General features: G+C 46.8%; 1 protein-coding gene and 1 non-coding gene across 4 annotated transcripts; one reads left to right on the forward strand and one right to left on the reverse strand.

Moving 5' to 3' along the window:
* Window positions 1–3,053: 3,053 nt before the first annotated feature.
* LOC146195674 (sphingomyelin phosphodiesterase 4) lies at window positions 3,054–88,998 on the reverse strand. Of its 3 annotated transcripts, none has more exons than XM_084597873.1 (16): window positions 88,218–88,630; window positions 82,031–82,117; window positions 80,258–80,467; window positions 79,036–79,150; window positions 77,918–77,976; window positions 73,447–73,649; window positions 59,025–59,457; window positions 56,140–56,297; window positions 54,475–54,562; window positions 44,574–44,683; window positions 37,940–38,063; window positions 34,185–34,224; window positions 32,513–32,682; window positions 28,955–29,245; window positions 17,417–17,659; window positions 3,054–10,781 (listed from the first exon to the last, which is right to left on the reverse strand). In XM_084597873.1, the coding sequence occupies exons 1-16, from the start codon at window positions 88,344–88,346 to the stop codon at window positions 10,437–10,439; spliced, it is 2,805 nt and encodes a 934-aa protein (XP_084453999.1). In that variant the 5' UTR covers window positions 88,347–88,630; the 3' UTR covers window positions 3,054–10,436. The 3 variants fall into 3 exon arrangements, with proteins under 3 accessions (XP_084453999.1, XP_084453998.1, XP_084454000.1); XM_084597872.1 differs by having other exon boundaries at window positions 3,055–10,781; window positions 54,475–54,565; window positions 88,218–88,628; XM_084597874.1 differs by lacking the exon at window positions 88,218–88,630 and adding an exon at window positions 88,799–88,998 and having other exon boundaries at window positions 3,056–10,781; window positions 54,475–54,565.
* A 4,394-nt stretch (window positions 88,999–93,392) lies between these two features.
* Window positions 93,393–93,464, forward strand: TRNAE-CUC (transfer RNA glutamic acid (anticodon CUC)). Its single transcript has one exon. It is a non-coding gene; the product is annotated as a tRNA-Glu (tRNA).
* The last annotated feature ends 50,715 nt before the right edge of the window (window positions 93,465–144,179 follow it).

Genomic DNA, 144,179 nt, shown 5'->3' on the forward strand with positions numbered 1-144,179 from the left:
TGAGGGCTTGGAGCTCCTCACGGATTATCGCTCGAATCATGGCTCGTAGATCGAGGTCAGTAGAGGTCGGGGCAGTAGTGAAGCCGGGCTGCAATCGGGAGGACTGTAGCTGGTCGAGGCGTTGGCAGGTCGTTATAATGGAATCAACACTTGATGGATTTTGGGCAACTAGGGTGTTATAAGCCATTGAATTGATTCCCTTCAACACATGGTGTACACGTTCAGATTCCGGCATGGTGGGACTGATACGCCGACAGAGTGCCAGCACGGCCTCTATGTATGACGCATAGGACTCATCGGGACCTTGACGGCGGGTAACGAGCTTGTTCCTTGCGATCTCCGTCCGAATGGCCAGGTCGGCGAAGTACTGTCGGAACTGCTGCTTGAAGGTGGGCCAGTTTGTGGTGTGGGGCTCGCGGTTAATAAACCAATTTCTGGCGACCTCAATAAGGTAGAAATATACGTTCAGAAATTTCAAAGCATCATCCCACCGGTTGTAGGCACTGCAGCGTTCGTAAGTGTCAAGCCAGTCATCGACGTCTTCGTCGCGACGACCAGCGAACAGCAGCGGGTCGCGTTGTCGCGTGGGCACCATCGGAGGCGGCGGTGTAGCCGAGGTAGAGGGTCCGGCCGGGTCGGGACTGCTCTCGGTTGACATGACGATGGTAGTTGTTAAACGGCGACCGGAACGTAGCTCCAGCGAGAGGCAGGGCACAAGGCAGCAAGGGGATCAAATTTCACCTCCACCACTTGTGAAAGAAGGCCAAGTCCAGACGGCAAGGTCGTGAAGGCAAGGCAAGGTATGCCGTGTCAGCGTTTAATCTGGTGGAGAAAACCCAAGCACACGCCGGAGCTGGCGCCGCGGGACGATGATGATGGTATGTACAAGAGGAAGAAGATCATGGTATGTACAAATGAAAGAAGATCCGTGGAGGGCTCACAATATATATATATATATATTAATCGCGTATATCCCGTGAGAAATGGTCCCACGAATAACTCTTACTTTGCGATATTTAGTGTCTCGAAATATGTCGGAACTGCGACAGTTTGTAATACTTAAATAAAAAAAAACGTTTACAGTGCGCTCAATAGCCTTCGTCTGTTATTGCTTGCTATGGCGGGATCGACATTGTACAATTCAGTAAACATCCGCCCCCCCCCCCCCCCCCCCCATGTCAAATATTAAAGATAAATAGCAAGCGCGAAACAGAACTACGTTAAGAGCGCGGCTACATAACGAAGCGCGCTTCCCAGTCGCGTGTGCTGGCGCCTACCGCACCCCGCACGCTGCGAAGGCGAGCCGAGCGTTCAAGAATGGTCGATCGCAGCGCCGCCGCTGCAGGGGACACTGGATGCGTCAGGCTGAGAGGTAAGGTCGCGCCACTGGAAAATATTCTAGTTCACTGTAGCGCAGCTTCAGCTGTAGCTGCGCGCGCGGCAGCGCTGGATTAAGGTGAGGGCTAAGGAGGCTGCAGCCCAATGTCACATCTCCCAGGGCAGGAGGGCGGAGCCGATATATTATAACCTGCTTTATATATGAAACCTCAAATAGCAAAATTTCCAGCAACAGGTATTAGGAGAGAAAACCAGTACGATGAGGCACCCGCCTAATCTAGCTTCGTTTAACTTTTATGGAGACCCTGTCTGTCGAGCTGCGAAAACAATAATTCCCTACCACTCTGGTAGGTCCCATGTCTGGGCTTATCTGATAAATTCCCGAGCACTGGTTATTTTGTCTGCAAAAAAGGCGCCATCAGACCACAATAACACGCATTGACAAGCTTGGCACCAGTACCGCTCCCGTACCTTTTGCCTACCTTGGGATAGCAGACAACTGCAGCGCCACCTCGATTGCCTTGTTTGTTTGTAATCGTAGAAGAGGTCTACAGCACCAGGCGAAAATCGGTAACCGGTCTAAATGGTTTAAGGGACAATTCCCAGTTGATACCAGTTAGATCCCAGTAGAATCCGATCCAACTGGGATTCAACTGGGATCTAACTGGTATCAACTTCGAATTGTTCCTTAAACCATTTAGACCAGTTACGATTTTCGCCTGATTTTGGAGCAGCTTTGGGATACAAACAGATGGCATTGAAGGGTATACCATACTTCAGCTTTACTTCACTGCCGCCTGCTAATAGTTCATCATTCTTTGCTTGAGAAATGCAGGGGGTCATTTTTAATATCTTGGCAGTAGGCCATATGCCTTTTCAACACTCGAGAAGCTTCCTAATGATTGACAGCCTTGGCGTACCAACCCGTAGCGGTTCAAGTATGATTTTGTTTGATGTAGGCCTGACGTGCTTCTCAGGGACAAAGGGGCTCAATGTTTGAGCACTGGCTTGTTTTCATAGTAAAAGCATTAAAAAAAAACTTGTGTATTTTTTTGCAGCCAGGCAAATTTCCTAAACTAAGGCTCGCAGTAGTTAACGCTATCTGTTTCGTTCGCTACTCTCTCCACTGGCGATTCAAGACTGGAAAGAAGTGCTAATTCATATGCATAGTGCATTTTTTTGCAATTAACTATCTCCAATCACCTGCGGCTCATACTAAATTTACTAGCAAACAAATAATATGCTCCATGCTTCCTTCCCTTGCAAAAATTCCGTTTGTATTAGGCTTAGTGCAAGATGCGTTATCTTTGCCCGACGCTGTGACATTGTTCCCATGTTCTGCTAAATTTGATGGCAGAATACCAAGGCAGCCAGTTTGGAGCAGTTTTGGAGCCATATTGTATTTTGGAGCAGGATGGAGCAGGGAAAGCAGTTTGGAACAGAATGGAGCAATTGGAGCAGCGCTTCCATTCCTGTTTATCAGATAAAATGACTGTGATGCAAGCGGTTTTTAGCATTTTTTCAGGTCCATTCAATAATTCGAGCTTTCAATTAATTCGGATTTTATTTCTGGTGCCTTGAAAGCCCAATTAACGAGCGTTTACTGTATTCAGCAGCGATATAAAACCTCCACCTGGTTTCATGCAGGTCCTTCCTGTACAAAAAAAGAAATAGACTGGTATATGGAATCCTGTTTAAAATTTATACAGGATTTCCTTTCAGTGCAATTCTAGATTTTGTTTGCAAATACCATGTCAATACTAAAATAAACAGAACAGTGTTTGTTATATATTATTCTTCCATTTTTTTCACTGATTAGACATTCAATATTAGGAGGCATTTTTCCCTTACTTGTATTCGATATTTATTTATATTCGCACACTCCCTACCTAAAACACATTGGATCGCTTATTTAGTTGCAGATATCCATTTGTTACAGCGATCGTAGCACATCATGGCCCATCATAACGCAAATTAAAATCTTGATACAAAGCACATCTTAAGCTCCATCTTAATCTACAGAATATGGAGCTTTGGCTGGTTTGATGGTCACATAGGGCACATAAGGTCTGGTAGTCACACAAATAACTGCATTGTCAACGGCCCCTATGGCTTCAAGGCTGTTGCCATTCTCAGGTCATCAGTTGGCCAATCATCATTACCCATACATATTGCACACCTGCCATTTACTGGTCATCTGTCAACTGGACTGCCACATTTACCGCATCGTCCGACAATTGCGTGTTACTAAGCACTGCAGGCCACAAGCACAGAGCCACACGAGGAGGGCTGTTTCTCTTCCCTTTTCTGAAGCTTTTTTTTCCCTGTAAGCACGTAGAATTCTTGTTCACTGCAGTGACTGTAGCTGCTTGTATATTTGCTCAGAACCAATGAACAATCCTTTGAGTAGAAAACTCATATCCCTGTGTACCTCAGTCAGACTCTGCTGTGGCAGTGTCTTATCGCATTATGGGCTGGGGTGTTCTCAGCTCTGGTTCTTAGAGCTGGCAAATAGGCGCTAGAAGGTGACTACCCCGCCTTGTCCATTGAGCATTATCATCAGCCTGACTATACCCACTGCAGGGCAAAGGCCTCTCCCATATTTCTCCAATTAACCCGGTCCTGTGCTAGCTGCATCCACTTGACCCCTGCAAACTTCTTAACCTCATCCGCCCACCTAACTTTATGCTGCCTCCTGCTACGCTTTCCTTCCCTTGGAATCCAGTTCGTTACCCTAAGCGACCAACGGTTATCCTCTCTCCACACTACATGTCCTGCCCATGCCCATTTCTTCTTCTTGATTACCACTAGAATGTCAGTAACTTCAGTTATTTCTCTGACCCACTCTGCACGCTTCCTACCTCTTAATGTTACCCCTACCATTTTTTGTTCCATAGCCCTCAGAGTTGTCCTCAACTTAAGCGAACCCTCTTGGTTAGCTTCCATGTTTCAGCCCCATAGGCGAGTACAGGTAAGATGCAACTGCTGTATACTTTCCTTTTGAGCGATACCGGTAAGCTGCTAGTCATAATCTGCGAGTGCTTGCCAAATGCGCTCCATCCCAATCTTATTCTTATTTCCTTTTCATGGTCCAGATCTGCGGTTACTACCTGTCCTAAGTAGACATATTCGCCTACTACTCCCAGTGCTTTGCTACCTAACGTAAACTGCTGTTCCTTCCCGAGGCTGTTGAACATTACCTTAGTCTTCTGCATATTGATTTTAAAGCCTACCTTTCTACTTTTCCTGTCTAGGTTATCAATCATTATTTGCAGCCCCGAGTTACTTAGCAAGGCAATGTCATCAGCAAATTGCAGATTACTGATGTATTCTCCATCGACCCTTATCCCTAACTGCTCCCATTCCAAGTCTGAATACTTCCTCTAAGCAAGCTGTGAATAGTACTGGGGAGATTGTGTCTCCTTGCCTAACTCCTTTCTTTATGAGAATTTTGTTACTTTCTTTATGCAGAACTATGGTTGCAGTGCAGCCACTATATATATCTTCCAGCACTTTCACGTACGGCTCGTCTACCCCCCCAATTTCGCAATGCCTGCATCACCGCCGAGGTTTCAACTGAGTCAAATGCTTTTTTCTAACCAATGAATGCTATGTACAAGGGCTGGTTATATTCCGAGCATTTTTCTATCACCTGGTTGATGGTATGGATATGATCGATAGTAGAGAACCGTTTCCGAAAGCCTGCTTGATCCTTTGCTTGATTCCAGTCTAAGGTGGTCCTGCTTCTGTTAGCAATTACCTTAGTAAATATCTTATACGTAACAGACAGTAAACTGATTGGTCTGTAATTTTTAAGGTTCGTAGAGTCCCCTTTCTTATGAATGCGGATAATGTTCGCATTTTTCCATGATTCCGGTACCGTCGAGGACACCAGGCACTGCGTATACAGGGTAGCCAATTTTTCTAGCACATCCCCCCCGTCCTTTAACAAATCTGTAGTTATCTGATCCTCTCCAGCTGATTTCCCCCTTTTCATAGTTTCTAATGCTTTCTTGACCTGGTCCTTCGTCACTGGTGAAACGTCTGACTGCTTTTCCCTACCGCCAATCTCATTACGGTCCTGACTACTTTGGTTACTGTATAGATCTGTATAGAACTCCTCGTCTACTCTGACTATCTTGTCCATATTCGTGATGACATTGCCCGCCTTGTCCCTTATCGCATACATCTGGTTTTTGCCTATGCCCAATTTCTTTTTTACTGCTTTAAGGCTTCCCCCGTTCTTTACAGCATGCTCTATTTTCTCCATGTTATACTTCCTTATATCGGCCACCTTGTGCTTATTGGTTAGCTTTGATATCTCTGCCAATTCTATCTGGTCTGTTGGATTGGAAGCTTTCATACTTTGGCGTTTCTTAATCACATCTTTTGTCTCCTTAGACAGCTTACCGGTATCCTAACTGTCCTATCGCCTACTTCTACAGTGCAGTCAGTAATGATATTTCTGAAATTATTGTTCTATGCTTCTAGGGTAATGTCGCCATCCTCGGTTAGAGCTGAATATCTATTCTGGAGCGAGATCCTGAACTCTTCTGCCCTCCCCCTCACCGCTAATTCGTTGATGGGTTTCTTTAATACTAATCTGTTGGTTCCTTCTTCAGATTTAGGCTAATTCGTGACCTCACAGCAGAATGGCAGGGGTTGAACACAGTATGAAGTCAATTTCAATTGTTAGCATCATACATATTCATTAGTACACAGTCTTAAGCTACCCAATTATGCTGAAGTCCACCTGACAATGATACCTAGAAAGCCCAACTTTAACCAATCCATCCTGCAGACCAGCCACTGCCAAGCCATGTAACCAGTTAACTACCACCTACCAGAGCCATACCTGCGCTTTTAAAGGGATGGAACACTGGAATTAAGGTCAAACTTTTCAGCGCAATGGAAATACTGATGTCTAAAATGTTCCGATTCCATAACGGTTTTGGTAGAAACAGTGTAGAAAATTTTTACTAAGAATTTTTCGATCAGTGCATGCGCCTGTTTATACTGGAAACCATGAGCAGCGACTGCGATGACGACTGGTGGTAAACAAAGATGTACTGAAAAGAAATAAATTTCACTGGCCAGAGAGTAATCAGACATTTTTTCCTTTTCAGTTCCGCACTCAATGCTGTTACGGCACAATAATGCACGACACGTCGACGAAAGTTTTAGTGGACACTATAATCGTTTCATTCATGGGGTTCCAAACACTGTGGCACCATCTACAGTCAATTCTCGATATAACGAATCCCGCGGGACCGCGAAAAATCATTCGTTATTTTGAAATATCGTTGTAATGAAAAATCTGCGATTATAAGCCAGTGGTCAAACCTAGGTATGAAAATGACGTACCTTGGCAGTAGGCACGTGTGTAGACAAGCAAAACCTCAAGTGAAAAGGTTGCACTAACTCCAAAAATGATTTATTTGAAGAAATTCATTATTTTCTTCTGCCGCGTGCAGCAAACACGACCGCGCACTAAATTACACCACTACAGCACATACACCTTCCGCTTTTCGGAACACCTCATTGCGTGCGTGATTGCACCGAGGGATGAAAGTACAGACTTTGTCCATGTGCAAAAAAAATAAATAAATAAAGAACACATCGGAGATTTTTATGACTCCATCTTCAATGCTCCCTGAACTTTGAAAATCTTGTCTCGGTCTTTTATAATGATCGCGGCAGTCGACGGGGCAATGCTAGTTGTCTGTAGAGGCCGAATCGCTTTTTCCCTGCGTCGATTTCTTGCAGTGAAAGCAGCTGCGTTCATATCTTCTTGGCACTTCGTTGGCTAATATCATCGCCAATCTCGCACAAACTTCGCAATAAGATAATCAGCGGCAAAAAAAAAAAAAAAAAATACTGTCCCGCACGCGCGAACGCACGAACGACCGAGTCGCGTACGGCACACAACACAGGAAGAAAAAAAAACGCAGGCAGCTAGGCCTGCTGGCTACTGTGTAATAAACCATAGCTTCATGGTGGCGCTAGGAGCTGGTCCTAGATGTCCTGATGATGATAGCTACAGCCCACGGACCAAACACACAGAAACGGCGGTTTCTGTTTCGTTTCACGCGAGTTGCAAGCTGCGGTGCTGTTAATTTTAGCCAAATTCGTAATACTGATGTTCCAAAATTATCGAACAAGAAATAAAATATGTTCGTTATTCTGAAATATACGCTATTTTGAAATTCGTAATTCTGAAATAGTTTTACATTGAAAACATGGCAAATCTGCCGGGGATTCTTAAAAAATTCATTAATTTGAAAAGTTCATTAATGTGGTGTTCGTAGTAACGAGATTTCACTGTAGTGGCAAAATCTGAAAGCATGCCTCTCGCGGTGCAAAAGGGAGGGGGGGGTATTTAAGGACGACCTGGAGAGAGCGCAGAATATAATAAATTATGACAGACACTCCTTGAAGAAAAAAGAACAGCGTGCACTTACGAAAATCAGTGATATTTTGCTGACATGTAGTCACGTTAGGTACTATAGTGAAAGCAATAGGGTTTCTCCGCTATATAGTGCCTCAGTTAAGAGATTTTCAATGGCAAATTAAAATTGTAAAGCCTCTTTTCTTTGATATAGTAGTGATCAATATGTACTATATGAGGCAAGACCTTTCTACTTCACCCCAACCTTACAACATATTTTGGTCAGTGTTCTGTCCTTTTAAGGGGAAAGCCTTTCTTGGCTCATGAGTGGTGTCCGAAGGAATGTGTCAAACTGGACAGATCCGCAGCCAATCAAACAGTAGCCATCTAACAAGCAGACATTGACTAATCTAAACATTTGATAATCAATGGTTCATAAGTCAATCCACAAGCAAAAGATCCAATCCAGTAGCCCCATAACAAGCCGACACTGGCTAAATTATCTAAACATTGCGTAATCAACAGCCAAAACACATGCAAAGCAGTTGATCAGCAGTTGAGCCAATAATGCCAGACTTTCTGCAAAAGGGGGTCTTTTATGCTATTGTATCAGAAATTGACCCTTTCGCATTTTTGACGGCTTGAAGCTGTGGCCAGCTTTCTTCCTTCCAGCAAATGTGCCAAGTGAAAAATCACATTAGCACAATTTTGCAAAAGAACGAAGCTCAGCACCTAGGCCTAGAGTAGAGCGCCCACTGGTTGGCTTGTGGGGCTTAATGTCCCAAAGTGACTCAGGGTATGAGGAACACCGTAGCAAAGGGCTCTGGAAATTTTGACCATCTGGGGTTCTTTAACGTGCATCGACATTGCACAGCCCATGGGCACCTTATTTTTCGCTTCCATCGAAAAGCGGTCACCGCGGCCGGGATCCCATCCCGCATCCTTGGGCGCAGTATTCGAGCCCCCAAACCACTGCACCACGACGGCGGGTGAAAGAGCGCTTGCCTCAGACTTTAGGGTCTCGTTCTACTGCCACATCTGCTCGATTAGCCACCAGTTTTCTCCAATGGACACAGACCATGGCCTGGCCTGGTGCTCAGCTTCTCACAGTAGCTGGCTTGTGAAAGAAGCCTACACTTTTCAAGTCCAGTCACCATGGCCTTGAACAGCAACTTCCAGACATCAGTTATGTGCAAAGACAAATACTGTGTGATACGTCTGGTCTACGCAATAAACAAGTGAGGCTAATTTACTGTTTTTCTAACACTTTTAAGCTTGACCTTCAGATAAGTTGAACTACCATGGTTTTGCAATAATAGTTCTGTCCATAAAATTTGAAAACATTTTGTTGTCACTGATCACTCAAAGTTTTGAATTTTCGCTGTCCAAACTGAATATGAACAGCATGCGATATATCTGATGTATATGAAGAATTCAAAACAGTTTCACACATAAAAAAAACACATTTAGGTGAACACTCAAGCTTCACGTTAAGATTAGATGCGATAGCAGCTTTTACACCGCATATTCATTCTGCAAACAGTTTTGTATTTATAAGTTAGTTTTTAGGGAAAGCATAGTATCCGTCGCACTTCACAGTGGACACATACACTTCTCTGAGGTACATACGTGGTTGGTTTGAATGCCTATCGCAGACTAGCCTCAAACCTGATTAGCAGATGGATGCTAAATGTAAAGTGAAATGGTATGACACCATCTGAATGCTGCACAAAGTAGGGTTGCATCACAATTTTGATACAAAATCACGTGCACGGTGACAACCTTTTGACTGAGCAAGCTTCATGTAAAACACTTCATGTAGAAGCAAGCATTGAGAACACACGGACATTTTACATATTTTCTTTATGTATTTGCCAGGTACCACCCCAAGGCATTTTTGCACAGCTGTCATTTTGAACATATGAGAATCGATAAATGCGGCACACTTATATACAACGCCAGCAGCTATCCCGCATTCATGCATAACTTTCATGGTGCATGCCCAGGCCAATGAAATAGCGGCCTCACAAAACCCACTGTTAGCTCTAGATACTTATAGAATGTAAGCTAGTGAAAGCACTCAAAATATAAAATATGACACTCACCCCAAGATATCACAGCTTTGGTGCCTCAACATTGTGTTACAAATGCACTGTCACCGCAAATAAATCAGGATCTTTACTCGCTGGTATCAAATGCAGCAAAAAGGGCTACCCATACCATGCTTGAGGATCTACATGGGGTCTTCTTCGGCTGATCACACAGACAGAAATATGTCATACCTGGTATCCTGCGAAGAACACTGCAATGCATTACTGAATATAAACACAACACAAAAAACAGTTTTGCACAAGCAATTTTACAAGATGGCATGCCAAGCTGTACAAACCACTAGTCACGAAGAAGATAAGCATTAAGCCCAGCCAGTCGTTTTTTTCCTTCATAAAACTTATAGACTTAACATTGGCAGTGCTCTCAACAGCAAAATCAGCATCAACTTGCTCTCTCCACGCAGTAACCAAAACTTGCGCAGCAATTCGATGATGGACTTCAAAGAAGTAACCGATGACATTCACAAAGTGCACCGTGAAACTGCACCTATTTTCTATTAATTTGAGTTTGTCATTCCATCTATGCGAGTGGTCGATCTGTGCACACCAGCAGGTTGGAAAAACTACAACTGTCTTTGTACAAACTGCACAAATCAGTCCTAAGTCTGGTGGACGTGTCTTGCGCACTGCCAGCCCCAGGACCACGTTGCCTTGACCAGCACAGCCAGGCTGAAGCAGAGCAACACTACGAGGAAGACCGCGATGGGGCCGACATTCCAGCTGTAGCCGAGGAAGAACAGGCAGGCCAGGTAGCCCAGGACTTGCCGGTGAGCCAGCGACCGCAAGCAGAGTCGAGCAGGAAGCGCGTGCTCGTGTCGGACGTATGGCCGGCCCATGCCTGTCTTGATGGTCTCCGTGTACACAGTGGGTGGCCTGAGCAACTGCCGCGCCACATAGCCCACAAAGTAAGGGCTCTCATAAAGTGCCTGCAGTTCGGGTCCGTACTGCACGAGGATGAGATGAAAAAAAAGAAGAAAATTAAGCAGATCTTCTCTTCACTGAAATGTACAGATGCAGAAAGGCTACGTGAAGATAGACCCCATGTGCAAGACTGCTGGCAAATGCAAATAATGAATAACTGTGTTGTTTATTCACGCATATGACCACAAACAAAATGAATTTACAAGCATGATATGCAAATTATTCTGTAAGAGTACCCCAGTGCTCTAGTGAATAATTGTGTTGTTTATTCATGCACATGACCACAAACAAAATGAATTTACATGCTAAGCATGCAAATTACTTTGCAAGAATACCCCACTGCTGCCATCTGTAGGGCTTATTATATTGCCTAGTTGGCACTTCCCCAACATATGACAAGCATCCTTGCAGTGAAAAACAAAAACAGAGACGTGCAAATATAACATTTCGGTTTGGACAGTAAATTCAATATTTCCACATTATACAGTTGAATCCCGCTATAACGAAATTCACGGTGCACGAAAAAAAATTCGTTCTCGCGGAACTTCGTTATCGCAAAAATTTGACGTGAAACGCAGAAAGAATTGCCCAAGCAGCAGCAAAGGCGTTTAATGCCAAAAATCTGTAAGCTTGGTTTGCTTACGCTTCACGGCGAGCAACGCCGTCACGCGATTTTCGCACTCGGTCAGCAAATCAATCGCAACATCGTCGTCTCGGACAGCAACGAAATTCCTGATGACATCAAAAGCGTCCATCACCTGTACGGCGGTTGCCGCAGCCGGCGCTTCCTGTACGTCGTCGTCTTCTTCATCGGAAGAGTCCTTATCATTCCGGGCAGCTTTTATGATCTGCTCATCACTCACATCTTCGTGAACAACAACACAAGCGTCAGCGCCGATGTATTCGTCGAGCTCGAGATTAGGCGGCACGGTTCCTATTTCTCCCAGCGTTTTCCAGGCGGCCGCGATCCCCGGAGCCGGTGACGCCTCTTCGTCGTCGTCTGTAACGCCTGGTGTTAGGCCAGCAGAGTGTACGGGTCGACCTTCGGCAAATCCGGCGTGCCTGAAACAGTTCACAATTACTGAGCGCCCCAGTGTGCTCCAGGCAGCAGACATAATCTGCAGTGCCACGTACAAGTCCACCTTCGTGTCTCGGCCGGTTTCAGTGTTAAAAAGCAGCCGCTGAATTAACCTCCCGCGGTAGGCGCGCTTCAGGCTAAGAATCACGCCCTGATCGAGAGGCTGTAAGACAGACGTGCAATTGGGAGGGAAAAACCTCAGCTCCGTGTTAGTGAGCTTAACTTCGTCGGAGTGATGCGCTGAACAATTGTCCAAAAGCAAGCAAACTTTACGGCCCTGCCGCTTCATGTCGCAGTCGAATGCCATCATCCACTCGGTGAAAATAGCGCGGGTCATCCATGACTTGTTGTTCGCCTTGTACTGCACAGGTAGGCTACGAGTTCCCTTAAAACAGCGCGGCTTGGCACTTTTGCCTATGACTAACGGCGGACGCTTGTCCGAGCCATCCATGTTTGTGCAAAGCAGCACTGTGATGCGTTTTTTGCTGTGTTTGCCGCCGTGACAGCGCTGCCCCTTGAAGTCGAGCGTCCTAGCCGGCAACATCTCGTAGAATAGCCCGGTCTCGTCGGCGTTGTAAATGTCTGCAGGCGCGAAGTTGCTTAAAATTCCGGCCATGTTACTCGCCTTCCAAGCAGCTGCTCCGTCCACGTCTGCTGACATTGACTCGCCGCACAACACTTTTCCAACGATGTTATGGCGGGACTTGAAACGGTTTAGCCAGCCAATGCTGGCTTTAAAATCATCAATGCCAAGTAGGCATGCATAGTTCAAGGCTTTCTGCTGGACGATGCTTCCGGACAGGGGGACGTTGCTGGCTCGTGCTTCCACAAACCACGCATGCACTGCTTTGTCCAACTCTTCATGGAGGGGCCGCGTCACCTTTTTGTGCTTCGAGGATGTGCCTGAAGCAAGTGCCATTCTCACGCTGTCCTTATTGCCTAGAATTGTTGACAGCGAACTTGCAGGAATTCCGAAGTCTTCAGCAATAGCCGCTTTCTTCCTTCCGCTTTCTGCTTGGGCGATTATTTGAGCTTTTTGCTCAAGGGAAAGAGTTTTGCGTTTTTTCACTTGCGTTGCCATCGTGTCCTGCGGATGAAAACTCGTCGTTGTCGAAGAGAAAGGCAGCGAGTGAACAACGCGACCACGACACAAAGCCAAAATGGCGGAACTGCAATCACGTGATTTCATGCTTAATGTGGCTTTGGATTTGACTTGGACTTCTCGCCAATAAAACTAGTTTCGGTTTCGATTTTGAACGCGAAAATTTCGTTGAAGCGGAAACGCTCTGCAAAAATGGTTCGTTGTGCAGAGAAATTTAGGCCATTAATTCTTATAGGATACTCGCGGGGAATAAAAAATTATTCGTTGTCGCGGAAATTTCGTTGTGGCGGTATTCGTTGTGGCGGGATTCAACTGTACAGATGTTTTCAAAGAAGTCGTTTTCGCTACGGCCAGTAAAACCTACTATATATGCCTGTAACACTTACCACTCACAAATGGGGTGAGGCTGTCATAATTTCTTTTTCTTCAGTTAAGTGTTACCTTTGCAATCTTCTAACAGAGCATTCCATTAGCTTTCACAAAATATCCCACTTAGGCATTACTGGCTTCAAAAATGCTTTTTTGACATTTTTTGCAGTGGTGTAAAATGGAAAGCAAGTTGAGAGGCTTTACATTTTTCTTGTTAATTTATTTATAAATAAATACCTCATGCGTAGTGCGTGCTGCTGCAAACGAAGACCGGGAAGAGAGGAAGGAGAGAGAACGCTCGGCAGAAGAAAGGGCTCTCCCTTGCACTTCACTATCGCGTTTTCCCCCTCCCCCGAACACCACGGCTGCTTTGGCTGCGTCTGCTCCGCACTGGCAGTCTTGCACATAGCTTGAAAATGTCATGTACTGGCGCATGGCAAACGATCACCACAGATGTGCGTGTGTTTAGGGAAAGGGCGTGGCGCTGCCCTAGACCAGCCATCATCGACCTATTCCCTCTCATTTCTTTTGAACATGGGTTAAAAATGTCACTCGGCAAATAGCTGAGGGTGATGCGCTCATCTTTGGGGAAGGCGCACGCTCCAGTGCGTGGTGCGGAGTTCGATATGTTAAACGACTGGTGAAACTGAGTTCTGAAACACAACTAAGCTTTCCTACAATTTTGCATGGGATTTTCCAAGGAATATTCCGCGAGTTCGACATAACCAAAATTCGAATTATCCGGATTCGATGTATCCAGGTCTGACTACATTAGAGGGAAAAAATAAAAACGGTTGAATCTTGTTAATCAGAGGTCCAGCAGTTCGAATTTACAGATAACTTGAACTTTGACTTATCGCTCAATTCATAAACAAGCCTAGACTAGAACTTCTATGCCGAACGGCCCTCGAACCCTGTTTTGCATTTCAGAAACCCATCTCCACTCGAATCACTTCACAAGTGGAAAAAACCTTGATGACGTCCTCAAGAACCTCGAGGTAGCAGCAATGCTACCTTGGGGGCTCCTCGACCAACACTCTGCTTGCAAACATGATGGACGCCACATCGTTCGCTCACTGTGTGAGCTTCGTTCTACCCATATGCCAAGCACAAAAGTGTGCAAAGGAGGATACAGGAAACTGTGCTCTAAAACGTTGGCAGAGTGACAAACAGTTTGGCTTAGAACCTCTGATGCGTTATTGCTTTACACGCGAGACCGCGGCTAGCCTCCCAACGTCCCTGCTTCCAATACTGATCCATAGGTAAGCATCGTCGGCCACCGTCCCCAGTGCTGCAGTTGATCACATTATGCTCTTGCAACGTGGCCACATTTAAAGTCGTCACTGGATACCAGAGCAACATCTCACAGCCCACAGTGTGCCGAGTTGCAGAGCACATGACGGCTAAGAGCGAGCTCACTTTGTGTGATGGCTTTCGTAGATGGCGGCACACTAGCAGAGAACGACATGTTGCATACCGGAAGATGCGAGGCACCAGAGGCGCCAAAGAGTGCGCGTTCCTTCGCTAATCTGACAGAAGGAATATTTGCAGTCATCTAAAGGCATGGCTTTTAAGCCTGTTTACATTTATGGATAGCAGCTTGTTTGGAAGCAACAAGTACCGTTTGTTTCTGGAGTGTCCAATGCAATAGTTTGGCTCCATGCGTGCAATGCACTGCAAATCAGCATGTTTTCATTGCTTGACCCCGAGAGCAAAGGGCAAAAGTAACAGAAATTTCACAGCAAATCTAAACAAAAAGCAACTAGATTTCACACCATGCCTGGGCACCTATGTCACAGTCGTATACTATCGACACTTGTTTGTGATGACGGGCAAAACACCTCTGGTTGTACACAAGCCACCACAGAGTGCATACCAGAATGTACAGTCAATTTCATGCCTGATTTTCGGCTCCAGTTTCTAGATGTAATTAAAAAGGCTGACATAGTGCAAATTTAAACCATTTGTCACTTTTTTCTTCTAACATCATCTTTGTCTTTTCATTTCATTCTCTCTGCACAGCGGGGGCTGTGCAGTTCCCACTGTGGCAGGTCTGGTCTAGTGCCTGCCGGGGTGTTTTCAATCGCCCAGATATCCAGCTATCTGGAGTGCTCAACTAGGACAGCTTCAAACGGCATTTGCTGGTTTTACAGTGTCAATCGGTTCTTGCCCCGTTTTCTGGCGCTGTCCCTCCAAAGCCACTTCATCTGCAACAGTGACTACTTGCTGCCAGAAGGCCTTGGAAGTCTTGAGCCTGGCCCATCACTTCATCAATGGCTATAAATGTACCGAGAAGGTGCAGGTCACCACAGTCGCTATAGGTGCTTCAAGTGGCACTGCACTGAGCCACCACACATGCCACCTTCAGCCTTGAATGTTCTTTCCATATAAGAAGTCCCCTTTTGAGCCGACTAGCCACCATATTGACCAGTACTTAAACGTAAAACTGAAATTCAGACTACAGTTAAAACTCAATTTAACGAAGTTGAGGGGAGCCGTGAATTATTTCGTTAAATCGAGAACTTCGTTAAATTGAATGAGGCATTTCTTGGGCACATAATTCAGTACATTCGATTACAGTAAAACCTCGTTAAACGTACCCGCTTAAACAGTACCTTCGTTTTAAAAGTAGTAAAGTCAAGTCCCCGACTGAGCACCCATTGAACATAATGCATTTTGCATCCGCATAAACCGTACCAGCTTATCGCGGTCGTATCAGTTAGCACGTACCATTTTCACTTTTCGTCGCACTCGCGCGTGACGAATTCACGCCGGTAGCACCGACCCAAAGGACGGTTCGGCTAGCGGCGCAACAATCTTCCCTAAATACCGCCGACGGGACGGCAAGCCACAGAGCTAATGACAAATTGGCGTTAAAGTTGGTAATCATACAACTAGCGCAATCTTTGGGGGTCCGTATGGTCATAGTCATGACCCCCCGCGCTACTTTCGAGTGGGTAGCGCCAACACCACGACCGGCGCCGCTAGCGCGTATGAAAAGAAACAACAAAAATTCTTACTCGACAAGAAAGGCCCGAGGGGACTACAAATTTATCTTCCGCCAAAGAAGTCGGTGATCTTTGCCTGCGTGCGCTTTGTGAGCAACGGCCGCACCGATTTCTCTATGAAATCGGTGCGGCGCCATCTATGAAATGTGGCACGAAACTTTTTTACTGCTGGCGCCATCTCGTGAGCTCGACTCAAAACTAAAACTCGTTTTGCGCCGCGCAGTTTGAAAAAAGCGACGGGATGAGATGCTCCGCGCTGTTACCGCTGGCTCGCAATCAATAAATTTTGGGGTGCTGTCTACAAAATAGACCAAAAATTAACACTTTTTCACCTTTATTTCTCGAAAAAAGGTTCGTTAAATCGGGACAGATCACGGAATCGGTTTCGTTATTTTCGGGTTAGTCAAAGCATTGAACCCTATGGGCGTCTGAGGGGGAATTAGGATACCTTCGTTAAATCGAGTTTTGACTGTAGCTGGTACTGGCAGTAGACACTTTGAGCACGATAGGACAATGACCGTGCAGCCCCCTGACCTTTAGAGTGCCGAGCAGAATGGCTCTATGAGTTCTAAGAAGCCGATATCAGCCCCGAACTGTGCTGCTGCATTCTGGCCAGAGAAAAATTCAGGGGGCACTTTGGCTCACTAAAGTGCTTCAAAGCAGAGGCCATAATTAGAGACGGGCGCCGTTCAACAGTAATACGTAATTACCGGCAACCCAAAGTCCAAATTCTGCAAGCGTAAACTATTACTAATTGCCTATAACCAATTGCCTAATTAGCAGAAGCACACTAATTAGCTACCAGTACAAGGCATACTTGTACTGGTATTATTAATTAATTAATAATTAATTAGCATAATTAGGTTATTTAGGCCAATTGGTTACATAACTAATTAACTAAACTCAGTCCCACTTACTTGAAGCATCACTATACCATCCCTATAGCCTAACTACAATCGGCCCCGTTTGAAATTCGCGCACTATGTCACAACCATTTTGACCAATTGAAAAGCGTGACATTTCTGTCGACAACTCCTGCTTACAACGATGAGTCATTAAGGCTTCCGCCTTAAAATTGGTCACTGTATGTATGAAACCCACCTTGGCATTGAAGGCGGAGGAGACCATGTGCAGAATGCGCACCAGAAAGATGACTTCGTAGCTATGGATGGGTTCCGTATCTGGGTTGCCATGGTAACCAGCAGATTTGATGTCGCCCACACAATGCTGCGTGCTGTAGCCTCTGCCAGAGAAGTCGGTGACATCTTGCGACAATGCAGTCAATGGCTCATTCGCTGGCCGCACAGGCATCATGGAGGAAGGCTGATCTGCAGCTTTCTCCATCTGGAAAGCGAAAAATAGCACCACGTATTGCAAGGCCAGGTGTGAAGAACAACCCTATCGTGCACAACGGTGTAAGTGCCCATACAGAGAGGGATTGTTCGTTTTTGGGTAAACACGACTACACCCAATTTTGCCCCCCAAACATGTTCCTCTTTCCCCAATTACCCCACGTGTGTTGACATCTGTGACGATCGATGCAGAGTTGCTTAGAGATAAGTTTAATCAGTACTTGCTGGACGCAAGTGATACAAATGCAGGCTTTCAAGTGGTGTACAATTGGCACAACGCAACTGTGCACTACCCTGCGATAGCAAAATGCCACGTTGATATCGTTTGTGCCTAGCTAAGGGTAGCTGTGATGTTGAAACCGAAATGCTGTGCATGCCGATGATTATGTACGTTGACAAGGATGTGCGAAAATTCGAGACCAGCTTGTGTGATGTCTCATGTCACAAGGCTAGGCCAGGCTTTTTACTGCCAGAAATTAATATTTAATACAGGAATATGCAATTCTGAAATATTTTCTTCAGAACTACGATATTCCCCCTCTTACCAGCCCGAAGCATAGTAGCCCTAACTGCTACCCTCCACTAAAAAAAATACCCAAAAAATTATTACAGCTTGTAAATTTAGCTTGAAAAATCCTGAATTTTATAATAGTTCCATTTAAGACCTGATTTCTCCCCCTTATCAGGTTGCAAAGAGCGCCAAATTCTTATTCTCCAAACTAATAAAAATATAGATATACAGTGAAAGCTCGTTAATTCACAACTCGTTAATTCGAAATAGTCATCGTGGTCCGGTCCGCAGTGCATAGAAGTCTATGCGCGTAACAGCTCGTTAATTCACTCAAAAATTGGCGCCGCCACCCATAATTCGAACTGCGCGCCGCCAAGCGGCGCTGTTAAAAACCATCGTTGGAAGATTTCACGGCAGAACGATAGATGGCACAACCATCGGGGCGCCGCTAGGGTGCTGGAATAAGTACTAAACAGTCTTTCCTGCCGCGACTCCTTCGAGGAACGACGTTTTAGTGTTATCGACCACGGTTTCGTGTTGCATTTCGTGAGCCCTCGTTTTGCACGCCGCTTGTTGTGAGCTTGTGTCCGCGAGATGTGTTCGCGTGGGAAATACTGTGCCAAGACGGTGAAGAAGAAAGTGGCTATTTTACGCGAGGTGGATGAACGGAAGGCCAGCAAAGTGGAAATCGCGAAAAAGCACGGGATTCCACCAAGCACGTTGTCGACGTACGTCCGAAATAGGAAGGCCATCGAGGATGCCTATGAAGCCGAAGATTTCGCCAGCAACAGAAAAAGGCTTCGGTCAGCAAAGTATCCGGAAATTGAGACCGCTGTGATCACGTGGGTGAAAGAAATGAGAAGCGCTGACATTCCACTGAGCGGCCCAATTATCATGGCGAAGGCGGCCGATTTCGCCCTGCGCTTGAATGTGGAAGATTTTGTCGCCTCCGAAGGATAGTTTCACCGCTTTAGAGACAGACATAATCTTGTCTTCCAGGTGTTGTCTGGAGAAGCCAAAGAAGTGGATGCAGAAACTTGTGCCACGTGGCGAAGCGGTGCTCTGCAGCAGTACTTAGAAAGCTACTCGGCACATGATGAGACGGCTTTGTTTTATAAGCTCCAGCCCGACAGAACAGTAACATTTAAAGGGGACAGCTGCGCTGGCGGCAAGCGAAGCAAAGAGCGGATTACTGTTCTGGTCGCCGCTAATATGACCGGGACGGAGAAGGTCCCTCTTTTTGTTGTCCGCAAGGCACATAAGCCTAGATGTTTCAAGAACATTAGGACGCTGCCGACGGAATACTCCGCCAACAGCAAGGCGTGGATGACGGGCGAATTGTTTAAAAAATGGCTCTTGAAATTCGATCGGAGGATGGAGCTAGGGAAGCGTCAAGTTCTCCTCATTGTGGATAACTGCTCGGCACACAAAGTCGACGCCGAGCTGAAAGCCACAAGGCTCGTCTTTTTGCCCGCCAACACGACTGCGGCCTTGCAGCCGATGGATCAGGGGGTGATCAGAAACATCAAATGTTTCTATAGGCGCCACATGATCGAGCGCATGACTTTGTGCACTGGAAACCAGAAGACCAGCACCATCACATTGCTCACAGCAATGCACATGTTGGTGCGTGCATGGGAGCAGGTCACGCCGTCCACAATTGCAAACTGCTTCCACCACTGTGGCTTTGCTGCCGGAAGTATGAAAGAAAGTGGCAACGATGGGAGTCCGGAGCCTCTGCCTGCGGCTGTGCGTGCTGTGCTGCAGGACGTCAGTTTTGATGATTATGTTGGAGGAGACAGCGATGCAGCAGTGTGCGGTGCCCTAAGTGATGAGGACATTGTCGCTGAAATTGTTGGGGAGCAGTCTGTCCCAGAAGAGGCAGAAGACGAGGACGAGGAGCAAGAGCCCGTGCGTCCATCCGCGGCAGAAGTTATGGGAGCGCTGAATGTCGCGCGCCTTTTCTTCAGCTTTGAAGAGGGGGAAGAAGACTCCCTGCGTCGCATTCGCATGCTAGAAGACCGAGTGAGTACGGTAGCCCTCAGAGAGAAGAAGCAGAAGATGATAACAGACTTTTTTGCTAAATAAATGTTTTTCGTGCCCTCCGGGCATCAAACGCCTTCATTTTTGCTCACTTTCATTAGTTCAAATTTTGGTTAATTCGAACTGGCTTGGCGGCCCCGTGGAATTTGAATTAACGAGCTTTAACTGTATATATATTAAAATGACAGTTTATGGCCGCGCCAGGGACTTTCAACTGGACGACGTCAGTTCAGAGCGACGGTTGTTCCAGCGCAGACAGCAACTGACCCTCACATAATATATATACAGTGGAACCCGGTTATATTGAACCCGGATATATCGAATTTTGGTTATATCGAACTCACGGAATATCCCCTTCAAAATCCCATGTAAAAGTATAGGAAAGCCGCGTCATATATCGAACTCAATTTCACCGGTCGTTCGATATATCTAACTCCGCACCACGCACTGGAAGGTGTGCCTTCCCCAAAGACGATCGCATCACCCTTGGCCGTCTGCCGCATGACGTTTTCAAGCCACGCGCAGAAGGAATGAGAGGGGACAGTTCTGGACAGCGCCGCGCCCATTCCCCAAAGGCGCACGCATCTGCAGTTATTGTTTCCAGCGCGCCAACACATGACGTTTGCAAGTCATGTGCGTAGGTGTGCCCATTCTTTTGCCGAGCTCCTTCGGCACGCGCTACGCATGCGCCAAGCCAGCTCAGCCCGTTTTGAGACAGACGTCGGACGCTTTCTCCAGCGTGTGTTGCGAACCCTCTGCGTGCGGCGGCTGATGTGGCTATGGCGCCTGCGGATGTTAAGAAGCAGCAGCTCTCTGTTTTTCTTTTTCGAGAGTCATTCTTTCTTACCGTTGTGCTGTACGCGCGACGTAGCTTAAGATATGGCGGCTGCAGAAGTTAAAAAGCGGCAGGCTTTTTTTTTTTTCTTTTTTGCGGGAGCTGTTTATCTTTGCATGTATGAATCAACGGAAGCACGTACAGTAAAACCTCGTTGATACGTTTTTTTTAAAATGCGAGAAAAAAACGTATTATCCGGGAAAACGTATGATCCAAACTCACCTTGATTTCCGAAAATCAAGACTCGAGAACGATGTGAAAGGGCATTTTTTATTTCCATTCTCACTGCTTAAAGTAGTCGACCAGCGTTCGCTGATGAAGGGTGCGACTATTAGCAAGGTAGAGCTGCTTCTCTAGCTCACGCATGTTCTTGTCTGCCACGCTGTTCTCTTTGTCGCGGAAATAACTCCGCAGCGCATCAAGTCCGGCGGCGGCCTGGGCGAAAGTAGTCTGGATGTCCTCCTCGTTTTCTTGTTCGCTATCAGACGCTTCGCCGCCTCGTACCTCGGCCACAATTTCAGCGACGCTTTGCGGCTCGCAGGTCGGCACGTTGTCGTCGACAGCAACAAAATCTGCAAATAAGCCATCGGCACCGGTTGACCGAAACTCTTGTTCGTCGATCTCTGCACTGTCGTCGCTGGGCTCCTGGGTCTCCTCGGCCCCTGGCACGCGCCGAAAACCGCACTTGTGAAAGCAGTTACGCACAGTTTCGCTCGTAACGCTTTCCCACGAACTGATCAAGTAGTGCATTGCGTCTAGCAACGACAACTTCCCCGGGTCCTGCTGTCGTGAAACACGAGCCAGGAATCGTCGCACAATGCACTTTCTATACAAGTGTTTCACGTTTTTTATAATCCCGGCGTCTAAAGGCTGCAGATGACTCGTTGTGTTGCTCGGAAGAAAAATGACGCGGACGTTTCGAAGAAAAGAAGTGTCCTTCGGGTGGGCCGCGCAATTGTCTAGAAACAGCAGCCCGTTCCTTCCTCTCGATCCGAGTCGTCCGTCGAGGTACCGAAGGAACACTTCAAAAATGCTGCACGTCATCCACGCCTTTGTGTTATTTTTATAAACACAAGGCAAGTGTGCGATATTGCGCAAACAGCGCGGGTTCTTGGCTTTCCCAATCACCCAAGGCTTGAGCATATCGCTCCCATCTTCATTGCAACATAAAAGGACCGTCACGCGGTCTTTGCTTATTTTGCCGCCGTGACAATCGTCGCCTTTCAGGCACAGCGTTTTGTTCGGTTGTACCTTGAAGAACAGTCCCAGTTCATCAGCGTTGTACACGTCTCGTGGATCGTGTGCATTCAAAATTCCGGGCAGCAATGAAATCCAGTTTTCGATGTCAGCTGGATTCACACTTGCCGCTTCGCCGTTCACTTGGCGATACGCGATGGCATGCCGAGCACGAAAGCGGCTAATCCAGCCATTCGAGGCGGTAAAGTCATCAATCTCAAGCACATCTGCAATTTCCAATGCTTTCTCGCGAAGAATACTTCCGTCAAAGTTGACACCGGACGCCCTCGCTTGTTTGAACCACTTCAGAAGTGCTTCTTCCAGCTCCCCATGCCTGGCTCCATGGGCCTGTTTTGTCCCTGCGCCGAACACCAACGCGTTGCCTTCAATCTCCTTCCGCTTCGACACGATCGTGTTGACAGTTGATGCTGGCAGTCCGAGGTCATTTGCAATGTCGGTTCGCTTCTTTTTCGGATTTGCGTCGACGACTGCCAAGATGTTCAACTTCTCCTTCAAGGACAACGGCTTACGCTTACGAGACGCCATGGCAGCCAGCAAACGACGCAGGAAGGTGGAAATGAGAATCGGTAGCTAATCTATTCGTCCGACCGCAGGGTGGTGGGAACTGATGATGATAGTAGCAATAGTAGTGTCTGGAAGCTTTAAAAGTAGGCAATCATCAAAATAAACCCGCGTCGGCCAAAACAAAGCTGCATAGTCAAACCTGCGGTAGATTAAGAGATAAAAATTTTGACAGGCTTGTGCGTCCCGATTACGCAACCAGAGCTTGTGGCGCTGTTTACCGGCTATAAAAGCAACCAGAGTGGTGCTCGCTTGACTGGCGGAAACCAAGCGATATCGCGAGCGCTTTCTGTTTGCTGCATACAGTGAACGTACTAACTCTGCTAGGAATCGGAGGAACTGGAGGAGGTGGGGTACATAGAGGTAGGAAAAGCTAGGAGGAAGCATGACGTCACGCGGCCAGCCTTCGCAAGCCAAGCGTCGATGAAGCCGCTCCCTCCCCCGTTTTTTCGCTCTCCTAGTTAGACCCAATGTTTTGACGTCGGTGCGTTTTAGTGCGCGCGGCTGTCTGCTCCACCGTGGTCTGCTGGGTGCTGCGCGCGCGGCGGACCCCGCGCGGCGCCGACTCGCGTATTCGCGCGGTAGTAGATATCACCGCACGTTATCACGTGGTCTAACACGTAGGGGCCGACCCGCTCCCATTTATTTTTTATGGCTAGGCTTCACGGATATTGCCGCACGCTCCCTCCTCCATGGTGGGGCAGCGCCGTTGACATGCGACCGCGCCGAGCGGAGCACTGCGGAGAAACCGCCACGGCGGCGACTTACGCCTCGCCAAATCGTTTTCTTCTTTTCGTCGCAAAACGTATTGTTTCGCTAAAGTCTGAACGTATTTACCGGGAAACCGTGCAATCCAGGAACGTATAAACCGGGAAACAAATACATGGAACTCTATGGGGCATTTTTTCGTGCTCTCGATTTTGATCGTATGAACCGGGAAATCGTACGAACCGGGAACGTATCAACGAGGTTCTACTGTAGTCTGCTACTGCGATCATGAAGCCTGCCCCAAGCGCGGCGTGATAAATCGAACCAGGCTTGTGCAATCAAGCCATCACGGGCACTCTGCCAAGTTCGCTCCTCGCCACCGGAGGAGCTATAAAAAGATAAACGCGCCCTGACGTTATCGCTGCGCAGCATCTTGGCACGCTGCAAAGAAATGAGCTGTGGATGCGACGACCGAAACGGAGTGACGCGCGCCATCGACATGCAAGCGAAAGCGCTCGCGGATTTCTGCCGCAGCGACACAGAAATCTTGTATTGAGCTGTCGCGGTGGCTCGAGCGGCAAGAGGGACGCAGTTCCAACAAGTTTGAAATTTTTCGCTCTGTCGCTGCCGCTCGTCGTTGAGATCGCTCAATCGCTTGCATGTGAGCAAGCTGGTCTTAATGCATTTTTTATATTTCAAATTCTCGGGTGCAAAAGTGGAGGGTGGGTTCATTATGCGAGTGGGTTGATTAGGCGACAAATACGGTATCGTTTTTTCGCATTGTAAGTGCCGTCACAAGCCGATTTTTGTACATCGAATTATCGATATATCGAACTATTTCGCGATCCCCTTCGAGTTCGATATATCCGGGTTCGACTGTGTATATATATATATATAAAACCTGAACCGAACAACCCTAATAACATTTACAGTGCATTTGAACCTGAAATGCAGACGCAGTCGCCGAGCAACTTTTCGGGCCCTCAAGGGGCCGAAAAAGCATCCAGAAAAACCAGGTAGTCCAAAAAACGAATTCACAACAGAAGCATACAGTCGAACCTCATTATAACGAAGTAGTAAAGGGCACGAAAATTTGTTATATCCAATATTCGTTATAAAAGTGCGCGCCCAAATTCCTGCTAATAAAACGAAACAAAATGTGCACTAATATGGACAACACAAAGGTGTGAAAACACACAATGTTTTAATTAAGAGCTTGGTATAAGCATGAAATCACGCTTTTCATTCCGTGCTGGAGAGCAAAAATGAATACTAAGAAAGGACGTTGCCTGCATGCACAATTTGCGCGACGGAGCCAACAGACTCGGGGAGCGTAGCGCTCGCACTCGGGTCGGCCGCAGTGGTAGAGGCATAGCATAAGCTCCCGCCATGACAAGGCAATAGTGATGACATGCCAGTCACATGCCTTTCAGCCGTTACATGGTCGGACCCGAGCAGCGGCGACGTTTGAGCCCGGCCATGGCTGTTCATGACCTCAGAGATCACTGCGCATGCGGGTGTAATCTTGGAGGTCATAAGCAGTTGGCGGTAGTCTTTGTTGCCGCCGCCAAATGACGCGGCACGCAAATGCGCGGGCGATTTAAACACACTTCTGCGGCGGGCACTTCAATTGATTGAAAAATTGAGTTTGTTTTTTTCTAGCTCCTTTACGCATTTTTTGCCATTTTAATGCAAAAAAACTGCTTCGTTATAACCGATCTAGTGTTAAATTTCGAAAATTTTCTTTCGTTATACAGAAAGACCTCCCATAGAAATAAACCGTAGACCAACCAAAGGTTGATTTTAGATTTTTTTATCCGATAATTTGCTATATCTGTGTTTGTTATAGCGAGGTTCGACCGTACCACTATTTCTCGGGCGGCGTTAAACACTGGTTGATCTGTTTCTGTGTCAATATCCTCATTCTATCTGGCACAGCAAGGAATACCGCACAACTGACTGAACAGGTGTGATGCTCAGACAGAAAGAGGCGCGGAACACCAGCAAACCCAGTTTTCACTGTTTTCTTTCCCCCTCTTACACGAAAAAAACAAAAAAAAAACAGCGGCGGTGGTGGCCATCTTCGCGGAAGTGGTGGAAGCTGTACTGCAAGCATTCGTTTCAAACCAAAACAAATAAAACAACGCTGTCTCGCGAGCCCTATCAGAGGTCGTGTTTAGTTAGAACACTCAGGGGACGAGGGTCTTAAAACTAACTTTTTTAGTTATGGCTAGAATCTCTCCTGATTTCTCTTTCTCTCCTGATTTCAAAAATGTAATTACAGTCGCCGACCGTTTTTTCGGACTTGAAGGGACCCGAAAAATGGTCCGAATAATCGAACAGTCCGAAAAATCCGTGAAGCACAAAAAATCACTTTATTCAGAGGAAATCGGCTTAAAAAAGTCGCCGATTTTACCTTGCGGCAAATTTCTTTTGCTGGCGACGATTTGCGCTTGTATTTGCGCCAAAGTTGTCGTTTCGCTGTACACGCTAGACAGCAAGTTCACAGCTTTTGTAATTTGTGCAAGCGATGGCTGTGGTAGGCCGCCCGAGTCGTCGTCGGAGTCCGACTCGTCTTCAGGTTGAAGAACCTGGCGTACAAGTTCGTCGTCCGTGAGGTCCGCACACATATCGAGGGCGGCGGGGCCATGTCCACAGCCCGAGTGCGCACCACACCGCTCGTCAAACACGCAAAAATGAGGCACTTTTCGTTCAGAGTGGTGGAACCGCCGGACGCAATCACAAAACGGCCAAAGGATTGACGGCGCGCCACTCGGTTGACGCGGTCGGAGAAACTCGTGTGACAACACGGCGGACGTATGAGACAAAGCACAAGGAGATAGCTGCCCGCGTCAGCGTTGGCGAAAAAAGCAGGTTGACGGCGATGAGAATCCGACTGCCACCTCGAAGTGGCAGAGATTGCAGGCGCCTCTCCTGGCAAAAATGGGGCACCGAAACCATGTCAAGCCAATCCACCTCAATCCAAGATGGCGCTTGTTGCGCCGGCGAAAAGCCGATAAGATGGCAGATTTTGGCCTGCAGGGGACTAAAATTAGTCCGAAAAATCGAACTTTCGGACTTTTAAAGTCCGAAAAATCCGTCGCGAATATGTATGCGCTTCTATGGGGTGACTGACGGTGCCTCAATGAAGTCTGAAATATCCTACAAGTCCGAATTATTGGAGTCCGAATTACCCGTCGGCTACTGTATAATTGAGCTGGTGGTCTTAGATCAAAAGTTATCTAACAAAGTCCAGAGCATAATTAGTGAATTTCTTACGCAGCTTTAATGAACTTTCTCATTGCATTTTGTTGCTTTTAATTACATGGATTGATAGCCAAAGTCTTCCCATACCCGATGACATCCTTCGTTTTCCTCAAAAAGGCACGTTATCCTCACATATTATGGTGAGAGTAAAAGGCTGCATTATTTGAAACGAACTCATTAAGCTAATCTCAAACTGACATTTATCCATTGCCTAAACTAAAAAATTAAAAATGTCATCGGGTACTTCATTTCTCTCTGAAGAAAATGGTACTAAAGTTATTTGTGTGACCTAAAAAGAAGTTATCAAAACCCTGCGCAAGACTGTAGAGATCGACCAAAAATATGAAACTGAGAAAACGGCATTTGAAGTTTGACCACATATTATATAACTTGAACAATCAGTAGCCTCACTGATATTTCTCACCAAAAATGTCATGCTCTTTCCATTTTCAATACTGTCTGATTTTGAATATGTCAACTAAAACTGAATCTATCACCAGTACTCATGGCCAAGGTAGTGTATGCCATTAGGAAATCAGCAAAATTTTTGACATGCAATATTATTTTAATGGCAATTTGAAAAAATTTTGATAGAGTGATGTAAGTGTTGGATCACCCCCTGATCTTTTCAATATGACTGCAGTGATGCTAAATTTGTCATTGTCACTCGGCAACAATGTAGAAAAAAAGCACAGTAAGGCTGAGTGCAGTGTTCAGAAACAGCACTGAGAAAAACTTATTTGCATTTTGAGACCTTTAATTTTGCTACACTGCAGCTATGGCAATATAAATGGAATCGTGAGGCTTTGTTTCTTATGAGAAAGGCTATATACTAAACATATAATAGTACCCTTCCCAAAATACTCGTAAAAGCTTGCCATAAAGTCTAAATATACTGCCACTAGAACCAGCGTGAGAAGCTTAATTTACCACTTCAAATGCCTGTGGCAGTGCCCTTCAAGGCAAACAAATACTCAAAATTACGATAAAACGGTCTTGCAATATTAATAAACTTGCACAAAGTTGAAGGCTAGAACACAGCGGCATACTAGAATGACCTAATAAATTGGCTAATTGGAATGAAACTTTGCTACTTTGCTGTACAGCGCATGCAGGGCCGCATGCGGGGTCCCTTGCTGGAGCTAAAGCTCGAATTTTCACACCCCTTGATCGCAGCGACGCGATTACTTCGGCAATCTACAAAAAAAAAAAAAAACGAAACCGTCCGCGGAAGAGGAATGCGGGCGACGGCATGTCAGGCTCGCCTGTCGTCTGAAGCGACGCGATAAAAAAGCAACGAAGTGGTGGCGTTGGTGGGGACCATGAGTATCAGCTGAACAGTTAAATCTATCGATGTTATCTTTGATGCCTCTGAACCGCTCGCAAACGATTATATGCCGCCGGATGTGCTGCAGCTAGGTCGAGAACACGCCGCGCAACCCTGGCAGCGCGCCGCCGTACTCGTTCTTCGACGCGCACTCGCTAGGCGCTTCCGTTTTCAATACCCTCCTGATACGGCTACGTCCACCAAGCTACGTCTAAAGACCAGCACCGGCTGCGGGAACGACTGATAAGATCGCGAAAGCGCATCATAAACGAGCGAAGCAGCAGCCGCGACAAAGAACGTTAAAAACAAACAAACAAAAAAAAATTCCAAGTCAGTCGCGCTGGCCAATGGGAAGCGCGAGACGAGAGGCTCGCTTCGCGAGCACGCGCTCCAGCCAATCAGCGGACCGGAAACGGCTTTCGGAAAACCCGCGACGGCGGTTGTTCTGTTTGAGCGACGTCATTTGGAGATGCCGCAAATGCGCACAAAGAAACAAGCTTCACCCGGCACGTGCCGGCTGCTTCACCCGCGGCACGTGCGGGAAGTTCGAACAATTTTCACCCCTTTTTGGCTATTTCGAGGCTCCCGTGGCGTTTTAAAAGTCGATTTTATCGTATTTCCCAACCGAATTCAGTGTTGATATTTTGAAGGCTAGTGCTCAAAGGTACAAACATTCCGAAAATGCGTTTTTCTCAAAATCAATTTTTCGCCCATTTTTGACCAGTTTAACAGAGTGGATTAATGCCCAAACCCAAGGCAACCAACCGGCGGCACCCACCTGGAAAGTGGCACAGAGGTCATCCACTGAGGCTCGCAGGTAGTGGAGCGTCCGCTTGCGCTCGGCCACCTCGTCCTGCACCCCGGACGGCATGAGCGCGCTGAGTGCCAATCGCACGAAACCTGTGAAGCGCTTCCATGACAGAGCGACAGCACCTGGGGGACGTGGCTCTCGCCGCGGCTGAGTGCCCCCACCGCTGCCATCGGTGACACTGCTTCCAAGGCCTGAACCCTGAAGCTGCCACCTTACACCCCGCTGCGCCTGGGATGCCAGCTGTATCAACTGGGCCAACTGCAAACACCAAAACAAAGTACAGTCTTGCTTACCACTCTACTACAGTGTGCTACTCGTCATCATCAGCCGAACTACAGTTGGCGACCAATTTTTCGAAACCTCAAGGGCCCGAGATAGCGTCCGGAAAATCAGGCAGTTCGAAAACACGAGTCCACGCAAAAAACAAGTCACTTTATTTAGCGAGCGGATTGAAAAACTGGTCAATATGCCTCTGCGGGGCGCTACACTACCGTACAAGTAAGTCGGCTTGCACATCAGCAAGGGTGACAATTTCGCTTTACACAGCCAAAAGCACCATCAGAGCTCGGGTTAGTTCGCTGCTAGTTCGCAGCACAGCCTCTGGCTCCTGTCGGAGTCCGAGTAATCACTTTCAAGCAACTGGCTTGAAAGTTACATCAACAGCTATTCACAGAAAGTTCGTACACTCACGACGTTTGAGCGGCCGACAAGGCTGAGAATGCTGCCCCGCTGCCTAGGCAGGTGGTCGTGCTGCCGCAGTGCCCGTATCAAGCGGCTCACTCGTGCCCGTGACGGCGGCAGCAACACCACGGTCATAGAGCTAGTATGATTCAGAGCTGCATCCCTTTGGGTGCTGTAGACCTCGTAGTTGGGATATTTGCCATTCTATGCGAAAAACAGAACTTACAAAAACTTCACTGTGCACGAGGAAGCAAACAACGCTGCTGCGTGTGCGACATCATCTAGCGGCGGAAAAGGTGTTTATGAGCCTAGAAAATTGCTCGGCAGTTAATAGGAAGTTACCAGCAATATTTCAGTCTGTTATTCAATAGTTTGCATTACTATAATTATTCAATTTATTTCATGCTTAGCAGTACTTCGGTACACATATTTGGTCCCAGAAAATGCCACATACTCATAGTAGACAGGTCTACGATTTGGTGCCATCGCGATTGGCCGCTGCCTTTCTAGTCCTCCTCCTCCTCCTCCTCCTCCTCCTCCTCCTCCTCCCCCCCCCCCCCCCCCCTCCCTCCTTGGTAGCAAGAACGCAATTGTCGGCACAAAAGTCCTCCAAAGCGACACCGTCAGGAACGGCCCCGTCACTTTCCAGGCATCTCCATGCTTATTCGAGGCTGGCCTGATTGTCTTCCTCGCCGTGTTCAAGTGCATGGGCAGCGAATGCAGCTCCTTCACTGGCCTCAGCGCTGTCATGTTTTTCAGGGGCATTCGTTCCAGCCACAACGTTCACAAACCTGGCTTTCCAGAAACAGTTCTGAATCACGTCCTGCAACGTCACCTTCCAGGATGCAGCGAACATCTCTAAAGCTTGAAAGACGTCCACGTTGGTGGGGCATTTCAAGCGGATATTGAGCAGTAGCTTGTTGATCAACCGACGACGATTCGTGCACTTCACACGGTTCATTATTCCCTGGTCGAGCGGCTGAATCAACGAAGTACAGTTCGGCACGAAAACCACTGCTCAGCATTTTTCAGCTCCACATCATCGACATGATGGTGGAACAATTGCCCGCCAAGAGGCAAACGCTGCGGCTGTCTCACTCCATTTCCTTGTCAAACGCCCGGAGCCAGTCACGGAAGATGTCGCAGGATGCCCACGCCTTCTTGTTCGAAGTGTACTTAATTCCCAACTTCCGAGCATTTTAAAAACATTGCGGCTTCTTACTTTTGCCAATCACAAGCGACACCCGCTGGTGGCATCCATGTTTACGCAGAGAAGAGCTGTTATGCGCATCTTGCTCTACCTCCCGCCGTGGCAGCTATCCCCTTTTAGTGCTAGAGTCCGATTTGGTAGGATTTGATAAAAGAATAGAGTTTTGCCCACACTGAACACCTCTGATAGCTGGTACCTCGTTAGTATTCTTCGCATTTCCTTCTCCAGCTAAGTAGCGGCTTCAGGCACTTCGGCGCGGAGCACCCGTCCGACAATCCCGTAATGAGACTTGAAACGGTGGAGCCAACCACTGCTAGCCTTCAAGGCGTCCTTGTCAAGCAGGCAACCGAAGTCCTTTGCTTTCTGTGGCAAAATTGCCCCACTCAGTGACACATTCTGCGCTCTGGCGTCCATAAATCAGGAAAACACAGCCTTGTCCACATCTTCGTAGGTAGCCGTCCTCAATCACTTACGCTCAGGGCGCTCGTGCCACACATTGCAGAGCTTGAGGATGGAGTCCTTGGCTTTCAAGAATGTTGAGAACGTACTCTGAGATATGGCGAACCGAGCCGCAACGTCTTCCTTTTGTTCACCTTTTGAAAAAGCTTCTAGAGTCGCCGCCTACAACTACTCATGGCGGCAACGCACGCAGGAAATCAAAGCGAAGGAGAGTCGTAGAGAAGCGGCAAACTGAGAGGCAAGCAGCGTACAAACAATCTCTCGATTTCTCGCACGCGAGAGCCGTGCGAGAAAGGGCCAATGACAGATGGGTGTGCACGCTGACACATCAGCCTCCGCAGGCACAAAGAGGTGCTTTGGATCGCAGCAAAGGAGTGAGCAGAGCAGAGGGGGAATATGAAGCCGCCACTCTCCTCCATTGTGGCGAAGTAAAAAGACAGAGGAAGAGAAAAAAAAAGTTGGAGGCGAAGGTGCAGGTACACTAGCGGCTTATCGCTTATCTCTTGCTTGTAGGGAGCGAATGCTGCGCATCCTGGGAGGCCCGTCTGCGTGGTGCACTGACAACGCTTTTCCCTAGGCCGTTGTCGCCTCTGCAAAATTATTGTCCTTCCAGGTAAAATTTGTTTGTTCGAAGATTTTGTGGTAATGAAATTACATAAGCCATTACTTCGTTATATAGAGATAAAATAGACGTGATTTCCTATGGGCATTACGTTACGCATTCCTTGTAACTTCGTTATATTAAGGCTTTGGTTATACTGCAGTTCATTATATATTGAAGTTTATCCGTATTCATTTGCGATACTGCGTCACCACCGCTCGCAATTAGTGCAGACAAGAACTAGGTGCTCAACGATGCAGCTGAGAAGCTGTTTAAAACATCACAAATACTGCATGGTGTACACAACACACCCCTGTCAGGGAATTTCATGAATTCAAATCATCTCGCAATTCACAACAACCACGACAGCATCATTGAAGCTCCACTGTACTTGGCAATCGCATTTCACTCAATGAATTTACCAGTTTCTTTTCGGACTGCAATGCATAGACTGTAGTGACCACTTGTTACCAAATACAAGGAGTTACCGAATTTTCTCCCACATTTTTGTTGGCTGCGCATAGAGGGGCAAACGCTTTGAATCGCTTATTGTGGTGAAGCGTTGTCCTCCCACCTGTCTGCGTCGTTCATCTCCGGACAATGGCAGGTGCACAAAGCCAGGCTCCTCGACGTCGGCCATGTGCTGCTTGACGAGGTTGGCCACCGTGGCACCCACTGCCTGCCGCCGGAGACCAGTAGTGGGCGACGTCTGTCCAGCCCCCCCACTGGTAAGGCTGGCTTCCGCTGAAAGGCACCACAGGGGATAAGGAAGGACAGAAGCCTAAGGTTCCCTAACTGCACATACATACAAGCATCTCTCAAGTTCATTGCCTCAACGTATCGCAAAAACGCTTAAATAGTCGTGCTTGAATTTCACATTAGGAACTAACACAATCATCCCTAGCACTTTTTCCCCTTTTTTTTAAAGTCTTTCCCCGACCCATCTTCCGTTACAAAATCAGACTTCGCACCAATTTTCACCGCGTATGTCTCGGCACTGGGGCACTAACAAACCATCATGGCAGTAACATCAATAATGTGCCACGGCCGTTATGACAAGACATACGAAGTCGCCAACAGAAAAACAACGATTACAACAAACAATTACAGTAAAAGCTCGTTAATTCGAACTTCATGGGACCGGGAAAAAAGTTCGAATTATCGAATGGCCTTGAAGAAACTGACAAGAACCATTTGTATTACTGTAAATGTACCGTATTTAGCCGCGTAACGAACACGCTCGCATAATGAACCCACCCCGCCCCGATGTCTGCCAACGAATCTGAAAAAAAAAAATAATAAATAAATAAATAAAGGCGTCAGTCGTTAGCACGTCCTTCTGTTTCGCACAGTCGCGGTCCACAACACATTCTGCTGCGCAGCAATAACGGCGCGTTTATCTTTTGACTTTAGCTCCAGCAAGGTGGGGGGAAGCGACAGCGCTTGTCCGGTTGTGTAAGCCTCCTTTTCATTACATTCGCTTTATCATACTATGAGCGACTGGGGCAGGCGGGTCTACCGCCACTCCAATAATCGGAACGCGCGATAGCAGCAAGCGGCTTTAGAAGCGAATGGTGCTAAAGTGCTAAAAGCGGCGTCATGATCGCGGCTGACTCGCGTGCTTCCGTTGACAACTGATGGTTGGAAGGACGGATGGCTATCGCAAAAAAGAAGAAAAAGAAAGTTTAACCCGTAGTGCCTGTCTGAGATCATAGCCTTTCATGGGCGTTTGCTGGGACCCCGCATACAGTACTTATGCCTATTTCCAAATTAACAGGGTTGGAATTAACGAGTATTTAGTTGCGAGCTACGTTGCGCAGAAGAGAGAGCAGGCAGCCGCCGCCGTCGCGGCCATGCACTGACTTTGCCGTGGCCGCCGTCCCCTCCCTCCAACGCCGCCGACCGTCGCGCCGGTCATGGCGCCATTTAAGTTTTACCCACTTTTCCATGGTTTTACCTGGTTCCATCTTCTGTCCCCGTTTTAGACGTGCGCGGCCTTTAACTATGCCTTCCGATCGCAAAAAAGTTTTTTTTTTTTTTTTTTTTGCTGCGTGATGTGCGCCAAGTCGCCCAGACGCGGCGGTGCGTAGTTCGAATTATCCGTAGCGGAACCGACTCGTGTTCGAATTAATGGGTTATTTTATACGGAGCTTGGCCGGACCAAGTAGTCTAGTTCGAATTACCCGAAAATTCAAATTATCGAGGTTCGAATTAACGAGCTTTCACTGTACAAGTGACTGACTCACCTTCTTTGATCATTGTGTACAGGTTAGGCTGGCTAAAAACCTGCAAACAAGTGGCAAAAGAACAAAACACTATATGATATACGTGGTAGGGTGTGAAGAAAGAAAAAAGAAAACTGAAGAACTATGAACTACTGTCACAGACTAGCAATCCTGCTCGAATCCCCATTTACACAGAAAAATGAACATTACACTCTCACTTAAAAACAAGCAGTAATACAAGATGCCCTAGCTAACTTTAGCGAAGGGTTAACTAAAAAAGAACATTTGAGGTAGGCCTGGAAATTTGGATGCATTGAGCTGCCAGCCATCTGGCGCAGCATAGCTAATTTTTGTTTCGCAAATAATTAGTAGTTAAGATAATTTTTAATTGACTAAATATTCACATTAGGCGATAAATATGATTAGATAAGTTAGCACCCTCCTTTCTATTTATTTGTGATAAAGAAAACCTCACGTACATCTTTTTTCCAGTCTCCAAAAAAGCCCATGAAATACAAAAAGAAAAAAGAAAAAAGAAAAAAGAAAAAAAAAAAAGAAAGAAGTCCCACACCTTGCGCAATGCCATGCCACGATTGTGCTGCTCTCAATCTGCTCTCAATCGTGGTTTGAGTGAATGAAATCATTTGCGTCTGCGGCTCCATAGCCCCACTGCAGTGGCAGGCTGATATGCCTGCAACGGTTTCTTCGGCCGCTTCAGCCAGTCCGCACACGACTGCAAGTTGCAGGCAGTGCGGCGAGCTCGCTGCAACCATCACAAACATATCAGCCTACTGCTGCAACGTGGTCGATGTTACAGCAGCAGCTGATTTTGTTCACTCAAACCACGATTGAAAGCATCACAATCGTGTCGCGCAAATGTGCTAGTCATGTGACAGTTTTTGCATTTCTCGGGCTCTCTTTGGAGCTTGGAAAATAACGCACATAGGAGGCTTTCTTTATTGCAAATAAATTGCTCTCCAACTATGCAAATCAGATTTATTGTCAAAAGTCAATATTTAGTAATTTAGAAAAATTTGCAATTACAAAACAAAAAAATCGTCTAACAGCTGGCAGCTGTACACAAGTGATACCCTTGGTCTGCAACCCCTAGCTCAAGTTAGCTGGGACACCCTGCATATACTGCATTGAGAGAGCAGAATTTGGTGCAACTCTAGACAAGGAATGTAAAGAAATTGGTGCTTTTATCAGCTTCAATTATTCAGTAGTAGGCATATAAACCTTTAATTTACACACCCCTTGTGGGCGAAACAACTGCTTGTCACTAAAGCCAGGAAACGTTTGTCCCCAGCTTGCCGCTTCTCCTCACACTTTAGCTATTGTAGAATATAGCTTTAGAAAAAATAGCAGTTTATCACAATGGGCCATGGCCTGAGGTATCACATATTGCTCAGGTGACTAACAACAAAGGTAAATAAAACCAAGTTCCCCATGCTCCACTTATCGAACAAGCCAGATGCATCCAAATTCTTGAGCTGATAATTCTGTTTCGATTACCTTCCCGTGCAGGTAACGATAAAATCTGTTTGTTAGAAGTGGACAGCGGTCTATTTTCTGTCGTGATGTAATTCTGTGTGACGGTCACTGACGATCCCGCTATAGCTGCTTCTGACATGAGCGAATAGAGCTGAAAGACGCCGTTAAATACATGCAAGCTAAATTTCCTTAAAATTTGGCGAAAAATCGGCATCCTTGACATGCAAGCCACTACTATGACTAGCTACTGACTTAGAATTTAAAAAAAAAATTATGAATGCATGGAAACCAGGGGCATATTACGGTCGCTGACCGATATAGCAGACCCTCAACGGGGCAGAAAAGCGTCCGAAAAACCAGGCAGTCTCAAAGAAAAAAATTAGCAAGAAAAACATCACTTTATTTACCGAGCAGCTTTAAAAACTGGCCAGTTTGTTACTGTGTCAATCTCCTCATTCTCACAGCCACTCACTACTCCGACGTGTTCAAACAGAAAGAGGAGCGGGACACTGGGAAACTAATTTGGGTAGGGGCTCTTTGCTCCCACGTGAGTCTACGTAAGTGCCTTTGTTTCTTACTCCCGCGTAAAAAAGAAAAAGAAAGAAAGAAAGAAAGTGGTGGTGGTGGCTGCCTTTGCGGGAGCAGTGGAAGTCATGTGCTGTGCACATTGGGTACGCTGTCTTGCATGCAGTGTTTGGTTGGGCCACTTGGTGTATTGCAAAGTGAATTAAAACCGGCGGCCCTTGTCTGTTGACAGTGGGCGCTCTTTCCTCTGTGCTCACGTGTCGCCACCTGCAAGTGGACTCATGCCACTGCAGCGACACGCAAGCTGTGATGTACTGTCATGCTGATCACACTCGCGCTTACTGGCCCATTCTTCGTGGGGCGGAGCTCCATCACCGCTGCTCACTCGATCGAACCATGGACGGCGCAGGGCGCCCTATTTCAGGGAGTAACGGGTTCACTGGCTCGCCACAGCTAGTCCTATCGCCTGCTATCGAGTATAGGGGTGCATGTGGGATGCACACAACTCGGGTTTGAGGTTGCAGAAAAACAAAATAGCAGCAATGTTGTGGCAATTTTTCGCAGCTTTTGACCTGCATCGAGAGAAAAAGTCTGGCAAATCGAACGAGAAGAGTTTCAGACATCCGAAATTATTGGCTCTACGGAGTGCGTGAAGGTACCATGGCAGTGTCCAAGAAGTCTGTCGACAACTGTATCAGTATTGGTATTATTAGGCGAAATAACGTAGTTGTGTGATTTGTGGCACTGCTCGGAGACCTCAGACTGGCTACAGCAGACTGGGAGACTCCAGCTTCTCACTAAGTATGTGCTCTAGTGCAGTACAACTTGTCAATGCAGTACGCTCTACCCACAGACTGCTATCATCAACTCAAGACCATTGCCAGGTTGTTTATTATTGCATGAACAGCTCTGAATACAATTATTTGTGTAACAATTACAATAGTCAGATGCAACTCAAGAACAGAGCAGAATACTAGATGTACCCTAAAGGAGCTCCTTCAACCAAAGGAGCGACCAATTTTCGTGATGCTGTGGCTAATCTGACTAGGCCGCAGAGAGCTCCCTTTTATCTGCCGCACCCTGCGATGTCATGCTAGCAGGTCCAAAGGGATTATCTACAATGTCCTAAGGGTCGGTCAAAGGCACTGGCTGGGCAGCCTCCTGTGAAGGGGCATTTGTCACTCCATTCTTGAGTTGTATCAGACTATAGTACATCATCGGTTCAGTTCAGTTCAGTCGTTCAGCCGTGTCCGACTCTTCGTGACCCTATGGACCATATCACGCCACGCTTTCCAGTCTCTCACTATCTTCCTAACATCACATAACTTCATTTGCGGTGCCTCGAGGATGCCATCTAACCATCACGTTCGCTGCCTACCCCTTCTCCGGCGACCCTCAACCTTTCCCAACATCAAATCTTTCTCCAGCGACTCCTCTCTTCTCATCAGATGACATCATCGGTCCATGCTTTGAAAAAAAAAAACATCAGGATGAAATCTAGATGCTTTCTGACTGCACAGGAGCACTACATATTTCACACACATACACAAAAAAAGTCAGCGAGTCATCAGGCTAAAATAGTAATTGTTAAAAAATAAACTGAATTCAGAAATACATGCAAAATTTTCAAACAGGCGAAAACCGAATAAGTCCTGTGTCTACTAATGGCTTCACAATAAGGCACAGTTTCCGGACGGGAAAATGCAGCCTGCTGGAAAACAAAGAGAGGAAGAAAGGAAAATAGAAAGTCTACCCACCTTTGCAACGCGGAAGAGCATGAATGCGTTGCGGCGGCTCGCCAGCTCCATGCGGCACAACCGGGGCAACAGTACACCCAGCAGCTCAGTGTAGAAGAGCAGGTGCTCCTGCACGAAGGGCTGCCTACGAAGCAGGGGAAGAGGAGGACCCCGTGCATTCAACATCAGTAACTCTTGCAACACATCCACCTGAAGTTGACCCCCCCCCCCCCCCCCCCCCCCCCCCCCCCGCGAGTTCAAAGTGCAGGCCACACTGAAGGTCTGGTAGAAACGGCAGGGGTCACCTTGACAACAGTGCCACCAACATCCTTACCACTCTACTACGGATACAGCCACCGGCAACATTGCCCGATGGGACACGATGACAGCAGGGGGGAGCGGTCTGTGCAAGTTTCCAAAGGGCACTTCATCCACTATGGGAATACCAGGAAGACAAGGGTACTTACTTGTCTTGGCCCCATAGCATAATTATGACTTCAGAAATATAAATATTTGCAGAAAAAGCATTGCGACGAGACGACGTTTTACTATCAAAATGTGCGTAAGTAAAATCTGCGTACTGTAGCACATTGCATCAAAAGAGCAGAAAAGCAAGCAGGCGTAAACGAGCACCTATTCTGATAGAAGGCGTTCTCCTCATGTCATCAAATACAGTGAAAGCTCATTCATTCGAAACTCGATAATTCAAATTTTCGGATAATTCGAACTGCACAACTAGGCCCGCCCAAGCCATATAGAGATCTGTATATGTAAAGCCCATTAATTTGAACGCAAATTGGTTCCGCTACGGATAATTCGAACTACGCATCACCGCGTCTGGGCGACTTGGCACACAGCACGTGAACAAAACAAGACACCTCCGAGGAAGAGCTGCATAGTAGGAGGCTGCGCACATCCGAAACAGAAATGGAAGATGGAACCCGGTACAACCATGAAGAGCGAGTAAAGCCTAAATGACGCCATGACAGGCGCGGCAGCCGGCGGCACCAGAGGGAAGGGGTTGGGCCGCGGTGGCGGCTGCCTATTCTCTCTTCCACGTAACCTCCGAAGCTCGTAACTAAAGTACTCGTTAATTTGAGCCCTGTTAAATCGCAAATACGAATAAGTACTGCCGGCGCGGTCTCAGCCAACACCCATGAAAGGCTACATTTATGTGAAAAATCTTTTTTTTTTCTTTGTTTTTTCTTTTTTTCTCGCCCCGGCAGACGCGGTTTTCCACCACCGCAATTTTCACAGCTGAACTCGAACTGGTTTCCTTCCTTGGCTTAAGAGTAGCCAATTTCTTTTTTCATTTTTTTTTCTTTTTTTTTTCTTTGTTTTTTCTATTTTTCTCGCCCCGGCAGACGCGGTTTTTGACCACCGCAATTTTCACTTTTTTCTTTTGTGGGAATTTTCTATCCTTCCACCCATCAACCGCCAACAGAACGCGGTCAGCCACAATCATGATGCCGGCTTTTGAGCATCGTTTGCTTCATAAGGTGTTTGCTGTTATCGCGTTTTCCAATGATTGAGTGGCAGTACACGGCCCCCATCCCAACCACCCATGGCATGATAGGGCTAATGTAATGAAAAGGAGGCTTGCACAACCGAGTTGGACAAGCACTGGCACTTTTTTCCGACTCTTAAATTTCGACGCTTATATATTTACACGCGTTTGATTGCACGCCTCGCTTGTAGCCTGTCTGCACTGCTTTCATTTTCCCAGGCCTTCATTTGGTTCTTAAGCTCGGTTGTTTCCACTTTTTTATTGCCTTTCATATATCTCCATTTTTCTTTCCTTTAGCTGCGCGCTTTTATTCTCCATCGTGCATTTGCCGTGCCGAACGAAAATTTAAACCCTTTGTTTACCTTCGCGGTCACTCTTTTCAAGGCATCGCGTGGCTCCCATCAGCCCCTTACTCCCAGCTCCCTGGTAGGCGTCAAGTTTTATTTTTTTTTCCTGTGCAACCTTCGCCTCCTGCTTCTTCCATCTTTCCTGACCTACTGTGTTCTGTTATTCAGTAGTCAGTTTACCTGGTGTGTCGTTAGCTTCTCACGTCCTTACTATATATGCATTTAATTTGTTAGCTGAATGCCGACTTTTCTTGTAACGTCAGGTGACGCACTGTACTCTGCATGAATTGTGTGTGAAACAACGGAATATACTATTCAGAACTGTTTTGATAATGGGATTACTGATGACCAGCTTTAATAGGGGACGCGGGCTTTGAAAGTCGAAAAATCGCGAAAAAGTCGGCTTTTCAAAAAGTACATATCTCGGCTGGATATGTTATAAACTACCTTTTCTATAATTATGAACGCCTAATTCATTGTGGAACTGCTTTACATTAAATATACAACTGGGCGCGGCAGCCCTAGAGTCGCGAGCGAATGGCAAAATTACCCAAAATTCACACGCGCTCCATTTCTCTGCCGCTGAACCGAGCGCTGCCATCTTGGTCTTTTGTTTGTGAATGCTTGCCCTATTCCATATTGCCTTCGCCGGCAGCGTCCGCGACGTAGCAGAAGCATGGCTCGCTTGTGATTGGGGGCCTAGCAGGGATTGTTGAGCTTCCCGCGTCTCGAATTCGGGCTGTAATTAGACAAAGTGCGGGTCCGTGAGAACGCGGGGGATCACGCGACTGCTATTGGCTGCTGCGCGCGCTGACGCGGTGGCCCCTCCCCGGCACGTCGTCTGCTCCGGCTGCCTACTGAGCTGGCGTTCTTTGTGCGCTCGCTGAATCGCTTCACGTTTCACCATTTTTGAGATCGCCGTCATCATCGCTCGTTACGGATTCTGGTGGCGTGTTTTGAACGGTTTTGTGCACCTTGTGGATCGTCGCACGGTCGGCCACGATGCACGCTAAGAAGTTCGAAACATTGCATACGTCGTCGTTCTGTGAATGCCGTCTGAATCGCGAAGTTAGCAAAGCACGTTGCCAATGGTCGCGGAGACGCTTCGAGCAGTGCTGCCTCTGCTACACCCCTACTAGACTGACTGCGCTGCCACTTCCAACTGTATATCTTTCGTGTCAAATAAGGAGACTGCATTTGAAGCGTGCCTGCTGTACCGACCATATCAACCTCGGCGATTTGAGCCTCCCGTATCGCGTCTGTCATTGCAAGCGATAACGCGTCGTCAGCGTCGTCTACTGTTCGCATGAAAATGCACTTTCCGAGGGAATCGAGGAGGTGGAGGCACAACGTGCTGCTGTGAAAAACAAACTTTAGACTTGAAAATGTTGTTTCTAAAATTGATTGTTCTAAAAATTGATTTTTTTATTTCTTCATTTTTGCGGTCCTGAGACGTTTCCGCAAACTATCTGCAAATTTAGGTTGAAAAATACCACCTATTTCGCACGTTACAGCACTCCAAAGTTGCGAATCTGAACGTTTACCCCTTTAAATTGAGGTCAAATCGCGCCCAATTTTTAACGGCCACAGATCGAGAAATGCGCGCTCCACCGGCATCATTTTGATCTCGTTCGTAAGATCGCGATTCAGGCTATTCCCATGCCACGATCGGCGTCCGCGAGCGAACACTTGAAGCAGAAAACAAAGGGATAAATTTACGCGAAACGCGCGCTGCTATTGGGCTCCGAAAGCACGCGACTCACATGACCCCTTTTGGTTGGCTGCCGGCGTCGGCTGCTTGCGGCTTGGCGCCATTTTGAAAAGGTCGCATAGTTAGGCCTAGCTGGTTTAGCGACGTTCCGACCACGGCGTAAAACGGGGAAAATTTAGGTCCGAGCGTCATACTAGCCTAAAAACCGAAGAAAGGTAGAGAAAAGAGGCACGCCGGTGACGCGGCATCCTATTATCAGCAATCAGCGACGAAGCACCGACGCTCTGCGATGGGCAAATAAGGGCGAAGCTGATGATGATGGGCATGACAGATAGGACAGATAGGAGAGCGAACGATTTCCTCGAGGAGATTCCTGCCGCGTGCGAACATCGTAATTACGACGATGCAGATCAAAAAGTGATACCTAAGCAGTTTTCATGGGCGCGAAAGATCAAACAAGCGGAAAAGTTAGTGGCGCGGCGGCAGCGGCAATCGCGAAACGGCATCACACACGGCACGCGGAATAGCAAACTTTGTCGAAATCAATTTGCGTCTGAGTTGCAGGAGCAATTATCTCGATGGAAACTGGTGCATTCACACCAAAACCAGTCATAACTCATTTTATAGAGTTGCTGTTAGCCTTCGTAATTCAAAAATATGCCCAAAACTTTTTTCAGCGATTTCTCAAAATTGAATTTTGGACACAGTCAGCAATCATTATTTTCTGGTCCTGCTCTTGCTACAGTTATTTTCTTAACCTCATGTATCTTTTGACACCAAGATAAATGTAATAATCGTAGGGGAAAATTTATGAAAAGATTGTCTTGGCACCAAAACGGACCGCCTTTATTTTGAGCTTTTTTTTTCTTTTTTTTTTAATGGTGAACTTTGACTCAAATTGGGATAGAACATTAATTTTTGCTTTAATTTATTTTCCAACCATTTCTGATCATACACTGATATGTCAGACGTTGCCATAATTTAGTCTACATGTTCTGAAATGTTTTTCCTTATTTTCTCAAAGCAGCATTTTTGAGGGTGCTGCAATTTTGGAGGAGATCAATATCTCCGGTTCTGTTCTTGCTATTGCTATAATTTCTTTATTTTTTTTTAAAAAAGGGAATCCTGCCACTCTCATGAAACCAAGGTAAATGCAGTGACCACAAAGCAAAATTTAGTGAAAAGGTTATCTTGCCTTGGGCACCCAAATGGACCTTTCCTTTCAAATGTTTCCTATTGCACAACTTTGGCTCAAATTGGCATAGGCCATTAAGTTTTGCTTTAGATCCCTTTCCACTTGTTTCTGATCTTGTTGTCATATCAATCATTGACATAATTTACACCTACATACTGTGAAATGTTTTTCCTCATTTTCTCAAAACTGCAATTTTGAGGATGCTGCAATTTTGGAGGAGAGATATCTCTTAAACCATTTGTGCAGCAGCTCTCATTCTTGTCTTGTTAGAAGGAAAAACTCTTGGACAGTGCAATAGGACTAAAATATGTACAGTTATTATGCGGCAACATTTACAGAAGTAATTATCTATTTTAGATGCCAACTTGGGCTCTTAGTCATAAATGTTTGACTTTGTGTAACTTTGGTTCAAATTCTTCTAGCACGTTAATTCATGGCTAGCGGCACTCTAGGATCCTTCTATTCTCATCATGGTCTATTCTCATCATGCAAGTCTATTCTCATCATGCGATAAAGTGTTTAGTAATTAACTCACCTCCAAATGAAGAACATGAATTAGGTAATATTTTTTTTAACACTATTTCATTTACAAGAAAACTAATCAGATATTCGGAATCAGCGTGCAAAAATATATTAACCGTGCAAGTTTCATTCAGATTCACCCATAATAAGGAAAAACGTTTTAAGAGGGGTGTCCTCCCTTAAAACTTCAAGGGCCATTTTCTCAGAATGAATTTTTTTCATGATATGGTTGCTTATTCCTGCAGTACTATCTCTGGAGCTGCTAATCCGATTCCCGCCTGTTTTCTTTTTATTGTGTGCCTGAATGAATTTCTGAAGGCAAGACGAGATCATTTTTTCAAAATATTGAGTCTAGAATTTATAATAAACAATCAAAATTAGGATAATGCAAGTCCAATTAGTGGCACTAACCTCAATGCAGTGCTAAAATTATTCAGCAGGATAATTTAAAAAAAAAAAAAAGGCTCTGTCTTGCCCTGAGGTACCTACTCAGGAACCTTCATAATGAATTTCACAGTGCCAACACATTGTGCAAGTTCTCCAGGCATGGTACAAGGAACCCATGTGAACCATTCTGATATACTTCTGTAACTTGAGTACCAATGTGCGCAGCTCCACGAAACTTTGCAGTTATTCAAATGACTGTCACGAGTCTACCCTGAAACTTCCATTCAATTATCTCAAGAAACAAAGAAATTGGTATTCAAAGGTAGCCTCTCCCCTTAAGTCAGCACTCAAACGTACGTGTTGCACGTCTGAGTTCTTCATACACACTGCTTTGAGCCCGTACTCAGCGGCAGCTATCGGCCGCACATCAGCCAGCTAATGATTACAGTTGCACGGTGTTTAGGATGATCATTGGCAGTGTTGAGAGTTTTTTTCGTTTTCGTCCATGTGGTTCTATCACTGATCCAAAAATGTGCACTTTTCATGCAGTTCAGCACGTCGTGCGGTGAAGCTTCACAAGCGATGCAGGCTGCTTGTGCCCTTTTCTGCGTCACACAGTGAAGGATGCCGGGAAGGCTCTTCATAATATTACATTATGAAGAGCCCTATGCCACGCAGCCTCTAATTACCACTCATTTGTCACTCCAAACATGTGCACGCAATAAAGCTGGTGGGAGAGCGAAAAAAAATAGTATTTGTCGCACTGTTCTCCCGGTGACCACTGCCTGTTTTTTTTTCGCTAAATAAATTTACCGTAATGCAAGTGGTTCGTGTAAATTTTTTGGAGGCCATTCGATAATTCGAACTTCGAATAGTCCAAATTTTTTTCCAGCCCCATGAAGTTCGATTTAATGACATTTTACTGCAACAACACTTTTCTACATGAAAACAACGCACAAATGTGCAATCAGCACAGCAAAACTGACCACTGTGCACCAATCGGTTGGCTGTGCGACTCGTGTCGGTCTCCTCCGAGCCTGGCGTGAAAAGGGGCATACCTCCAGGGTTGGATGAAACTCAGCCACGTCTCCAAAGGCTGCCAAGAGATTCAGAGTGAAAGGAAAAAAAGAGCATAAGTAATTAATGCTGTGCCCAGTTACTCCCCCCCAGTTATATTACAAGATAACTAAAAAAAAAAAAAAACCTCGAAGGCGTCAGGGAAGGTTAAGACTGTGCAAAAAGGATAAAGACAAGAGGCAGAGATAAGCACAACACCCCGGGCGCAGCCTCTAATTTTTAAGAGAACATTATTTTTCCAGAACAATGACAGTGGGAAAACCAAGGAAAGGGGACTTGCCCCTGCTTTACTCTCAGGTAGCAATATCCTATATATGACGGTGGCTTCAAGCACTACTGTGCTTATCCGCACTGCCGCAAATCCAAAGCCTGCACTTTCAAAGTTGGCAGCTCATTCTTGGCTGGTGTGCCACCAGATCAGAATTCACCTTGTTGTAATCAAGGGTGTTTTCCTACCCAATCTGACGTTTGCGCAGCCAAATAAATCACCGTTTACAGCTGGCGCTGGATATACAAATTTATTGTATCTGTTGAACAACCCCGTTGAAATTTCCATGCAATTGTACAGCACCGCTGTTCAAGCTCGTCTGACTCCTGTTCACCGGAACATTTAATACATCAAACTGCACGTCGCACCCCTGCAGCAAGTGCAACTTTTACTAAATAGGCTATAGCAGTCACTTTTTATGAGCAGAGAAAAGTCAACATGGGTGCAACCTGACAGTTTCATCAAGGGGGAGGCTACCCTTGAGCACCAACTTTTTTTACTTCTTGAGATATTTGAATGAAATTTTTAAAGTGGGTCATACCACAACCATTTGAAAAAGTATACCAAGTTTCTTGGAGCTGGGCTCACTGGTTTTCAGGTTAAAGAAGTACAGTAAAACCTCGTTAATTCGAACTCAGTTAATTCGAACTGACGCTCGGGTCCCGGCATGGCCCTATGTATTTCAATAGGAGAAAACGCCCGATAATTTGAACATGCCAGTATCCACAACGGTTAATTCGAACTAGGAGCCCGCGGCTCACACAGCTCCTCGCAGACAGAAGTCGGCCCATATCATGTACAATGCGCAGAAAGATTAGTAAAGACGCAAAAAACAAAATCTTTCAAATCTGCCCGTGCGCGCGAGACGAGGTGCGCACTCGACAGTCACAGCGAGCATTCCGGTGCATGCCGTAGCAGGTTTTCGCTGCTGGGTGCCGCCAGGCTCCATCACACCAACGGTCCGGCGCAAGCCGTTGCAGGTTTTGGCTGCACCGCGGTTGCTGGGTGCGCTTTTGACAAGCCTTTTTTCTTTTTGTCCTGCGGTCACGTTGTGTGCACAACGCAGTTGTCGGTGTCGTGCATTTGTTCGTGCCGCGGTGGTTCAAGTTTTACCGTTTTCGTTGCCTCACCGCTTTGCCAGCGACGACTCATCGATTGTGACAGCCATGGCAAACCGCAGTACCGTATTTACTCGAATCTAACGCGCCCTCGATTGTAACGCGCACCTGTTTTTCGTGACCCCCACCCCCGAAAAAAAAAAAACTCCGATTGTAACGTGCACCCGTTCTCCGCGAAAAAAGTACCGCGCACCTCACGCTTTCATACAGCAATACAACTTTGTCTCGTTTGGAAAAGCGAAGATTTAATCTCGGTGCACTAAAAAACACACACACAAAAGGAAACGGCTTATCTTGCCAAGATTGTCACTATGCCGGCACAAGGTTCACTCGTCGTCGCTGTCAGACAACTCCTTGTCACTGTTGACGGACCAAAGCATCTCATCCTCGGTGCCGTCCATGGCATTCGATATACCACATTTTTTAAAGGCGTTGATGACCATGGCAGACGGTATCGTGCACCACGCATCTTTCGCCCATCCAGTGAACTCTTGCAGCGAGGCACGCTTCATTCTGTTGCTGGGAGTGAATTCATGGCAGCCACTCACAAGCCATTCGGTGTAGAGCGCCCGAATCCTGTCTTTCACTGGCTTGTTCAAGCAAACATCGAGCGGCTGGAGCTGCGATGTCATGCCACCGGGTATCACGACAAGGTCGGTGTTGCACGCAGCGAGCTTGTCCTTGATGCGTTGGTCAAGATGGCACTTGAAAGCGTCGAGCACAAGCATCGCACGCAGGCCCAAACTGCCGCCGGGTCTCTTGCGCCAGACGTGATTGATCCAGTCGGCGACCAAGTCTGTTGTCATCCAACCTTTTTCATTGGCGCACACAATCACGCCACTCGGAAACACGATTCCTTTCGGGAGCGTCTTGCGCCTGAATATGAGATACGGGGGCAGCTTGTGTCCATCCGCGGTGCAACAAAGCATTGCGGTGACGCGTGTTTTTTCGTGGCCGGAAGGCAACACGCGCACTTGCTTCGCCCCCTTCTTTTCAACGGTTGTGGTGGCAGGCATGTCAAAGTAGAGCGGTGTCTGATCGGCATTTCCAATCTGGCCGAGGTGGTAGCCGTACTTGCGGCACAAACTCAGAACGAACCGCTGAAAACTGTGCAGCTTTTCTTCGTACTCTTCAGGCAACTTCTGGCATATCCCTGTCCGCCTTCGAAGAGAAAAGCCTTTTCTCTTCATAAAATTTGACAGCCAGCACCTGCTCGCTTTAAAGTCGCTCCGCGTTAGCCCTGTTTGTAGGGCTAGTTGCATCGCCCGGACTTTGAGCAGGTCCGTCGTCACTGGCCGCTCGCTGCTCTAGAACATATTCTGCGAGCCGCTCTTCTATTTCGGCGAACCGGCCCTGCTTCGGTCCACTGAAACCTTTTCGTGTAGCCTTGCTGCCGAAAATCTTTTCCTTCTGCTTGCGCCAGTCCCGCACGCATGTTTCCAGAACTCCGAATGCGCGTGATGCGGCCCGATTTCCGTCCGTCTCTGCACACAAGATGACTTTCCTTTTAAATGCGGCAGCATGATGAACTCGACGAATCTTCGCTGTCGGCACGTCCATACTGGTCGGTCAATCGCAGAAAACGGGTAGGCTAACCAAAGCACATGTACCAAAGCACACGAAGGACGCTACTGCAGCTAGGCATAGACAGCTAGACCAGCTAGTAGGCTCGAAGTGCGTACCAGGCGGCCATTTTGAAATGCCGATGGCGATATGATATCGGAGATTTAGGGTCGTACTCGATTCTAACGCGCACCCAATTTTTGGACACGATATATCGAAAAAAAGGTGCACGTTAGATTCGAGTAAATACAGTAAATACACGGCAAAGGATCTCAAGACGAAAATGGAGATTTTGAGTGAGGTGGAACGTGGTGTCCTATCCAAGACGGATATAGCCAAAACGTAAGATATCAAGAAGATTACGCTGTCAACGTATCTCAGGAACAAGGAATCGATCAGTGCTGCCTTTCGTAAAGACGTTATGGAGCCCTCTCGCAAAAGACTACGAATGTCAGCCCATCCCGAAGTGGAGAGTGCCGTAATGGCATGGATAAAAGAAGTTCGCAGCCGGAACATTCCGTTAAGCTGGCCCATAATTGCTGCGAAGGCTGTAGTCTTTGCCAGCCAAATGGGCACCAGCGAGTTCAGCGCGTCACGGGCTGACTTTTAGAAACGTTTGTGGGGAGTCAGCTGAAATCAACAAGGAAACGTGTGAACAGTGGGTCTCCAGTGAACTGAAGGAACTCCTCGCTGATTATGCGCTCAGCGATGTATTTAATGCTGACGAGACGGCGCAGTATTTCAAATTGCTCCCCTACAAGACCATCACTTAAAAAGGCGACACTTGTGCTGGCGGAAAGAGAAGCAAAGAAAGAATCACCGTCATGATGTGCGCAAATGCAACGGGCACGGAACGGTGCCGCTTGCTGGTGATCGGCAAGGCAGAGAAGCCTCGCTGTTTTAAAGGCATCAAGACGCTTCCTGTTGACTACACCGCAAACAAGAAGTCGTGGATGACACGGGAAATTTTCACCGACCGGCTGGGCAAGCTAGACAGGAAATTCACTGCACAGAACAGGAATGTTCTTATGTTCGTGGACAACTGTACAGCTCATTGTGACGTGAGTGGACTGACAGCAATCCGCTTGGCATTTTTGCCTAAAAACCCGACTTCTGTGCTCCAGTCTATGGATCTTGGAGTTATTCAGAACTTAAAAACGCTATACAGGCGCCACCTCCTAGAGAGAAGACTTCTTTGTTTGGACAGTGGCAAGTCGTACGACAGCTATCCACATGCTGGCATCATCGTGGAATACCGTCAAGCCGGAAACTGTCAAAAATTGTTTCCGCAAGTGTGGCTTCGGTGATGCCCCAGAAGCATGCAGCGCGGAGGTAGCGGAGGCTTCGTCTGATGATGACTCCGTCGTGCTCGACCGTGGCTATGCGGCTTTGTCGGAGGGTGTCGCCTTTAAAGCCTACGTTGATGACAACGGTGTGGAGACATCTGGGCCCTTGAGTGATGAGGATATAATCGCGGCTGCACGTGCTTCACAGGGCTCACGGGTGGCGAACACGGCTGAAAGCGATGAAGAGTCCGACAAAGGCGACGATCCGGTGCCACCCCCTAGTGCATGTGAAGTAGCGTCGGCGCTCAATCTTGCTGCACGATACTTCTCCGCCGATGAGAATTCGGGTCCTGTGCTGGAACTCTTGGGCAAGCTGCAGTCGATGCTTGTGGAGTCGCGGCACAAGAAACGCAAGCAAACGCACATTACCGATTATTTTTCAGTGTAAATAAACATGTTTTGAAGCTCGCTACTCACACGAATGCATTCCGGTTATTGTTTGCGGCGCATGACTGACCGATTAGTCCTGTTCATTCGCCGTTGCGGCTCGACTACAAAAATTATCGGAATCGCCCTCCGTAAACGTGCAGTAGCGCCTAGTCCTCTTTACTCATGGTAATGAGTCAACATGTGGGCTCGGCCAGCACGGTGGGCCACGATGGCGCTCATTCCAGTGCCCGACTGTTAATTCGAACTCCGCTTAATTCGAACAATTTTCTCGACCCCTTCCAGTTTGAATTAACGAGCTTTTACTGTATATCAAAATGTATTACATAGGTGCCTTAGGACAGGCCTGGAGAATCTGCAAAATGTGCTCGCAGCACTGTGAAATTCATTATGGTCATTAGTGGATAGTTAAACAAGGGCAAGACGGAGCCCTTTTTCTCAATTTCCTTACTGAAAAGTTTTAGCACAGCCCCAAAATTAGTGTTATTACTCAGACCTGCATTAACCAAATTTTAATTGTTTATTGTTAATTCCAGACGCAAACTCTTGAAAAGATTAGACAGTCTTTGCCCTCAGAAATTTATTGAGGTATGGAATAAAAGAAACCCCATGAAAATCTTATAAGCGGTTCCCAAGATACGGCTCCTAAGCAGCGACACTAGGCAAAAAATTGATTCAGAGAAAACGAGCCTATAAAGTTGAGAAGAAACCAAACTTTTTTCTTTGCCGAGACATCTCAATGCACTCTTTAGGGTAGGCTCATAGTATGGACATTTGAATAACTATCAAGTTTCATAGAGCTCTTAAGAGGGGACGAGGGTCTTAAAAGTAAAACCTCGATAATTCGAACTCGGTTAATTCGAAATCCCAGATAATTCGAAGGTTTTCTGCGGTCCCGTATTTTCCAATGTAAATTTGGCCGGATAATTCGAACAGGCGGCCTGCGCCAGCCCGGTTAATTGGAAAATTTGGACTGCTATGCGGCAATGCCTGATCCATGTTTCGCCGCAAACCCAGCGAAACGACGGCCCTACGGAGCCGCGAGACAAAGCCACATAGTAATGGTGATGATTTATAGGCGAAGCGCCCCAGCCGGAGCACTCTCTGCACAAAAATCGGTCCACAGTGCGCCTCGCGCACCGCCGAAACACGCGCCTGCAGAGAAGACGTGCTTTACTGCAACACGGCGGGCATACCGGTTTTTATCACGTGACCTCGCCCCCCACTCCATCCCTTGGTGTGCTTCGCCCACTCTTCCCCCGTGCCTCCGACGCTGCAAGTACGCCACCACCACCGCCGCGCCGGTCTCGCCTGCGCCATTTCTTTGTGTTGTGCACTGTGGTTAGGGGTCGGCTACTGTGCCGTTTTTTTTGGGCGGGACTGTGCAGAAGTGCTAGCTTTGTGACCGTAGCAGTGCAGAAATGCCAAAGTACAAGACTTTAACGCTGCAGCAGAAGTTCTGCTTGATCCAGGAAGCAGGCAAGAGCGCCTGTTCGAAGACCGAGGATGAGTCCAACGCAGTCGGCTTCGCCGAGTATATCAACTTGAGAGCGAAGAGCAGACTGGCTACTCTGACTTGGAGAGTGAGATCACTGCTGGTACAAACATGCGCGATGACAGCGACGATAGCGACGACGACACCGACGAGCCTCCCCGAGCACCCGCTCTTGGTGAAGTTATCGGATCACTGAACGTTATCCGCAGTTTTGTTGAGTGCCGCGGTGGAAGTTCAGAATGTTTCGTCTATTTGACCAACTCGAGAGCATGACCTTAGGAGCCGCAAACTACCGGACGCGGCAAACCAGCATCTCTGATTACTTTCAGTAGTAATTCAAAATATGCCGAATAAAGGTAACACGTTCCTGCAACGAATTTTTTTGCCTAAGTCTTATTTCTTGGTGTGTTCGGTTAATTCGAAAACCCGCTTAATTCGAAGATTTCTCGCGGTCCCGATGACTTCGAATTAACCAGGTTGTACTGTAACTTCTGTTGCGAAAGCAACACTACGACAGCCAAAGCAAGACCTCGGGTGGCCACAGCTATGCCATGAAGAGGAGTGAAGAGGCGTAGCTACGGTCTCCTCATAAAAATCAGCCTGCCATGACATTTGAATTCACGTTACGCTATGCCACAGGCAGGTGCTGCCAACTTTAGTCGCTCGTTTCATATGGGAGGGTGATACCAGAATCAGCCTGCCAGAAACGTTGCATTCTAGTTACCCCTACAACCCGCAGGCATGTCTATACAACTTGGTTGAAGTGTGACTTTATATGTGGGCTGGTAGCTTACACTCTCGTGTCATACCCTTAAAGGATGAGCTGAAGTGTCCCCAATAATGTAGCACCTTACATTGATAAGGTGTGATAGGGGAATAATGTAGCAGGCAAAAAGAGGCTTCCACCAATGCTATCGCAATTCAACTAGGGTTAACCAGAGCTAAACCACAACAAACTTTTTTGGTTATGGCTAGAATCTCAAGAAACTTTGCTCACAGATGTGGTTTTCTCACCCGATTTTAACCGCAATTGAGTTGGTGGTCTTAGATCAAAAGTAATCTTATAAAGTGCAGAGCATAATTAGTGAACTTCTTTTGCAGCTTTCATGAACTTTCTTGTTCATCCTGATCCATCCGATCATCCTGACATTTTGCCATTCTGATAATTTTTTCTAATTGACTAACTACAGTCAAACCCGGATATATCGAACTCGAAGGGGATCGCGAAAAAGTTAGATATATTGATAATTCGATATACAGAAATTGGCTTGTGACGGCACTTACGATGCGAAAAAACGATACTGTATTTGCCGCGTAATCAACCCACTCGCATAATGAACCCACTCTCCACTTTTGCACCCGAGAATTTGAAAAAAAAAAAAATCTAAATGCGTTAAGGCCAGCTCGCTCACATGCAAGCGATTGAGCGATCTCAGCGACGAGCAGCAGCGACAGAGCGAAAAATTTCCAACTTGTTGGAACTGCGTCCCTCTTGCCGCTAGAGCCACCGCGGCAGCTCAAAACAAGGTTTCTGTGTCACTGCGGCAGAAAATCGCGAGCGTTTTCGCTTACATGTCGATGGCGCGCGTTTCGGTCGTCGCATCCACAGCTCATTTCTTGGCAGCGTGCCAAGATGTTGAGCAGCGATAACGTCAGGGCGCGTTTATCTTTTTATAGCTCCTCCGGTGGCGGGGAGCGAACTTGGCAGAGTGCCTGCGATGGCTTGATTGCACAAGGCTGGTTCGATTTATCGCGCCGCGCTTGGGGCGGGCGTCATGATCGCAGCAGCTGACGGCGTGCTTCCGTTGATTCATACATGCAAAGATAAACGGCTCCCGCCAAAAAAAGAAAAAAAAACCTGCCGCTTCTTAACGTCCGCAGCCGCCATATCTTACGCTACGTCGCGCGTACAGCACAACGATAAGAAAGAATGACTCTCGTAAAAAAAAAAAAAAAAAAAAGAAAGAAAAGAAAAAAAAGAGAGCTGCCGCTTCTTAACGTTTGCAGGCGCCATAGCCACCACGTCAGCCGCCGTGCGCAGAAGGTTCGCAACACGCTGGAGAAAGCGCCCTCCGTCTGTCTGAAAACGGGCTGAGCTGGCTTGGCGCATGCGTAGCGCGTGCTGAAGGAGAGAGGTAGTTCGGCAAAAGGGTGGGCACACCCACGCACATGGCTTGCAAATGTCATGTGTTGGCGCGCGGGAAACGATAACTGCAGATGCGCGTGCCTTTGGGGAATGGGCGCGGCGCTGTCCAGAACTGTCCCCTCTTATTCCTTCCGCGCGTGGCTTGAAAACGTCACGCGGCAAACGGCCAAGGGTAATGCCTTCGTCTTTGGGGAAGGCCCACTTTCCAGTGTGTGGTGCTGAGTTTGATATATCGAATGACCGGCGAAATTGAGTTCGATATATGACGCGGCTTTCCTATACTTTTACATGGGATTTTCAAGGGGATATTCCGTGAGTTCGATATAACCAAAATTCGACATATCCGGGTTCGATATAACCGGGTTCGACTGTATTGCCTTTAGACAATGTGATTTGCAAAGTTGGAAAGCATCTTCTGAAACCCCCATTCATTTCCTATAAAGTAAGCCTCACGTGTATCATTTTTCCAAGCTCTAAAGAAAGCCTGCGAAATACAAATAATATCACGTGACTAACGCATCTTTGTGCCCCGATTGCGGCACTCTCAATAGTGGTTTGAGTGAAAGAAATTAGCTGCGGCCGTGACTCGACAGTCCAGTCTCAGCGGTAGGCTGATAAGTTGGCGATGGTTGCAGCCAGCGCAGTGAGCTTGCCGCGACTTGCACCGTCACGTGCGTCGATTGCCTGAAGCGGACGAAGAAACCACCGCAGACATATCGGCCTGCCGTTGCAACGGAGTCGTGGAGTCAAGGCCGCAGCTGATTTTGTTCACTGGAGCCACGGTTGAGGGCACCACAATCGTGGTGCACAAATCCGCCAGTCACCTGATGATTTTGTATTTCGCGAACTTTCTTTAGAGCCTGGAAAAACGATACACTTGAGGCTTTATTTATCGGAAATAAATGGAATGGGGATTTAAAAAGATGCTCTCCAACTTTCCAAATCCATTTATTGTTTAAAAGCAATAATTAGTAAATTAGAAAAATTGTTTTAATTATTGATTTGTTAACTGCAAAATAAAAAATTCCCTGTGGTGCGCAAAATGGTTGGCAGCTGTACACAAGTGGTTTTTCTGGCCTACCTCAAAGATGTTTCATTTTTTAACCTTTGGCTAAAGTTAGCTTGGACACCCTGTATAAGCGGCGTACGATTCAAATTTTCATTGAAGCACCAATTTGCACGCAATTTTTTTCCACTTTTTCCGTGCATCCTGCCGAGAATGGCTGCCAGCACAAGACGCACACCATCCACCGCATACCCGAAACTGCCTAAGACACCGCAGATGAGTCGACACAACGTATATGTAGACCCCTCAAATTTCAGACGGCTGGTTTCAAAGAAATAAAGAAAATGTTGACTTATAGTACACAGCAAAATGCAATAGGTGGAAAGCACCAACTTTCGGCCCAACTGAAGACTCTAGTTCCGAGAAAAGGGCAGCTCAAGGTCACGGGACCGCCCAGTCACACGGCGGTGACTGCACTCACCAGCCGAAAAGAGTTGTCGAGCGGCCAATGGGTGAGGGCCTGCTTGAGAAACTCGTACAGCCTCTTGCGAAGCAGCTGGGGCAGCATCCTGCTGCAAGATTGGAGAAGAGAAACCACAAATGCTGCAGAGTGCATTATGCCAAGCTCTTATGACAATGGTTCTCGCCATGCAAATGCAGCGAGCAAGAAAGAATAAAAAAGCCCACGTGCGTGCCCTTTTGCTGTAACCCTTCCATGGTTCAAGGAGCAATGGTAGAGCACTACATTTGCTTGGGCTCCGGCCAAAAGTTGACACCTCAACCAAGCAACACTTGCCCCACACAAAACACTGCTTACTGTTGTCAACGTCGGAGTGCAAGCGCTAGTCTATATATGCGCGCGTGGGGCAGCTCTCACTGGGTAACCTTATGAGAAAGCATTATTGACACTCAAAGAAATGAATCTCTAAGGCCCCTACTCTTCCATGATTCTGCAAAAGGTAGCGAATATAAGTACTTCTCAAGAAAATGTGTTAGCAACAAAATTATACTTTTTAATGATATGATCGAGCTGTGCTTGAACAAAACCTTTAAATAAATAACAAATAAATGTTTAAGTAAAAAAATATTTAAGTAATAATATTTAAATTTTAATATATAAATAATATTTAAATGTTTAAACAAATTTCTCCCCAGAAGAAACCACTACTGAACGTATTTCCGCTTATGCAGCTCGGCTTAAAAATGTATTTGACAATAAAATACTAAGCATATCGCCTCCAATCTATGCACTTCTGCAGGTCCATGACGCTTAATTTCACTAAAAACTTTCGCTGTAATCGGTGTATGCGATCCTACAGACTCAGCCATTCACACACACACACACGAGTGACCCCCACCACTGCTTGGTGATGACGATTAGGCTGGCTGGCTGCCTTTAGACAATCCGCAGGAGTAAGCTCCCATTTTCTTCCAAACCAGAGCACCCATCAATCCAAATCTTGTAGCACCGCCACCTGTGATGTGCAGTTTTATTGGCACTCACCCACAACAGCCATGTTATGATGAAATTGTTCACTCTGTGAAAATCACCCTCAAGGAGCTCAAAGCAGAGACAGAGAGAGAGAAAAGGAGAGAGAAGCAGAAGCAGCTGACAGACTTGTTCGTAAAAAATTGTTTTTTTCAATCTAACAGTGTTTCTGGGCTGATTTCTCCTCAACAGAATTTCGCTTCGACAAACATTTTCCACACATCTCATCAATTTTGTTGTAACGAGGTTCAACTGTACTGCTGCTACTGGCATTAGTAGTCAAGGTTGTACCAAAAAATGACTATTTTACCTTGTTTTCAAAAACATAATGCAAGCGAGGAACGTGAAATTCTAGCGCAATCCGTTCAAGAGTGAACTCAAGCCATTCAGGCCAACCACCATTCAGGCCAACCACAGCCGAACACCCCACCCTTTTTTGGTATGGCGTCCCGCAAAGTACGCCATGAGAAGGTTTCGATGCAGACTACTCCATCAGGCATGCGGAGAGGCAGCCATGTGGATACCATCTGCTTCATATTCCTGCCTCACCCAACACCTTTCATATTACGACTGCCCTGCCATTCCACGGCTTCCCGAGAGTCCTGGGGAGGTCCCTAAAAAGACAGAGACGTAGGTACTTGAAGGAGGGAGGCTCACCTCTTGATGTCATCCAGCGGAGTCTGGGGATCATACCGGTACTGGGCTCCCCCGTTGCTGCTGCTGGCGTCCCGCATCGAAGAGTAGCGGAACTGGTGCAGGTACTTCACCGCCACTCGCACTATCAGCATGTGGAAGTCACTCCGCATGTACGACTCCTGAAGGGCAAGCACAAATTCAGCAAGGCTCGCTAAATTAACATGCTATGTTCCGATCTTGTTAGCATAGAAGGAAGCTCTGGTGAAAATTTCTTTCATTGCCCTCATTTCGTGCATTTCTGGGTAGAAATATGAAGCCTAATTGTGCCGGTGCAAATTACACACTAAAGCAACAAATCTAGGCCCTTACGGTTTGGATTCAAAGAAATAAAATTTTTCGAACTGAGTTCGCCATTCATTTACTTTTGACCGCATCTGCACAAGCAACCCGTAGCCACTGCTACAAGCTGTATGCCAGCTGGCCCACTTTTTCATTTCCCTTGACTGGCGAAGACATTACAATGATTTAGATTTATCCCAGTACGAAATTATTGTGCTGGCGGTAACTGGTAACCAAATTCGACTTTTTGTGATCAGTGATGGCAATTCGCAAAGTGCTTTACACAGTGATTTGAGCGCACGAATAGAGCATGCTTTGAACCAGTGGGATGACTGTGCCGTTGATGCACTACAGTAGCCAAACATTTTTTCAGAGTTGGCGGGACCCGGGAAACTGTCAAAATAATCAAACAGTCCGAAAAATCCAGCAACATAAAAAAAAAAAAGGATCAGTTTTATGAGAAAAATCACCTAACAAACCATGAACTTTGCCGCTCCGCATGATTCGTTTATATGTCGATAATAGAGACCGCAATCTACTACAGCGATCGGCTTCCGCAAGCTGCTCATTCAAATGCACTATAGCATGATCCGATACGGCGGATGTGGCCGCCAGCGCACGCATGCTGACTGGTGCCAACACACCAGGCGCGTGCCACCAGGAAGCATGCAATTCACTCAAGGCGGTCACTGCATGAGCAGTGGTGCCCTGCAGAAGCGGATCGTGCTAAGCTGTAACCACTATAACCCTTCAGTTAGAATATCTCAGCCAGTCATGCTTCCATTATGTCCATGGCACTACGCGACATACTATGACGCAGCTGCACGTCATGCTCAAACCGCAAATGCATGCACTATGTGAAGCAATAACATTCAGTTCCCATGGTTAACGACGGCAACAATGACCGTGAGATAGAATTCACAGAAAAGAGGGAGTAGAACAGCAGCCTCCATGAGATTTTGCAGCGCTATGAACCACGAGACATTTTCAAAGCCAACGAGATGGCTCTTTTTTAGCGAAGCCTGCATGGGTGGCAAAACGGAGCAAGGAGCACATTACTGTACTGGTGGGTGCAAATATGGCAGCAAACGAAAAATTGAAGCTCTTGGTTGTAGGAAAGTCGAAGCGCCCGCATTGCTTCAAGGGCGCTCGACACCTGCCAGTTACGTACCATGTAAACGGAAGAGCCTGGATGACTATGGCAATTCTTGAAAATTGGCTGCACGAAGAAGACTCAAAGTTCACTAGACAGAGCAGAAAAGTTGTGTTCATCACAGATAACTGTCCTGCCCATGGCCACGTGGAAGGAGTGAAGTCTATCAGTATTGAATTTTATTGCGAAAGCAATACAACAGCTAAAGTGAGATCTCTGGTGGCTGCAGCAACGCCATGAAGAGGCAGCCACGCAGTGAAGAGGCGTGGTTACGGTCTCCTCATAAAAAAAGCAGCCTGCCATGACATTTGAATTCACGTTACCCCTATGCCACGGGCAAACTTGGGTCATTCCTTTCATATGGGAGGGTGATATCAGAATCAGCCTGCCAGAACCATTTGCATTCTTGTAACCCCTACGACACGCAGACACGTCCATACGGCTTGGTTGAAGCGTAACTTTATATGTGGGCTGGTAGCTTACGCTCTCGCATTGTACCCTTAAACGATGAGCTTAAGCATCCCTAATAATGTAGCCCCTTTCACTGATACGGCGTGATAGGGAAATAACGTAGCAGGCAAAAGAAGCTTCCGTCGTTGCTTTCGGAATTCAACTAGGGTTAACCAGAGCTAAACCACAGCTAATTTTTTTACCTGCCAATACCACAGCCATTATCCTGCCAATGAATCAAGGCGTCATACAAAACCTCAAGGTTCATTACCACCGGCAGCTGCTCCACCGAATGCTGCTTTGCGCAGACAGTGATACAACCTGTAGCATAGGCTTATTGTAAGCTATACATGTTTTGGCCCACGCCATAAAACACGTTTTGAATCCTCCTCGAGTTCCATCAAGAGAAGTCCACTGTATATTATGTGCACTGGGAACATGATAAGATGACTTCACCCACTAACAGTTCATTTAACGTTACTGCCCTCATGTCCCTCACCAGGTCACAGCTGTCAGCAGTACCCACATTTCCCAAAAGCAAAATGCTTACTTATGAATGTAAAAATAAAAAAATGAAGCTAGAAAAAACGAGAGCTCACAAAAAAAAAAAAAAAAAAAAAAAAAAAAAGGAATGCACAGGTGATAAACCTAAAAGGATTTTCCCGGGGTCATTTCCCATGCCTGGCCTTTGCGGCTTGCCAGAAAATGCCAGCTCCAGCAATTCATGGCCCATTCGATCACGACAATAACCATAACCGGCACAACAATTATGTGCACATGTGGTGACACTGTGGCCAAATAAATGTTCGAAGAACATACAGTCGACAAAATCAGCGGACGGACAGTTCACCTTGGTCGCACACCTGCTCGATAACATCCTGCAGCCATCTGGAACCCCAACCCAACCTTAGAAGTTTCCGCCAAAAGTTCGTGCAAAGCCTTGCGGCTAGACATGCAGCCTCACCTCAGCCATGTTACTGAACGAGTGGTGAAACGACGTGGACCCGTTTGTGGTGCTTGGACTCATCCCGTACGCTGTGGATGGCGGAGTCGATGGAGCCATGCCTAGCCCGGCTGGGGCCGCCTGCTGCCGGCCCAGCCAGAACTGGAGCAGGATCTCCAGGAAGGCCTCCGAGACACGAAAGTGCGGGCTGCCACCATTTAGTCCGCCAGCTGAAGCAAAGTTGCTGCCGACGGGTGATGATGAGCTCATCAGGGCACTACCGGACCGAGAGTTCACCAGCAGGTCTTCCAGAATTTCTTTGCGAAAGAGGGACACCTCGTTGCTGGAGAGCTGAGGGCGTGGGACGCTGCCAGTGCTGCCGTAGTAGCCGGGGCCATTGGAGAATGACAGCGGCCCATTCCAAAGCATGGAGCCCGGATCTCGGTATAGCGAGCTGCATTTAAAAGCGGCTAATTAATGGATCTGCCGCCTGCCGCGGCTCCGGCAGCACCGTGGGACGCAAGTCGCCACAACCCTCCGGGGGTACTTTGAACCGAGTGCAAACTCATACAGAAATCTCAGCGCATATTTTTGCACTCTTCCTCCACTAAAATGAGACTGCAGTGGTGTGAATACTACGCATTTATTCATGTAATTTGCACGCTCCCATTAGAGGAGGAGGAAAAAACATTTATTTAAACCCAATAACTAGGCACTGGTGATTAGGTGGTCGTGTCCATTTCAGGCGGCCTCCTCAGTCCAGGATGCTGGCAGCTGCTGCTATCCTGCGCGCCCGCTCTATCAGCCGTTGCTGATCTTGCAGGTGTGAGCTGTGAGGTGTGAGCCCATTAGAGACCCATCTCACATTTTAGCAATGAAAATTTGAAAAATAAATAATTTACTTCGCCACAGGATAGGTCCTGCCACACGTTAAGGAATGCACCCTCGAAATCAACACTAATACTCCTCCGAAATTTAAAGAGTATAGTACACGCGTAATTTTTGGCCGCATGTTTTGTTCCTTTGCAAATATTTATAAGGTGTTGGTTACCGTATATACCGTATACTGTATACCGTATTTACTCGCATAATGCTCGCACCCCCAACATTGGACGTCAAAAATTTGAATTTTTTTCCTCGCACAATCATCGCACCACCAATATTACCCCTGCAAGAGTCATCTGCTAGTAGTAACAAGCGCCATCTTTGGAACACTACTGAACCTAGCTGGCCTCATGTGCACGCGCTACCAGGCGGCGATAGCGTGCTCGGGTAGATCATCATCATCGGTTATGCTCGTCTTTTTTTTTTTTTTTTCTTAACTCCATGATGCTCGTAGTTGTCGCCATTTTGCAAAATGACTCTGCGTCTCGTTGTCATTGTTCCTTCGTTCCGTCCGTGTTGCTTGCTTTGTTCAACTGTCTACTGTGTTCTTGGTGCCGCATCGGGGTGGGGTGGTACGCAAGTTATACAGCTGCTTTTAAGCTGAAAGCTTTCGAGTACGGGCTACAGCATGGCAACCACACTGCCAGCACGCAGTTCGGCGCCAACAAGTTCTGCGTAGTACACTACTGGAGATAGCGATTGCAGTGTTGACACGGACTCTGATCAAGTCTCTGATCAAAAGTAGAACTGTACAGTCTGCAGTGAGCATTATACCACAAAACGCAGGAAGTGATGATGAGGCTGCGTGCGGTAGATAAAGTGCTTTAGCAATTTGTGCTTTTGGCGACCCTGTACTTTTATAACAAGGGTAAGTTCTGCTTGAAAGTAGTGTTTTGGTTATATCTACAATAGCTGACCTAAGAATCCCGATTCACACCTATTTAGATTTGCTTTTAGCGCTCCAAAACATTTGTCGAAAATTTTCCCCGCATAATTATCGCACCCCCCAACTTAGCATCAATTTTCCGCAAAAAAAAGTGAGAGCCTTATGCGAGTAAATACGGTATGCAGATCACCACATGGCATTCGCTTATAACCACTGAATAAGTTACAAACAAATTTCTCTTTTTCCAGTTTCAGCAATCGAACAATGATGACTACGACGTCAAAGATGAATGCAGGTCAGGCAAAGCAAGAAAAAAAGACAGCACCACAATCACTGTTCCATCAGTTGAATTGATCACAGCAATAAAACCAGTCTGTCCCAGGAGTAGGAATGACAACAAATGAGGATGCAGAAACTACATTAAGTTGCTTCATGCCTAAATAACCTATAAGGAGCTTTAGTGCCATAGAGCTGTTGAAACCGAAACAGCATAAAAGAAAAAGCTGATGCACGTTTTCTTAGCAGTAGAAGGCAAATACCATGTGGCAATCCATGTATGGTAATGTCTTAAACATCAATGCAGAGAGGAAAACAGAAAACAATTGCAATGCTTTGTGGCATCCTGACTAGAAAACAATATCTTGTGTGTTCAGGGCATTTCATTGTAATGGCATTTGTAGTAGAGAGGCTAAATTGTATGCTGATGGGGCATACTTTGTTACATATTTTTTTTTGTACTGCAGCTAACAGCTGAACATTCGGTTAATTCATACATTTCTTTCTAGGGTACGCGAACACTCAAATTTTTGAACACGAATCAAATATCAACAAGCAAATAAAATGGCTTCGAACATTGAATTGATTATCTGATTAGTTAAGAAAAAAAAATACACTGTTCGTGTTTATATCAGAATGTGCAAGACAAAATTAGTCTAGAACAGCACAGAACTAGGGCCAGATCCAGCAACAGTTCCGTTCGGGAACCGGTTCCTTCGCCGCTCCTAATTGGTCGCCTGTCCTCGTGTCCGGCATGACTGAAAACTTCCTTCCGAAAGGAAGTTTTTCCAGCCGGCGTAGAAACCTCGGAGAGTCGGTTCGCATCAAGAGGAAACCAGCCTGGCACTCGTCGTTTGTAAACATGCAGCATCGTATATTTCCTCATGGCTGTTCTCAAGCGGCAGCTCGTGCCACCACTGCTTGAGTCCAGCTATGGTATCTTTTCTTTTCGCAGAAAGAAGAAGAAAAAAACAAAGAAAAAGAGATAACACCTTTTACATGTCTGAGGAGGGTTTGTGGCAACACTTTCGACTGATGAATTAAGGCACTAGGGCAGACTGCACGCCGATCGTGAAGGGAGGTGGGGACGAAGGGGTAGGCCGGGCTACAGTCAGAAGCGAAGGTGCTCTATGCGCTTCCATCGGGACTTTGCGATTGGGAGCTTATGAGATGGAATTCCCCGTAATGCGATGACGAAAAACGAGCCTTGTTACAACACTGAGGCCACTGACTCATCCCAAAGTGCCATCTGCTGAATCCGGCTAGGCTTAGCAACGAGCACGGCGTGCAAAATAGCAGCTGCAGCTCCCAGTGCGCCCACTGGAGGCGCTGTTGCCGAAAGTTCCGCACTTAATGCATATGCTACTGTTGAGCGCATATGGCAGGCAATCTTTATGATAAGGACTGCCTGTTATACTTGTGCAACAGCACATTTGTCTTTTCTGATACGAACGTGTACAGTCGAACCCGGATATATCGAACTCGAAGGGGATCGCGAAATAGTTCGATATATCGATAATTCGATATACAAAAATCGGCTTGTGACGGCCCTTACGATGCGAAAAAACGATATCGTATTTGTCGCATAATGAACCCACTCGCATAATGAACCCACTCTCCACTTTTGCACCCGAGAATTTGAAAAAAAAAAAAAAAAAAGCTTTAAGGCCAGCTCGCTCACATGCAAGCGATTCAGCGATCTCAGCGACGAGCGGCAGTGATAGAGCGAAAAATTTCAAACTTGTTGGAACTGCGTCCCTCTCGCTGCTCGAGACACCGCGGCAGCTCAAAACAAGGTTTCCGCGTCGCCGCGGCAGAAATCACGAGCGTTTTCGCTTGCATGTCCATGGCGCGCGCCACTCCGTTTCGGTCGTCTCATCCACAGCTCATTTCTTGGCAGCGTGCCAAGATGCTGCGCAGCGATAACGTCGGGGCGCATTTATCTTTTGATAGCTCCTGCGGTGGCGGGGAGCAAACTTGGCAGAGTGCTCGTGATGGCTTGATTGCATAAGCCTGGTTCGATTTATCACGCCTCATGATCGCAGCAGCTGACGCCTGCTTTCGTTGATTCATACTGTGGGGATTCACAATCCCCTTCCTCCATTATAACGCCCGCGCGTAATTAACACGCGTGATTACGCGCACTGGCAGAGAGGTTGGCGGAGGAGAGGGCACGCTGGCCACCCCCCGCCGCCTCCCGGGACTGCGGCGACGCTGCCGCGGGCTTCCCTCTTTCCTGCCGGCGTAACCGGGAGACCTCCTCTCCCGTTCCGTGTCGAGGAGCGCGACTGCAGCAACTCGCTCGGGTTCTTCGGCGAGTGGGCGCGCAGCGCGCGGTTCATGATTTCCGCCGAGGAGACACCGCCGTCACCGAGAATCGCACACTGACCGTAGGCACCGCAACGGGATGTGAGCGAGAAGCTGTGTCAGGTGAGCAGACACTTCCTCTCACCTACTTGACGCGCTTCCCTATTAGGTGGTTGTTATTTCACCCCCGTACGCGGCTTTCGCTCGCTACACGGTGGTTGTTCTTAATTGCTGTTCCTTTGCCGTGTACTCGAGCAGTGCAATAAACTCTTGTTCGAGTACGCAACTCGGTGTTTGTCCCCTCTGGCCCGAACCCGCCGCAGTGGCGATTTCTCGCACCGCGGGTTGGGGGTCACAGCTCTGTCTGCTAGGGCTGGCACGTCGGGGCTAGAAGGCAACTGTAGCGTCTAGCCCCCCAGTGGCGCATTAATACGAGAATGAACACCCCCATATTTTGGCGCCCAACGTGGGGCCAGAGGTGTGACAAATCGAGTGTCTGTGTGTGTGCGACGCCGACACATAGACTAGCCATGGCAGTGAGCAGGACTATCCTTTCAGTCTCCTCTAATACTGCAGTGGTGATTGCACAACGGCAAGCAAGCAAAACCACCTTAACTGTTCTTATTGCGAGAGATCAGGAGCTGACGCTAGCCACTGTGATCTTGTAATTTTCTGCGAGAGCAGGATGTCACACACGACTCCACCGCTCTGTAGCAGGGTGACGCGCGGACGCTGGTGTGATGGGCATTCTCTCGTAGTGTTTTGACTTACCATGCTCTACGGGAGAACTGGAAACGTTGTAGCGTATGTACTTTTGCACGCGCACGTTGAAGGCATGAGAAGTGTTATTACTATCCTTTCTGCCGCGCCCGTTAGCCAGTTCGTCGCGATGGCTCGCAGCCTCAGAGAAGGGCCGGCCTACCCGACTTCTCTGAGTTTAAGTGCTGACCGTTTTAATTCCATCAGAGCAGTGGGGAGCCTAGTCAGCCTTAAGGGAGCTTTAGGAACGCGGTAGGATCCTGTTTTTTTCTTTTATTTTGTCGACCAGTGTTCGACGGGCTCCGGGAGCCGAGCGGCGCGGCCGCGGCGCACAAAGGGCACGCTGGTATTGCTGCCTGTGCGGGCGCTACACAGCTTGTATTGCTGTGAGCGCGTTGGATCCCTGCCGTCAGTACTACAGCACCTTGCGCAATCCTTTCCCCACGCGAAGGATACACTGAGTCCTTCGAGGTTGGTCACGCTGAGACGAGCTATATCGCACATGTGCATCGCTGAGCATGCGAACGGCCCCAAGACTTTTCTTCAGGTTGTGTCATTTCGCTGCCTAGTGATGTGCATGGTGACGTTGTCGAATGGGTAGAACTTGCTCTATAAGTTCGCAACAACGCCACGGTTGCTGCGTTGGGCACACGCCGACGCAGAGCTGCAAGCAAAGATGGCGGCGCTAGACTTTACACAAAGCGCACCGCAATCCGAGCCCCGCTGCGTGGCCCGAGGAGGACGCACTCCCCCACCAGTAGGCAGCTGCAGCGAGAGGCAAGGCTTGGGATTTCGAGCATCGCGCCTCGTTACGACTTGCGCCCACAGCAGACGTACTCTGACCAATGCGCAGGGAGTAATTTCTTGTGCTGAATATAGATGGGACGCTCTGTTAATATTCAGCGCATTTTGCTTCCAGAGCAAGCACGCGCTTTCTCTTGGAAAAGATCGAGCGGGGGTAGATTTGAAAAAGAAAAAAAAATGTAACTAGGGAAAGGACAGCATTGCAGCCAGCAAGGAGGGGAGCCGGCGGAGGCCACGACGACCGTTGCAGCATCGAGGAGCAGGCCGTCCAAGGAGTGGCGTTCCCGCAGCCAGAGCCTGCTGTCACCGTCAACCGGGCCAAGACAAACGGTTTCCGGTCGGCTACGGAGCGAGCCAGCCGGAGTTCGTGGAACAGGCCCCTGCGTCCAGCACGACGAAAGCTGCAGCAAAGAGCCCGCCTCGGCGCCGTTCGGTGCTCGCTGCCGTGGCTTCACCAGCGGGAGCAGCTTGGCGCCCCGCTGCCCTCGCCATCGGCGGCGTCAACGACGGAGGGAAAAGAGGCCGACCGGGAGCGAGCGGACGACCCGCTGAAGGGGGCCTGCAGCATGCTACGCAACGCGAAGACGCAGTTCCTAACCGTTCCCCGGCAGGCTGCCCTGGCTGACCGACGATGAATGCAGTAGCAGGCCTGCAGTCATCGACACTTCCAAGCCTGGCCGAGTGACGGTGAAGAAGCGGGACCTGCGGCCGCCGCACGTGTGCCCCCAGCTCCAAGGTCGTCTCCTGTGGTCGTCGGCCTTGCCTCCCCCTCCGACACCCGTGGCTGTGAGCTGTCTGCAACTTTTTGTATATTGGCACTTTTCTTTGGGTTTAAATGGTTTTCTTTTGGTTTAAAAGTTAAACGGCGTTTAGCCGGCCCCCTCGATATATCCCTCGGTGAACGTGACTACTTTTAGCCGTACGGCGGTTTTAAGGAGGGGGGGATGTGGGGATTCACAATCCCCTTCCTCCATTATAACGCCCGCGCGTAATTAACACGCGTGATTACGCGCACTGGCAGAGAGGTTGGCGGAGGAGAGGGCACGCTGGCCACCCCCCGCCGCCTCCCGGGACTGCGGCGACGCTGCCGCGGGCTTCCCTCTTTCCTGCCGGCGTAACCGGGAGACCTCCTCTCCCGTTCCGTGTCGAGGAGCGCGACTGCAGCAACTCGCTCGGGTTCTTCGGCGAATGGGCGCGCAGCGCGCGGTTCATGATTTCCGCCGAGGAGACACCGCCGTCACCGAGAATCGCACACTGACCGTAGGCACCGCAACGGGATGTGAGCGAGAAGCTGTGTCAGGTGAGCAGACACTTCCTCTCACCTACTTGACGCGCTTCCCTATTAGGTGGTTGTTATTTCACCCCCGTACGCGGCTTTCGCTCGCTACACGGTGGTTGTTCTTAATTGCTGTTCCTTTGCCGTGTACTCGAGCAGTGCAATAAACTCTTGTTCGAGTACGCAACTCGGTGTTTGTCCCCTCTGGCCCGAACCCGCCGCAGTGGCGATTTCTCGCACCGCGGGTTGGGGGTCACAGCTCTGTCTGCTAGGGCTGGCACGTCGGGGCTAGAAGGCAACTGTAGCGTCTAGTCCCCTCGTGGCGCATTCTTGCGGGAGTAACACCCCCATAATACATGCAAGAATAAACGACTCCCGAAAAAAAAAAAAACCTGCCGCTTTTAACGTCCGAACAGCACAACGATAAGAAAGGATGACTCGCAAAAAAAAAAAAAAAAAAAATAGAGAGAGCTGTTGCTTTTTAACGTCCGCAGGCGCCATAGCCACGTCAGCCGCCGTGCGCAGAGGGTTCGCAACAAACGCTGCAGAAAACATCTGATGCCTGCCTGAAAACGGGCTGATGGCTTGGCGCATGCGTAGCGCGTGCTGAAGGAGAGAGATAGCTCGTCAAAAGGATGGGCACACCCACGCACATGGCTTGCAAACGTCATGTGTTGAAGCGCGGGAAACGATAATTGCAGATGCGCGCCTTTGGGGAATGGGCGCGGCGCTGCCCAGACCAGCCGTCGCCGAACTGTCCCCTCTCATTCCTTCCGCGCGTGGCTTGAAAATGTCACGCGGCAAACGGCCAAGGGTGATGCGATCGTCTTTGGGGAAGGCACATTTTCCAGTGCGTGGTGCAGAGTTCGATATATCGAATGACTGACGAAATTAAGTTCGATATATGACACGGCTTTCCTATACTTCTACATGGGATTTTCAAGGGGATATTCCGCGAGTTCGATATAACCAAAATTCGATATATCTGGGTTCGATATAACCGGGTTCGACTGTACAGTTGAACCCCTCTATAACGAAAGCCCTCAAGAACGAAATTCTCGCGACAACGAAAAATTCTGGCGCCCCCGGCGAACTCCCATAGGGTTCAATGCATTTGTCCCCTCTCAACAGCGAAGGGTTTTTAAAAAGCAGTCCCGCATTAACGAAAGTTTGAGGTAGTGATCTGCAACATTTTTTCGGCACATCAGCCAGTCGGGAACATAGAATGGGCGAAACTGCAGCAGCACACTCATCCGACAAGTCGAGCCCGTTCATTTCACCTGCCAACAAGACCAGCGCAGCCATTTTTGTTTACTTTCGGTTGGTTCGGTAATGATGATGATAGCAAAGCATTTTTTTTTTTTTTTGCCCGCTGAAAGCGGCTTTTTGCTAGCCTGTCTGTTGGCCACTACACATGTATGTGACGTTTCACGCCACGTGACGACACCGCCGCCCAACCGGGGAAGAGCAAGGAACCTCCTTTTTTTTTCTTTTTGCTAGTGCGCCGACCACGCGACCACGCATCTCACCATCCGCCTTGTGCCGCTCGTGACTTGACTGTGTACAGTGTTTTTTGTTGTTTTTTTTTTACTGTCGGAAACATGCCGCCTCCTGTAAAGAAGCGCAAGTTTTTGACGCTGCAGGAAAAGGCTGAAATTATTGCCGAAGCTGAAAAAGGCAGGAAGAAGACTGATATTGCGGAGGAGTTCGGTATCCCGTGCAGCTCGCTTTCTACGTTTCTGAAATCAAGGAATGGCATCATGGCGGCACTCCAGAACGGCGCGCGCGCTCAGAACAAGACTTTGGCAGCGCCGGTCTACGAAGACGTGGACAAAGCCGTATTTCAGTGGTTCCTGGACAAGAGAGCGAACAAGGTGCCTTTGTCCGGAAGCCTCCTGCAGCAAAAGGCGATTGACTACGCGTGCATTCTGGGGCACGACAACTTTAAGGCGAGTGCCGGATGGCTAAGTCGATTTAAAGCGCGGCACTGCATCGTCGCCAAAGTGTTGTCGGGGGAGTGTGCGAGCGTAGACGCTGAAGCAGCATCTTCCTGGATGGAGAAAAGTTACGAAGGCATAATGGAAGAGTACGAGCCCTCCGAAATTTATAATGCGGACGAAACGGGCTTCTTCTATGAAATGTTGCCTTCAAAAACGCTAGACCTGAAAGGAAAAAAATGCCATGGCGGCAAGCTGAGCAAAGAGCGGGTCACCATTCTTTTATGCTCAAACATGGATGGATCTGACAAGCGTCCCCTCCTCGTGATCGGCCGGAGCAAGACTCCACGGTGTTTTAAACGTAACCGAAAGCTTCCGGTCCAGTACACTGCAAACCAAAAAGCGTGGATGACGCGCGCAATATTCACAAGCTTGCTGGAAGCCTTTGATACGGACATGCGAAAGCAGGGCAGATCTGTCTGCCTTTTTTTGGACAACTACAGTGCGCACCACATTGAAGACGTTGCCCTGACGAGCATCCGCTTGATTTTTTTCCCCGCGAACTGCACATCCGTTATCCAGCCTCTTGATCAGGGGGTTATCAAAAGTGTGAAGTCTGCGTACCGAAGAAGGCTCATACAGCGGATGTTGCTAAACATCGAAATGAAGCGACCGACGGAAATTGACCTCTTCATGGCGCTGGAGATGCTTGCCGGCGCGTGGATTGCTACTTCGGCCACGCTTGTCCAGAACTGCTTCAGGCACGCCGGTTTCGCAGCTGGTCAGCACGCCTTGGCAGAACCGGAAGCTGCAAGCGGTGACGATCTGCAGCCACTAACCCAAGCATGGAACGCGCTTCGCAGTGTAGATACAATGGTGCCAGAGGCTGTTGAACTGGAGGACTTTTTGTGTGCGGACGCCGACTTGATCGTGCACGAGGAATTCAGCGACGACGCTACTATCAACAGTGTGCGCAAAGGAAATGAGGCGAGTGACGACGAAGATAGCGAAAACCAAGCACAAGGTAAGCAAGTAAGCTCGCGTGATGTGCTTGATGCATTCGATGTGATCCGGACTTTTCTCGGCGACCACGACGACGACGACAAAGCTATGCATAGCTTATCAAGCTGCGAAGCCAGAGTCGTCAAGCTCCTGCACAGCAATGTCAAGCAGAGCAAAATAAGCGACTTTTTTAATTAAATCTTGGTTCTGGAAGGTAATGGGTGTGCTTATTTGTCCATTTTCGCGACAGCGAAATTCTCGCGACAACGAAAAGGTTTTCCTTCCCCGGCGGTTTCGTTATTGCGGGGTTCGACTGTACTACGTATCAAACCAAGCAGTGCTCCACTGCTGCGCCGCGCCATGGTCTCGGCTACGGCGACCGAAATTAACGTAAGCCAACCATCGGCGCACCGTCTGTGGCAACATTAACAAGTTTTAGCAAATGAAAACAGTGACTGAGAAACCCAGGGAGCAGCACTCGTGGCAGAGGTGGGTGGGTGGGGGGCATAAAAAATGCGGTAAAAATGTAGAAAAATACAAAAAACATTTGTGGCGAACACCCCTCCTCCCCCATGTGTGGCACAGCTTCACTAAGGCCAAACTAGAACACCCCAAGCTGGGGTGGCTGAGAAAAAAAAGAAGAAAGCTGCAGGGAATTGAGTGGCCAAAAAGGATGGAACGAGTATGGGAGAAGAATAGGAATGAATGAAACTGGAGTCGAAGAGAAAAAAAGCCCCCCCCCCCCCCCCCCCCCCCCCTCCAAAACAAAAAAGCAACAAGCCTGGAAACTCGAGAATGTGACTATCGGGGCCTGAACATTTTGTAGGCACTAATATTGAACAGACAACCCTTGAAGAGCTTTAGCTGTATTCTGGTGAGGCAGTTGCCACTTTTCTGGACGATAAAGGAGAGGATGGCAGATGGCACGCGGTCGCTGATACAGCGACACAGCTATGAGAATGGAAACTCCCTTACAGCACTGCACAAGCAATCTACAATTTCTAATACACATGCATGTCTTCCTCTCTGTCACTTGTCAGAATTGTTGCAAGTCTAATTTTCTCTTTCGTTGGAAGAATGACCTGCCTCAAATCCCGACTTGAATGCTAGTTTCCTTTCGTTTTTTAACGATCCTTATTTAACCAGCCGCTCGACCACTTGCTTGGAGCAGGATGACGTGTAATGAATGCAAGACCTGCTCAGAGTGTCCACAAATAAGTTAAAAAAAAATATGTTTATTTTTTTTTTACATATTTTTTTTACTATAGTCTCCATTGAGCAGTATGGTATGACAAACAGCTCATCATTCGAGGTTCAACAACTCAGTAGACATCGAAATGTCATTAACACAACTAAATGAATAAAGCGTATGGAATGGCAGACAGGGGCTTTATGAATCACATCTACAGAGGAGGGCGAAGCAGACAGCTAGTACTTCGACATCAGATAGAATTTTTTTTTTTTTTAGATATTTTCGTCTGGTTTGCATTACATTCTAGGAAGACAAGGTGCTCATCTACGTAGCTGAAAGTTTTAGCAAATACAGTGAAATCTCGTTACTACGAACACCACATTAACGAACTTTTCAAATTAACGAATTTTTTAAGAATCCCCGGCAGATTTGCCATGTTTTCAATGTAAAACTATTTCAGAATTACGAATTTCAAAATAGCGTATATTTCAGAATAACGAACGTATTTTATTTCTTGTTCTATAATTTTGGAACATCAGTATTACGAATTTGGCTAAAATTAACAGCACCGCAGCTTGCAACTCTCGCGTGAAACTAAACAGAAACCGCCGTTTCTGTGTGTATGGTTCGGGGGCTGTAGCTATCATCATCAGGACATCTAGGACCAGCTCCTAGCGCCACCATGGAGCTATGGTTTATTACGCAATAGCCAGCAGGCCTAGCTGCCTGCGTTTTTTTTCTTCCTGTGTTGTGTGCCGTACGCAACTCGGTTCGTGCGTTCGCGCGTGCGGGACGGTATTTTTTTTTTGCCGCTGATTATCTTATTGCGAAGTTAGTGCGAGATTGACGATGATATTAGCCAGCGAAGTGCCAAGAAGATATGAACGCAGCTGCTTTCACTGCAAAAAATCAACGCAGGGAAAAAGCGATTCGGCCTCTACAGACAGCTAGCATTGCCCCATCGACTGCCACGATCATTATGAAAGACCGAGACAAGATTTTCAAAGCTCAGGGAGCATTGAATATGGGGTCATAAAAAACTCCGATGTTTTTTTTTTTTTGCACATGGACAAAGTCCGTACTTTCATCGCTCGGTGCAATCACGCACGCGATGAGGTGTTCCGGAAAGTGGAAGGTGTATGTGCTGTAGTGGTGTAATGTAGTGCGCGGTCGTGTTTGCTGCACGCGGCAGAAGAAAATAATGGATTTCTTCAAATAAATGAGCTTTGGAGTTAGTGCAACCTTTTCACTTGAGGTTTTGCTTGTCTACACACGTGCCTACTGCCAAGGTACGTCATTTTCATATCTAGGTTTGACCACTGGCTTATAATCGCAGATTTTTCATTACAACGATATTTCAAAATAACGAATAATTTTTCGCGGTCCCGCGGGATTCGTTATATCGAGATATGACTGTACTTGGAAAATGATTAAAGCGGGTCAGACATTGGCCAATCGTCCAATGTAGGTTGTCAAGGCTTTCGGCAACTTCCAGTGTTTCCTATGTTGCGTAAAATGTCTTCATGAAATTAAGTTTCATTTCAGCTTATTTTAACTTCTTTTCTTAAGAGTTTGGTATTCTCACATTCTTTCTCCGCCCTTTCGTCAGGCTGGGGGACGAACAAAGGAAACTACCAAAGAGGAGAAGGATAAGCGTGGAAGGAAAAAAAGGGACGAGCTGAGAGGCAGGAGAAAATAATAAAAGCAAAGCAAGCAAAAACAAAAAAAGTTGCCAAGCCAAATTCACAAAACTAAGCTCAAGACAGTAAATGTGCAATTAAAACGCTGCATTCCCGTTGATTACTCTCTGCATTGTACTGCTGCTTATGCAAGCCATCGTAGACAGGGAAATATAGACCGCAGGACAGCTTAAATAAAAAGTATGCCATGATCAACTGCATCCACGAGCGCGGCCCACTGGGCGCGGCAGTCACAGTAGACGTGCATTCCGTTTATCGGGCATGCTAATTGGCACCATGCAGATAGCACTGATGCCTACGACTTGCCCAATTTTTTTAAACATTTTTTTTTGCAGGTTGAGAAAGGATGCAAATGCAGGTGCAGGTAGCGTGTCCTCTTTCGGGAAAAATGCTTCGTGAAAAATCTGGACGCGACAAATTCAGGCATGATTGCCAGCTCACTGCTCGTTGGACGGCAGCGATCCAAACTTAGCGTCACTTCGCTCCGTAAAGCTTATTCGGGGACGTGAAAAATATTTTATCAGGCCAGTGAAAATGTGTGCAACAGCACCAACCCAGGGACTGCAACCTAGCAATTCATTTGTGACCATAGAATGCCGCGAATCGAAAGAATGAATGACGAATGCACCCCACGCACAGCAGATCCGCGCATCTCCGCTTCACAGCCGGGCGCACAGGTCACTACGAAACTGTTCTTCCCACCGCGAGGAGCGCTTGCGTCGCGCCGAGAGTTACTCCTGCATGGTGCGCATAGTTTTGGCTACAGTGAGCTGCAATCAGCAATTGATTACATCGCAGGATACGCGCACAATCCCCACAAAGGACTTGTGTGACTATGTCCGCCAGGTACGCAGGTAGCCGGGCCATAGTCATTGGGTCGTTTTAGCAAACGTAAGCGGTCACCATGTGCATGTCGCCTGGATAATCGGCTCATGGTCAATTATCTGATTATCGCTGCCGCAGCTTTCTATCGGAGACTCTAGAGCCATTCGTTGTGTTTTGCTCATCCGCTGCTTCAGCTCGGATTCATGTAGGCAAGAAGCCACAGTAGGTGGGCAGCCGAAGTGAGCGGTGGAAGCGTTTTAACCAGAAGTAAACAAACCAACTGTTTGGTGACGTGTTTGTAGGCAGAGCATGGTCCCGACCTGTAATCGATTTGCTTTGCTTTTGTTGCGGCACACTCGTATGTAAGAATTGAGAAGGAAAATTTAGGAATCATTTTCAATCGCTGCATGCACTGCTTCTGTTAAGCTAGACCAAATATTCTTGCACGAGGGTGATGGATCATTGAATATCTATCGACCTCCCCTTTAGGTGGGCTTTTACTGCAAGCCTCAACTGACCAATACATAGTGCAGTCAGCGAAGAAGACACACTTGCAAGAAGATGCAAGTGAAAAATGTGAGCAGCCGCACTCACCTGGGAGCCGAGGTGCCAGCAAAGGCCCCCTGATGCGGGTGGTACCCAGGCAGGTCAGGGGGATGATCGTGCATGACAGGCACGAAGTAGTGCAGGTAGTCCTGCAGGAGAGCCACGTACAGGCACTCCATGGTTCGGCCGGTCGGCCTTTGGCCCTCGCCACCAACATCCATCAGCACTGGCAGCTGTTGGTTAGCACCGCCCTGGCGACAATAACGGAGAGACAGCGCCACCTCGGTGGCTTCAGGCACTGAACCAAAACTACCACGTTCACCAATTTATACACAGATAAGCTTGGTATGGGCCATAGTCGTTACTTCAAAGCCTGCAGCAACTCCCAAATTCCATGCTGCATTGACAGCTGAGACATGGCAACATTTGACCTCGCCTCATCTCATCAGAGAGGAAAAAAAAATATGAGTGATGAAGTACCTCATGCCACAGTCAACATGGCAGGCACAAGGTAGACTGTCTTTTTATTATACTTTCTCGACCAAAAGAATGTTCAACACTGAGGTATGTGCCGGGTAGAACACAACGTGGTTATGCTCACTGACTAAAAAGAAGTCCCTTTACGCAAATGCCGTTTTCACATATATAAATTAAATATGTCATAGATTAAGCCCATACTTTAGTCCAATCAACTACCAAAAACAACAAAAACACATTCAGCAATGATAATGCATGGTACAGCCCTTTAAACTGTGCTTTCAGAGCACAACAAAAGAAAAAGCCACACCTCCCCTAATTGTATTCAGGTGATGCTTAGAGTGCCCACTTAAATTTATGGAAGAATTGTAAAGACATGAATACTTCTGCAATAGCATTAAAAGTTTTATTAACATAAATCCCCAGCGTGACTACGTTGTTCTTGTGACCTCTATACAGATAACAGGTGGCTGCCTTTTTCACGTAAATGCACTCCTGCAAGCTAATACACCTGATTCATAGTGCTAGATATGAGTCCTAGGCCCTCAGAGGAAAATGAAGCAACTATGTGCTCAGGCTTAGAATGACAATGCAGTAGTATTTGCACAGAGAAAATGATTTGGCCAGGATACAGTCCTCCCAGACACCATATACAGTAAAACCTCGTTAATGTGTAGTTGGCGGAGACGCAGTAAAAGCATGCACTGTCCGGTAGTACACATTAACTGACTATTACAAATTTGCAATTATTCACACTCCAAAAGAAGAAAAATTCAGGCACAGTAAGTTTTCCATGAATACATGTACAGTTGAATCCCGCCACAACGAATACCGCCACAACGAAATTTCCGCGACAACGAATAATTTTTTATTCCCCGCGAGTATCCTATAAGAATTAATGGCCTAAATTTCTCTGCACAACGAACCATTTTTGCAGAGCGTTTCCGCTTCAACGAAATTTTCGCGTTCAAAATCGAAACCGAAACTAGTTTTATTGGCGAGAAGTCCAAGTCAAATCCAAAGCCACATTAAGCATGAAATCACGTGATTGCAGTTCCGCCATTTTGGCTTTGTGTCGTGGTCGCGTTGTTCACTCGCTGCCTTTCTCTTCGACAACGACGAGTTTTCATCCGCAGGACACGATGGCAACGCAAGTGAAAAAACGCAAAACTCTTTCCCTTGAGCAAAAAGCTCAAATAATCGCCCAAGCAGAAAGCGGAAGGAAGAAAGCGGCAATTGCTGAAGACTTCGGAATTCCTGCAAGTTCGCTGTCAACGATTCTAGGCAATAAGGACAGCGTGAGAATGGCACTTGCTTCAGGCACATCCTCGAAGCACAAAAAGGTGACGCGGCCCCTCCATGAAGAGTTGGACAAAGCAGTGCATGCGTGGTTTGTGGAAGCACGAGCCAGCAACGTCCCCCTGTCCGGAAGCATCGTCCAGCAGAAAGCCTTGAACTATGCATGCCTACTTGGCATTGATGATTTTAAAGCCAGCATTGGCTGGCTAAACCGTTTCAAGGCCCGCCATAACATCGTTGGAAAAGTGTTGTGCGGCGAGTCAATGTCAGCAGACGTGGACGGAGCAGCTGCTTGGAAGGCGAGTAACATGGCCGGAATTTTAAGCAACTTCGCGCCTGCAGACATTTACAACGCCGACGAGACCGGGCTATTCTACGAGATGTTGCCGGCTAGGACGCTCGACTTCAAGGGGCAGCGCTGTCACGGCGGCAAACACAGCAAAAAACGCATCACAGTGCTGCTTTGCACAAACATGGATGGCTCGGACAAGCGTCCGCCGTTAGTCATAGGCAAAAGTGCCAAGCCGCGCTGTTTTAAGGGAACTCGTAGCCTACCTGTGCAGTACAAGGCGAACAACAAGTCATGGATGACCCGCGCTATTTTCACCGAGTGGATGATGGCATTCGACTGCGACATGAAGCGGCAGGGCCGTAAAGTTTGCTTGCTTTTGGACAATTGTTCAGCGCATCACTCCGACGAAGTCAAGCTCACTAACACGGAGCTGAGGTTTTTCCCTCCCAATTGCACGTCTGTCTTACAGCCTCTCGATCAGGGCGTGATTCTTAGCCTGAAGCGCGCTTACCGCGGGAGGTTAATTCAGCGGCTGCTTTTTAACACTGAAACCGGCCGAGACACGAAGGTGGACTTGTACGTGGCACTGCAGATTATGTCTGCTGCCTGGAGCACACTGGGGCGCTCAGTAATTGTGAACTGTTTCAGGCACGCCGGATTTGCCGAAGGTCGACCCATACACTCTGCTGGCCTAACACCAGGCGTTACAGACGACGACGAAGAGGCGTCACCGGCTCCGGGGATCGCGGCCGCCTGGAAAACGCTGGGAGAAATAGGAACCGTGCCGCCTAATCTCGAGCTCGACGAATACATCGGCGCTGACGCTTGTGTTGTTGTTCACGAAGATGTGAGTGATGAGCAGATCATAAAAGCTGCCCGGAATGATAAGGACTCTTCCGATGAAGAAGACGACGACGTACAGGAAGCGCCGGCTGCGGCAACCGCCGTACAGGTGATGGACGCTTTTGATGTCATCAGGAATTTCGTTGCTGTCCGAGACGACGATGTTGCAATGGGTTTGCTGACCGAGTGCGAAAATCGCGTGACGGCGTTGCTCGCCGTGAAGCGTAAGCAAACCAAGCTTACAGATTTTTGGCATTAAACGCCTTTGCTGCTGCTTGGGCAATTCTTTCTGCGTTTCACGTCAAATTTTTGCGATAACGAAGTTCCGCGAGAACGAATTTCTTTTCGTGCACCGTGAATTTCGTTATAGCGGGATTCAACTGTATGTACAGGCAACTTATTGGTTATTACTGATCAAAAATTTGTAATTTTCAGTAGCCGCCGTGGCAGTTGTGCGGTGACAACGTCTCAAGCACGGCGAGGCTGGGCAAGCTTTGCCATGGGGCCCCTCTTCCCGGCGAACACTCTCACAACAGTCAATGCATGAGAAGCGGCCACAGAAAGGCTGCAATCTTTTGTTGCCAATTCATCACCGCTGCCCCCATTCTCAATGTCCTACTCACCTTGGAGTGGCGCAGCTAATGATTAACTAAGTACAACGCACGTGCTAGTGCACTCTTAGCTGTCCATTTCCAATAAAATAAATTATGTCTAACTTCTCCTTAACTGTCAATACATGATCCTTCAGTCGAATAGGCTTCGGCACAGTGCCGACTGTTCACACACACAATGACGCAACAATCGCTTTGCCCTTCGCACAGCACCAGCTCCCCCCCCCCCCCCCCCCCCCCAAAAAAAATACACCACCAAAAAACGTGCGTTGCCTACCCACAGCAACAGGCAGTCACATGGCTAGGGTGGTGTAAACAACCTCCTTGGGTGTGATGGCAGTGATGGTTACTGCGATAGGGCTGGCGACAATATTACTCGGGGATGCGTTCGCATCAACGTTTTTGGTTTGGGTGCAAGAACACAAAAGCAGCCAACGCTTCCTGTGCTCCTATTAACATAAGCATCGCCACACTAGTTGGAAAGTGGCCGAAACGGCCGCAATGTCGCATCACCGCCGGTCAGCATGTTGATAATGCTTTTCGGAAAGGAGGAAAACATTTAGCTTCCCAGCAAGCACCAGCAAAACTGCGACGCATAGTATGCGTTAAGCGGTAGACACTTCGTGAGCACCTATGCCTTAAGGGGGGACGCAGGGCTAAAATCCCAGTTTTCACCAAAAAAAAAATTAGTTTTCCATTTTTTTTTGTTTTGGATTGTGCACGTAATAAAAATCTTCTCACCAAGTGCGGTTCTCATCTGTTCAGTTTGCGGGATGGGGTGAAATCGTCAGCAACGCGTCTATGAGCACTATTTCAAGACGCAGCAGCACAGCGGACTAGAAACTAAGCGCGGAGTGTATCCCCAAGTTAGAATGCTTATTTTTCCTGTTCTCTGGCCAAGAAAGACCTGTCATGAAGAACCATGTACAAAAAAGACAAGTGACTTTGGGTGTTAGGTAATCATCAGAATCAAATTTCTACAGGAAATCAGACTCACCACCTGAGCAGGATTGACGACAAGGTAGGCAAAATGGAACATGTAGAGCTCGAAGGCATCTTAGATGGAAAAACACAACACAGTCAAGGAAAGCAGTCAACAGCGCAGGAAAGGCAATTTGCCTTAATCCAACTAAAGCCCTTGCCAATGCCATAACAAGAAAGTGACAGAAAGACCTTCACTAGAAAAAACTGCATTTTCTTCTTCCATACGTTTGCAGCAATACTCTTCAACTACTGCAAACAAGCTAAAAGAAAGAGGACTACATATTTAGGTGGCCACTACATTCAGAAACTTAAAATGAGCCAACCCCTTCTCTACCTGCTTCAAGTTTCAAGCACTGTGCTGTTTGAAAATGTGTACAGCTGTGCGCAAAAGTGGAGAGACCATGCGAACTGCAATGATTAGCGTTTTTCAGGATAAAAAGAGGTGCCTGACAAAAGTTGACAGAAGTGCTCAGAGGAGCAGGCAAGCACGGTAAAAGGGGGGAGACACCCAATGCATATCTCAAAAACAGTAGCTGGACTGCTCAAAATACTGGCACACAGTTTTGCCAAATCACAGTCTCTCTCCACTTTTGCACACAATTATATACAATTATGAAAACGGATCACTCCAAATAGCAATTTTCAGCAATACAATGTGCACACGCCTACGACTTGGAATGCATTAACTTAAAACATAGTCCTCAGCGTCGTAAGCGAGTCGCCATTAAAATTACAAGCGCACACTACAGAAGTTCAAATCACGCACTGATGTCCAAAGCCTTACCGAATTTTCAGCAGTATTTTAAAAAATAATGCTGTAAGCAACGGAGCAACAACTTTCAACAGTTTCGAAGCAGCAGCGCGTTTTCACGGCACGTTACTTCTACAGTGAACATGGCTGCACAAAGTAGCACAGCGAAGATGGACATCGTTAAGAGAGTACTGCAGGCGCACTACCGATTTTATCCACAAGCACAACCGCGTCCACTGCAAACCATAACCCCGTCCCTACCAAGAGAGAGCAGCATCCACAACTTGTACGTGCAGTAATGAGAAGAGATGCCAACAAAGAAGCTGGACAGGTTTCGAAGCGAGACAACTGTGCAGTTTTCTTAAACAAGAGAAGGATACTAAGCTGCAGGGCGGTGGGTCCTTGGGAACCCATGCTGGCAACAGGGTACGATGGGATCTTTGCGGCCCAGAAGGGTGGCATGGGGCCCGTACTGAGGCTCCGCCGCGCGTCCGGCTGGCAGAGGAAGAAAACAAAATAACAAACTTGTGATCCGACAAGCAGACAATAAGCCAGTTTCTCTGTCTGCACATAAATAGCAGCAAAGATATATAGTCGTTGTAAAACAATACTACTATGCACTGCTGCAATTATAAAGTGTGTAGCAAGCTTAACGCTTGTCGCACAAGGTCCAAATTCAGGCTGCCGAAAATTCAGACAATGCACTCTGAACAAACACGCTGACGATGCACCCAATCCGTTTCCTTGGTAAGCATAGGGAAGGCCATTTTAAAACCATTTTTAACTCCATGTCTTTTCCCTTTGAGGAAAGCATACAGGCAGACTCAGTTTAGTAAAATACTTGTCACCAGAATGAGTGCTCCATGTGGTACACACATTCTGTGGAAGACTAATAAACCAAACATAATTTAAGAGAATCCACTAGCAGTAATCACATTTTGCTATATTAGTCCTAGGAAATTACATGTATACCATTCAGTAAAATAAGGTCCTGTCCCTATCAAATTTCAAAGTTTCTGCCACAGGGTTTGCTGCCGGGCCATGTCCAGTTAAACCTTGATGCAACAAGCTTCGAAGCAACGAAATCCTCGATGCAAGAGAGTATTCCAGTTTTCTTAACTTCACAGCTACAGAACATACTGCATTCTTCAATAATTCACCCCAGTGGTAAATTTCTAGTGAAATTTCACTACTGGTTTAAAACAAACTACAGTAAAAGTTGTATCGCAACAAAAAGGGGACTGTATGCTGAAGAATAGTACACCACAACACGGCCACAGCAACAGCAGTATAAATTATTTGGGTCCGGTAGCTCAGCAAAATAAAACTTATAAAACTTGAAAAAAAAAAAAAGCGTCCGTGACAAAAGAGACTGCTCCTGGATATTATCTTTTCTTTCCTGCCTGTTCTGCACGCCTCTGCTAGCTGCAGCTGATTTGGCAAAGTGCCACAACCTTTTTTTTCCCCTTCGTATTGTTTGTCAAGAGCTCAGATTAGGCACTGTGTGTTCTACACAGAACTGCCGTCTGGTGCTTTCTAAACAGAGTGCCACCCTCCCTGTCGGGGTATCACAAACTGGAGAGGTAATTGGTCGACACTCACGGGCAGGCAGGAGACGGGGAAGTCATATTTGAGGCCCGCATCCGAGAGCAGCCGATAGACGAGCCGCAGAAGCGGGCCCTCCGGGCCGAGGAAATGGCGGATAGTGTCGAAACCTGGCTGGCCATGCTGGATGCTCTGCAGGCCCCAGCCAAAGTTTGCCCCAAAGCCAAACACATGTTCCAACACTGTGGGCAGGTAGTGCTGAAGCTCCTGCAAAAAAAAAAAAAAAAAAAAAAATATAGCCCATGTCAGGGACATCAGCAAGATGCTTTCTGGGAACAAGAAGTGGCACTCAATTTCCAGGTAGAAGAGCAAATGTTATGACAAGCAACATTCCTACCTTCAAAGAAGCAGGCTAAATGTTCAGCAGCTGTGTTGTGTTTAGAACGTCCAAGGACAGAAATAATATATAAAGAACCATGAAAACAAAAAGATGTAGAGCCCCCTCCGCCAGCTGCTCAACCCTTTCGAATTGACATTATAGGAAACATGAAAGTGGACACACGTGCTTGTTCAGTTCTTCACAATAAACAAGATTTGCAAATTAACACAAAGCTTATGATTCACCGTTACTTTTATTGCATAGTGCAGGTAACACTATCTTCTTTTCTCTGATTACAAAGACAAAAACATACAATAAAGCTTATTGTTAATGAAAAAAATCAATCAAGAAGAAAAGTCTGACTGGCAAAATCTGAGCGACACCCACAAAATTTACTGAATACTAGGTATGGTAGTCAATCAAACCTTGAGAATAAAAAAACCTCGGAGATACGTTTTATGTGCTACTATGTTACGAAAGAGGATTCAAAAATAGTGAAGTTTCTATAATAAACTTCTTGATCATAGAAAAAAAAACCAATTGCTCGTGCAAAAGGCCTTGTGCTATTCAGTAGTGCAGTGCCAAAATCTACCAGAGGCCCCCTCGGAGAAAATCGCTGCTAGCGGCAACAAATCATTTAAAGCATGTCCAATACCTTCATAGAAGCCAGGAAGGCAGAAGACCTCCTCAATGAAAAAAACAAACAAACAAAAGTTGCATACAGGTATATGCTGAAGGTCCAGCTGGTGGGCAGCAGTCACTGCCTGAACTAAAGCATCCTAATGAATAATGAATATCACTGTTCTGTAGAGTGTTGTCACATTTACAAAGAGAAGTGCCAGTGCTGTAGCATCACGAGAACTGCACCGTTGCTGAGCAAAGTCAGTGGACGATGAGGACACCACCTTCAGTGCCATGCTCACCACAATATTTTCTAGCTAAGTGATTACATTCGAAGTTTATAAAGCACTCCCTCATATGGTTGACAAAAAAAAAAAAAAATTGAACTCAATTTGTTTATGCGCAAGGAATAGTAAAGCATGTCAAATAACAACCACATTTACACCTTCTCTGTTGTGTCGCACCATCAATTTATGTGAGCAATTTAAACAGGCTCAGTAAAGAGTTAGAGCATTGCAGGGAAGAAGTCTGCAATAAACCGACACCGCACTCAGAATCCTGCACTAAGTAGTCATCCTTGATGCAAAAAAAGAAAGCAATAAAGTCAGGCAATGCCTTTGCTGTGAATTAGGCACCTCTCTAATGGCTACTAGTTTGTGTAGCCTAAACCATCTTGCAGACATGAGCAGGCTGCACAAAGTGTTGAAAGCGCTACAAACAGTACAAACAATGCTCATGGAATAAGGGGTCAGCACAAAGGTGCCCTAGAACTAATGCTGAAAAAAAGCCAAGCAGAAAATTAATCTCATAACCTTTTTTTCTGCACTCACTTTGAGGGGCAGCTCATGGAAGAGGTGGTTCAGTTCGCTGCATCTCTTGTCCAACGGGTATGTGTCCAACGCTGTCACTAGGCAACCCTGCAGAAGAACATGCGGACATCAGAGAGTTCAATGCACTTTAGCCATGGTATGGCATACAGGGTTTAACGTACCAAAGTGACGCAAGCTATAAGTGACGCAAGTGACCTCACCAGTCACTGACGCAAGTCTCAAGCACACCAAAATGAAGGGCTGCTTCCTTATTGCCGCTTTCTTAAGCACATAAAATAACTTTACACTTAAAACTGCTCCCACGGCGCCACGACGCATCTTCACCATCGCTGTGGCATTCATTCTTGGACAAGAGAGCCTATGGATCGGACGACAACGCCGCACTGCTCGCAAATAGCTCCTGCGACGCCGAAAATAATGAGCAAACATGCTGCAATGGTTGCCAACCGCATGTGAGCTGCTGCACCAAGGACATAATATAAAACTTCATAAACCGGTTACGTAAAACTAGCTCAGCCAGCTTCAGCCACTTGCACTGGCGTCCATGGGGGACCACAACTCCAGAATTTGTATAAAACTTTCTGATGCCGCACCCACATTATGGCAATGGAGATGGGCAGTTATAGGTCAGTTTCAGTTTGCACTTGAATCTAATGCGCATGCGAATTTAGCACCTATTTTCGCCATAAAAAGGTGTGCATTGGAACTGGGTAAGTACGGTATTACTCGAAACATATTGCCATGACATGTCTATGCAACTGGCGTGTGAAAACAGCGTCTAAGAATGCGAAGTCTCAAGGCTGGGTTTTAGTTAAACAGCAACAAGGCAGGTTATCTGTCAGCTTAACTACAGTGAACTGATCTCACTACAAATGAGCAGGTGTTGAACACTTGCAGATATAAAAAGGCATTGAGGTCTGCAACACAGAACAGAAGAGGAAAAAAATTGAGTCAAAAAAAGGCACAGCTTGTGCAATAAGCAAGGTTTTATTTTTCACTGTATTTCCAATGTCACGTGATGAAGAAAGTCCTCAATTTCCAATGTCACGTGATTCAGGTAAATTCAATTCAGGTAAATGAAGTGAGCCGTGTAACTGCAAGCAAATCGGCTAGAAAACCACCGCCTTGCATAGCACAAGCCAACAGGAGCAGAAGTGATTTCAGGTGAGTGTTCTTTTTTTAAAATAATTTGTAGAACATTATGAAACAGGCTAGCCACGTGGATTGCACAAACAAGAAGCAAATAATTTATAATTGAATTTCTTTTCTCTCACGCTGTTTCATTACCGGATTCAACAACAGAATGATAGCCATGACGCAACAGACGGCTTGAGGTCCCATGAGGCATACAAAGACACAGCACGGCCTCTCCTTTATTTGTTTTAGTTCACAAAATTCTTACACAAACCTTCCCAAGGGCTCGAAGGAGAAAAATGGACATACAGCAGTTATATAAGTTCCTGCATGACTCACATGACCTAAAACTGTCTGTTATATCAAAACCATTTAAGCTATTGAAACCGAAACGACATGAGAAAAAAAATTTAGTCATAAGTTATTTACCACTCGGCAAACGTCCTACGAGCTGTGGGAGGCTCAAATGACTAGCATGTCCTTTAAAGATCAGCTTAACCTCATCGACCAGGTTAGTGAAGCAGCTCGGGTCATTGGAGTCCTAAAATGAGGACTTAACTCGTCTGATTGTCAAGCAACTTTCAAGGCCTACTTGGAGTGGAGATGTCAGGTATTTTTTGCAGCATCTGTTTTATTAAAATGGTAGAACACACATTACTACACCAGGGGTGCAACCGCTTAAATGGGATTAGTAGCAATTTTTGGAGCAGCAAAATCTTAGTTTTGGAGCAGTAAAATCCTTATTTGGAGCAGCTCACAAGAAGAAAAAAAAAAACTAATTCAAATTTTGGAGCTGTTAAACAGGAAAGAAACCTTACTTTCAGCACAAAAAAATGAAGAGATGTGAATATATCGGAACGTATGAAGTGATCCAAAGGAAATCTAGCAAGGGCCACCTATCCCCGACGCTGCGTGTACCTATTTTTTGTAAATATGCTTTTTGTACTGCAAGGCATGCTGAAATTAAAAAAAAAGAATGTGAGCCATAAGACTGAGGAGGTTAATTTTGATAACTTCAGAGACCGAACAAAAATGGAAAAAGCCAGAGAATATGCTTTTCTTTTTTTTTTTTTTGCATTTAGCGTGGTTTGACAATCTTAATCATGGGATCTTATATTGCTTGCAAGGCTCATAAAACAATGTTTTACTGTCTGCAAAATCCACAGCTTGTTAATGCGGAACTACAGCCTAACATGAAAAAACGCATAAGGGAGACAAGACGACACGAGGCTGACATTAATATGCACCAACTTGCTCAGATTCAGATCATTCCATAGGTTATGTCATGCGAGGGCAGCTCCAAAAGAGCTTAATTTGAAGCCATGACTGTGATCAGCCTGTGTCCAAAAGCGAGCGCAGTAAAAAAAACAAAATGTTGATTAAAAAGCAAAACAGAAACAAAGACAAAAAGAAAAGAAAAACAGTGACAAAAATACGAAACGGCAAATGCTGAAAGCAAGTTGAAAGCAAGGAAAACTGCCAAGCGAGCACGTATTCGTCCCGAGAATTATGCCTCCTATGGACTGGCGATGACTCGACGGCTTTGACACAATATTTTTATTTAGGCCAGGTGGGTGGTTATTAGGTTAAGTATTTTGTGCACAGAGCAAACTTTATACTATTTCGCTGTTGCAGCATGCATAAATCTTAATTTTGACAGTCTTGGGCTTCACTGCGGAATTATGGTATTTAATAGCTAAGACTGCTGCACGTTTCCCGCCGACCTGCTGACGTTTGAGATAAATTTCCCATGTACCCCCTCCAGTGATATTAGCACAAACACAGAAGCCATAACTGACGCACCTCCTACATTATCTGACGATCGGAAAGAGAGTTTATCGACAAGACACCATAAAGACAACCTTGCTGTACATGAATGGCCCATCGAGATATCGGAAACTTCCATGAGCCGCATAAAATACTAGAGATACATTCAGTAAAAGCATGCGGCGACACGCGGTTGAAACACATTGTTGAAGTATTGCTCTAAAATCACAAGTACCACCACGGCTCTTTTCGCAGTGTGATACAGTAGCAGTGGTGCCTTGTCACAAATGACCCCTTTGCATTAGGGGGTTCCTTTACCGCAGACAGTGACCGAACTCGAAATGAAAGAAAGCGCATGGATGCAGAGAGAAAAATACAAGTAGGTGTTAGAACGCCATGACACCATCTCAAAATAAAACTAAAAGGCCAGTGACACATGCTGCAGTGTCTGAAACATCGTGACTGGCCATATCACAGACACATAAAGTTGTCCCTGAGTATGGCAAATTTTTGCAGATAGTCGGATCATTTTGGTGCAGCGTGGCCAAAATTTAACAAATTTCACGCTTATGGTGCAGAAATATGTAGCCGTATCGAAATGGTGCAATTGGCGCAGCTGTTGCACCCCTGCTACACATTAATGCTCATGTAAAATTCACTAGCTCCCACTAAATAACTTATTATTCAATTTTTCTCTAAGCTGTCTAAGTGCCAGCGTCAACCAGCGAATAGTGTCAGTGACGTCACAGATGAGCCAAAAAACATTTCAGTTGCAGCCACACCAGCTCTATCAGAGATGCCGTAGTGGGAGGCTCCGGATATTTTGACCACCTGGGGTTTCTTTTAACGTGCACTGACATCGCACAACAAAAGCGACTAACTATTCGCCTCCATCGAAAAGCAGCCGCCGCGACTGGAATTCGCTCCCGCGTTCTTGGGCACAGTAGTCGAGCGCCCTAACTGCTGCACCACCACGGCGGGCCTCACCGCTGTCATTAATGCAGCTAGAAGACCATACAAGTGACCAATACAAAAAGTGCCAAAAAATTACTGCCTCACTGCTTTATTTATTTCCAACTACTACCACTCCAAGATTCTGCAACAGCCATCATAATGACAACAACCGAAACGGCTATTACATCTCAACTTCTGTATGCTTCGCATGACCTCAATGATGTCTCAAATGGTCTGCAATGCGGCAGCCACCATTTTGCTGCTGAAAGCGAAATATCAGGAGAAAAAATTTCAATTGTATGTTGCTTAGCGGACAGATGGAAATTCCACATCATGATCCTTGTATACTGATATCCCCTGCATCCCTTCATTAAAAGGACACGTGCAAACAATCTGGTGCCTGTGCTTTTAAAAATCGGTCCCCGAGCTAGAATTTAGTTTTTTTCTTTTCGTCGTATAATGGGGCATAACTGTTTCCCCAGAGGGAACAACTTTCGTCTCAAGTGTGGATCGAGCAGCTCTAAATAGAAAAATGATACAGCACACATCATGCTTGTTTGCGGATACACAGTTCTAAATCACAAAAGTTATAACACTACCTTTACACAGTATCCACAGTGATGCCATAGATGAAAAACAATGGTTGAAGGTTATCGTAAAAAGCAGTCTCTGTCTCACTACAGCTTACTCTTTCTACCAGCTAATTCCAACTAAAATAGCTTTGCTGACTTATCTTTTGAAGAGCCACCAAAGATGCCACTTTTTTTTTTTACTAATTCCATGCCAGCATCCATGGCAGTAAACCTAGAAAAAATGTGAAGGGAAGCCCTGAACCTGTCAATTTTTTTTTTTAACTCCTTGGAGGGCTGGAACAAAATATGTCCCCTACCTCATGCTGCAACAAAACTGCATAGTCATACCAAGTTTTCCCAGTAGGCAGAAGAATACAGCACAGCATCTGAGTTTGCAACTGAACCTGGAACTCTGTAATGACCCTGATGCGGTTGCTTCTGCAGACATCACAGTTGAAAACAAACAACTCAACTGATCAGGCTCTGATAACGAAGGAGGTCATGACCAGAGTCATTTATAACAAACATAACAGCAGCCCTGAAGCTGCCATTTGAAGATAGTTGCACTGTAGTTTGGTTCCCAAAGGGCCTTTGACACCGTAGACGCACAGCAATTGTAATAACAATAAAGAATTTAGTTTATGACACCCTTGTTTGGCAATGCCTGAAGCCTAACTACACAGTTTGCTTGAACAAAGTGACTATTCAGGGAAGAGTTCATGCTGATGGATGGATGAAATAGAAGGAAATGGATAAATAAAAGAACAGCTTGTTTCATCCCAAAAATTAAAGAATTTTAAGGGCATTCTGAAAAATCTCAACAAGCACTTGAACACGTGAAAATGCTCATTTATCACATGATGGCAAAACAAAACATCCAGCACGGCAAGTTTTGAAATGAATAAAACCTTAGAATATGAAGAAAAATGCAGTTAGAAGGCACAAAACATTGTATTAATGTGGAACACTGAAGTACAAAATAATTTGTCAGAATATTTCAGGTCAGATGACACATGACAAAGTTTTGGGTACATGAGCCTTTGCATTAAGGAAAATGTAATGCAACCTGTAAGCATGCTCGCTAATATGAGAATACTTCAGTTTCTAGCAAAAAGGTGAAAAATAATAATCTTTAAAACAGCAACATCAAGACTGGCAGGAGACGTTGGCGTGAAGCGATATGCCCGGCTTTGTTTAGCCTGCTACAATAGTCGCTGCCAATCAATTTATTTGTCAAACGTCCCACCGCGGCGACAGCACAACACACACGCGTCATACTAACTGCCACCCAGGTGATAAGAAAACAATATTCGTCCAAGTAAAAGGGCACTGGCATCAACTACCGGTTCGCACATACTACGACTGCCAGTTTCATTTAGGCAATGCGTGAAAAATTTCAGAAGCAAATAGCCTGCTCAGTTTACTTTTGTCCGCAGGGGTACGTCAGTACGAACTAGCACATCTCGTGTGCGCGTGCTCTCACCACGTGCAATGGGCGCCCTAGATACGGAGCACACACAGAAAGTGAATACAAAACTAAACTACGCAAAAACTGGCGGCAAAACTGCACACGCAGACGGCAGACGAATCGCGCTGACCAGCCAAAGTTGCGTGTACGCAGCACACGCGCGTTTGCACTGGAAGCGCATTTGACAAACAGCCGACCAAGCCCAGAAGGCTCCTCGTCTGGTGCTCCACCCAAATGCAAAATTAGCGCGCGACGAGTACGGAACGAGAACACTTTTCGGAACGAAACAAACCTGGTACTGTTGGTACAACAGAGGTGGCTGATCGTTGAAGGAAAATAAGCTGAAGGCGTTCCTCAACACCATTGTGAGTCTGCCCGCGGAACTTGCGAATAGTGGAGGCACTACCGATACATTACGCATTACGTTAGCGTAGGTGTAGACTAGACCCCCCACAAATGTGCTACTACCTCAAGCTAGGCCGGAAGACCCGTCAGCGCAGAACGACGGCCAATGATGTGCGGCTTGCAGCTGCGTCCAAGGCAGCCTCCTTTTTCGGCCGCCAGCGGCAGGTTTGAATCGCATACCAGGGCCTTCCGATTCGACGCTACGGCCGTTGTGCATTCTTCGTGATGAACATGCGTTAGACTTTATCCAGAATAGTCGAGCAGCTTCTTAGAACATTTTTCAAACCTTTGGTTGAACCGTTGTCCCATTACTTCCGACGCACGTGACAGCAGCTAAAATCGCCGGAATGAGGCTGAGCGGGGCACGCTAAAGTATAGTTGCATCGCTAAATTCTCAAGTTGCATTCACTGTAATCTAACTTTGCTCTTATATTAACCTAAAGGCGCAAATATAAGAAAAATACGCACCGAAAACTGGACCGCACCACCTGTGGAACCCGCCATCGTGATGTTTATGTTGAGTTTTGTTGTTTGCAACATAGTTGCCAGGATGGTTTAAGAATTCACCTAAAGCAAAGTACCTAAACGGCCGCGTACCTGCCTTCGTCGTAGAAGCAGTAGAAGCGACTTATTGGGGCAGTTTGTTGCCTCTAAAGAGCCATTATATTTAAATGGTTATTCTATCTGATCAATTTTCGCTGAATTTCAGTGTTGCTCGTATATTTAGATCATGTCCTACCCAAGTACTACCAGTACTACGTACTACCACGCGTGATTTGGACTGGAAAAGCCTCAGAAGCGATGATTCGAAAAATGTAAGCATTAACGACCAGCAAATGAGCAATTCATGTGCATTGCGTGTATGTCTAGATCACCACCGTGGTCTAGATCAACGTTACTAGAACAAACTCATTTCACAGCTCCCCATACCGTTTAGCGGAGGAGAGCCCCCCAGCCATCATGTAATCTCGGAGGCCATAATCCCAGGGACCCAGGTGATGGTCGCGAGAACTAGCGGCGCTCCTTGCCGGGTGTGTCGTCTGCTATTTGCGGCGCGAAAGCATGGAGCGGTCAACGCAGACGTAGTTTTTGAGTGCTGCCGTTGCACTATACATTGCTGCAGTGTAATTATAACTAAATTGCGACAGCTTTGGCCTCGAAGCGACGCATTACCTTGGAGAACGCGTTTGTGTTATGAGAAATTCACTGGTAATTGTTGGAAAGTAAGTGGGAGCGTCGTCGGCTTGCTCACAAGCACTGTTTCTTGCTTTACTCCCTGGCCTGTGTTTTGTATGTTCTTTCAAGGCATAGATCCTATCGTGCAAACAAATGAGTAAAATTTTCAGTGCATAGGAGCACTCTAACCTTAGAAGGTAATGAAGTGGGTGTCATGTTTACTGCTACGCTTACACGCAGAAATCTGCTAGCCTGGGCAGCTGATCATGCAGTGCATGAAATCTGGCCACTCGCGTCTGACAATATGGAGAACACAGATTACGAATAAACGGCCTCCGTCGTCACCTAATCAGAAGCGCTTTTCTTAATCTCTCACTTTCGAGGTATGGCGTGGAAAGCTCCGGATCGGCACTCTCGCACTCTCGTATATAGCAATGTAAAAAAAAAAATAATAATAATAAATATTCATTTGTTGTCTAAAACAACGACAGATGTGAAGAGTTATTTAATGAGTTAATTTACTAAAAAAGGAATGTGAGAATGGGAGTGTGCACAGCGAAAGGAAACGACTCAACATTAAGCGCGTGTGTCTATTCAAAAAACTTATATTGTGAGTAATCAAGTCGCGCCCTTGAAAGATTCCCCTCCCCCTTTAAACACACACACGCACACCTACAGAAAAGAAAAAAGACATAATTTTACTGCTTGTACGGGAAGTTAATGTAATTTAAAACTAGCACTGAATTGCAGTTTTTAAACACGATATTCAAGGTATCTACAGCGTCAGAAAGGGCATTAAAAGTTAATTACATGGCCCTAATTGTTATTTATTAGCGCAACAAGAAAAAATGAGCAAAATGCAATATTGTCAACTACACTAATGTCGAATGCTAATGAAATGCAGCAGACAATAAGAACTCGACTTCATCGACATAGAGAAACATTGCAAGGTTACAAGAATTAAGAGGAGAACTTTATACTTCGGGGAAATATTTGAGTTGGTAGCATAATCCTCTTTCTGTGTCTATAAATGAGCGTTAGCGTTCCTAACTTCACCTGACCATCTTTTTCGTTTTTTGCATATGATTTTATATTACTTCAACAGCTAATAACTATACTGGCAACGAATTCACTTCAATGCATGCATTAAAGAGCTCATATGCTTGGTTGGTAGCATATATTGAGCTCATTCAGAAGCTTATAAGCTTTTGTGCTTGCCTGCCTCACACATATGCATTCACGAAGCCGTTCTCATACCTCAGTCAGGCAGGAGATTTACCTACCAGCCATTGCCAAGTCTGGAAGGCCTTGCTTAATTGTAGAAGCCGATCTAGATCCTCTTCTGAGCTTTTTAGATGCTCATCTTTTAACAACGAGAAACAGCTTGAAGAACCGTGAAGAAGCGATAGGCTACACTCCCATCCCTCCGAACTCTTTATCCAAACAGCGGCCGAGAGTCATCCCTTCAATCAAATAAAGGCTTTATTCATTCATTATCTTTTTTTTCTTTTTCTTGACAACTGCCGCAGCTCGCTGCGTTTTCTACGCCGCGTGCTTAGTTATTTTGAAGATTGTGATCGTGTTGCTTGTCGAATTTCTCAGTAGTTCTTACGATGTTTCCTCTCTTTGCATTAGCTCTGAGCTAGAAGCGCCGAGCACAATTTCGCTTCATTGGCATGTTTCAGAAGAGCTGTAATCAACGCTCTATTCACATGATATGAGAACATTATGCATAGCATATAATTGCCGTGACAACTAACCGCTCAATGACAAAAGTATTCTCAACGAGCAAATTTCTTCGCCGTCATGGCTCGTCTATTTCTTCGTCGCAAAAATACTCAAATTTCTTTCGAATTGCTGGTACGGCCCGACGAACTCAAAATGATCCAAATCAAAATCCGTTTGTGCTCAGCTGTCCGATTTGAGCTATGTACACTGATATGCTCTTGGAATCTTGCAAAATAGGCTCTTGGAATTACTGTCGGAACACACGGGGCAGCGCGATTATGAGGGTGCTTTCTCTTCGGTATAATGCATTTTGCGTTCGAAATATTGCCAGCAAGAAAATAGAGACACGAACTATCACGAGAGTACATGAATATAGTTCCTTTTCAAAATGCAGATCAGAAATTGTTCACTTCGAAGTAAGTTACCTGTTATGTGCGAGCTAGTGCCCACTTTTTAATCCCGAGGAAGTCTATCAGTGCCCCGAACAAATGACGGACTTCCAAGTAATCGTTTCAATAGTCTCCGTTGCCCCTGGTGCAAAGCATGCAGGCCAGCATGAATAGGTTGGTTGGTTTGTGGGGTTTAACGTCCCAAAGCGACTCAGGCTATGAGAGACGCCGTAGTGGAGGACTCCGGAAATTTCGACCACCTGGGGTTCTTTAACGTGCACTGACATCGCACAGCACACGGGCGCCTTGCTTTTCGCCTCCATCGAAAAGCGGCCGCCGAGGCCGGGATTCGATCCCGCGTCCTTGGGAACAGTAGTCGAGCGCCGTAACCACTGCGCCACCGCGGCGGCCTTATGTTAAAAATAAATATACCAGAAAGCTTCGTCTTAAGAGAGGACGCGATAGCGCCTTTAACGCCGTCTCTTCATTCCGCCAATTTTAGGCATCTAGAGGCTGGCACGTATAGTTAGCAAAGCGTACGTCTATTTATTTTGTAAAGATGCAGCGTCTCCTCGGCGCACATCTTACGTTTCCAGTGAACGGCATAGAATTGAAGCACATATGTATGTCGGCGGCTTGAATGCCTCTCACAAATTGGACTGAAAAGAAGGCGGATGCTAAATAAGAAGCGAAAAATTACACGACAGAACGCTGAACACTGCGCAATGAACGGCTACGTCATAATTAGATACGGAATGACCTCACGATATTGCGTAATAAAAAGAAATGAAACCGAAGAGCAGACAACGTTACTAGAAGGCTAGTTCTGGCGAGGAAGTCAACGCGTGTAGCAGACGACGCACCCGCAAGGAGCAAGAGTAGGAGCCTACATGTTGGCCTGAGTGCATGTTGCGCCGCGGCGCCCATGTTTGTTCCTAGGTAGAGTTACTGTATATGCTATATATATAGAGTAACTCTATTCTTAGGGTGCCTCGATGTAGCGCGCTCGGCGGCACTGGATGGTATCGAGGCGCCCTAGTAGGGAGCTGCAGCCACGGCCGGTCTCGAGGGAGAGCGCGCGCTCTTTCTCCCTCGAGACCGGCCGTGCTGCAGAGCCGTTAGTTCACGCGACCGCCACCGGGGTCGCCTCTCCAGGCGGAGCTGTGAAACTGAGTTTTTTCTAGTAACGTTAGTCTAGATACTGAACCTAATTGCGGAATTAGCTTTAAAACCATACAGTCGGAAGTATAAAGCTGAATTGTGTGTGCGCTGAGCCACGAACGTCGGGCGCCTGAAAGGTTTTCATTCGCTGACGTTAATTAATGAGCAGTGAAGAAGTGCATCATGGAGGAAGGAAAGAACTTAGGAGAGGCCCTGACGCCATTTTTTTGAAGCCGGCGCGGCCGCGCTATAGTGCCTAGGCACTATAGCCGCGCCGCGACCGGACGCTGCAACGTCTCTCCTCCTCCTCTCATTCTCTTTCTCCGCGACGCTCCCGTACCTAGGTCCCTTAGCAACGCTGTTGCTAGTGGCCCGAGTTTTCATAGCAACGCGTCGCCGTTGCTAATGGCCCGACTTGGCTAACCCTAAATTTTGACGTCACTTCCGCCACACTTTCTCCAATGCATTGGGAATGGCAAGGGCCTCTCCTAAGTTGTTTCCTTCCTCCATGAAGTGCATCATATCTTGCTTTCAAATACAGAAATCTACGATGTTAATGCAAAGGATTTGATTCGATTCAATACGGTGCAAACGACTTTCAATTGCTTTCCGGCATGGTCTAGTGGCTAGGATACCTGGCTCTCACCCAGGAGGCCCGGGTTCGATTCCCGGTGTCGGAAGTATACTTTTAATTTTTCTTTTTCGTGCCTAAATCGATTGCAGCGAATAGAAGTGGTGATTTAGTTTATTATCCGGAACGGAGGGCTAAATGGGTTCGAATCCCATGTAACCTTCGAGAGGCAAAATAAGCTAAGCGCCCGTGTGCTGTGCGAGGTCAGTGCACGTTGAACTCGAAGTTGTTCAAATTTCCGGATCCCTCCACGCCGTCTTTCATAAACTGAGTTCCCTTTACGTTAATCCCCATAAACAAACTAAATCGACTAACGTGTGTTCTTTACTGTCTGAAACGATTACTGCCTCTCCCGTAATCGAGAGTAGATTTAAGACATATGGTTATGAGCATAGCATGTTGTCCGCAGGGACGAGCAGTTTTCTGCTGTGGTGTAAGCTCCCAAAGCTATCACTTTCCATAGAGAGAGAGAGAGAGAGAAAACTTTATTGTCAGGAGTAGTCTTACTGGGTCTTGTGGAAGAGCCAAGTGGCCGTTAGCCTGTGGCTTGCGGCGACTTCTTCGACTAACGTGTGTTCTTTACTGCCTGAAACAATTACTGCCTCTCCCGTAATCGAGAGTAGGTTTAAGACATATAGCATGTTGTCCGCAGGGGCGAGCAGTTTTCTGCTGTGGTGTAGAACTCCCAAAGCTGTCACTTTCCATAGAGAGAGAGAGAGAAAACTTTATTGTCAGTAGTAGTCTTACTGGGTCTTAGTGGAAGAGCCAAGTGGCCGTTAGCCTGTGGCTTGCGGCGACTTCTTCAGCGCGGTTTACGGCGCCCAACTGTATATCGGGCCTCGCGTTATGCAGCACTTTTTCCCAGGATTGAAGTGAGGGAGCTTCTATGAGAGCCTTGGGAGGCGGGTCTTCTGAGCAATCCCACAGGATATGATTAAGGTCGGCTTTTTCTCCGCACTTAGTGCATGATGAACTTATGTTGTCCGGAAATATGTGTGAGTAAACCGCAGGGTTGGGGAAGGAGTTCGTTTGTATAGTTTCCTCGGAACAATTTCTTGTTTTCTTGTCAGTGATTTGTGTGGTGGTGGGTATACTCTACTAGAGAGTTTGAAGTGTTGTGTAAGGTCGCTGCATGTGAGCAATCCTTCCATTTCAAGTTCCTCGGCATTAGGTCTCACCGCTCGGCCGACAAAACCTCGAGCGCCGTTGTTGATGAGCGTGTTGATGAGTAGCTTCATTGGCTCGGTTCCCTGAGTGAGCAAGTGTCCATACGAGGTCTATCTCTCTGTCGAGTCTAATATCCGCGAGGATATTAGACTTCAAAATGATCCGCGAGGATGTTTCTGGCAGTATTTGATATTCTGCCACGCGAGAAGTTAGGTATGGCAATTTTTGAACCAGTGACAATTATGCCCGCTCCTGTTGTAGCGATGGCTAAAGCAATCGCGGCTTCTTCCGCCTGGTCCGAGTAGCAGACTTTGACCGAAGCGGCTGATACGAGTTTACTGACGTTATGGCCAAGGCACCTTCAGCCATATTGCAGTCCGAGGCGTCGGTATACAGCACCCCATCGTGATTTCGGCATTTTCTGTTTAGGGCCCTAGCTCCAGCTTTCCTCCTGCCTTCATGAAAGGAGGGATGCATAGCGCTATGGCAACTTCCTCCGCAGCCTCTATATTGCGGCCTCTGATGGCTGCCGCGGATACCGGCGCCTCACGGCCATCGACTACCGAAGCTACCGCCGCACCTGTTCTGCCACTTGCCGCATCAACATAGACTACTTCATTTGCTCCCATGTTCTTTAACCATCGCTCTAGAGCTTCGGCTCGTTCGGCCCTTCTTTTGACATAAAATTCTGGATGCATGTTTGGGGGAGGGGGGGACTACCAAGGCGTTCCTGCTTTTCCTACTAATTGTGACTTTTTTTAAATTCCTCTGCCTGGGTTGAGGCCTACTTTTGCAAGGATCACCCTGCCCATCTCGATCGTGCTGAGTCTCTCTAACTGGGAGACTCGCACTGCCTCCGCCAATTCTGCCCACGTGTTATGCACCCCCGAGTTCAAGCAGTCGTTCGCTCGAGGTACCCATGGGCAGTACTAGCGCCTTCTTAACGCATCTTCGGATCAGGCAGTCCAATTTCTCTTTTTCTCCGGCCTTGATGTCCAGGTAGGACGTCGCGCGTGACGCCATCACTTAGCTATGCGTTTCACTGCGCATGCGCGGTGCTATTCAGCGGCTGCACCGCAGCAGGGGATATAAGCTGTGGAGCAGCCGATCGCTTGCGAAGTCATATAAATGCGCTGAGAATCGCGGCGGGTGTGTAGTGCTATACCATGGATGAGGCAACAGCGCTTAGTGCGAGCGCTAGATAGGCTCGCTACAAGCTAAACCTACTCATCCTGCCAACATCGCTCCCGTAAAGAAGCGACACGTAGGAAAAACGAAGTCGAGAGGGCTAAACCATTGGTGCAGACTCCCGAAGCGCGAGAAGAGAGACTTGCAAACCGACAACGCGAGGCGCCGGAGAAGAAGGTGCGACAAGAATAACAACGGAGAAATTATTTGGTCTCATCCCCAACTACTTACTTTCGCGCTCCGCCGGGGTGGTACAGTGGTAAGACGCCCGACCACTGTCCGGAATACCCGGGTTCGAACCCGACCTTGGCGGCCCTGCGTTTCGATGGAGGCGAAACGAAGTGGCGTCCGTGTGCTGTGCGATGTCAGCCCAGGTTAAAGATCCCCAGGTGGTCGAAATTACTCCGTAGCCCTCCACTAAGGCTCCCCTTTCTCTATTTCCACTTTACCTCCCACCTTCCTCCCTTCCCTTACGGCGCGGTTCAGGTGTCCACAGACACAAGTGTGACAGATACTGCGCCTTTCCCTTCTTTTGAACCATTATTATTATTATTATTATTATTATTATTATTATTATTATTATTATTATTATTATTATTATTATTATTATTATTATTATTATTATTATTATTATTATTATTATTATTATTATTATTATTATTATTATTATTATTATTATTATTACGGGCTCTCCTCCTCGACGCGCTTGAGGGAATCTCTTTTCTGAGCGATGAGGTTGCCCAGCTACGGGAAGAGAACGAGCGCCTTCGTGTAGAGAACTCGCGGGCTTTCGTACAACAAGCCGAGGTTATCGCCTCTTTACGTGCCGATGTTCGCGGCCTACGCCAGGAGCTTGTGCGGTGCGCTGCTTCGCAGTGTGAGCGTCCTCTCGTCGAGCGTCCTCTCGTTGTCTCCGTGGGCAATCCTACCCGTGAGGAGCAGCCATCTGTGGACTACTCCGCCGCTCTTCATCGAGGGATGACTCCTGGAGATATTCCCTGTTCATCTTCTGCCTCTGCTCCTCGCCGTGCGGTTGACTTACCCAGTGAGATGAAGAAGCACCGAAGTCGAGCCATTACTGGCGCATCGAGCTCATCTGTCCTGAACGTTGCCATTTACCAAAAGAAGCGTCCGAAGACTATTTTCGTCTCTAAACTCAGTCCCGATACTACATCGGTAGACCTTACCAACCATCTAAAATCAGTTAATATTACTCCCATTTCCTGCCGGCAGCTGAAAACAAGGTACGACTCCTACTCGTCCTTCCATATTGAAGTTGATGAAGAATCCTACAGTAAGCTTGTTGAGCCTTCGATGTGGCCGATGGGTTGCATATACAAGGACTTTCGTGGGAAGCTTTACGACGATATGCTTCATCCCTCTGAACTGACGCAAAATTGCAGTGGCCCCTAATTTGGATATCTATTATCAAAACGCCCGAGGTCTTCGGACTAAGGGATCAGAATTTTTTTCTAGCGTCTTGTCCTCTTGTTATACCGCTGTTGTGGTTACCGAAACCTGGCTGTCAAGTGATATTCCTTCCAATGATTTCTTTCCAAATAATTACTCTGTTTTTCGTAGCGACCGCCCTGAAACAGGTCCCAAATCAAGAGGAGGTGGAGTGCTCATTGCTATTGACAGTTTTGTGAAGTGTGTTCGACGTTCCGATCTGGAAACTGTTGAAGAATGTGTGTGGCTCGAGCTCACTTTAAATCGATATGAAAAACTTTTACTTGCAGCTTTCTACATTCCTCCGAATCTACCTCCTTCAGCCTATGATGATGTTCTGCTCTCAATCGAACATGTTATAACCCGTCATAGCAAACACAAACTTCTTATTTTAGGTGATTTTAATACTCCTGGTATCAACTGGAACTCACTTATTTCTTCTCACAACAATCATTACATATTAAGTAAGTGTAACGCTCTACTTGATTTCATAGCCTTTAACTCTTTGCAGCAACACAATTTCATTGAAAACTGTTGCGGTAATATTCTTGACATCTGTCTATCGAATTTTGAAAGTGTTCGAGTCTCGAGTTCGGACATACCGCTGACTCGCTGTGACAAATTTCACCCTCCGCTTCTAGTTACTACTGCTGTCTCTGCCTCACCTTCTACTAACTCAGATCGGGTGGGGAATTCGCCCCGTTTCGCGTATGCACGTGGTGATTATGTCGGTCTTTTCAATTTCTTCTCTTCCGTCGACTGGTCCCTTTTAAATGACATTAATGATTCAGATGGACAAGTCAGTCGCTTTACAGAAATAGTTCTTGATGGTATGCGTCGGTACATACCTTTGCATACTCCTACGCGTAGGAAGTTCCCTTCCTGGTTTTCAAGGGAACTAATAACGGCGTTAAAGCTCAAGGAACGGGCCCATCGTAAAGCGAAACGCCCTGGGTTTCACAATTGGGCAGATGAGTTTCGCCGTGTGCGTTCTCTTTGCAAACGCTTATACAAGCGGGACTACGACTCCTATCTTGAGTCTTTAGAGAGGTATGCCTCAAATCGTCCTAGTCAGTTCTGGCGTTACGTTCGCAAGCGTTCCATTAAATCAGATTTAAGTATCAGCTTAGTTGACTCTCAGGGTTCGGAAATTCGGGATGTTGCCGACAGTTTTGCACAACATTTTTCCTCCGTTTACAAACATCCACATTGTGATTCCGTTTGCCTCCCATCTGGTGCACTATCTAATTCCATTCTCTTTGACGAGGAGTTGATAACTGAGAGTCTTAAGCGTCTGAGACCATCTTTGTCTCCTGGACCTGATGGCATTCCAGCTGCCATAATAAAAGCCTTCAGTTATATCTTCGTACCAGTACTGACTGCCATATTTAATAACTGTTTAAAAAATGCTGCCTTTCCTCGCGTGTGGAAAATGGCACGCGTGTTTCCTGTCTTCAAGTCTGGAAACAAAACTGATGTTTCCAATTATCGTCCGATTTCTCTTCTATGTGCAACCTCTAAGCTTTTCGAATTAGCTTTGCACAGCGTACTTTCCTTCCATCTCAAACATATCATAGTACCGAATCAACATGGCTTCATGTCGGGTCGCTCTACTTCCACCAACCTAGTCACGTTTATGACGTATGCCTCTGCAGCAGTCCTTCAGAGGGGTCAGGTTGACACTGTGTACTGTGATATGAGCAAAGCTTTCGACGTTGTTACTCACTCACTACTTCTTGAAAAACTTCTACTCTCTGGCGTTGAAGTCTCTCTCGTAGCCCTCCTACGCAACTGTCTCCTTGATCGCTTCTGCTTTGTCAGTGTCAATGGACAGACTTCTTTCGTTTACCCTGCAACGAGTGGAGTTCCTCAAGGTTCAGTACTAGGCCCGCTTCTCTTCTCCGTTTTTATTAATGATGTTTCCTCGGCGATAAAGAACTCCTCGTTTCTTCTTTATGCTGATGATATAAAAATATTCAAGGTAATACATTCTTTTCAAGATTGCGTGTTGTTGCAATCGGACATATCTGCTTTTTCTGATTGGTGTACGATGAATCGACTTACCCTCAATTCTTCCAAAACTAGGGTTGTGTCCTTTACTCGTAAAACACATAGCTTTCTCTACCATTATTCTGTCAATTCTGTGCTGTTGGATAGGGTTGATGAAATTAATGACCTTGGTGTACTTTTTGACCGCACCCTCAGCTTCTCCTCTCACACTAAACGCATTGCTCAGCGGGCTATGCGCACACTCGGATTCGTTTGCAGACTTTCGAGAGAGTTCCATACTCCACTTCCGTTCCTAAAACTGTACCTGTCCATATGCCTCCCGGTCTTGGAGTATGCGTCGGTTGTTTGGAATGGCACTTGCAAATCGAACTTGGACAAGGTTGACAGAGTACAAAAAAAATTTTTACGGATATTTCATTATCGCTTTCCTTTAGCAACTTCCCCCTCTCGCTCCACCAGGAGCGCCCAACTGAATCTTCCTTCCCTTCACTGCCGTCGTATCAGACTTGATATCATATTTCTGTACAAACTCCTTCATGGCCACATTATGTGCCCTCAGCTCTTAGAGTACATCCTACTGCGCGTTCCGCGAAAGAGCATGAGGGAATTCAGACCATTTCAGGTTTCTCCTCTTCATTCCCACTCCCCTCTGGACAGGATGCAGTGGTTATTTAACTCTTTTTGTCCTCACCTTGACATCTTCCAAAACTCGCTCTGTTCATTTACATTGGATGTTCGTAGCGTTGTATTCTAAATAGTACTTTATCACATATAACTCCCACTTTCTAGCCTTAAATTGTATTTACTTCACTTTTTGCTTTTTCTCCTGTTCAATGCTGTCTGTATCTTGAACTACTTTTTATCCGTTTCTTGCTTATATTTCAACTTTAAACTTTATATTCGAATCTTACTGTCCCTTGTTCAATTTTACTTCTTTATTGTATTATTCTGTATTTCTAGCCTGTGTTTTAAGTACCATGCACTTGTTGCGCCTGGAATGGTTGTTTATTTTATGTATATTTCTATATTACTATAATCAATGTCAGTCATCTGTTTTTTTTTTTTCTCTTCTACCTACCGTTCTTTTTTTTTTTCTTTATTTCCTGGTGTGCTAAAAAATTCTCTCACTGTGTATATAAGTGATGATACTCATTGTTTGCTTAATTTCCGTGATACTTTTCGTCTCAGTTTCATTTCATGTATTATTTATTTCTTTTTTTTTTGTGTTCTCTCTGTGTGTGTAAACATGTTTGTGCTTTTTCATTTTTTTTTTTTGTGCTGCAGCACAAAGACCACATGGTTGTTCCTGCGCACATTAAATAAAGATTGATTATTATTATTATTATTATTATTATTATTATTATTATTATTATTATTATTATTATTATTATTATTATTATTATTATTATTATTATATTTATTATTATTATTATTATCATTATTATTATTATTATTATTATTATTATTATTATTATTATTATTATTATTATTATTATTATTATTATTATTATTATTATTATTATTATTATTATTATTATTATTATTATTATTATTATTATTATTATTATTATTATTTGTATATCCTGGCTTAGCTAATTTAATCCAATGCCAATTTTTACCATCATTTTTTTCCGATCCGTTGCTGCAAGTAACACGTCTGCGAACTTCAGGATTTTCAATTTTTAAAGGCATGCATGTGTTTTTCATTTCCTTTCTCTTTCAATAGGAAAGGTGCACTGATAGGCAAGTGATAACGCGGAAACTCGCACATTTTGAAAAGTCATGCCATGCACCTCGCTGTACACCATGTGCGCAATGGCCAGCCTGTAAGCGACGAACATACTCACATACTCAACCCATTAGCTGCAGAGAGTCATGCGCTATTCACCCCTCTTGTCCCACGCGGAAATGCTTCCGCTTAAAGCCCAAACTTCGGGATGTGCTGATGTTATAGCGTCCCGAGCCCGAACCACGATTCACCCTCCCTCTGCCCTTGCGTGCCAATTAGGAGCGGCTACATAGCACGCGCCTACCATCAAAAACAAAAATGAACGATGACAAAGGCGGGACGCCCCGCTTTATCCCTGGCTTTCTCCTCGAATGCCACGAAAACGGCTGCTTCGTGGCCTCGCGCTGCCACGGATGCCCGCGGCCACGAACGAACCACTCCGCGGGCGGCAGAGACAATCTGCGCCACGGCTCGTCTTGGCTATATTTACGCCGTGCGATTTGTCACCGACTTTGCGGCAGATAACCCCTCTGCTCCCTTCCTCCCACCTCGGTTCCCTTGCTCTTGAGCGTTTCTCCGCCGACGACGAGCGTTACTGCAGCTGCCCGTGGGTGGGAGAAAAACGCCGGCCGGCGTCTTCATTTCAAGCGTCATTTGGCGGGCAAATTGAAAAGGGCCCCGTCGCTGACGACACGCAGTTGTGGCTATCGATAGCCTCCCCTCCTAGCCACGGTTGCACGGCGTCGTCTGCTAGCGACAACGTCGTCTGCAAGCTCTAAATCATGTGACGCGTTTCGAGTGGTGAGGTGGGGAGATGACTTTCCTAAATGATGTCCAGTGGTTCACTGCTGGGAGGGATGCATGAAAACGAGGAAGGAAAGAAAGAATATGGCAACATCACAGCGAGAGAGCGTTTCGGACACACGAGCAGCGGATGCGCGGATCGGCTTGGGTACGACACTGTCCAGGAGGAACCAGCGACCGAAAGCGGTGTCATTGAAGGCGGTGTACTAGCGAAGTGAAATATGCCAGCAGCACACAAATTGGCCGGAAACGAGGCTTTGTGGATGAAGGAAAGAAAAATAAAGAACAGAGTCAGCGCCCAACGCTACTGGGGTAGCGTAATTACTCTCTTAACAGCCCCAGCATATACCGAAAAGGTAGCGTCTGCAGCAAGAAGACGCTGGCGGATGCTGCTGCTAAGCGTTTTTGGAAGTGCCACTAATGGGCGCACAGAAAGTCGCAGGTAGGCAGCATTTTCTAAAATTGCTTCCAAATGGTTCGTTTTTGGAAAGTAGGAGCAGCGCCGAACACTACTGTTACCTCATCGGCGCGGTAAGCGAAAGCGTGTAGTGTGGTTTTACCGTAATTATACATTTGCGGTGCCATCTTGCAGCCATCCTAAGAACAGTAGTCCTACAATGCACACTTAAGCCGACTTTAATTCCTAGGGGACGATGTTCTGGTATCCGATACAAGGCTTAATCTCTTCCAGGCTGTTCATTCGCAGTAGATATTTGGTTCATCCCGCACCCCTCCCTCTGCCAAAATTATTATCAGCCGCTTTACATCAGTTAGGTTCCTTGTCGCCTTTTACTCAGCAAGACCATTCTTAACTTTTTGGCATGGCGAAAGCCGAGAGAAGGTATATATGGAAGATTAATATATTTCAATCTACTCTCTTTGCGTACTTGCGCTGCACATCTCTAGCTTTTAGCCGCGCATCTTCAATAGAGCAGAACAAAATTTAAATCTGTGCACAAGCACTCGCAACAAATATGCAAGACCAGCGATTAAATCTACACGAAGACAAACGAAAAATTTAAATCTTAGTTTTGTGAAACGAATAGCAAGAAGCATTCTTCTTGCTTTCATGAACATGAACATGCTTTCACTAACATGAAGAGTAGCAATATGGTTCGTGCCTTTTTCTGCCCTTGAACATCTCAACAAAGCTACCATTTTCATGCATATGCAAACAAATTACCGACGCCTATTTTACCTTGCAATGAACGATGCATTGTAAGAACGTGTCTATTTGTCGTTTGTTACATTTCAGCGTCGTGGCTTGGGTTGCTGATGTTTTCGGCAAATGCTACAATTTTGTTAACACTCATTCGAGTAGCACCGTATGATAGCGTGAGCACAGAAAAAGGAAATGAACAAATACTCTGCAAAACCATGCATAAGCAGTTGAAATTGTAGGTACACTGTTTAAAATTAGCGTGGCGTGCTATTTTAACGGAGTAACATGAAATCCCACTAGTGCAAATTTTTTGACAGATATTAACAAAATGCTAAATCAAGGAATGACGAGAAAAGAAATTAACGAGCGAAAAAATATATAACAAAGGACTAGAGAGAGAAAAATTCCTAATCTGACAAAATTACGGACCCCGCTGACGAACGCGTGTATCTGAAGCAAACGTAATTCATATTGTACATGCTTATGCGTGGGGCTGCCAGCCCAACGGCAGCTCACACTCGCGACTTCCACCATAACGTAAAGCTGGCTTCGCCCTGCGCACAAAGGTGACAGGAGAAGCCAAGCCAAAGAGGCCCTCTCATCATGCTGACTGTATGGATATATCCACTAACAACACTTGAGTCTGTGCGTGTGCGTGCGTGGCTGTGTGTGTGTGTGTGTGTGTGTGTGTGTGTGTGTGTGTGTGTGTGTGTGTGAGAGAGAGAGAGAGAGAGAGAGAGAGAGAGAGAGAGAGAGAGAGAGAGAGAGAGAGAGAGAGAGAGAACAAGGGTGGTGTTGTAGAGAACAATAAGAATGTATGCTAAGACTGGTTTTTCGTTTTGTTGATGAAGGCAGTTCGTATGGAAGGAGGAATAATGACCATCGGAATATATGTAATTTCCCACTAAGCGGCGCTAAGCTGCAGACAGACGTAAGGTTGATGCTGTGCAAGTAGTAGTCTTGTACATTCAATTACCCTGCAGTAAGATGAAGATAAGATATTCGTTTATTCTCTCGCATCGTCCTCCATCAAAACTTATTAAAAACACGAGCAAATTAATCAGGCTGTGCCGGAAAACGCCTCGCGGAAGTTTCCCCACATGCGCGATAGATGGCGGCACTAATCAACCCTCGCGCATTTTCTGCGTTCATCCGCAGGCACTGAGGGTGCAGCAAACACGATTGCCTGTGAGCCGCTACAGAAAATTACAGAAGATCAGCTAAGCACATGGTTATGCTTACTGGATAAAGTTTAAAAGAAGCAATTGGGCCATACACTAAGCGTTTCAAAAAGTTCTTTTCGACAAAACAATAAATAAAACGGGACGAAGTACAACCTCTTTTCCACAAGGAAAAAAAGAAAAGAAAACAGAACAAGCACAGTTGTCATACAGAGAAAAGTTAGGAGAATGTGCACACCTAGCTAATAATTGCCAAAATTCCTGGTCTTCAAAGGAGGAGGGGGAAGGCTATCCCGTCTCGCTATTTTAACTCCACCAGTGGTTAGACACGCATATATAATGAGCTTGTCTGCATGATTTGGCAATAATGACGAGATATACATTTTTGTGGGTGCTGCGTTTTAAAAAGTGTTTATCCCTTTGGTATTTTGAAAAAGCGTTCTGACATGACTTCCGACAGGAGACTTAAAAAAATGCACAGGTACTGGACACTGGGAGATTGCACCTGCTCTGCCTTGTCGCGGAGCGCTCACTGCGAAAGTAAAAGGGTCTCGAAGTGATGTACTTATAAGAAATACCCCTCACATTTTTCACCTCAAATAAGAAGTATGATGAAAAGGCAGCGTACTCTAAAAATTGAAAAGAGACACTTAGGACTGCTTAGCGTGAGAATTCGAAAACATTACTCTTTGTGTGGCCGCAATTTTGCTGCAAAAGTTTCGAAATTCAGTAAAATTCTTTCTTATAGCGCGCTTGCCTGCTCGTTGCACACCAGACTAGGAAAACAAAATCTTCTAGGGACTACTTAGGACCACTAAAGTGCGATGAGGCCAAAGCCTTTGTTTGAAAGGCCACTGATTCCCGCTTTACTGCGTCTGCTTCTGTATGCTGTGTGGTGCGGCGTTCGAAGATGCGCCAGGCGCACAACGGTTGCCTGGATCGGACGCCCGGTGAGGCCAGCTTCGTAGAATCGTGAATCGCCTGCCGATGACGTCCCCGGTTGATGTCACAATCTCGCGGTATTCCGCGGAATCTCGCGAAGAAGTGTTACACTTCTCGCGGGCGGACACTCTTGAGCCTATGAAGGCTTTCGCCTTAATATTTCGCGACGAGAGTTACCGAGTTTGTACATATGCCTGGTAGCAAGACGTAGTGAAGTGCATTTCACTATTCTTTGTTTGCTGCACGCAGTTCTTCAGTGCGTCAATGCCTGCGATTATCAACAATTGCGTATAGGCACAGCCGTCGCTCTCTCCGTTCGCATTCAACGGTTATTACGAGCGTTGTTGTTGTTGTGGCTGTAGGAAGAAGGAAAAGGAAAGTTGGTTGGTTGGTTGGTTGGTTTGTGGGGTTTAAACAAGTGAGACAGTTACTGCGCCTTTCCCTTCCTATAAATAAATTAGTAAATTAGTTTCAACGTCCCAAACCAACTCAGGCTATGAGAGACGCCGTAGTGGAGGACTCCGGAAATTTCGACCACCTGGGGTTCTTTAACGTGCACTGACATCGCACAGCACACGGGCGCCTTGCTTTTCGCCTCCATCGAAAAGCTGCCGCCGAGGCCGGGATTCGATCCCGCGTCCTTGGGAACAGTAGTCGAGCGCCGTAACCACTGCGCCACCCCGGCGGGGCGTTGTTGTTGTTGTGGCTGTAGGAAGAAGGAAAAGGAAATGCACGGGTCTGCTACTGGCTCTATAGCAGAGCCACCTCCGCTTCCTCGTGCAGACAGAATAGATTAATTTATTTATCGGAAGGGAAAAGCGCGGTAACTGTCCCCCTTTATTTCTGTGGACACCTCAACCACGCCGTAAGGGAAGGGAGGAAGGTGGGAGTGAAAGTGGAAAGAGAGAAAGAGGAGCCGTAGTGGAGGGCTACGGAGTAATTTCGACCACCTAGGGATCTTTAACGTGCGCTAACATCGCACAAATCTTTAATGTGCGCAGACAGAAGAGAAAATAGAGACGAAAGAAAAGGAAGAGGGAGAGAAAGACGCGCGCCGCAACAACAGCCGTCGTCCACCACCGAAATGGTGGCGGGTGCAGTGACGGCCTACAACCAATAAAAATTTTGTGGCAGGCTGGCCCCCGCCGCAAGCGGCGCTGACCTACCTGTCCCAGCCCCACACCATTACATAACCCAAGCACACGTTAGCACGTTATACACATCACAACGCGCTCAATATAGGTGCCTTTTAACACGCTTGAACCAATTATGCGTGTGCACTTTGTGGCCTAGGCATTGCGTGCCCGTCTGGCACGCTGAGGACGTGGATTCGAACCCCAGTGCCGAATAATTTATTCTTTTGAATTACTTTCATTTTCCAGTGTCCCACTCACAGCCATCTTTATGGGTTTCATCGAGTGTTGACAATATCGCCAGACGGACTCCTGCATAATAGGGCTAGTAACGCTTTCTGATTAAACCAATCTAGTCGATTAGCGAACTTTGCAATAGGGAGTAATTCAATCGTCGATTTGGATATTTGTCCCATTTAGACGAGCTATAGCGATTCGGATACGTCTGAACTGAGCTTAATACTGATTGCTGTCCAACTGCAAACTCAGTTACCTAGTCTGGATGTTATGCGAGCGTACAGGGCTTTTTCGGCCAAAACGCCGTCGCTGTAGTAATAATAATTGGTTCACAGGAAGAGAAAGGCGCAGTATCTGTCGCACTTGCTCTGTGAACACCTGAACAGCGCCGTAAGGGAAAGGAGGAAGTGAGAATGAAAGTGGAAAGGGAGATAGAGAAAGAGAAGCCGTAGTGGAGGGCTGCGGATTAATTTCGACCACCTGGGGATCTTTAACGTGCGCTGACATCGCACAACACACGGACGCCACTTCGTTTCGCCTCCATCGAAACGCAGCTGCCGTGGTCGGGTTCGAGCCCGGGTACTCCGGCACAGTAGTCAGGCGTCTTACCACTGCACCATCCCGGCGGGGCCCGTCGCTGTACCTCAGAATTAAGATACTGCGTTAAAGACGTGTCGGAAAAATCATTGTGGCGCCGGCATGCTGTGGACACCCGTACTTTGTCGAAACTTGATACGTCCGTACCAAGACAGATGGACCTCCTAGTTCTAAAGAAAGGAGATAGGAAAGTCAAAGATGGAGGGAAGGATAGGAAAAGGCGACTGCCGATTTCCTCCGGGTGGGTCAGCATTTAAGAGAAGCTTTTGCAGCGCAAATTGAGCGTCTACATCTCAGAGGGCCACATGCCGCTATCGCATCATACATTGGCTTAACTGTCTTTCTATTTTGACACTAAATGTACAAATTGGACCAATTGGAGTTCAATCCAATCTGGCTCATAACAAATCGACGTCCACTTAGATCCATATGCAACCAACTGTACTGATTGGAGAGGCTCTGCCTACTGTCAACATTTATTAGGGTTTATGAAATCATAGTAATCGCCATTCTATGTAAGTGAAGCAAAAAAAAAAAGAAAAAAACAGGGATGCATCACACCCAAGAATCGTCATAGTCACCCGCTACTAACGTAAGCTCAGTATTATATTCATAAAACACACTCACTTCAACTGATCGTTTATGTAATTGATGAGTCCTTCCTGCTGGAGCCATATGCACTTATTGAGCCCAGCTCTTTTATTTAATAGCGTCCTCGGTGGAACTTAAGGAAATAAAGCTAAGTATTTAGCAGATTAAGCAGCCGTTACAGGTTATTTTTCACGAGTCTAACGTACATTGTTCTGTGTTTGTAAGACAAATGTCCATGTCCCAGTTTAAAAAAAAAAAAAAAAAAAGATTTACTCATAACAGAAAATGGCCAATTGAAGTCTCTATTAGAAACCTAATGTTGCTTTCTTCTACAAAGGAGCTAACTGCAAGTACAGTTATGTTCACTGGTCACCTCCTTGCTTTAATTCTCTTAACTCGGATCATAACTGGCACACACAGTGACTTATTTAGTAAGTTCACATTAAAACTAAGTTCGCAGATCGCATTCAGGCATCCAATGCTATTCTGGAGGTTCACTTGAAATAAGAAATAGAGAAACAACCCGTAACTTCGCGACCGCTTTATATAGATTGGAACTTACCGAACTGCTTAATATATGCAGTTTGGAGTGAGAGTAAAAATCGGGTGCAAGTTAGAGATGGAAGATCAACTGTGAATTGCGAAACTGTACACTTTGGTTCAGATGCCCACAGAGCAAGTGTGACAGGTACTGCGCCTTTCCCTTCCTGTGAGCCAATTGTTATTATTATTATTATTATTATTATTATTATTATTATTATTATTATTATTATTATTATTATTATTATTATTATTATTATTATTATTATTATTATTATTATTATTATTATTATTATTATTATTATTATTATTATTATTATTATTATTATTATTATTATTATTATTATTATTATCGACGTTCCGATCTGGAAACTGTTGAAGAATGTGTGTGGCTCGAGCTCACTTTAAATCGATATGAAAAACTTTTACTTGCAGCTTTCTACATTCCTCCGAATCTACCTCCTTCAGCCTATGATGATGTTCTGCTCTCAATCGAACATGTTATAACCCGTCATAGCAAACACAAACTTCTTATTTTAGGTGATTTTAATACTCCTGGTATCAACTGGAACTCACTTATTTCTTCTCACAACAATCATTACATATTAAGTAAGTGTAACGCTCTACTTGATTTCATAGCCTTTAACTCTTTGCAGCAACACAATTTCATTGAAAACTGTTGCGGTAATATTCTTGACATCTGTCTATCGAATTTTGAAAGTGTTCGAGTCTCGAGTTCGGACATACCGCTGACTCGCTGTGACAAATTTCACCCTCCGCTTCTAGTTACTACTGCTGTCTCTGCCTCACCTTCTACTAACTCAGATCGGGTGGGGAATTCGCCCCGTTTCGCGTATGCACGTGGTGATTATGTCGGTCTTTTCAATTTCTTCTCTTCCGTCGACTGGTCCCTTTTAAATGACATTAATGATTCAGATGGACAAGTCAGTCGCTTTACAGAAATAGTTCTTGATGGTATGCGTCGGTACATACCTTTGCATACTCCTACGCGTAGGAAGTTCCCTTCCTGGTTTTCAAGGGAACTAATAACGGCGTTAAAGCTCAAGGAACGGGCCCATCGTAAAGCGAAACGCCCTGGGTTTCACAATTGGGCAGATGAGTTTCGCCGTGTGCGTTCTCTTTGCAAAAACGCTTTTACAAGCGGGACTACGACTCCTATCTTGAGTCTTTAGAGAGGAATGCCTCAAATCGTCCTAGTCAGTTCTGGCGTTACGTTCGCAAGCGTTCCATTAAATCAGATTTAAGTATCAGCTTAGTTGACTCTCAGGGTTCGGAAATTCGGGATGTTGCCGACAGTTTTGCACAACATTTTTCCTCCGTTTACAAACATCCACATTGTGATTCCGTTTGCCTCCCATCTGGTGCACTATCTAATTCCATTCTCTTTGACGAGGAGTTGATAACTGAGAGTCTTAAGCGTCTGAGACCATCTTTGTCTCCTGGACCTGATGGCATTCCAGCTGCCATAATAAAAGCCTTCAGTTATATCTTCGTACCAGTACTGACTGCCATATTTAATAACTGTTTAAAAAATGCTGCCTTTCCTCGCGTGTGGAAAATGGCACGCGTGTTTCCTGTCTTCAAGTCTGGAAACAAATCTGATGTTTCTAATTATCGTCCGATTTCTCTTCTATGTGCAACCTCTAAGCTTTTCGAATTAGCTTTGCACAGCGTACTTTCCTTCCATCTCAAACATATCATAGTACCGAATCAACATGGCTTCATGTCGGGCCGCTCTACTTCTACCAACCTTGTCACGTTTATGACGTATGCCTCTGCAGCAGTCCTTCAGAGGGGTCAGGTTGACACTGAGTACTGTGATATGAGCAAAGCTTTCGACGTTGTTACTCACTCACTACTTCTTGAAAAACTTCTACTCTCTGGCGTTGAAGTCTCACTCGTAGCCCTCCTACGCAACTATCTCCTTGATCGCTTCTGCTTTGTCAGTGTCAATGGACAGACTTCTTTCGTTTACCCTGCAACGAGTGGAGTTCCTCAAGGTTCAGTACTAGGCCCGCTTCTCTTCTCCGTTTTTATTAATGATGTTTCCTCGGCGATAAAGAACTCCTCGTTTCTTCTTTATGCTGATGATATAAAAATATTCAAGGTAATACATTCTTTTCAAGATTGCGTGTTGTTGCAATCGGACATATCAGCTTTTTCTGATTGGTGTGCGATGAATCGACTTACCCTCAATTCTTCCAAAACTAGGGTTGTGTCCTTTACTCGTAAAACACATAGCTTTCTCTACCATTATTCTGTGAATTCTGTGCTGTTGGATAGGGTTGATGAAATTAATGACCTTGGTGTACTTTTTGACCGCACCCTCAGCTTCTCCTCTCACACTAAACGCATTGCTCAGCGGGCTATGCGCACATTCGGATTCGTTTGCAGACTTTCGAGAGAGTTCCATACTCCACTTCCGTTCCTAAAACTGTACCTGTCCATATGCCTGCCGGTCTTAGAGTATGCGTCGGTTGTTTGGAATGGCACTTGCAAATCGAACTTGGACAAGGTTGACAGAGTACAAAAAAATTTTTTACGGATATTTCATTATCGCTTTCCTTGCGCAACTTCCCCCTCTCGCTCCACCAGGAGCGCCCAACTGAATCTTCCTTCCCTTCACTGCCGTCGTATCAGACTTGATATCATATTTCTGTACAAACTCCTTCATGGCCACATTATGTGCCCTCAGCTCTTAGAGTACATCCTACTGCGCGTTCCGCGAAAGAGCATGAGGGAATTCAGACCATTTCAGGTTTCTCCTCTTCATTCCCACTCCCCTCTGGACAGGATGCAGTGGTTATTTAACTCTTTTTGTCCTCACCTTGACATCTTCCAAAACTCGCTCTGTTCATTTACATTGGATGTTCGTAGCGTTGTATTCTAAATAGTACTTTATCACTTAAAACTCCCACTTTCTAGCCTTAAATTGTATTTACTTCACTTTTTGCTTTTTCTCCTGTTCAATGCTGTCTGTATCGTGAACTACTTTTTATCCGTTTCTTACTTATATTTCAACTTTAAACTTTATATTCGAATCTTACTGCCCCTTGTTCAATTTTACTTCTTTATTGTATTATTCTGTATTTCTAGCCTGTGTTTTAAGTACCATGCACTTGTTGCGCCTGGAAGTGTTGTTTATTTTATGTATATTTCTATATTACTATAATCAATGTCAGTTATTTGTTGTTTGTTTGTTTTTTTCTCTTCTATCTACCGTTTTTTTTTCTCTTTATTTCCTGGTGTGCTAAAAAATTCTCTCACTGTGTATATAAGTGATGCTACTCATTGTTTGCTTAATTTCCGTGATACTTTTCGTCTCAGTTTCATTTCATGTATTATTTATTTCTTTTTTTTGTGTTCTCTCTGTGTGTGTAAACATGTTTGTGCTTTTTCATTTTTTTTTTTTGTGCTGCAGCACAAAGACCACATGGTTGTTCCTGCGCACATTAAATAAAGATTGATTGATTGATTGATTGATTGATTGATTATTATTATTATTATTATTATTATTATTATTATTATTATTATTATTATTATTATTATTATTATTATTATTATTATTATTATTATTATTATTATTATTATTATTATTATTATTATTATTAATTTTATTATTATTTGAAATGCAGTTTGAGAGCGAAATGCGGTTGAGCCGGCAAATTGGAAGCAAGCCAAAAAGGGAAGAGCTGCCCAATCAGATTTCGAACTGTAACTGGAACAAAAAATTTAATTTCAAAGCCAATTTGAAGATTAAGAACCTTCCTAGTGCTCTTGGAATTCCACTTGAAAATGAAAGTTGCATTCTAAACCATTTTTTCTTTTCAATCCTAAACCATCCCGATCGCTGGCAGCTGCGTTTCGATGGGGGCGAAATGAAGAGGCGCCGGTGTTCTGTGGGGTGTCAGTGCACGTTAAAAATACCTAGGTAGTTGAAATTACTTCGTAGCCCTCGACTCCGGCACTTCTTTCTCTGTATCGACTTTCTCTCCCACCTTCCTCCCTTCCCTTACGGCGCGGTTCAGGTGTCCGCAGAACAAGTGGGACAGATACCATGCTATTTCTTTCCTGTGATCTAGTAACAATAATTATTATTAGCATGGATGGACTTGCTACTCACTCATTCATTAATCCCTTAATTTGCGACTCTATTATCTCACGTGTATTCATTAGCAGCAACTGGTAAGCTCTAACATACGCGAAAAGCCAACCGACTCAACTAGGTATAAAGCAGTGCTCCAGCCAATAAGCCATACGAACGTGCTCATGTGGCCTAAATGTAGCGTCTCTGACCTGGGATAGAGACCTGGGATCCAACGGTCCCGGAATAGATTCCCATCTCAATGAACCTACCCTAGTTGGCAGCTACTGCTAGCGCGGCCATCTGATGTGGCCTCGTGATGTCACGCAGTGCCGACCAATCAGCGTCCGGTCATATCAGCTGCAAACTGCCACCCGGCAGAAGCATGCTAGTAATTGTTCGGTCACAACGCCGAAATCGACAGTGGCGACGCCATATTTTCTGTAAAACGGGATATCGCGCTATTAGTTATTCTCATTCGATTCTATTCCATGCTCGTCATCCCCTGCGCCAACTGGCAGCTCTAACCGATAGCGAAGGAGTGTTGCCAGCTTAATCCAATGATGAGTGACTGAAAAAATATGACCGAATAGAACTCAAATAGAATGCTTTCGTTACCGAGCTCGGGGACAGCCTTGTCGAAAGGCCCTGGGCAGGCCAAGTGGTGCTTTGTGCTTCACTTTGAAATGCAGGGGAAGGAGTAGTTTGCCAGTAACGGGCGACATGTCAGCCTCGCAGAATGCTGAACATTTACGCTCCGAAGCGTCGCATCTACTAAGAAGTTGTGTCTTTCGAAGCGGAAATGTACTACTACTTTTTTTTTTATCTGCATGCGTACACAGGAGAGAAACGGGCCGGACAGAATACAGGCGACAATAGCCTCGGAGTCATCGCCTGGGCCAATTGCGTTCACGAATGTGAGCAGAGGAATCGGTCTTGTCACACCTTTACTAACAATCAACCACCAGAGCACTCTTTTTTTTCCCTGGTCCTTTTCTTATAAGGTATTAGGCCTCAAACACGATATTCCCCTGTCATTGTAAACGAAGCCTTTCTGCCTCCCTGTTTCGCAACGCAGTAGGCAGGTAGAAAAAAGTGATGGCGCCCCCTGGCTTACCGTGCGTGCAGGTTGGAAAATGTCTCTGTAGTGGGGCTCGAAGTCCGGGTCGATGTCGTCCCCCGCCCCTACCCAGGCATCCACTGGCAAGTACGCGCACATGGAGATTGGTCAGGAAGCTTTCTTCTTCTTGTTGTTCTCCTCTAATTTGATGGCACTAGCCTCTACCATGGCACATACCCACACAGGGGGATCGGCCGTGCTCTTCTTCACGCTGCATGGCGTCTTCTTCGTCGTCTTCACGATGCGAAGAAAAAATGTGGGGTTTTAATTAAAGTCCATACGTTAAGCGAATAAAACAATTGTACATGCGATAATAATGGTTACGGATAAGAAGAAACTAAAAAAAAGCATCCTATCATTTAGCATACTTTGGCGAGTAAACAAGTATGCATAAACTTGCGTTCCTTAAAGCACATGCATGCACTTGTAGCGTTCACTCCGTTTCACTGGAATCTAACCTGATCTTCTCGATGCGACTGGTACAGTCGAAAATAGTAAAGTCACTAGACCCGGCAAAATATTTTACTATATCTGGGTCTTTATTCTAACAATTGTTAGAGATGACATTGCCCTGAAGATACTGTCTGCTAATTGCATAGCTAATTACTTAACATGTCTTGTTGCTTTATAGAAAAACAAGACTTAAAAATACCTTCCATCTGAACTTTCTTTTCTTTTTTTAGCTATATTTTTTTGTTTACATCCTGGGAAGTGCTTCTTTGCATGAATGCATCTTGGCTATAAATACACCTGAGTGTGATTTCATGTGAAAAACCAAAGCCTTGTGTCAAAGCGGCATCATCTTCCGCTCTCTTTATTTTTTTTTTTTTCGTTTAAGAGTCAATAATTAAGAAATGCGTGCGGCAAAGTTAAGCGTAGCAAAACCGCACGCGCTGCACCTCCACTTGGTCGCCACCTCTGCCTCGTGCTGCACAGAACCGCGATATGAAGTTTTTCACCAATATAAAGTTTTTCACCACCACCACCAGAACCGCGAACGGTCGGCCGATTCTTGCCTTCCCTGCTGCACTTTCACTCTCTTGCTTTCTGAATCGACCATACCACTTTCTTTCGATGTTCGTGGATATTCTCTCTCTCTCTCTTTCGATGTTCGTAGCCAGCTTTACATTTTTTTTCCTGCGCCGTATGCTTTTCCTCATGGCTCCAAAGCCCACGTAAAGTTGTCTTTTTCTCACAACTGATAAGTCTAGTGACAAAGCCATTCAAGAAAAAAAAAAAGCGGTGGCTTAGCTAAGGTTAAGCCTGGATATTTCGAAGCGAAAAGCTTCTGCGATGCTCGTGGTTTAGTTAAAAGCCGCTTTTGAGCCTCTTGTCGTCGTCGTTTAGCGAGACGCTCCTTTCATTGCTCAGGTGTTTCAGCTGCTCGTTTAGCTTTGGCCTTTTCATTTTTTCTCCGCAACTCCCTAAGTACAACTTGTTTCACCGTCTTCGATCACCTGGCTACTCTCAGTGGACATAGCCGAACGGCGCTGTTCAGCTTTCGGCGTTCCTCTCGTACTTCTGGCGTTTCAGCTGCTCGTCTAGCCTTGCGCTTTTCATATCTTCGCTGCTTTTTAGCCAACTCCCAAGCTATCACTTCTGGATCGGTGGTTCTGCGCCGTCCGACGGTTGCTTCTTCTTCTCCTTCCATGGACAGTGTTTGTGCCTGTTCTATGAGCAAGCGCGCCTTATATACCCCCCCCCCCCCTCTTTACAAATGCGCACTGCGCACAAATGCGGCGAAAGAGTAACCCGACCTCGGCGGCTGCGTTTCGATGGAGGCGAAACGAAGAGGCGTCGTGTGCTGTGCGATGTCAGCGCAAGTTAAAGATCCCCAGGTGGTCGAAATTACTCCGTAGCCCTCCACTACGGCTCCTCTTTCTCTCTTTCCACTTTCACTCCCCCCTTCCGCCCTTCCCTTACGGCGCGGTTGAGGTGTCCACAGAAAACAAGTGAGTCAGTTACCGTGCCTTTCCCTTCCTATAAATAAATCAGTTTTTTTAATGCGGCGAAAGATCCCCAGGTGGTCACGTTAAAGATCGCCAGGTGGTCGAAATTACTCCGTAGCCCTCCACTACGGCTCCTCTTTATCTCTTTCCACTTTCACTCAACCTTCTTCCCTTCCATTACGGCGCGGTTGCGGTGTCCACAGAAAACAAGTGAGAAAGTTACCGCGCCTTTCCCTTCCTCTAAATAAATCAGTTTTAAAATGCGGCGAAAGGTTAAACGGTGGCGAGGAGGAAAAGCGGCGGCGCACATACGTAGTAGCGCGCGGCGGCGTTGTTATTGTTGTGGGCTGTAGGAAGAAAGAAAAGAAAATGCACGGGCCTGCTACTGGCTCTGTAGCTGAGCCCCCTAAGCTGCCTCGTGCGGACAGAAGAGAAAATAGACAAGAAAAAAGAAGAGGGAGAGTAAGACGCGCGCCGCAACAACGGTGTAAGTATTCTTGCACCGTGGCCGCAACCACAGCCGTCGTCCACCACCACAGAAGCGGTGGCAGGTGCAATGACGGCCCACAAAAGACAAAAATTCACTGGCAGGTCAGCCCCCGCCGCAAGCGGTGGTGGCCCACCTGTCCCAGCCCCATCAGGGTCAGGATCCGACCACGTGGCGGCGGCGAAGCGTTCTTATTTTTTTCTTTAAAAAATTGCCGACGATAGCGGTACTTATAATGCGAAATTTGAGCGCAACTCGTCAGCTGTTTCAGCTTTTCGATGGATTGAGGCAAAGAATTCGAGCAAGACAACTGGTTACAAGGGACAACGGCAACGGAGACGACGACGCGAAACCCAGGAACGGGCGCCAAAGAGCTTAATTCTGAAATGCTGCCATTCGAGGCATTGTGTGAAAAGCGGTTTCTTTTTTTTTTTTTTTTTTTTTTTTAGCGTGAACTAGGTGGTATATATGCAAGCTACATCAAAATATGATGCTTTTCTCTGTGAGTGTGTGCATATTCGGTTACTGCACATGTTACTCTACAGTTCATTTTTGGGCGCTCCCATTATTCATGAATTATTTTTGCAATATGTACCATATGTGCTCAGTCTTCCACTTGAGCTCTAAGCATGCCTTTCAAAATTCGTTCACAGAAGTGGAAAGGCGCGTAATCTGTCACACTTGTTTCTGTGGACACCTGAATCATATTTGCAGTGTGTACCATGTGTGGCCACGTCTTCCACTTGAGCTGTGAAGCGTTCCTTTCATAATTGGTTCACAGGAATGGGAAGGCGCTGTATTTGTCGCACTTTTTTTTGTGGACACCTGATCGCGCCGTGAGGGAAGGAAGGTGGGAGTTTGGTTTGGTTTGGTTTGCGGGGTTTAACGTCCCAAAGCGACTCAGGCTATGAGAGACGCCGTAGTGGAGGACTGCGGAAATTTCGACCACCTGGGGTTCTTTAACGTTGATGACCGAGGAAGCGGAGAGCGCTTGCCAAAATATGGGGTGATCACGCAGCACTACAGATTGGATCGTAGACTGGTACCCCCACCAGACCCGAAATTAAACAGCAGACAAGCAGTGGCGTGGAGGCGACTGCAAACTTATACATATCCGCACCCGGTTATGGCGAACCACATGTTCCCTGAGGCTAGGAGTGACAAGTGCAATCTTTGTGGGGCGAGAGGGACCCTCGACCACATAATATGGGAATGCCCGTATTCTCCCAGGAGGGCGAACAATATAGGCTGTAGAGACACCTGGGAGACCCCGCTGCGCAGCTCGGACCCTGAGCTCCAGCTCCTACTCGTCCAACTGGCTGAAGAGGCTGCTGGGACCCAAGACCTCCCAGCCTGCCTCTGAGGCGGCGGCACCCCCCCCTTGACCTGCGTGTCGGGGGGTGGGTAGATCACCTCATCTGTTGGACATTAAAGTTTTGTCCATCCATCTTTAATGTGCACTGACATCGCACAGCACACGGGAGCCTTGCTTTTCGCCTCCATTGAAAAGCGGCCGCCGAGGCCGGGATTCGATCCCGCATCCTTGGGAACAGTAGTCGAGCGCCATAAACCACTGCGCCACCCTGGCGGGGTGGAAGGTGAGAGTGAAAGTCCACTTGAGCGCTGAAGCGTGCCTTTCATAACTGGTTCACAAGAATGGAAAAGTGCACTGTGTGTCACACTTGTTTTTGTGGACGCCTGAATCGCGCCGTAAGGGAAGGAAGCAAGGTGGGAGTTAATGTGGAGCATGGTTACGAGGGAGAATGCCGACGCCGTGAAACCCAGGAACGGACGACAAAGAGCTGCGCTCTAAAATGCCTCGCGACCCTTGGTTGCATGCGTGCGGTGATTTCATTTCCAGACGCACGTATATAGTGTATGTCAAATGGTCACCCGGAACAATGGCACATCATGTGGGACTGTGCCAGGTTCCCGACCGAAGCTGCATCCAGGACATACCCGCCGGAACTTCAAAGTGCTGTGCAGAACGCAGACAAGGACATTCAACTATGGGCCGTCCAGCAGGCCCGGGTTGCGCTCGAAAAGCACAAGCCTCACAATTCACCACAAACGGGCCAAATGAGGTAGTGCAGAGTAGGGCATAACCCCGGGTCGACGCTTGGCCAGCGTCACGACGCTTTAACCCGTCGTTTGCCGGCTCCTTAATAAAGTTATACATACATATAGGAGAGAAAAATGAACAGTCGTCTATGGAAGACGAGCTGGGACTTGAGTATGACATTACTATATCCGAGGTTTTCGCTACATAAGAGTTTGCTATAGCGGAGTATACTGGTATATGAATGAGGTCAAGTTGTAGCCGAGTCCTTTCCTTATGCACTCCTCTTTATCCTTGAAGGTTGCCATGTCGACCGTTTTATGTCACGTCGGAGCACCAAAACTCTTTAGGTAAGTGTTCGACAAATTTGCCTAAGCATCGTTCATCGAAGTCCTGCTCATTCATAATGATCGTGGCACAAAGGAAATAGCTGAGGCATATCATATCGTGAGGAAAGAAGATCGTTGTGTCAGTCAGCAGTGAATAACCTTATTGTCTAAGGAAATGGACATGTAATACAGATAGAAACGACAATGATCATATGTGGGGGTATGAATCATTTTTATTTATATGATAAGTGCATTTTCTGACAAGGCGCATTCGCGCATGCTTGATGCCTGACTATATAAAACAGTGTGTTTTTTCCAAAAAAAAAAAACACAGTTGCAAATCAATGCCGTGTGTCTTTTCTCTGTTCTTAGTCCCGTGTCGATGAGCTGTTTTACAAGAAAAAAAATTATACTGTTCGTCGCTTTCATCTTTCAGCATATAGGTCTGATGAAAGGATGATTCGTCTTCGTCTGAGTGATGTCAAATCTCCTTGTCAAAACGTTGGCCCGGCTTGCGAATTGAGGCTACCCTTCTACCCTTGTTCAGTGCTCTTTCATGTTGCTTGAAATGCGGTATAATAAGCGACAGAAAGTTAGAACCACCTGCAGCAGTTCACGGGACTTCAACAATGCAGATACACGAAAACAAGGAGTTATTTGAGGTTCTCCATCAATATGTAAGCCTCTTTTTACAGCATGATCTAAAAAGAGAGCGCAGCCAAGAAAACAAGAAGTCATTTGAGGTTCGTTACCATAATGAGAGAAATCGTTTTTCATCAGGATTAGGTAAGAAGGCAATGTAGCGTAAAAATTATTTAGCACAGTATATCCGGCTGCCGCAACAGTTGCCCTTAAAATACTCATGTAGAAGACTACGCCACGCTCGACCCGGGGAGATGTCCATATGGCGCACTCTGGTAGTTACAAACTGTTCCCTCGCTTTAAAGCACTTTAGGCTGTTAAAAAACAAAAAAAAAAAAAAACGATCGGGTAATGATCGCTTTGTACAGTGAAGAGCACTCTTACAGAAGCTCGGCGTGCTATGCATGCCAGCAGCATGTGAAAGAAGCACGTTCTGGGAGAGGAAAGGGAGAAGAGTTAGTGCTTGCTGGTGGTCGTCGTAATGGAGAGGACGGAGAGGCAACCCACACACGCAGCCACTGGCGGCCCGAAGCAGAATGTGAAAAGCAGTGCCACCCAACGGACGCGGTGAGCCTTAGGCACGCTGTGGCGGTGACAGCGAAGGGCGGTCGAACTTGGTACTTGAGAAGCGCCTTCCCCCGTTCTGTCACTTGACATTACGCGAACGAGAGACGAAAAAAGGAGCGGAAAGGGGAGGGGAGAGATGAAGCGCACTGGGTCGAAGACAAGATCGAAAGCGGCAGAAAAACGACGCACAGAACGAAAGCGCCGAATTTTAGACGCGAAAAAAGGAAAAAAAGTAACTACGCTGAGGACCGCGGAGGGGCGAACGCTTATATAGCGTCAGCATGCATGCAAAAAGAGGATCGGCCTGGGCGGGAGCTGCCGTCTGCTTTAGCCCGCTTCTGCCTCTTGTGCTTACCTTTTTTTTTTACTGCAGGGGTAAAGTAGGAGGGGGGGGGGGGGGGGGGGGAGGGCAAGCGTTCGTCTGTTCCTGGCGCGCGCGCTCCGCACCAAGAGCGGACGACACGTAATGACGTTATTTATATGCAGTCAGTCTCCCGACGCGGCAACGAGTGGAGCAGAGAGGCGGCGGCAGCTTCGTGGCGCTACGGCCCGGCTGTGTCTTCGCAGGGCGGCCGCGACCAAGCTGTGCGGCAGGGAGCTAAGGAAGTGACCGTGCAAGTAGTCCACGGTGGAGATCCTCCTTCGCTTCTACCGCTGCCTTCTTTATGGTACTTTGCGGCGCGCCGAGAGTCGGTCAGGCCTTCCCATCGTTCCAGAGCTTCTCGTTCGTCTGATCTCGAGCCAGTATACACGCGACGTTGTGCTCAGAGGAGGGTGGGGAGGCGGGAGCGAGGGAGTGCACTTTTCCTTTTCCATCGTTGATGCTGTTCCAGTGGCAAAGTGACACGGCGATGGGATGGACTGGCGTTAGGGATTTGGGAGAAAAGGGAAGGAGGACAGAACGCTTCACCGGCCGCTGTCGCGGGTTCGTGACGGTCCGCTGGTCCTCTTTCCCAGCGGAAGAGCGTGTCCACGTGTTGAGCGGACGAAAGGCGTGCTCACTGTCAGCGACTTGTGTGTGCGACGAGGACACTACTGAGGAATGCGTGTTAGCTTCGCGTAAGGTGCTCCTTGTGTACCTCTCAAGGAAATGACACCGTGGGTCTACTGCGCCGATAAACGCCAGAATGCGGGTTAGAGAGGCGAAGGAAGAGAAAGGTGTTGTCCCAGATGCTTTTGCCGCACCGTTGACGATGCCTGCCAAAGTGTCACTGCAAAGTGAAATGTTTGAATTTTAAAGATGCTTTTCACTGGCAGATAGAAGGAAAGGCTGAGTAAACGTACTCATATCTATAAATTTAGACGCGTTTTTCAAGTCGGCAGGTTCCTATTTAGTATATCCAAGCCTACGTTTTAACGTCACGACTCACGAGTTTGGACGGGTCGCCACGCATCTGTCGGAGGTACTGCGTACCGGAACTATAGAATGCTGGATCTCTCCGCAGCGGCGCTGGCGGCGCGGCACAGCGGTGAACCCTACGTTGTCATGAAGACGGTAGGCTCGCTAGACAAGGGGAATTATGCGATCTGTTATGGTTCCTCCGCCTGCATGAATTAGTCACTTGTCCAAGGCGATTTTTTGCGTTCCGACTTTTTACTACGTAAATGCGATGTCACTATAGAGACTACCATTTTGAAGCTTGAAATCCGCTTCAAGCTGTAGCTATAGACAGCTCGTTCGGCCAAAAAGACGTCAGTGTAGTAGTAGTTGGCAAAGCGTGTCGGAAATAATCGGGGACTGCGTAAAAAAAAATCAGATCGTAGTATTTTTTGGTTGTAGTTACTGATGATTGATTGGTGTGTGATAAGCGATGACGTATTAATGGAGTTATTGTAATTAATTGTTTAATTGATTAATTAAAGAAATAAAAAACTGTAAAAATTGGCTTCGAATGTGTCAAAATTTTGAAAATGAAAACAAGTGATTAAGAAAATTTAGTGTGTAATTGATCAATTGATTTGAAACGATTGAAGAATACATTAAAAGCTGCAAACTGCTCAGAATGGAAAGCCAATGTTTGCTTATGCTAAGTACCTGTGTAGAAAAGATTAAAATTAAAGGATAAACAGAATGAAATTAAAGAGACAGAAACATAGTCTGCGTTGCGTGATACGCTATGGTGTCTTACTCTCAACAGCGGAACTTAAGGGTCCCCCTACTATTTGATAACATTACACGAGTGCATCTTGCAGACAATTCACTCTGCTCTCCTTTTCTTGCGGAGGACTGGCTTTTTATGCCCTATGGATCGCTGGTTTGCAGCGCACTTCGCCTGCCTCTCCCCCTTCCAAATTTTTACACTAATCTCCTCAAGTGAAGTACTCGATGAGGCGCATAACCATGGACATTCTGTCTGTGTGCTACCAGAGACGCCGCAGCCAAGGCAGCATGTTCCGCCCGTGCTGCATAACCTCAGGCGTGGGGAGGGGTGATGCCAGGCAATGCAAGCGAGAGGGAAGAAGCGAAGAGCGAGTGTAGCGCTCGCGGTCTGAGATTCCTCGCGATCCGGGAGCCACAAAGTGCCAAGCTCGCGATGGGTACATGTTGGAACGGAATGTGCGGCAAGAGGAATGCGCCCGGGGTCACCACCCGGCACCGTCGAGGCCCTCGGGGCTCCGCTCTTCATTCGAAGGTGCGCGCGGAATCCGCTCGGCGATGTTCGGGCGCACCATGTTGCCGGAGGCCGCTGCACTGGTTGTACCCTCTGCATTTTCGTTGCGTTTCTCGGATAAACCAAGAGATGTCACTGAATATCTTATCACCCTCCTGAGATCTGCACTCCTATTGAAAGCCAAAGCCAGTTTTGTAATGTAAGGATTTGCTTTAGAAATGTACCCTACTGCTGTGGTGGCCTAGTGATGTGAGCATCTACCTGCTACGTAAGAGGTTATGACAAGCTTTCTTCGTAGCCTAGTGGTCGATTTTTTAAAGAAGGAATGCTTGGAGAATTGAGTTTTCGAATCCACCTCGTGCCACTAATAGCTGGCTTAGCCACTGAAGGCGGTGCCAGTAACTTAAACCTTCATTTCCTTTCTCCCTCTCTCATCGAGGTAATTTGTTTTATTTGTTTCATTACGCTACAAAATATCACTCACACTTTTTCAAGAAAAGGTGTGCCCATATGTGCCTCCGCCGGCAGAGACAGCAAGAAAACTCGCACATCTCTCGAGACAGGCGCAGTATCCGAGAGACGCAATCTCTAATTAGTGCCTTGCGCACAAGTTGTCGAAAAGAGGCTAGAAAATGCGGAGCTCTGAACTTGGCCCCTTTCAAGAGCATCACGTTGCTTTGCCTCCCGACTATAGACACGGTGCAAACAAAATGACGAGGTGCGGTTTCCCAAAGAGAGATCTGTAAAGGGCGCTTCCTTTCACCTGCAGTTTGTAGAAGAAACAAATTAATGATTACAATGTAAATAAGCACCTTCGAGTCGCATCCCGCGAGCTTTGTGCAGAACAACGCATCGTATCAACGGCGACAGCAAAGACGGCAACAAATTCAGCCAAGCGAAGACGGCGTCGGTTTCCGCGGATGGGATCGACACGTGTTTGAAGCCAAATTGAGAGGTGCGCGTGCATTTGCACTTCAACTCATGGAGAAGAAGCGCGCATGCGCGATGTCGTTCGATAACGCGGCTCCGCTTTGACTGTGCGGAATCACGCCTCAAGTGGCAGCTTCAGGAAAAACGCGCTTGGTTTTGGTTTGCCCCAAGTGCCGTGGGAGCTCGTTTTAAATGATTAAAGACAACCCGGCGAAGCGGCGCTCTCGTGGAGGGAGGGAGGAAAGGAAGGACTCGCTGGGGGGAACGGTTGACTTGAAATAAGCAGAAACGCGACGCTTGCCTCCGAATGCGCGTCTTGACGCGCTCGCAGCTTGGTCGGTCGTGTGCGAGAGGCCATTTACCACGACGACTTTGAAAAGAGGCGCCTTTCCTTTGAGAAAAGCGCGGCCGCTGCCGCCCCGGGCGTGTGCACACGGCGGCAAAGACTGAAGGAAGGCATCTTGTCAAACTGTAGCGTTGGTTGGGCTGCACACGGGCACAAACGCACCCGGAACTCAAAGTAGGGTACAGCCGGCGTCGCTGTTAGCTATTACGCGGCATGAAGTGCGTGTGTGTTTGTACATTCGGCGTTGATGTTCAGGATATACGTGAGGGTGTGGGACCAGCGTTGAGCAGTTTTACTCAAATAACTCCGTTGCAGTTTTGCTGAGGCAACTATTATCTATATTAGATTATTTGGGCCAAGTTCAGTGACCTAACAGGTGTTACAGGATCGCTTTTATACCTTACTTGAACTTCCCTGGAAAGTCGGCCACATCGGCGCCCTCCTTGCGTGCCTGCGTTTGCTCAGACTGACACCCACAAGCTTCCCTGGAAAGTCGGCCACATCGGCGCCCTCCTTGCGTGCCTGCGTTTGCTCAGACTGACACCCACAATGTAGGGAAATTTACTGTAAATCAGCTAGTCCAGCAGTCGGATATATGACATCGCTTTAAAGGCACGCATAAATTTACCTTTACCTTATGTTAGTTGTGCGCGATGGTAGTTTAAGGAACCGGGTTCGTTTCCCTTGTTTGATGAAATTTTTTTATTGCCAAAGCAATACTACGGCAGCCAACGCGAGACCTTGGGTGGCCGCAGCTACGCCGTGAAGAGGCGTAGCTACGGTCTCAGTATAAAAAAATCAGCCTGCCAGGAGTCAGGGCATTTGAATTGACGTTACCCCTGCGCCACGGGTAGGAGCTGCCAACTCGGGTCGCTCCTTTCATATGGGAGGGTGATATCAGAATCAGCCTGCCAGAACCGTTTGCAGTCTCGTTATCCCTACGACACGCAGGCACGTCCATACGGCTTGGTTGAAGCGTGACATTATATGTTGGCTCGTAGCTTACGCTATCGCGTTATACTCTCAAAGGCTGAGCTTAAGTGCCCTCAATAATGTAGCACTTATAGTGCGTGATAATGTAGCAGGCAAAAGAAGCTTCCGCCGTTGCTTTCGCAATTCAATTAATGTTAACCAGAGCAAAACCACAAGTAATATTTTTAAATTTCAAGTTGAAGTTTCAAGTTTATTTTATTTCATGAAAAATTCTACGAAAACATATTTGCAGGGGGATATCCGACAGTCTGCGGCTGTTTTGAGAGCTTCATTGAATAGACGTGCGCGTGCCGCAACGAATGGCTCACGCAGCTCCGTTCAGAAAATAGCGAACATCGTATGCACATCTGGGATGCATGATGAGGTGAAGACGCGCCTACAGAACTTACGATAATGCGCTTTAAAGCGAGGCTTCTTCTGTCTACAGTGCTTAGCCTAATGCTATTGGGCTGTGCACAAATCAAAATGGAAAATCAGCGCAGCTTTTCTCTGATTGCCTGCACGTGCGTTATGCGTGTAACCGCCATCAAAGCTACAATCTTCATCGAACACCAGTAGATTGTAAATGTGATACCTTTGAAGCAGGGGTCTCTTTCAACAACCCTTGGGAACGCCGAAAGAGAATGGGTTTTGGGCAAAGCGGCCTTTCTGTACAATCCACCTGCACAGTCTGCACACACAGGTTATTAGGTGAACAGTTAAAAAACACACAGTTTATATCGCGACTTACGAGGCACAATTCTAGTAGACAATTTTTTCCCCGGTAAAGCTACTGCAGTTATGATAGTTCTTAAATTATGCAGTAGGTTTTTATTGCACGCGTTTACCGACGCGGAAATCAATCAGAATGTTCACATCCCAGGGGTTGCATGCTTTGAAATTTGTCCTCCAGTAGCGATTTTTCACTGTAGCTTAATCTTGCTCGCTCGTAACTATAGGAGTAATTTAATGTGCAGAGATGCCACTGTTTGCAAGAGTCCCATAGCAAAGAACAAAAAAAGCAAACTGAAGACAACGGTTTTGAACTTGCACGTATAGTGACGTTAGGGTTGCCGCGTGCAGCGGCAGCACGGCTCGTAGCCAAGTCCGTAGGGAGCTAGCTGAGGCGGTCAGGTTGCTCTTTTATAGGTTGCTCTCGAGCAATCCTCGCAAACAGAAAGCTGCGATAAAAGCGTCATGCAAGAAAGGGAAAGCTCACAATCCGCCGATCGGCGCAGCCACGCGCCGGCTACTTACTTGCCTGCTCTGTCCTACCATACGATTGCCGATCCAATTTTCGTGCCTAATTTTCCAATTTTAGGCACGCTCTCTGGTCAGCGTAAGTTCCCTATATGTGGTAATTTTAGGTTTTGCTGTGATGGCCGATAAAATGAAAGAGCACTAACATGACCAAAATATACTTTGGTTTCAGGAAGTAACAAAAATATACAAAATGACTCCTCTTCTTAAAGGTACCGTCGTTTGCTGGCATCAGTCATCTTATTTTCGTTTTGAACGGAGAAAGCATGGAGACCGGCGCAAAACAATTGAAAGGGAGGCGGGGTGGAGGAGTGGGGGGGGGGGGGGTAGTAGGAATCGCATGCAAGGTTCTTGCTTCCTCCTTTCTTGCCTCATCGTTAGAATACACAAAACACCATACAGCGCCGCCCTCCCGTCGATGCTCCGTGGTAGAGGGCTATTTAACTAATCACTTACATCACATATCCTCACAAAGCTCGTTGTTCATATGCTAATGATTTACTTTTCTTCTATTTCATAGCGGTTAGTGATGACTACTGCATCTCTGGCCAACAGAGTCGAATAAATTAAACTTATCCAAACTAGTTTAACGAAATGAAAGGAAAGAGCCAACAGGCTAGAAATAAAGATCACGACAATAGAACAGCAAACAGTAGCGGCAGGAAGTCCGCCGCCCTCCTCCACCAAGTTGGATGGTGGCTCATAAGTATCCGAAGACGTATGTAGATGCCATTTGCAGCCATGTTCATCGCGCGGGCGTCTTGCTTATTACGAAGAGGAAAAGAAATGAGGAAAAGAATAAGCGAGATACTGCAGGTAGCAGACCAGGCCCGCCGGATTGAAACCAAAAGTGTAAAAAAGAGCGGTGGAATAAAAGAGGAAAGAAAAGGATGGGTGGAACATGGATGCACGTAAGAGGTTATGCGGCTCACCTGCAGTGCTTAAAAAAGATAGAGGGGGGAGGGGGAGATGAGCGGACGCCGAAGCAAAAATGAGGAAGGAGGGGAAGGGAATAAGAAGAGGGCGAGGGCAAATGAGAAATCAGACAGCTTACAAATGGCGGTCGCTTAGCCAGCGCAACTTCAATTACGGGGCACCACACCGCACCGTCCGTGAGCTTCCACGCAGCAACGGATGGTAGGGGCTTGCCGCTTTATTTTTGTACTGAGCGCTCGCGCCATCCAGCACGCCGGCATGGCTGGTGTGTCACGTGCTTCTTATTAAACGAAATACGTGCAGCTAAGAAAGTTTACGGGGAAAAACACACGGAGAGACAGGAAATTGAAGAGCGGTATGCATGACGCGCGCAATTGTCGCAGAAGATTCTGAAATGTCTTTGTGTGTACACCCTCACTGGACGGAATGATGTCCGTGAGAGTTCCCAAATAAAAGGCAATTACTTGACTCGAACTGTAGGCAAGCATTTTTGTCACTTTTAGGTTTTAAATTATAGAACACGCCATTTGGAAAGTGAGGGCCATCGAAATCAGAAGCAAGCCCAATTTTCGACTTTTCTAAATCATCACGGAGGTGCCAGATATCGAACGTGAAATAAACAAGTAAAAAGACAGGTGACCATTGCGATCTGTGCGTCGGTACATGGGTTAGCATAACAAAATTCCTTCCTCTTGAGTCTCCTGCACACATCTACATCTCCGGTTGGCCATATGCGTCACTGAATATTTACTTTCAATATGGGCTTCTAGGCATCTGACTCTATCCGGAAGTGATCGGGCGAGTAGTGGGTGGTGGCCTTAGGGAAGTGGAGGTTAGTGACTGGACACTAGTAGGTGAAAGATGCACCTTCCGAAAGGTGGAAACGCCCGCTCGCTCGCGAGGTTGAACATATGGTGACGTAACAACATGGCCATCTAATCGTGTGTTATACAGGCATAACCTACTTACGGGGTGACGTCACAACACAGCTAACTATGGCCACTATCTATTACGTGATGACGTCACAACATGGCTACCCTAGTCGTGTGGAGCACTTATATACATACCGCCATTACGCGATGACGTCATAACGTTATACGTGAGGGATCACGAGGCCACAACGGCAGCACTTAATTTTTTATCGGCAATTTGATCACGTGTTGTATCGGAAAGACGGAAGAACGGGAAATGAGTGAACGAAAGTATAGTAAAAACTGACGCTCTTAAAAATTTAGCTGTCCTTTTAAACCTGCTATGCGAGACCACAATGTAAATTCTTTCTATTGCCTCTTTTTACACAAACTAGGGAGGAGGTGTACATGAACCTGGGAAGCGGAGCTTGCAACACCCAACCAGACCAGAAAATGGGCCAGAGGGCTATTCCTACGTGCTGCTTTCTACTGTCGTTGCCAGCCCTGCTGCCGTAAGAATAAAAAGAGGATTGCGGGAAAGAGTTTGACGAGTCTGTCGACTCCCCAAAGTCAGCATTACGCATCAAATCAATGATTCATTGAAAATCAACTCAAGCGGTTTATTCACGAATTCCATACACGATTCACACTGTGGCTCCATTGGGAAAGAGCGAGAACGCAAATGGATGTTCTTATTCACCTGTTCTCAAGCTCATGCTCAAGTTAAGTTGGAATGTAAAAAAAAAATTAGGGCGATGCTTAAGCTTCGAGAATAAGAGCAGGCGCTATGGTGCCTTTGAAAGCGCCTTTTCAATCTATGTACATATATCTTGATTTTTTGTTTAAATTATTCAATTTCTTAACTCGTATTACTGCAACACCTGCACACATTCCACACACGTTAAAAAATTTCGAGAGCACTTTGGAATCTACACTGCAGAAATGCGAAAGCCTATAAGCGTTGCTGGTGCACACGATGCATCACGGTTGCTCTCATTATCAACTAAATGCGCCATCATTATAACTGATAATATAACGAGCTTTATTGTGGGGCGAGCTTGCTTTACACTGATCTCATCATTATCCTCATCACTAACTGCAGCTTCATTGTCATCGCTACAATCATCCTCGAGGTAGAAAAGGATATAGATAGATGGATTTATTGAAAGGAAAAGCAGAGAGGTTGGTTGGAATAATTCAAATATGGCCGGCTTCTCTGCACTGAGGAAGGGGAAGGGGAGAAGAAAGAAGATCATGATGGGTGACGATGTGGGAGAAGGCATATGAATTATATATACAGATACAGTAGCTTGCCTCACAAGCGCGAATCAAGCCCGCTGGCGCACAAAAAACGGCAAAGAGCACGCACTGCCTGGACACCCTTCCCCTTGTCCTGCCAAGCGCCCAGCAGCAGTTCCTCCGACAAAGGCCTCTTGTCCAAACGCTTTAAGGAAGCGGCTAGCACACTACTTTCGCCCGAATACACTGGGGACACCAATAATATATGGCCCACAGTCTCTGGGATGCCACAAGTTGAACATTCCGGCAAGTCCACCTGTCCAATTAAATGCAAGTACTTGCGCGTGAAAGCCAAGTTTAAACGAAGTCTATGTAGCAAGCATGCCTGATGACGCGGAATATCACGCGGAACATAAAATTTCGAAGTTCGATCGAGCCTTTTTAGACGAATGTGTCGGGCTTCTGGCTGGGCCCAGTAAGCTGCTGTAGCATTCTTCATACAACTAGTAAGAAGGCATGTCGTATCTGCTCTTGAAAAAGGCACAGCTGTTTGGAGGCCATTGCTGAGTGCGCTTTTCGCTTCAACATCGGCCTGTTCATTCCCATGGAGCCCGCGGTGGGCAGGGATCCATTGAAGCATTATTGTGTGACCTTGGAGCTGGGCAGATGTGACGAGCTCCATAATGTTTAGTGCCAGGGACTGATAGGCAGTGTAGCGTAAGAAGTTTTTCAAAATTTGCAATGCAGTCTTTGAGTCCGTGAATATACACCATTTTTAAGGTGGCTCCCACATATGTAGACAATAGATTCCCGAATGGCTACAAGTTCAGCAGCGGTTGATGTTGAAGTATGTCCCAGAAGGAAATGTAGAGTCGTTTTCTGAGCTGGTATGACCACAGCTGCAGTGGATGCCTGTGCTGACACAGATCCATCGGTGTATACGTGAATATAATTAGGATTTTCTGACCAGATGTGCGCCAGAGTAAGTTGTTTGAGTCCACTAAGTGGCACCATTAATTTCTTTAGTATTCCGGGAACACGAAGGTGCACCAAAGGTTTATCCACTGTGCATGGTGGTTGGGCGAGACGATATGGGAGGGCTTATCCTGTTGGTACTTGCGACTGATGGCAGCGAAGTGCACTTGTAAAACTTCAGTCCGGCCGCATATCCAGAATCTTGCATAGTATGTGAAAGCGGTGTCTAGTAAGTGCTCGTAAATATACACGAAGTGGTTCGTGCGACAAGTATATGGATATCGGGCGAGCATGTGGCTCTTCAATTGTGCCTTTGTTAGAGGCGCATCTGGACAGTCCAATGCATATTTTCAGTGCCTGCGCTTGTACGCTCTCTAAAGTCCGCAAGCAGGAAATGCTCATACTAGAGAGTGCTGGAGTACTGGGAAACTGTACCGGATGTAGTCAACAAACAAAGTCTCGTAAAGCCGTATTAAGGAGCGCTCAGTTGGTCCTCATTTGATGCCAGCTATGAAACGAAGTACATGGCAAAAATTAAGTAGCCTTTTCTTCACCATAGTAATATGTTTCGACCAAGATAGTCGGTGGTGAATAATTACCCCCAAGAATCTGTGCCTGGATACGTACGGTATTACGACTCCATGAAGAGTAATCGGGTAGCGGTTGACACATTTTTCCGTAAATGCGATCGCTGTACACTTTATGAGTTGCATTTCACGATCCTGGGCATTGCACAGTTGGTTAAAGCGCTCGACTGGGGAGCCAAGGGATGGAGGTTCGATTCCCGGTGGAGAGGAAAGGAGGAGGAGAATTATGACGTGCGTTTCACGATCCCGTGTGTGGCACAGTTGGTTTGATTTCACAGATGTAAGCAGTGAACGTGGTAGGAGTGATATACGTTGAGGCGCTGCCGATAAAGTAATCCTGGCGATGGGATGCAGCGTCAGCCAGAACGAAATTTCTGAAATTGAGCATGACACCGTTATCTTGACAAGAAAAAAAAAAAAAAAGCGACGTCGTGAATGCTTTCACTCCTTTCAGTAAAGCCATGTGTAAAATTCTGTTTGAGCGCGGCAGGGTCGATTCAAATAGTTTCAAGGCAGAATTCTTGAATTTGATGCCCGTAATAGATGACAACTCAAAATTAGAGCTCCCGATCACCGCCCATGAAATAGAATTAGCGATTAACGCCTCGACGCGAAGAAAAACTCCGGGCCCAGATGGGTTAGGCGCCAATTTTTATAAAGCTTAGCATGATTCGGGTATTAGATGATGCTTATGAACGAAACATCTGCCACTTTCTTTCCTGTCTATTCATACAGTTCACATCTTCAAAACAGGTTATAGAGTCGCATTAATGCAGGTAACGGCCTATCGTCCTACTAGCTTAACCAATGTCAACTGCAATATATAAATGAAAGTACTGGCTAAAATGCTTCAAATCGTTATGAAGGCCATAGTTCGACCGCATCAGATGTGTGGTATGACCGATCACGTTTTACAAATATTTACACAGCGAGATGCGTACTGGATTGCTGCGGCACGTGCTTTACACATGCGCGTTGTAATGCTCCAGCTCTATTTGGAGAAAGCGTTTGATCGAGGGTCACACGAGATTATGTTTGCCATTTTGCAACGCGTAAATGTTGGAACAGTTACCACAGAGGGTGTCACAATGGCGTAAAGTGGCTGCACGACGCGGCTAATAACCTTTATGATTTGACTTATACATAGAACCCTTTTGCCTGCGTATAATCGGGACTTGTTATATCAAATGATTTATACTGCAACATGTAGAGGTGATACTCCTTGCTCATGCCGACGACGTTCCTGTTTCCTGTGCTGATTATGAGAGTATTTTAAGAACTGTGAGTATTGTAAAGCGTTTCTGTGCAGCCAGCCCCAGTGCTGTCAGTTGGGCCAAGTACGTAGGATTCTGGCATGGTCCTTGGCCAGAAGCCTCTGGTACTTATGCCAAAATGCAATGGCTTAGTACTTCCACGAAGAACCTTGGCGTTCTATTACAATTTTACACCGACAGTGAGCCCTACTGGCAGAATCAAGTTACGGAAATGCGTTAAAGGACGGATAGGGTGAAAGTCTGGTTCTTGTTTGTGCTTGCTCGAAGCACTGTGTGCAATCAGTTTTTTATTAGTAAATTTTGGTATGTGCTAAACGTTCTGCACTGCTCTCGAGCGAATGTGCAAGATTACACCGCATATTTCTGTATTTGTTTGGGGGTCGGTATGGTAGAGGACAAGCCGTACAAACCTCTTCCGTAGTACTGGTAATAGAGGCCTTGGAATGTCGCATTTATACTTGAGGCAGGTTGTCAATCGTTTCTGTTTCCTTCGAGATTTAAAGACCCTTTTTCTACGCATTGTGTTACAGATCAGGTGAAGCAAACATCTGCCCAAATATGTTGAGTCTGCCAAATACATAAAAACAGGTTTTGCTGGTTTTCTCAGGGAGGTTGTGGCGTCCTGTCATTTCTTAACAGCATGATTTTCACACGAGTATTAGCAACAGTTAAGCGTAAAAAGCTATATAGGGACATTGAAGACATAGTTTTCGCTGTGCCTCTGTACCTCACTATATACAATGCAAATCCCGGAAGCGATGTTTTAAAGCGCGTGAAGAGAACACATGTGGCTCTCGGCGCAAAGTCATTTTTATTTAGGCAGCACACTGGAACCTTAAAGGTAAGAAATTGGATGGAGGAAAAGGGACTGTACGCTCCCTGCTGTCTCCACTGCTTTTTATGCAGAAAGCTCGAAACCATCAAGCACGTCTTCTTTGAGTGTTTGGGGGGAGTGTTCTTTTGGGAAATACTTCAAAGAACACTGAAAATAAAACTGCAAGAGTTCAACGCTGCTGAACCAAATATTGAGCGAAAGCATTAGCTGCGGGTGACAGAGCGTTCTTCTTCTCTTTTATTGACAAATCGATAGTACTCTAGGTTTCGAGCCTTCAGCGTAGCGCGGCGGTAGCCACGTATGTCTTACCCACGTGACGCTATGACGTCACACTCCACGTGACAAAAGCGAGAGATCGGCTCCCAACTCAAGCGGTCGGCGTGGTGTGGTCGGAGCCGCTGCTCAGTTGGCAGGAGCTGCCAACTTGGGTTTCTCGTTTCACCTGGGACGGTTATGTCAGAATCAGCCTGTTAGGACCCTGGAATTCACGTTACACCTATAGACCACTAAGGCACGTTCATACGGCTTGGCTAAAGCGGGACTTTATATGTGGGCTGAGGAAGAAGAAAGAGAGAGAGAGAGAGAGAAAACATTTATTGCTCTAAAAAGTTTCTGGTTTTAGCGGCGGGCCGATGTCTTCATATCTTCAGCCTCTTCACAAGGTCGGTGCCCCTATTCCAGGGCACCGCTGAGTCTTGCTGCTTCGCAGGCGTGCCGCACCAGTGCCCTTTGGGCCTTTAGCTCGCTGCTGGTCAGCAGACCCTCCCATTGTTCCGCACTCGGGTTATTTAGTTTGTGGAAGGCTCTGTTTCGTTCGCATTCCCATGTGATGTGGTATAGTGTGGGGGTTGCCCCGCACCACGGACATGTGTTCCTGTATTGTGTAGGGAACATCTTGCGTAGTATGTATAGATTGTGGAAAGTCACTGCTTGCAGTCTGCGCCAGCAGACCGCCTCGTGCTCTGTTAATGATGTGTGGGGTGGTGGGTATTTGAATCTCCGCCCTCTGTGGCAGTTTAGTATTTCTGTATACGTTGGTTCCACCGTTATGGGGTCCTCCAGGGCTTCTGACTGCCCTGCTGGGTTCGTGATCTCGCGAACTAGGCTGTCTACCCTCGAGTTACCCTCTATCCCTGTGTGTGCCGGTATCCAGAAAATCCTGTGTCTTAAGGTCTTATTTGGAAGCCTTGCTTCGAGGAGGATGCTCAGCGCTTCCTTGCTTATTTTGCCCCGTGTGTAGTTCCTGCATGCTGCTTTGGAGTCTGTTAGGATTATGAGAGACTTGTTCCTACGGTAACCTTCGGCCGCCGCTAGAGCTACGGCAGCCTCCTCCCCCTCCGTTACCGTACAGTTTCTTAACGTCGCACTGCTGATTGGTTCCCCCATGTGGTCTACCACTGCTGCCGCGACTCTGAACTTTCTGGTCCTGCGGTCCCATGGGTATAGGGCCGCGTCTGTGTATACTGTATTTTCCATTGTGGCTAGGTTCCGCTGCACATAGCCTGCCCTGGCCTGCCTTCTAGCGGCGTGGAGGTTGGGATCCATGTTTCTCGGCAGGGGGCTGACATCCAGTGTTTGGCGGACCTCGTCTGGAATGGTGGCTGTTCTATCTACGATCCCTTCTACGTCGTGTCCTATTCTCTCTAGGAGCTTGCGGCCGGTGACTGTCTGTTGGAGCCTGACTATTTGCGCACTTAGCTGGGCGTCCGTTAGTTCTTCGAATGTGTTGTTTAGGCCCATTTGTGCCAGCTTTTCATTTGATGTGTTTTTTGGTAGGTGGAGTGCCGTCTTGTACGCTATTCTTAGCAGCGCCTCCGTCTGTTCTTTGTCTTTCTTGGTCATGCGGTGGTATGCCAACGAGTACGTGACTCTGCTGACTATCAGGCTTTTGACGAGCTTGATCGTGTCGCTTTCCTTCATCCCGCTTCTGTTCTGCGATACCCTCTTTATCACGCGGCTTACTTGTTCTGTTGACGTCTTGAGTAGACTGATTGTGTGGGTACATCTTCTGCTTCCTTGGATCCACATGCCTAGGATGCGTATCGTGTCCCTTTCCGGTATATTTTGTCCTAACCTTACTGTCAGGTCCACCTTGGTGGGGTTGGACCCTACCCTAAGAAGTTCCGACTTCTCCGTGGCACAGGCGAGGCCCCTTTCTTTCACGTACTCTTCTACACATGTTGCTGCTTCCTGCAGTCTCTCTTGCTTTTGTCCTAGCGAGCCTCGATTCGTCCAGTCCGTAATGTCGTCGGCGTACATTGCGTGCTGGATGCCATCGATCTTGCTGAGTTTTCTGGCCAGTCCGATCATCGCAATGTTGAAGAGCACTGGTGAGATTACGGATCCTTGCGGCGTGCCCTTTCGTGGGGTGGTGAAGGTGTCGCTTCGCAGGTCTCCCAACCCCACTGTCGCTGTGCGTTCTGATAGGAAGGATCTCACGTAGTCGTGGGTCCTCCTTCCGCAGTTGGCGTTGTTTAGGCCTTCCATGATGGCTTCGTGGCTAACATTGTCGAAGGCCCCTTTGATGTCCAGGGCCATGATAATGTTTTCGCTAGTTCTGGGTGCCGTGTCTATGATATCTTCCTTGATCTGCAGTAGGACGTCTTGCGTTGACAGGTTCGCCCGGAAGCCGTACATGCTGTGCGGGTACTGCTCCTCGGCCTCTAGATATTGTTGGATTCGCCTGGTGACGATTCCCTCGTACAATTTGCCAAGGCACGACGTGAGGGAAATGGGTCTCAGGTTCTCTATCTGAAGCTTCTTGCCGGGTTTGGGTATCATAACCACGACAGCGTGCTTCCACTCCTTCGGGACCATCCCCTCTGCCCGCAGCATGTTGAGGTACACCGTGAGCTGGTCGATTGCCTCGTCGCTGAGGTTGCGAATCAAGGCGTTCTTGATCTTGTCTGCGCCGGCTGCTGTATTTCGTGTTGTTGCGCTTATTGCCGCCTGGACTTCCTCTCTCGTGATCGGCCTGTCCATTGCAGGATTGTCCGCCCCTTGGTACTCCCCGTCGTAGCCCTGGGGGTTGTCCTTTCCATAGCATTTGATGCGGACCTCTTCTAGCAGTTCTTCGTCTGTTCCGTCGTACTGGTGGACCAATTTCTGAATTGCCTTGCCACTTTCTGTTTTTGCCTTGGTTGGGTCCATGAGGGCCTTTAGTATGCGCCACGTGTTGGCCGTGCTGAGCGTGCCGTTCAGTGAGCTGCTGAACTGCTGCCATCCCTGCCTGGCCAGTTGTGTTGCGTACTCCTCTGCCTTTATCGTGAGTTCCGCGATTCTCTTTTTGAGTTTATTTAGCTTTTGCTTTTTCCAGCGTTTAGTGAGCCCGCGTCTTGCCTCCCATAGCTCGAGCAGCCGCTTGTCCACCTCCGGTACTTGTTCTGTTCTATCTATTTCTTTCGTATAGAGTTCTTGTATTTGTTTCAGTTGTCGGCCCCACTCCTCCACGGAAGTGATTGCCCCTTTTAGTTGTTCGCAGTGTTTGCGGATGGCGTCCCAGTTGGTAAGGTGGGCAGTTCCGATCTTCTTTACGTTGGCTGCTCCAATTGTCGTTCTTAGGATGTAGTGGTCACTGCCTAGGTCTTCCAGCAGATTTTCCCACTCGGCCTGCTCTGTTCCCTTAATATAGGTGAGGTCAGGGCAGGTATCTGGACTCACACTGTTACCTCGCCTAGTCGGTTGATTTTCGTCCGTTAGGAGGTCACAGTTTATGCTTTCCGCCACCACGCATATCTGTTTCCCCTTTCTCTCTGTTTTTTGGCATCCCCAGCTCGCGCTGCTTGCGTTGAAGTCACCCGCGATTACTAAGGTGTTCGTCTTGGCTAGTTTATTTGCTTCCGAAAAGAGCTTGCTGAAATCGCCACCCTTTTGTTTGGGGGGCTGTAAAGGTTAACTACGAAGGTGCTCTTTGCCTTGTGCTTCTTTTTGGGTATAATTTCTGTTATTATATGTTCTATCTGTGTAACCTCAATCTCTTTGTGTGCTATGGTGACCAGCTTATTGCTGATGAGGGTAGCGACGCGTCCGTTTTCCTGACATGTGTATCCCTTCAGGGTGGGTGTGGTGTTTGTCTCCTGTAGCATGATGATGTCTGGAGGTGTGTGTCTGGTATGGATGAACTGCTGGAGGAGTCCCTGCTTGCGCCGGTATCCCCTGCAGTTCCACTGCCATATATCTAATTGGTTCTGTCCTGCCATGTTGCGTCACTGCTTTTTCCACTTTGGTTTTCTGCCCCGAATCTTCTTTCATTAAAAAGCCTGTCTGTGGCGTCGTTTGTGGTTTTTTGTGTTTTGGCTTTTAACGTATGTTCAGAAATTTCGATCTTGTAGTGCTACTTTCTGATACAGTTGCATCAGTTGGTTTTGCATCATACTCATAAAATTTTCCAATTTGCTCTCTAAGATTTGTGGTTGTTGTGTATGCTGCTCCAAGGGCTGTTTCGGCGCTTGCGGGGCCGAGTTCATTATTCGCGGGGGCGAACCCTGTCTCTGGAGCTGTATTTCCTTTATGAGGTCATCTGTTCTTTTTTTAATTTTCCGCGTTTCCTCGCGGCAGAGTTCGAGCTCCTTTTTAAGTGCCCTATTCTCCTCAGCGAGCTTCTTTTCATTGTTTGTTTGATTTTGTTGTCCCGAGTGCGGAAAAAGTGATTTGGGAGGGCCTGCTCCCCAGCTCACTTTCACTCCACCTTTCTTCTGTTGCTGCTTTTGTTGTCCCGGGTCTCCGCTTTGCTTTACCAGGGGTGGGTAGGACTCGTCTCTGGTCCGACTATGGCCCCGGCTCTGGCTCCGCGACCGGCTTCTGGACTGGCTCGCCTCATCCCGGGCCTGGCTCCCGGTCCGCTTCGAGCTGAACCACCTTGGTCCACGTCCTCCCTTTCGGTTCCGGCTCCGGCTTTGTCGCTGTGTGGGCCCGCCTCGTGTGGCTCCTCCTCGCAGCTCTTCGGCCGTCTTGAGCCGGTGCTTGCACTCCCTCGTGCCGGCTGCGTGATCGCCTCCGCAGACCAGGCACTTGGTTGTGCACGAGTGTCCTTCCATTGGATTCTGCGTTCCGCAGAGTCTGCAGGCTTTGCTTCCCGGGTTGGTACAGACGTCCGATCTGTGTCCTTGTTGACAGCAGATATAGCAAATCTGCCGCGTCGGGCGGTATGGGTAGCACCACATCTCTCCTCCGTAGTATGGTACTTGTCTTGGGGTGGCGGGTCCGTCAAACGTGATGACGGCTGAACTTGACTTTCCAAGCATCCGGGCACTGTGGATCTTGACTCCCTGCGTCCGCACCCTTAGGTTGGCTTTGAGTTCGGCAGATGATGTCCCCGGTTCTATACCGTGGATCACGCCTCTCTGAGTACCTTCGGGGGCTGCTACGTAGGCGTTGACTTCATACGCTCTGTTGCCAAACGTAAGATGGGTAATACGTCTTACGCTCTGGGCCGTATCTTCATCGTCTGTGCTGACTATGATGATGTTCGAACCGTTTCGTAGTCTTATAATTATGTCTTCGCTTTTGCACTTTGCACCGGTCGCTGCGACAACGGCTCGGGCGACTTGATGGGTTTGTAGCGATCGTATCACGAGGCCCCTCGGTCTCAGGATCACCTTGAAGTCGTCTTTCGGGAGCGGCGGCAATCTTGGGCCTGGCCAGCGCGCCGCTTCCTTCTTGTCTTGCTTCAGCACAGCTGGCGTTCCAGCTGCCGTCTAGGCGCCCCCCGGGGTTTTCGCGCCTAATTCCGCTTAGGCGGGAGGCGGGACATCTCCCGGGTTTTTTCGTTCCTTGCGGGGTTTCCTCTTGCGTCTCAATGGCTAATTCCCGATTTTGGTCGTATTCCTGCTCGATTTCGCTCTGCGAGCCCTGCGGGCTCAACATGGCGACCTCGTTTGTCGCGAAAATCGCCGCGTTTCCCGCCTCAGCCGTTGGCCGAGTGCTGACGTGGCAATCTTCTTCTATCTCCTGGGTTTCCATGAAATCTTTTGGTGATGCTTCTAATGCCCTCTCAGTGTTGGGTCGGTTGTCGGGGTAGAGGACCGTCTCCATCGCCGTCGTCGCTCGTGACGAGGCCGGAGAGTCCTCGAACGCCCGTTTTCGCGCTAGGCCTAACGAGGCTTAGCTCGCACCCCGCCGCTCGGCAAACGCAAAGTCCGGTAGAAAACCCATAATGGGCCCACCTCTTCGAATTTGCTGTCCAAGTGGTCCGCTTCTGTTCCTCTTCAAGCTCCAACAAGAATTTTGGAGATCCGTTGAGATGATCGGGCCTGGCTGGTCGAAATTTGCGGAGCTCATGCAAAGCACGTCCGCTCCCTCGAGCTGTTTTTCACATGGCCTTTTCAAGAAAAAGAGAAGAACGCTCGGTCACCCGCAGCTTATGCTTTCGCTCAATATTTGGTTGAGCAGCGTTCCAAGTCTTGTAATTTTTTTCTTCTTCCCCAGCCCACATATAAAGCCCCGCTTTAACCAAGCCGCATGAACGTGCCTTAGTGGCCTCTAGGGGTAACGCGAATGCCAGGTGCCTAGCAGGCTGATTCTGACATAGCCGTCCCATGTGAAACGAGAGACCCAAGTTGGCAGCTCGGGCCAACTGAGCCGCGGCTGCGACCGCGCCGCGCCAACCACTTGAGTTTGGAGCCCATCTCTCGGTTTTGTGTCACGTGGGGTGAGACGCCACAGCGTCACGTGGGTATGACGTCACTACCACCGCGTTACCCTGAAGGCTCGAAACCTAGGGTAGTATTGCTTTCGCAATAAAAGAAGAGGGAGAGAACGATGCGCGCCACAACAGCTGTCGTCCACCACCGAAGCGGTGGCGGGTGCAATGACGGCCTACAACAGATAAAATTTCGGTGGCAGGCTAGCCCCCGCCGTAAGCGGCGGTGAAATACCTGTCCCAGTCCCATCAGGGCCTGGAGCAGCCACCCTCCCATATGGAAGGCTCGCATGGCTGCACGATACGCCGACGTTGATACACGGCTGACACACAAATACTTCCGCGAGTCCATTGCGAGATTCGTCGAAACTCACAAGAATGTGCACTCGGCACCGAAATAGGTATCTACAATTGAGCAGCTTGTGCACTTGAAGTGGTTTTCGCCCTTTTACGGCAGCCAAGGTTTGTCTGATAGTTTTAACCCATGCCAACGCTATGTGCATTGTTTGCCAGTGTCGTTTTTTTGTGTTGTGTTGTGATGGTATATGGAAAGCTGACTTATGCATAGAATCCTTCTGCCTGTGTATAAACGGGACTTATTATATCATAGGATTTAAACTGCAACAGGCGGAGGTGAGACTAATGGAAAAATTGGTAGGACCGCATCAGACCTACGGCATTAAAGGCCGAACCATATATACTAATATCCACAAGGCACGGTCTGTGTTGGAGTGTTGCAACGCCTTTCATGATAACGCTGCCATGCTCCAGCTTGACCTGAAGAAAGCTTTCGACATGGTGCTGCATGTTGTCTTGTTATCAGTTTTAGAGCATGCAAACGTGGGCTCAGTTATTTGTAAGGAAGTCGTAATAGCATACAGAGGGTGCACGACGCGTCTATGACCGGTTTATTAGCGAATGAAGCCAGTGTGGTGTGGAGAGATAACCTCGTGAATGTGTTACTGAGTCTGCACACGTGCTATGGGACGTGTGGTGGGAAGTGTGGCTGGGACAAGTGCGGGGTCTTCGGCTGACAATGTACCAGATATGTGTAACAGTATTGGGGCTTCGTTTGTAGGTTTGTCTCCTCGTGATTGTGGTGTTTGACTACGGGCGAGACTTTGTAAGATGGGTGCAGATAATTCTGGAAAAGAACGGTCGGTGTGAGGCAGCTAGACGGTTGAGGTGAATGCGAAATGCCAATACACTAGCATTAGAAGTGAGCCAATGAGTTCGCAAGATGTCGCGTCTACTCTTAAGACAAAACTTAAGCGTCCTCTTGTTTTGTACTGAATTGCAGTTATTTTCTGAAATATCTCCATTAGAGGTACGTCCTCGCTAATTCGCCTTCGTTTGTACCCTCCATCGATTCGACTTTTATTTTACTGTGGGGTGTCTGAAATTTCCGCTCGAGGTCACGTGGTTGTGACATCATGAAACTGTCAACCAAACAGGACTTTGTCAGGCTCCGCGGCTGAACGAGCTGTATACGTTATTGCGTAACATGCGGTTGGAGAGGAATTAAGTTTGAGCCTATAGGAAGAAGAAAACCGCTGAAGGTGCATTGTTCCGATCGAAAATCGGGCACTGCAGGAAGGTACAGCTGTAACTGGGACCACTGCTTTAACGTTTGTGAATATGGTGGAATGAAAACATGCTGGAAATTTTGTGTATTTGCTTTTATCAATAAAATATTTCGCATCAATCTGACGTACAGCGCAGTCTGTCATGTAAGACGGTTGGCTCTCGCGACAGCGGGTCGTAACACAACGCCGACCCCCCTTCCTGTTGAATACCTTTCAGTGGATTGTTTTCCAGCGAGCCACTTCTTTTCACTTGCGTAAACCGGGCAATGTCAATACATAATCCTGTATATCTAAAAGCGACACTTCGACACTACGAGGAGGTGCAAATCACATAACAGCAGTGCATTTTCTGCAGTCCTCTTCTCGTTAATGTGACCCTACGTGTGTATTTCTCTCATCATGTTACCCTGCTGACTAGCCCGGGACCTGCGCTCCAGCAGAAAATTGTCCACCTGGCGGAAGCGGCTGCTATATGCGAAGACCTGCCAGTCTTTAACGCGGTGGCCTCCGTCTCCCAAGTTGGCGCGAATCAATCAATCAATCAATCAACCAACCAACCAATCAATCAATCAATCAATCAATCAATCAATCAATCAATCAATCAATCAATCAATCAATCAATCAATTTCGTCAAGTTGACTGGTGCACCTGCTTTTCTTCGTCACACAGTTTTGTTATTCCGTAAAACAGTGGTCGCGTGAAGTAGAATTCTTTACACGCGCGCCACCTTCGTAAAAGAAGAAGAGAATGAATATGGAGGGTGAAGCACAAGCGATTGCTAAGGCTCCAGGTGCCTTAGCTGCGGGCCCGAAAGCTTTTGTCAACGCACCTCAAGTAGCATCGCCCACGAAACCGACGAGAGTCTCCTTTACGTTCCCTCCAGAGACAGCGGCAGGTTTGCAGAATGCGCCAGTGGTCCCGATGGTCGTGGGCCTTGTCCCGCCAGCGCCTGTGGTGTCTAGTGGGACAACGCTGCCTACAACTTCAGTAGCCAGCAGTGCTCAAGTGTCAGCGTTGCCTGAGACCGCCAGGTCAAAGGGAATCAACAAGACGACGTTCCGAACGGCGGCCACCGCCGAAGTCGCCCGTCGTGCCGAAGAGTCCCAACGGGAGTGGGTGCGCTGCGCGACCATGTACCTCGTCATCCTGTTGATCCTCACCCTGATCATAATCATCTACTTCATACGCTCCAGCGAGAGGAAAAAGCCTGACTCCCGCCAACCCCGGCCATACGGCGCGAAGCAGTTCACTGCGCGCGCCGAGGTTGATGACAACGAGGGGAGGACGTCGCGAGCTATTCAGCGAGGGACGACGTGGCGGGTTCGTGAGTCAGCAAATAGGAGCGGCGAAGGAAGCGACGACACACTCGCTTTCGGTACCCTCCCGGAATCACGGCAGCCGTATGGTAACTTGAGTGAAGTGGAGCAAAGTATGAGTGGAAGTTATGAGCACTCTACCGAACGCGTCGAAATGACGCCGGATGCTGCAATAGAAGTGTAGTGGAGTCATCGCTTTAGACGCCGGGCGCAGGTCCCGTCAGGATTTACTCATCATCTAGCACCAAATCTTGATCTTCTGCCATGTTTATATCTGTGTTTTCTGCTGTCCGTGATGGATATTGCATTTTTCTTCAGAATAACGAGCAATTAAGTTAGTTTTTATTGCCAATTAAAGCAATACTACACCAGGTTTAACCGCTCGTCGCTGTGTGCTGCGTCCTTGTCCGTGGGCCATCAAGACGTTTGAATTCACGTTACCCCTATGCCACGGGCAGGAGCTGCCAACTCGGGTCGCTACTTTCATACAGGAGGGGGATATCAGAATCAACCTGCCAGAACCGTTTGCATTCTTGTTACCCCTATGACACGCAGACACGTAGGGGAATAATGTAGCAGACAAAAGAAGCTTCCGCCGTTGCTTTCGCAATTCAACTAGGATTAACCAGAGCTAAACCACAACTAATTTTTATATCATTACTATTAAAGCTGCTACATCATTCTTGGACTTCAGAGGGAGCTGCATACTACCATTCGGAATGCAGAATCTTTACTGACATCTATTCGCGGCTCGCAATCTTTAGACCAACGTTTTTCCTCTGCGTAACAAGGGCCCAGCTACACGCTGAGATCAAAAAGTACGGCTTATTCGAGGAGTTGAATGTGTTACTCCGTAAAGCATAGGCAAAGCATAGGCAAAGCATAGGCAAAGCATAGGCAAAAAGCAGATTTTATGCTGAAAATTGAGAGCACACCCAAGCTCCTTAAGGATATGAAGCGGCAGCTTTATTGGTATCCGCCTGCCAGCTTCCCTTCTAGGCGCTCGTTCGATTCATTTTTTTGCCACTCGCTTGACAAGTCTTTTATTAAGGCGAAAGCCTTTCTTGACTCATCAGTGAAGTGCGCACGAAGTGAATGTCCGCGGAATGCGTGACCAAAAGACAGATCCGCAGCCAGTCCAACGCAATGCACACAAGCCAAAAAGGACAAAATAGCGTATCCAGTCATGATTATTTAGTTGTATACAGTAAATTATTGAATGTGTGCCAAAACTTGTGAAAACGAACATTACTTCCAGTATAGTGCATGCCTAGAGATGTCGTGCTACAATCTCGCTACGCACACGGTTGGCGTAGCGATCACTCAAACCCAACACGCCAAAATCCAGAACCTAACGGGGTCACGAAAATGAGGCGAAGGCTGAGCACGGTAGAAGTTGTAGAAAGTATAAAGGGAAAGAACAAATATGCAGACTGCATCAACACCGAGGACAGTAACTTACTGACATTGCATTATGACTATACATTAGTCATAGCCCGAATATAATCCATAGCCAAGAATCTAGTCCAGAATCCACACAACAAGCCAATACAAAATTCACTCATGATTACTTGGCGATAACGCCTTATTGGCATTGCATAGCCGTAGCCTGAATCCAATCTAGAATCCACACAACAAGGCAATACCAATCCAGTCATTTTTGATTGGTTATAACGCTTTAATGGCATGCATATTGATTTGCGACATTAGCCATAGCCCTGATCTAAGTCATAGCCAACAAGCGAATCCGGAATCCATATAAGCCAACCAAAGCCAGCGCAAGGTACCCCTGTGTGCTTTCGTAATACCGCAAGTAAGGAGACACGTATATATTAGCATACCATTGTGAAATACCACGCGACATACAAATTTAAATCGCAGCTTTAACCATGCCCGTCGAACGTGCCTGCGTGGCAGTTGAGTTTCCCCTTCAGGTGGCCAGGTGAGGAAACACTTGATGATATCGATGTTGTTAAAAAATATAAGATTCAGACTCGCAACAATCACGTTAGTTGATGGCACGACAGAAAGATTAACTATTTATTTACATATAAATCTATTTACATGGCTGACCCGTTGGTCAGACGAAATCAGCCCCGACTTAACCCAGAGCGCTTACTTTTAAGCCATCTGTCTCCGTTCTTGGCGGGGACAGCAACCAATAACCAATAAGGCAACTTTTCTCACCAATCAAAAACTGGGGAAAGAAAATTAATTAACAACAGTTGGGAAACGAGAGGTCCCAAGCAAATATACGAACGGCACTGACGTCACCACATTCCGAACTTCTGCTTCCCTTGTTTTCTTTCGCACACGTGCTTGCGGGACTAACGTATGCCGTGTGAACAACCCCCAGC

This window comes from Amblyomma maculatum, chromosome 3 (genome assembly GCF_055883805.1).
Source record: "Amblyomma maculatum isolate TAMU_Amacu chromosome 3, ASM5588380v1, whole genome shotgun sequence".
Classification (NCBI taxonomy): domain Eukaryota; kingdom Metazoa; phylum Arthropoda; class Arachnida; order Ixodida; family Ixodidae; genus Amblyomma; species Amblyomma maculatum.

Excerpts from the sequence above, each read along its gene's own strand:
- LOC146195674 (XM_084597872.1), bottom strand. The coding sequence starts at position 88,346 with ATGCGTAATGTATCGGTAGTGCCTCCACTATTCGCAAGTTCCGCGGGC. Across the intron at positions 79,151-80,257 it reads TCCCCGTCTCCTGCCTGCCC|CCGGACGCGCGGCGGAGCCT; the intron begins GTGAGTGTCGAC and ends TTCCTCTGCCAG. Across the intron at positions 54,566-56,139 it reads CCGCTGGATGACATCAAGAG|CAGGATGCTGCCCCAGCTGC; the intron begins GTGAGCCTCCCT and ends CCAATCTTGCAG.